This window comes from Paralichthys olivaceus, chromosome 17 (genome assembly GCF_024713975.1).
Source record: "Paralichthys olivaceus isolate ysfri-2021 chromosome 17, ASM2471397v2, whole genome shotgun sequence".
Lineage (NCBI taxonomy): Eukaryota > Metazoa > Chordata > Actinopteri > Pleuronectiformes > Paralichthyidae > Paralichthys > Paralichthys olivaceus.
The window spans coordinates 14008808-14152986 of NC_091109.1; the positions used below are offsets into that span (position 1 = coordinate 14008808).

General features: G+C 39.9%; 3 protein-coding genes and 1 long non-coding RNA gene across 6 annotated transcripts in view; 2 read left to right on the forward strand and 2 right to left on the reverse strand.

Annotated features, from left to right (window-relative positions):
* Positions 1-7975: 7975 nt before the first annotated feature.
* LOC138405323 (uncharacterized) lies at positions 7976-39938 on the reverse strand. 3 transcript variants are annotated; one of them, XR_011239040.1, is made up of 7 exons: positions 39818-39938; positions 39293-39433; positions 27672-27808; positions 27454-27589; positions 18970-19176; positions 11975-12033; positions 7976-8777 (listed from the first exon to the last, which is right to left on the reverse strand). It is a non-coding gene; the product is annotated as an uncharacterized lncRNA (long non-coding RNA). The 3 variants fall into 3 exon arrangements; XR_011239042.1 differs by having other exon boundaries at positions 39831-39911; XR_011239041.1 differs by having other exon boundaries at positions 39516-39905.
* LOC138405322 (uncharacterized) lies at positions 28281-29824 on the forward strand. The gene is made up of 3 exons (XM_069513053.1): positions 28281-28462; positions 28755-29435; positions 29541-29824. Exons 1-3 carry the CDS (start codon positions 28430-28432, stop codon positions 29613-29615), a joined length of 789 nt encoding a protein of 262 aa, XP_069369154.1. The 5' UTR covers positions 28281-28429; the 3' UTR covers positions 29616-29824.
* A 4474-nt stretch (positions 39939-44412) lies between the features above and the next one.
* reck (reversion-inducing-cysteine-rich protein with kazal motifs) lies at positions 44413-110363 on the reverse strand. Its single transcript, XM_069512756.1, has 21 exons — positions 110153-110363; positions 91932-91990; positions 87910-87984; positions 83599-83635; positions 81273-81358; positions 81061-81108; positions 80127-80160; positions 79543-79740; positions 78074-78338; positions 77791-77964; positions 74060-74272; positions 72969-73105; positions 71537-71680; positions 71258-71446; positions 64545-64667; positions 63644-63815; positions 58855-59044; positions 57678-57888; positions 57454-57527; positions 53308-53463; positions 44413-45970 (listed from the first exon to the last, which is right to left on the reverse strand). The coding sequence occupies exons 1-21, from the start codon at positions 110217-110219 to the stop codon at positions 45749-45751; spliced, it is 2874 nt and encodes a 957-aa protein (XP_069368857.1). The 5' UTR covers positions 110220-110363; the 3' UTR covers positions 44413-45748.
* A 28200-nt stretch (positions 110364-138563) lies between these two features.
* Positions 138564-144179, forward strand: part of hccsb (holocytochrome c synthase b) — a 7711-nt gene continuing 2095 nt past the window's right edge. Inside the window, exons 1-7 of the mRNA XM_020101421.2 lie at positions 138564-138693; positions 139791-139909; positions 140886-140933; positions 141221-141354; positions 142175-142323; positions 142771-142890; positions 143022-143108. Coding sequence (XP_019956980.1) covers positions 139801-139909; positions 140886-140933; positions 141221-141354; positions 142175-142323; positions 142771-142890; positions 143022-143108 — 647 coding nt within the window. The 5' untranslated portion in view covers positions 138564-138693; positions 139791-139800. The remainder of the gene's footprint in view (positions 138694-139790; positions 139910-140885; positions 140934-141220; positions 141355-142174; positions 142324-142770; positions 142891-143021; positions 143109-144179) is intronic.

A 144179-nucleotide genomic window follows, 5' to 3' on the forward strand; every position in this document is an offset into this window, starting at 1 on the left:
AACATTTGCTTGATCATAATTTTCCAATTTAAGAGACAGAAAACATTTAACATGACGATAAGCATTTGATTTTTCTAGCCCATAATTTCAAAGCCTGTTGATTAAGTCTTTGTGCTGACTGTTATGTGTGTCCAGCTGGACAGAGGTTTCTGTGTGAAAAATATTTTTTGGTTTAGAAAAGTGAAGCCTCAGTGGTTAAATAATCCCTAATTTTGGAATTACTTTGATTTTTTATTATTTTATATTGCTTTTTTGTAATTATTGTTATTCATGGTGGTTTGCCAACATTCACTTTGTAAATCTCTGCATAAATAATAATTAATGACTCATAATTAAACCAAATTTGACCCATATATGCAACTCATTGTATTCAAAGCAGTTATCAAATGTGTTTCAGTGTTGCCCAATTTGCCCAATTTTTTTTCTCTGTACAAAGTAAATACAATAATTACAAAATGTCACTAATTTAGTGACAGTATTAGAAGTTATTATTCTCATTCTAATAATTTCCCCCTATTTTAATCCTCAGGTACGAAAACATCTTGCAACACTGATGTGATTTCTTGTATTCAGCAAGCCATTGTTGAGAATGCATCAAAGCTGTGGTTTGATCCGAAAAATAAAGATATCTTTCATACATCTAAATTTAAAAATGTGCCTGCTTTGACCCCAACACAAAAGGAGGGTAATGTACGTACCTGATCTCTGTCTGACTCCTTGAGATGTCTATACTTGATGAGATGTCACTGCTCATTCAGTCAAGTACCATTCATTTCCCTCCTGTATTTTAAGCTCCTTAAATCAGTGCATGACAAGGCCTGTGGCTAACACTGTTCCTGTTTCACATGTAGTGCATATTTGATTCACTAGGTTCTCAGGCTGGAAACATGGACACATCCAGTGAAAAATGAATACATACATAGATACAATGCTGGCATGTTTAATGGATGAAGAGAGCTGGTAAAAATCTTTAAAGTAGGCAGATGATTTGCTCATAAATTCCATCAAATCTTAAAACCAATGCTGCATCAGCTGTGGCAAACAAATAACCAGTGACCTGTGCATTTTATTTCAACAATCTATAGTCAACATCGGGCTTAAAAATGGTACTCATTGATGATATTTTTATATTACTTACAGAAAGGACTTCATTTTACCATGAAAAACGAGTTTGATTTTATTTTTCAGTTCATACTTGCAGCACAATGATGTGAAATCCCAAATTTCCAAACATAAGTGCTAAATAATGCTGATGTGAATTGGACTTGGAAAGTAAACTGTGCACAACATATTACTGTGATAATTTGAATGTTGTCTGATTTCTGTTCCATGCATTTATTAAATGCTACTTTATCTTATGAAGAAAAAAAAGGTGAACTAGAGAAATAAGCATCACCAATGCGGAAAGTAGATCTGTCTTAGGAGGTCGTATTATAAATGGCTTTAGGTTTTTCCAGCCCCTGTGCATATGATAAATAGTAATGCAAATAAATGTAAATTATGTTGACACAGTCAGATCAAGAGATCATTCTTGGTAACAAACATTTTAGAATGTTCTCAGAAAAATATTTTGCCCCGGAGTAATTATGTTCCAGGAACTGCACACACACACACACATACACACACAGAGTAGTTGTCATGTTTAATTAAAGGGAACGGACTTTGCCCTGCCTGGGACTCCTGGTCTCCACCCTGATATCTGGTGCTGTTGATGGAGCGCAGCCACTCAGTTAATCCACCCTGCTTTTATTTTAGACTCAGACCCATCCCTACAAAACACTGTAACAGACAAATGACCTCATCCCTGCTAGAACTCAGTGTTCTTTTACTGACACAGAAATTCAGCATCCATCCAGCCATCCAGCCATCCATCTGCCCATCTGCCCATCCATCCATCTGTCCATCTGTCCATTTTCTGCTGCCTAACCGGGATTGGGATGGCAGAAGGTCATAGTATCGCCGAGACATCCCTCTTCCCAGGTGTTTTCCAGTTCCTCCCGAAGGATCTTCAAGCCAGTCCCAGGCCAGATAAGATGTATGATTTCTCCAGTGTGTTCTGAGTCTAGCCTGTCACCTCTTAAAAGCTGGACGCACAGAGAAGACCGTCATTGGAATTCACTCGCAACACATTCAAATCAGATGCCGAATGACCTCAATTGACTCCTTCTGGTGAGACGGAGTACGGCGGCTCTACTCTGAGCTCTCCCTCAGATACCACAGCTCTCTGCTCTATCTCTAAGGCTGAGTTCAGTCACACCGCAGAGGAAACCTATCTGTCTTCAGATATCCACTGTCTTGTTCCGTCAGTCTCTACTGTAAGCTTAGGATCGTAGGGGGAGAGTCAGACAGGAGAGCTTTGCCTTCTGCATCATGCCTCTTCACTACGACAGTCTGGTACAGCGTGTACTTTACTGCTGATGCTGCCTCAGTCTGCCTGTCAGTCTCCTGCTCCATCCTACAATCACTCATGATACTTATGCTCATTCACTTGACAATTAGACCCAAAAATCCTTTACCGGAGGAAGAAACCTGAGTTACAGGGAAAGAGGAGAAGCTGGACTAATATTTTGTCTTGGTGCAGATAACAGCAGGGTAGGTTTTGTTTTGTTTTGTCCTGAGAAGAGCATGGTTCCTTTTTTTAACATGTCTCTTATTCTTTATAGGTTTGGACTGTAAAACAGTTTCACAAACCTGATTGTTGATAAAGAGAGCATTAGAGTGTCAGTTCATATCTTCGTTCCTTCACGAGGATGAAATAAAGCAAAGGCACAAAATAAATGCATGCTTAAATAAAATATATGTATACATATATGGCAGAAATGTATACATGCATAAATTGGTAAAATATAACATGACTGGAGGTGATTTGCAGTTTGATTTGTAACATCCAATAATTGTAAATTACATTTTGCATTTTACCGTGCTGTCTCTGTGAATTATTGCATTACTATTATCTATATTTTCTTGTTTTCTCAGTGTTGTTACTGAAGCCCTGACTCTCTATGATATGGGATATAAAAATGTAATCACTAGCTGACACAAACAGCTGGAAGCCAACATTTTCCCTATCAAAAAGTCATTGGGTTTATCCCTGCACAGTACCTTTGAGGAGATGCATTCATTTGTTCTGTCTCACACCAAATTGCTAAGCTTCCACTATAGATGTTTTCAGAAAACCCTTCGCATTTATTCCAAAAATTGGACTATTTCTTTGCTAATAGTGTCTTTCTTAGTATTTAATGTGCTTGATTTAACTGGATATTTTTATCTAAGAGTCTTCACAGCGTATAACATCACTTTGTCTCATCGGTCTTGATTCTTGCCACATTGCCGGCCCTTTGTCATCATGGCAGTAGCTGTGTCTCAAGGATTCAAGGAGTTTTTATTGTCATAACCACCACATGTACAACATTAAGTGGAAACGAAATTGCAATCTGATAAAGTGCTTGGATGTGACTAAAAAAACTGTACAATAAACCAACAAGACTGAACTAAAAGAGATTTTACTAAACTGCACAACTATAATTAAGGGTTGGGTGACATGAGTGAGGCATGATGATTTAAAAGACATGGGGTGCATGCAGTTTAAAGTGACGTTAGTTTTGAGGTAGAGTCTTGAGGTAGTGCAAAAAAAGAAATAAGATAAAAGTAGTCTGTAGTGCACACAGTCCATGAGATGTATGAATGATGTATGAATGAATGAATGAATGAATGGTGGAAAGGTGGCAGCAGGCTACAGAGCTACGAGGAGTGTCTCAATTCAGGGGCTGCATTTTAAGATCAATTGCTTTACCCCCAAACAATTATTGTCTTACATGTCTTTCACCCTTTCTCATAATAAAGTCTGGGGCCACTAAAGGGCACCAGAAAATCGTTATATCTCTTTAATCTTGGTGGGATCTGCAGTTCTCCACCCTCCATTTCGTCTTGTTTCTTGTTTTGTCTTGCTTGTCTCTGTCTGGCCCCCTAGTAAAAAGAATGTGAGGGCACACCAGGAGATCCTCAACAGGATTCACTGTGAGCGAGTGACCTTGTTGATGATGTTTCTGGTGTGACGGATGCAAAATGGAAAATAACAAATCCAATTTGTCAAGATGAAAAAGCGGTAGCATATAAGACACTGACTAAGATCTAAAGAAAGTATTTGGTGATAAGGGCCAAAGCCGATGTAAAAAAAACTGGATTTTCTCAGCGGCATTAATATACAGTTACATTCTTCCTCTGCCTGCTGCACAGCCTGTCAGCTGAACACTCCACAGATTTCTATGTTGTTGAGATCACATCTGAGCAGAGAATCTCCTGCTGCATTGTTTAAAAGGCAAAGTCCGGAACTAATTCTCTGCACTTTCTCCAGAGCTCATGCCTGAAAACGGCTACTGTAAACCTGCGTACAGGGTGTGGCGGGCAGGTCTGCTCCATCTTGCCTCCTCCTCACCTTATCACACCCGCTGCCAATCATCAGGCTACTGCACCCAGTATTCACCGAATCATTCTTTTAACCTTGTGGTAACTCTGAGACTCCTGTTACTGCCTTTCACCTTTTTGATGGTGTTGACGCCTGCTGTCCTGACGTCTGCCTGTTTCTTGTGTCTCAGGTTCACATCCTCCATCTGCTTCAGCTGCTCCCTATTCTGACATGTTCCATCATTCACTACCTGCCCTACAAAATGATGAAACATTTGGATTCTTCATTAAATCTCTGTTAAACTTAGAGCTGTGATTGGTCCATTTGTTAGCATCGCACTCGCCGCCATTCTTGAATTGAATTGACTAAGAAAAAGTAATTTCTTTTAAACATCTACCAGATCCAACTCGACCCTCTTAGTAACACTCATTATTGTTCTGAAGCAAACGGAGACGTCGGAGAATTTGTAAATAAGCGCACCAGAAACCGGAAGGCACTCAACACCAGCATAGAAACTCTACCGCCACTAGCATTTCAGCGGTGTAATTGCAGCGCGACTCACGCACACCTATGCACAACTATGGATGCTCGGCCCCGTGCGTAGGCTACCTGTGTACCTACGGTGTAGCACTGATGCAGAAGAATGAATTGTCTCTATCTCATTGGTTATGTTGGAGACCCCTGTCACACAGCTGAGATGAGTGTGTTTCTGTTTCTGTGAGGACTCTCAATCATTCAAGTCAGTGTATACAAAGGGATTTGCTTCTGTTTATGTTGCCTCATCCATTGTGTTAGGGGGCAGGGGTCTTGATAAAGAGTGGGTTCGCTGTTTCTGCAAAATGTGTGTTGTAACAGAGTCATTCTTCAATTTTCAAGATGTTGTCTTCACCCTCACTCTCTCTCAACAGTCTCCACTGAGTCAGATTTAATACACCCCACAGTGTCAACTCTCTAGTTTTCTATGATCCTTGTCGATGCAATATAGGTACAGTGGAAGAAAACAAGACTTTGGGCAATAAGAGAGTAAAAGAGAAATACATGATTTACGTATTTTTGTATATACTGGGTAACAATGGATTGCAGTGCTAGAAAACAAAAATGGCATTACCAACCTTTTTTCTTACCGTGTAATCACGCATTATACTACAGCCCACATAATCACTGTGTATGTAAAGTACACATTGTAGTGTCACTAATGTACAAAGATTAATGGCATGTGTAGATTGGGGCTCTAATGGTTGATAGCTACATCCACATATGTTTATATTTATGTCCTCTATTTCATTGTGTTATTTCAAACTAGCATGACTCTTGGAGTGCACACACTTCCCTGACCAACATTGCATTATTTCACTGGGTATCATAGAAACCCAACAAGAAGACTTTTGAGAAATCCTGCTGACTAACAAGCAAACGCAGATGAAAACATAACCCCCTTGGCAGAGGCAATGAGAACAAGTGATGAATGGGTGTATACTTCTGAAAGTTTGATCCCTGCAGGCTTGTTTATCCAGCATGACAGAAGTTTATAACAGATACATGAGCAGATAACAAATGTGCCACACAACTCAATATGTTGGGAGCAGGTGTGTTCATCCAGCAGACCTTTAAAAACCATTTGCATCTCTGCCTACATGAGGGGTGTGATCTCCAAATGCTACTGTTTGTCTACACCTCTTGGATATCACATCCCATGGCCTGCATTTCCCATAGAAATAAAGCCTGTCAGCATCAATTTGTCAAGACGGACTCCAGAACGACTGACTTGTTTATTCTGCAGATCTGATACAGAATGTCACATTTCCAACCTGTGGTGGGATGTAACAAAGAACCTAGTAATGTATGTGTTTCATATATTTGTACTGATTCAGGAAATGTCCAGAAGAGACCTTAGTTAATATGATAACTAAAATATTTTCAGTAGCATCACCTGCACTATTCAGAATCTGTACCAATTTTGTATTAGAATATACAACAGCTACAGAAAATGATGTAGTTAACTATTAGGCAATATGATACACTCAGCAAGTACTTTTACTTTTAGTACTTCAAGTGTATTTAAAGGCAAGTACTTAATTTTACTCTTTCAAGTAGAAATATTTTACTTTTTCTTTCACTTGAGTATATTTTTATATATTAATTGACTTACTTACTTGAGTAAAATGTTTTTTCATAAACAGTATCTGACATTTAATTCCTTCAGACTTCATTTGTTGCTCTTGAAAAATGTGTCATTACATAAATCTGTGCTTGGACATAGGAATGACAAACTTGCACCATCAACAATACAAGCCACTCCAATAGATTAATAGCTCTGTGGATTCAGGCTTCACCTCAGAAGATATTCTTGAGTTCCAGCTGTGGTAATATCTCACTCTGTTTCAGTCTGATGACGCTTATAACACGCAACAGACGCAAAAATGAAAAAAAAATAAAAGAATAGAGATATCTGCAGATGTCTGCAGATATCCGCCTGCTGCTCCACCCCTCACCTCAGTGCTCTGGAGGATTTGTTTGTTGAACTTGTCTGAGCAGGCAATCTCCCGCCGCGTTGTGCATGTGCGAAAGGCAAACCCCACCCAATTCTCCAGAGTTCCTCGAGAGGTCATATCTGAAAATGGCTCAACTAGCCTCCCAGCCTGCTTCACCTCCTGCCAGTCACGCTGTCCCCCTCATTCCACACTCACACCCAGCCCTTCGTGGCCCCTGCCTCCACTGGATCTCTACACCAGCAGAGAGTTTCTTCCCAGTATTTCTATCACAGACCATTCTCCATTCAGAATGCTTGCCTTTTTTATAATGACGCCTCAGGCCTAGCTCAATGCTCCACTGTGGTGAAAAAACCCATCATTTTCATCATCAGTTCCTATGAAATGACATCCGGTAATTGTGGGGACTCAGCTTTTCTCTGTCGCCACCACCAGCCTGAAGTTCCCAACACTTTATAGGGAGTGTAGGAAACCAGTGTTCAGTGCTGCCCTCGCAATGATTACCATTAAAAGCTGCTTACAGGGATTTATTTGTAGCCTTGTTTCTGTAACCGCAGCTCCGATTTTATACAGTAGCTCCTGCAGTAAAAGGACCTGTACCAAAGTAGCCTGCAGGCAGAGCATTTCACACCTTTTTATGGCACAGCATTCATTCTCTGGCACGGCCCTTACCCATCAGGTCATGTTCCCTGGACTCTGCCTCTGCAGTTGCTAAGCAGAGTAACCGATTTATGGATTCTTCTTCCACACTTTTTCTCATGACTCTTAACCTTGCTAGGAGCTAGGAACTTTTAAAAGCGTTGAAGCCTGTAGGCTAAGGAAGACTCGGCACTAAGTGACACGCTGAAGAATCACTGTGCTGAGTGGACAGCAGGGGGGACAGAGGAAGGAGGAAGACTTACTTACTTACAGCACCTCCACATGTCATTTCCCCCTGAAGTTAAAAGTGGCACATCATGCCTAACACCTCTTTTAGCAAATAACACTGCCAGTGGAGGATATATTACATTATGCATGAAGGTCTTCAGATATTGTTATATAAAAGGTATTTATATTGGTGTATGAAGGCATTAGTCACGCAGAGATATGCAAAAGAGAACTACCCCTGATTCCAGTTTACACCTGTTCAGTATATTGCAGCATTAAAATGTATATTACCACCATTGCTTACTAAATGGTCTGTATTTATGGTAAATGGTCTGTATTTTTATAACGTGCTTTTCTTGTCTCAATGACCACTCAAAGCGTTTTAGTCCAGTCTCGCCATTCACCTTTTCACACACACATTCATACAGTGCATCTATGTGCAGCACTTTTCTCTAAGGCAATTTGGTTCAGCGCCCTGAAAATGATAAAGCAGAAGGACTGCAGGGAACATTTTAGATTTTTGAGTTCAAAGCTACACTCACACTGTGCAGAAAAATAATAGGTAATGAAAGATGCTGTTGTACAGAAGTAAACAACAAGTTGAGTGAGCAGGCCTACGTGTGTACATGCAGCAGAAGTCAACAAATTCACGAGCACATGAGAACAGAAATGGAAACAGAGCCTATGTACTTTTATCTTGTTGTTTAAGTTTACCGTCTTATAAGATTATTTATGCCACAAGTTCACCATGTACGCTGCCATTGTGACACTGGCGGTAAATGTTCATTCCATGCAGTCCCACATTGAGAAAGGGTCCCACTCGATCTCATTCAAAACTGCACATGGTCCTCACAATCAGAAGAGATGTAAATCTGGGACGGCTTTTGTTATGTAAAGCACAGATTAATCTTCTTATTCATATAAAAACATAAAGTGAATCTCAAGAAAATCTCCTCCGTCCAGAACCGGCTGATCCACTGTCTGATCCTGAGCCAGCGTCCTGACTGATCCAGAACCTGAAAACAATGAGCAGCCTTCAGGGTCTTGGCTGCATCTGGAGTATGTTCCTTGAAGTGGGGGTTGCCATCTTCCCTGTGTGTGTGTCACACCTGTACTTTTTGTGTTACCTGTCTTATCTTTTCAGTTCCTGCCCTTGTATTTCCCTTCACCCCTGCGCCTCATTACCTACCTACACCTGGTGTACCCTAAATCAAACCCTTCCCTGTTTCCCATCTCTCATTGCCAGTCTTTGTTCCCTCGTGTGTTCATTGCTCTCAACGTTTGGTCTTTGTGTTTGCTCTAATGGATTTTTGGCTGCTGTGTCTATGTTAGACCTTCTTGATTATCAGTAAAGACTTGGCCTTAAGAACTCTACTCTGTTTCCTGAGTGTTGCTATCTTTGTACTGGTAATGTACAGGTAACTGGCTTCAATACGGCTTCATATCTTATTACGCTGAACTAATCATGTAGCATAAATTCAGTTTACTGACATTTTTAAGGTAGCGGTGGAACCTGGATTTCAAAGGTGAGTGAACATGAAATTGTTTGCTGTGCATTGGTGCATTTCGAAAGCCACACAATCTCGGGATCTGTTCCAGCTCTGGACCACATGGATCATTCTCAAATCTTTTAACACATTTACATTTCAGTGCTTGAATCCACCTGAATCTTTTGTTGCTACTTGCATTGCACCTTGCACTTCTAAATGTTTTGACATATAAACACCAGCTAGGTTTAAAAGCTTAAATATTATCACACTGAGCTGCATCTGAAAATGCTGCCGTCATATTTTTAAAGTTTCATGAGGGATGTCGTCTCATCTCTCGTATTAGACTCCTGTTGAATGATGACGTGTTCTCATGGAACGTGCTGTTACCTACAGTATCTTATGCTGTCATTTTGGCCAGGTCATTCAAAGGAACAGGCACTGGCTATAAAGATGGATCATTTCACTGGTAATCAAAGCTGACAAAGAAACCGTGCTTCAAAACGCTGACTGTGTCACAAAATTAAAGTGCAGCAGCCTGCAGTCTTAATCAATGATCTGTCAGTGAGAAATGAGCTGAGAGCACAGCTTGTTTGTTTACTTTAATGACATTTTGCAGATGAAAGATACCTTTAAATTCCGTCTGTTGAAAAAATTGAATTTAAGCTGACAATGAAAACTTAGACTTTCCTGCTACAACAGATCTACACACATCCTTTCTGTGCATATTATACAGAATAGTAATGGACCAAATTATTATTATTACGAGTGAAACTGAATTATAGGAAATAACAAAGTAGAAGATAATCTCATATGGAGCGAGTGTGTACTGTATTTCCATTTCTAAAATTATAGAAAAGTTCAAATTAATATAGCAAAGAAGTTAAATAATCAGATTTATAAAAATAAATCACAATTTATATAATAGATTTAAATTATCCAACAATAATAATTAACAATACAATTTAAAAAAAAACATTTGGCCATCTTGTAAAGGTGAGTATTCAGCAGGGATTCATAAACTGCAGTTGATTATGTGGATTTCACACTGAGTGGGAGACTCAGGAGTGGTTCAAGCAAGTAAAAACAGAGTTGCAGGAGTCCAGACATGAAGATGTAAAAGCATGTATGGTGTCTTGGGGATATTTCTTAATTGATTATAAAAGGCTTCGGTGATGTTTCTGGTAGCTGTCAAATTTTAAATTTGTGCCAAGTGAACCAAGGGAGGACTGAAAATTTGATTTGTGCTGCTTTTGGGACGAACCCTCTGTTATTTACAGTGACAGGTAGCGCCTCAGGTAAAGAAAGATTGACATCAAGTGATGATAATATGGTGCTTTTGGTAGTTGATGAAAATAATAAAAACGAAATACCTCGGTTCATCCAATATCCAGTTTCACTGCTTGGTTAACAAGCTTAAACTGTACCACGGCTGTGTCAAGATGTAACAGGACGTCTGTCTGAGAGTTTAGGAACTGATACAACAGTTGACACCAAGATAATAGTTTTTCCATGAGTATTTCATTCATGTTGTTCCGGCTGTGGATATTTGGTTCGATACATTTCTTTGACAGGAGTTGTGTCGCCTGTTACATGATCCTAGCTCCAAGGCAGCTGCATCATAGCCTTTTAACTGAGAGCATAGCTAAAGACAATTTTTTTGAACAATCTAGCAAATAAAAAAAAAGGAGGAAGCTGGTATTTTTCTACTTCTACTACTTCAAAATGTGCAGATTTCAACAGCACACATATTCATTAGTTAGATGTGCGCATGTTCGAAGCGAAACCTCAGAAATATCAATCCAAGTTCCAAAAAAATTAAAACTGCAATATCGCTCAGTGAACTTCTGTCACTGAGAAAATATTAATGTTTTAGGGTGAATTAATTGCACAAACAAAATGTACTCAACACTAACAACTAAATATGATATGACATGATTTTAATTATTGAAGTGAAAAGCTATCCTCACCTGCCTGACCCAATGACAACCTGTTCATTAATTAATCCACCAACCAACCAAATTTAATTGGGTTAAATGTCAGTACCCACACCCAGACATGATCCCTGCCAGACCTGTTCAATCTAATTGTTACTACAACATAACCAGTCAAGCAATCTTAACATGAATGATGAACATCTGAAGACCTGCAGGCCTCACTCATGATCATGATAGAGAGTTGCAATGTGCCACTGCCGACCAAAAAGAACATGAAGGATCATCACAAATTTGCCAAAATCTTGATGACCCTCAAGTCGTTTGGGGAAATATTCTATGGAATGAAACAAAAAGCCACAGAGGCAACAGTCTAGTTGGGCTGAATTCACAGTTGGGTTGATTTTTTTTTTCCTGTTCAAAATTTAAGTGTGCTTCTCCTCACGCGCTGGTAAAAATCCATGTCCCTTCCTGGTCCTTCCCCTCATTAACACATCTGCCACCTTTATTGTGAATCCTACCTGGTCTAGTACTTAGTGCCTCCTAGTGTCTAAACCTATAAGTTCAAAAATAGCAAATAATAATAGTGTATGAAAGTCATGAAATAGCTCCTACATTACGGTTTTGGAGTCCTGACTTGAATCACGTTGAGATGCTGTGGCAAGACCTAAAACAAACTGTTCCCACTCAGAAACGTTCCAATGTGTCTGAATTAAAAACGGATATTATGACATGAAATGATATGTCTTGGAATTACATAAAACTTGAAAAACATATTTATTGCGTACTCACTTTACTCCTATATGTTTCTGAATTGGTTGTTGTTGTTGGTGGTGCTGCATCTTGTCAGCCTGAAAGAAAAGAGAGTGAGTTAAATTCCTGCCTCCCCTTTTCTTTCCTTATCTTTTTATTTACCCTACTCACAACTAACGTTCTTCATCTGGTAAAACTCTGACACTGCCATTCAAAGCGTCAGACATACAATCATGTTGATCAATGAGGAATGTGAATATTTATGTTCCTTATTTTTCACGTTATATGTCAAATAATAAAGCTTGAACAAGACTCACAAGGACACAAAAATGTTCAAATGAAGGAAATTATAAAAAATACAGAAAAAACCCACTGCATCTGTTATTGTATAACTTTGCAATTTTTAAGTGATGATTCATTTTGCACCAAATTAAAGCCTGTTTTAAAATCCTGGCTGCGTATATGCCGGGTAGAGAGACTATATTGACATGAAACTAAATTATTTACCATCTGTTTGTTTTTCTTGCCTTGAGCATCAAGAGCACTATTACCCGAGTAAACAAGGCAACCATATTAGTGTAGGACTTTTCAAAGATAGACCAGAGAGGGTTAGGATATATCTACACGTCTTGCAGTGTTCATAGACACAGTCTGCATCAAAGGAGATTGAAGATGTTTTCACCACATACTGCTCTGTGGATTCATCAGAAAACTTCTTGCTGTCACTCTGTGTCTGAATGTGTTTGAGTAAAGGAAGATCATATGGTGGGAACGTGACTGTAAAGCCGCTTTCAGACATGCCTCTGGAGATCCTCCGGATAGTCCCAGCAGTGCCTGTATGTGTGAATGCAAATGCACAAGTAAACGCCTCCAGACTTTCTGCAGACGTTCTCCAGCCTGTCCCCTGGTATAAAGTCTGCAAAGAGTCCGATGTGAGAATACAGCAGGAGATTCACAGTGAGCGAGTGGGTGTGTTAATGACATTTTTAACACGGGACAGATAAAAAAACAAAAAAAAAACTAAAAGAAAATAAAAAATCTCAGCACAGGAATAGACAATAAAGCTATAGACTTAAGAACATCCTGTGTGACGCTCATGTCTGAAAGGCAAACTCAATAGGCAGTCTGGAACGAATTGTCCAGACAGAGGTCATATCTGAAAATGGCTTATGTTTAAAAAAAAAAAAGGAAAACAACAAAGCTAATATTGTTGCTTTTAACTTTGTGCTTTTACCAGACACTTGAATTTGTTGAAAATGTGCTGGGATTTTTAAATCATATTTCAGCAAATGTTATCATGTGTCTGAATTCCCATTCTCAAGGCAAATGATGACACCTTGACTTAACATTGGTTTATTTACTGTAACCCTGTCACGAGTAAATATATACAGTCACAGTAGTGAAGACTTTGTGTTTCTAACCAGTGCTGTTTAAAGATGCAAAGTTAAGATTTGAAAGACTTTATTAGGTTCATATTGGGCTGTTAAGTACATTCTGTTTTCTCATATAAAATGGCTGCCTTGGTGTAATTTCCTCTATCATTTTAGAAACAATAAATTAATTTCAAAAAAGTTAAAAAACACAATATCAACAAACAATGTATTGATTCATATTATTATATTATTACATATTATTATTCGTATTTGTATAGCTAATACAAATCACAATTTGCCTCATAGGGCTTAAGAAGGTGCCGCATCCTCTATGATCATGATCCACTATCACAAACCACGATTTGGTAGTGATGAATAGAATAGAAACTTTATTGTCATTGTACAACATACAACGAAATTAAGGTGCAGCTCCAGAAAGTGTTTCAAGGGATAATTGACCCACCACCAAAGAAGCCCGAAAGTAATATTTACATTAGTGCAGCGCACTCACACCCACACACCCACACACACACACCAATAAATAAACGGCCAGCTAAGAAGTGCAGGAAGGAAATGTAAACAGGCCCTAAAGTGCAACCGAGTAGAAAATATGAATGAAGAAGAATAAATAGACAGCAGCTTAAAAATGGAACATGCAAATATGAGTCAAACAGATCCTACAGTGCAAATAGAAAATGGTCGATCGATGAGTATTGGAAACAACTTATTTCTAGTCTAGGAGACAGATCAGTGGGTGTGGTGGAAGGGTCAGAGTCAGAGAAAGAGCCAGGGGACAGGTTGCAGCAAATCATGAAGACCCTATTGGCAGCACCAGCACAGAGGACAGGGCCACAGAAATATTTTAGTTTAGACCTCAGTGATTGCACAAAGCCACAGCAACCACATCCTCAAGAAACAGAAACACTTACAAAAAAGTCGACATTTCAAGAGAAATGGTTGTGTGATTTCCGCTGGCTACATTCCAGTCCGTCAGCAAAATAAGTTTTGTGTTATTAAATGTTGAATGGTTTGTGTAACACTTTTCTAGTCTTTATGACCACTCAAAGTGCTTCTCAGTACAGTTTTACCACTCACCAATTCACGCACACATTCACGCAACACTTTCTCTATCAAACATCAATTCACACTGCAAACAGAGCCATCAGGGGCAATTTAGGGTTCAGTGTCTTTGGGGGGGAAATGGGGATCGAACCGCTGAACCTCTGGTTGGTGGACGACTCGCTTTTTCTCCTAAGCCACAGCCACAAAAGATTTTCAAACCAACAAAGGACAAAGAGCTGCTGCTGCTTTCATTTGTGCAGGTTCAGAAATTGGAACAGAAATTCACAGCTCACCAAAACTCTGCTTTGTAATTACGAATGCAATCAACCCAATCCAATCAGTGTGCAGTTATCCAGGGCATGGGGAAAGCAGCGGGAGGTTGTAAGGCATTGTTTAAGCACAATTGTTAATTCTCTGCATCAAGTGGCACAGCAGCGACAAGCCTGAAGAGGCCATGCAAATGAAAGTGATAATTTATATCATCTCTTGAAACTTAAGGGTGATTCATGCTTCTGCACCAAAGGTATGCATGTAGTCTACGCATGGCAAAGAGCATTCATAGTTGTGCATATTGTGTGTGACACGCAGTGCACCTACACTGCCAAGACTAGTGGCGGTAGAATTTCTATGCTAGTGTTGAGTGTCGTCCGTGTCTGGTCCAGTTTTTTTTTCCAAATTCTCTGTAGCCTCCGTTTACTTCAGAACAATGAATCGTGTTGGAGATAGAGCTGAGAGATGTTGAAGAGCAATTACTTTTTTTTATAGAACTGCAATGAAGAAAAGAAAGATGTCATCCGTGTTTGTTCCTTCGACTCAATTCAAAAATTGCGACAAGTCTGCAGGGGGCCCGGGGATGCAAAGCTACCAACCGGACCGATTACAGCTTTTTTGGCCTGTGTCGCCTCGTAGGCTACGGCATAGCTTCGATGCAGAAGCATGACTTGGGCTTCAGGCCAGAGGAGAATGATCCCATTGTAATACAGTGGATAACGGAGGGTTACAGAATATATTAAAGCCCCATAATTACAGAATTACATTCTGAACATCGTGGCCAGCACAATAATTGAAGGAATCACAGCGGAAATTTTGTCTCCCCCTAGTGTTCAGGTTTCAGTCATTGTTGTTACTGTTGGGACCATTTCCCTCAAGAGTTTGTTTGGGGCAGCTGATGTGTTGTTGAGACACAATCTTCTACTTATGACAATGCCTTAAACATGGCAGGAAGGTGCACAGGTAATACTGAGGAGGCAGTAGATATTAGCCTTCTATGTGCATTGTGGTGCACACAGCCTCAATCTGATCTCTGTTGATCTAGGACTGACTTTTTTGGGTCCACCAGCTAGGCATCCTCTGTGGCCAGTCAGGAAAGTCCAGGAGCATGTTTCAAAACCATTGTTACGTTCGGAAAATACATCTCTGAACACCCTGAATCCACTATGCCCGGCATGTGCGGATCTCTGCTGTAATAGCTGTGTTAGGAGAGTGTGAGCTGGAACTCGACAGCCTTGTGGAGATGTTAAAAAGCACATCTTAAGGTAGGGTTTCCTGTGTCTGACAGCTGCAACCGCCTGTGGTTGAGCACTTCCGCAAAAGTAAGACTGTGTTGTGCCTCAGATCTCTAAACACTAGGAGAAAAGAACTCCGACTGTCTCTGGCATTCTGAACTGCGTAATGCACATTCATTATCTTAGCAGTACACTGTCAAATTTTAAAGCACATTCAAATTCAGAGTCAAATTATTACAGAATGAAAACTGTAAGAGAAATGTAACATTTTGAACATGCAGAATGGACTCATGTTCATTTCCCCTATGATTGATCATGATTGAATCTTTACAATGTAACCTTGATCATGCTGAGTCCTGTGCAACTGATTGAATCTTGGCCTGATTGCGTAATTGATTGCATATTACAAACCAGCCTTTGTCTTGTGTACCATGCTCTGAGCATTAAAGTGTGACAATACTGTAAGAGATTCGTGTCTCGTTCCTCATCGTCAGAGTGGGATTGCAGAATTGCCAAATTGGGGGCTCGTCCGGGATGCCTAACTCATACCAGCTTCAGACCACTTTCAATACCAGGTGATATTCTGCGGATTTAAATCGCCCAAGACCCAAGTGGTCTACCTTTCCTGAGGGCAGGTCTCAATCGACTCCAGGGGTGAGAAGAGGCGGCTTGTGAGATTGTGGTGGTGAGGAGTGTGATACAGCATCTCAGTTTTTTGTAAGGAGGATAGAGTATTGAGACGTCTGGGGGGAAGAGCGTTAGGGGTGATGATCCATTGATAAAGGAAATAATGAATAATATCAATGAATGTCAGGTCTGAGAGAGATCTCTGTTTGCTGGTAAGTGAGTGACTGTGAATTTTAAATCAAAATGGGGAAAATTAATAGCAAACCTTTCACTGACAAGTCTCAGCTAATGGGATTTGCAAAAATGATGTGTGAGAAACATGGTGATGACTCCTGTAAACAGCTTCCATTGTGGGTAGAAAAGTTTGGATTTCCTGAGAATGGTAGTTTTATTATAAATCAAATACAGACACTACAAAATGAATTGGGAAAATATGAAAAAAATGCAGGGTAAAAACAAAATAAATTGGATAGCATTTATAATGTGGAGAAGTGAATCAGAAAAAAGAAATAGACAGCAAAGCAGTGAGCAGGGGCGCAAGAGGGAGGGGAGGGAAACTAATCAATGTCCTCAGCTCTCACTTTCACAGAAAGAACTGGATCTCCTCCCTGCCTCAGCTGCACATTAGAGTCATCCGAACCAACACTTTGCTAACTCATACCGGGACATCCAACAGAACACACCACATAAGGCTGCAACCCTTTCCGCACAAGATAGTCTCGGGGTGGACAGATTCAACCCAATATCCACAAGAGCACGAGACGTCCACAATGCTGACTTACTGGTCAGATTAAAGTCTTCAAAGAAAACAGTGGAATGGTGCCACCAGCAGACCCACACAATGATTCTCCATACGAACTGAAGAACTGTTTCCTAGAAGTTATGGATAAGCAAATCAGTCACCAGGTACGCAAACATTGCATAAAGGCTTGGACTGAGGATGCTTGTCATTCATCCAAGACCATGCCACCCATGCTGAGCAAAGTCTGAAAGGCTCAGAGAAAAAAGACACAGCCAAAAAAAATAAAAAATTTGACTGAACAACGATGGCACAGCTCCAAGCCAAGCAGGGAGCACACAGAGGGAGAAACAGAGAACATGCTGACCCCCCTCAGAACTGAGGTCGAGCCCCGAGCAGAGAATCATGCAATACAGGTCCATGGGACAGTAGATGCTGGAATTATGGAGACCTTGACCACTGTGCAAGAGACTGTAACAGAACAAGGATGAAAAGGGGATCCTCTGGACCCCCAGGTGGTGTACTGTCACTTATCCCAGAGGCTACACAGAGGATGAGGCATGACTAGCGGCAGAGGAGACTCCAAACTCAGGTGAACACACACACACACACACACACACACACACACACACACACACACACACACACACACACACACACACACACACACACACACACACAGGTACAGAGAAGTGTTTAATATGACAAAGTGGATCTGAAGTTTTACCTGAAATTACTCTGCAGGCAAATGTATCAAATATCTGGATGATCCTGGGGACACTTTTTTTGTTATAAAACAAAGTGAATTTCCAAATCTTCCAAAATGGAGTGGTAGATATATTCACACTGTTGAGGCATCAAGCACCACAAAAAAGTATGTTTTAGGGGAAGGGGATAAAATCTCCAGAACATCAGATATCTCAGGTCAATATGTACAACCAGAACATGGTTAAGCCACTGTACATATACCAATGGGACCTGTTACCCTCGGGGCCAGATCCATAACCTCAGATCTGCTTAAAATAACACACACACACACACATTTCGTCACAGCACACATTCATGCAGGCATCTGATGTACACTGCACAGCCACGGCTAGTGAAGGACCAGACACAGTTAAAATAATGGTTCCAGGAAGATAATAGAAAGTGATTTTATGACTAATAATTGGGTGTATGACGATAATAAAATGTGCGCACTGACACTGTTGTGTTGAACCCCACAGTAGTCAAATTCTTTAATGGACATACCTCATCAACACTTGTGTCTCTAGCGTAATCAAAAAATGTGCAGTGGATTTGTCAATTTGGGTCCCTCTGTGTTCACAAGATTGTACATGGGAGGTGAGGGGAGAAGGAATTCAGTATTCACCCAGAATGCAAACATACAGATGCCTATTTCAGAGCACTTCTTTTGGGGGTAAAACAAACTGTGCATTTTGCACAAAATGCTAAATTTAGACAAAAGGGTTGGGGACATTTTTCTCAATTAACTATTGACTCATAGAGTTACAAGAAGTGCTACAAAAGAAATGGGCTAGAGATAAGGATGATGTGGGATTAATTAAAGGGACTGAACCTCTCCATGTGACACCCAAGAGTACATATTGTCCATGTCAAGCACAATACCCACTCAAACCAGAGGCAGTAGCAGGGATAACACCAGTATTTAAAAGCCTGTTGAAAAAAAAAGTGAGAAAAGAGTCAGCGGTCCATGTGCACACTCACCAGTAAGAACGTAGTGTCCCAGTTCATCCAGACTCTCAGTACTGGTTTGCTTTCACATTCCAGGGTAAATCATATATGTTCACATGCATGTCCCAAGGTTTTGTTGAATCCCCTGCAGTCTCCTCTCAGGTATTACATGCAAATCTTGAGGACTTGGAGTTACCAGAAGGGGAGCTCGCTGATACAGTCTGTTGATGATTTGATGATCTGTTGAGCAACAAAACAGACCTGTAAAGTCGACACAGTAGCATTGCTAAAACATATTGCAGACCAGGGCCACAAGGCCAGCCGGGCTAAGCTGCAATTTTGTCCAGAAAAGTGTAACTTTGCTAGGCCACAGAATTTCTAGCAGTGGTAAAACATTGGGCTCAAAACAGGTGGAAGCCATCCTCAAGATTCCACAACCGCATACCAAAAGACAACTGATGTCATTTTTAGGGATGACAGGCCACTGTAGACAGTGGATCTGTGATTATGCATTGCTGGAGGCTCCACTCTTGCCTATTATGCATGGCCAAGGACTGAGACTAACAGACAACCAAACTCTAACTACTACACCTACGCTGGGACTACCAGATCAAAACAGATCATTTACACAGACTGTAAATGAGACATCAGTATTGTTACAAGAACATGGTGGAAAACAACGACCGGTGGAATATTTCTCCACAAAATTAGTCAGTGTGGCATTGGGTCAGCCTCTCTGTCTAAGAGCAGTGGCCACAGCAGAATATACAAAAACACACAAACTTTATTTGAATAACAGCAGGAACTCTCGCAATTATTATGTTTCTTGTAATTGTATTAGGGAAGGACAAGCCATTGCAACAGTGAGTCAAACATAACCTTAAAAATTGATGTTTTCATGAATAGAACTATTGACTATAATTTGTTAAACTATTGCTTGTGTAGTAGTTTAATGGAACAGACTTAATCCATTGTGTAAGATCTAAATTGTATGAATTGTAGTTTTCTTTACCCCAGAAAAGGCCCTTTATATTTAAATACTTTATATTTACATGGAGGGGACCCTCTCTATGGAGGCCACCATGTTTTTTAGATTAGTCCAGACTGAACAAACTAAACACCTTTTGAGTTTTTATGACAATTAAAGTCTACCAAAGGTTAATTTTCATGTTTGGAAGAAGAGGGTGAGGTGAGGGGTGTTCAGCTGCAACATGCAACTTCAACACTAGATATCATACAATTCTACACACTGTACCTTTAAATGTACAAAACTTGATAGAGATCCGCATAAAGTAAAGGATGAAAAAAAAGGTGTACTTGACAGCTAATTTAAAAGTAAAATATAACACATCCAGTAATGTCAAATACAAAAGTTGAGCAAATATAAAAATAATTTATTAAAATGTGAACCATAGCCTATTATAGATTAATTCTCAAAAGATTTATTTTTAAATGAAGGGACATAAAACAGAAAAAAGGTTTGTGTTAAAATTATAGAACGGTGAAATGAACAGATTTATTTGAACACAATAGAAAGACTTGGCCTGTGCAAGTGGTAACAGCAAAGCCCAGTATAAGCTCAGAGCTGCAGAGTCAATGTGTAGGGTACATATGGGGAGATTGTAAGGATGAGGAACAGCACTGTGATAACGCTGGCTACAGATGTCATATATTTTTTTATCAACCATAAAGAACAAAACTAAGCTCAATATTATCCATGACATTGTTTAGGCTGAACAAAATACTGCCTAAAGGCCCAAAACAGTGACACTGCCAACTGTGAGCAGTGTGAGAAAAGCCTGAACCTGCTGATCTCCATCATGTCACTACTGCCACTGTCCTTTTTTGTGTTGACTGCAGTCACAAGATCACATCTATTGATTCAAACTGAACAAAGGAGCAACACCTGAGAAAATAGATCATTATATACATTTTGAAACAATGTTATATCAACTGTGTAAAATCAAGCTTAGCACTTAGGGTTGTTGCTTCATGTAGAAGCATCACAAGGAGCCATGAGCTCAATGAGAAATCTTATTACAAATATAGAAACCTCGTTTTTTTAACTGTAATATTAAAGGTGACTGTTAATATCAAGCCACGTTAAGTTTTTTAATTCCTAGTGTTAAATATAAATAATAATAATATAAAATAATAGCGGTCAGCTTTTATGTGCTCATGCATCTACAGCGAGAACTGAACTGCAGATTTTCCAGTTTCATGTGCAGCAAGAATAATGATGGTTATATGAGCCAGTAAATGATTAATGACATGCAACATAGCTTATTAACATTGACTCATTAAGAATCAGGTGGTACTTTAGTTTAATATAATCATGACCACAGATAAATCATCACATAAAGTTTTGTTATATAGCTTCAGTACATTCACCGGGTCGACTGGTACAAAGCATAGACTGCAAATAAAAATGGACTTCATGACTTCTCCCCACAACTGTAGACAAAGTGTCTCGATCACCAGCTTGTGGCTGGCGAGAGTATAAATCATAGAGCCTGCCTCCTCCATGTTAGTGGATGGGAAATGGACCAAACTGAAAATCACTGTTCATGTTTTTTTTTTTTTCAAAGCTGCATTTTTTGTCATTTTTGACTTCTGTGGATGCCAAAGATGGTTCTGCTTATACTGCAGGATCAGAACAGAGGCTGGAAACTATGCAAAGTTACAACAGCTAAGTACAATAAATATTCATTTGATAAAAATTCAATTCTGTGGTGAGCAGTAGATACTTGGAGAACCCTAATAGATGGGTGTTTGATTTCTCTGTGCAGACTCTTTTGATAAATACATCATTCATGTTGTTCATTTCTAGAGATCATCAATCGTTAAAACCATATTTGCATTTAATTTGGTATCATTATATAGCACCTTCTGCCTGTGGCCTCCACAAGTTACTTCCAACAGTCCTGGTGCAAGTATTCTATTATCGGCTTTGAGGATATATGCACTTTGACATGGAGGTAAGACAATCCAGTCTTGTTTAGGACATCAGACAGAGACCTGTCTGTCTGTGTTGCTTCCTCCAACAGTCCAAATACTGGCAGCATGAGCTGGAGACTCCAGGTTTTCAGTCAGTGTGAATGTCTGAAGGATGATTCATGCTTCTGCACCAAAGCTACGCCGTAGGTACACATGTAGCCTACGCTTGGCGCTGAGATTGTCTGACAAGCACGTCTGTTTCTATCTGTCACTTAGGCCCAATTTCACCCCTTAGCCCTTCCCCTCTGTTCTGCACGTTCACGTGTAGGGTTAGTGTGTCCCAATCCATGTTGGGATGGAGGGGGAGGGCCAAGTGAGAATAAAAAAATTTCAGACCCACACTTCAAACTGAGGGGTATAAAAATTTCCCAGAATGCCTTACAAGCTGGGAGAGAGACCCTCAAATGTAGTATTTTCTCCATTAAAAAGAAAGAAATATGATAATAATTGTAACATCTTAGTTTAATATTGTTTCAATGTATTATGGTCATTTTATTCACAACAAATAAAAAAAGGTTGTTCTTAAACATCACTACCATGCTAGCGAATTTTTTCATGTCACACCCCCCTCTCTGAAGAGACACGATGAACTTGATTGAACCAGCATATAGCAGCAATGTTACTGAACTGCTCTTCTAATAACTAAGAATCCTGGCAGGGTTCCATACAGACCACTGCTAGCAGCCAGAAGCTATATGTACTTTTGATTAAATGTGGAATAATGCAGAGCCTCTGAGCTTTTCAGTTTCAAATGTCATTGACTCACCTGCATTAGCATAAATGTTATTGGGCTATTGAAGGTTTGTTTTTGTTTAGTAACTGCATCAATAGCATTGGTTTATTTAAGATCTCAACAATGTTATCACAATGGAGTTTGATGAATACTGATGACTTGTCAAGTTTTCATGACGACTACTGATGATGTAATGGCTTCTTGAAGTGCCGTCCCAATTCATGGGGGAAGATTTTAACCACTCCCCCTTGTGACTCTGTTTCAAGGGGCAAGATAACCCCTTGAAAACAAGGGGGTAGGGAGAAGGGGTGAAATAGGATTGGGCCTAAGTGTGTGCTGGATTGAGGATGCTCATCATAAGCGTTAAGAATGTAATAACAACTTCTCTCACTGACAGGAAATTGAAATTTTTCTCCAGCAACAGTTTTTCCACTTGTTTCAAAAAGTTATTTATCATAATGACCCAGTGAAATAATAATACAAAAACAGTAGGAGTTTTATAATGTATGTAAGTCTGCTCTGTTATCTAAAGGAGGGGAAATCTTCCACTATTTGGTCCACTAACTGCAGGTACAGTCTGTCCCTTATGAGTCCAAAACAATTAAACCAAAGTTGGAAAGATCGCTATTGTTAATGTGATTATACACCAACAAGGTTTTGTTTCTCTTCCTGAAGAGACAAGCCTTGGTGGAGGCTGATAAGAGGAAGGTCCTCCACCTCTGTCCCTGCAGCTGGATTATGTCTTACTCATATGAACCTGCCATTTGCTCTGATTTGAGCTGTTGTTGGCAGTTTATTGTGAGAGGTTGGATGCAACACAATGCAGATAGTAGCTATGTTCCACACTGATCCATGAGTCAGCAGGTTTTCTGCCAAAACCCTGCAGCTGCTCAGCTGACCCTCTGGAATCAATGGCTGTAAAACGTTATCAGAAGTTGTGATTCTGCACCATAATGGCAGGTCAATATCCCACATAGCATACACCAAGCACACACACACCCTGTTATTGATATTGTCCCTGTTTTATAAATTATAAGCCCAACTTCACATCCATAAACACACAAATAAAAAAATAATAATTTGATGATTCAAATGAAATGCACATACAGTAATTGTAACTGTTTCATTAGGATCATGAATTATCTGACCATTTGTGGATTACTTTTTGATTGTTGTGTGTTTGTGAGTGTGTGTGTGTGTGTAGCTGGCTGGGCATGGCTTCCACTTCTCTGCATCTCCTGCCAACTCAATCAACTACCTGTAATTATTGCACCCATCACAATCAGAGCCTGATCTTCTGATCCCTGAAATGATTAATTTGACCAGTTCGAACCTTAACAATCAAGATCAAATATTTTTGTGTGTAGTGATTATTTACTTTGCTGAGTAATATGAACTGAAGATAAAAAGACCAAAAGCGATAAATGTTCTCCTAAGCCCCAAAACTCTGACTGCACTTAATAACTAGTGAAGAACACTGAATAAACCCAGACTGAGGTGCACCAGGTGCCAGATTTGAACATAATGGCCCCATGTGCAAATCTCTATTGGAGGTCGCTTGTTTCTCAATGGAGGTTTTGTACAGGGACTGCCAGCAGTCACAACCACCACTTAACACATTCACTCCTGACTGCAGGTCTGACCTTCACATTGATATGATCGGCAGATTTTTTTGTGTGTAGCCATTGCTGATTCCTGTCTGTAGCTGTTTTTCGCAACTAACAACCAAATGCTTCCTGTTAACACCGGCACGCACATGCCCAGTGTACTCGAGCGGTCACGTGATGGTATTATGGATGGGGATTAAAACTGATGTGGACAGAGATTGTTTTCGTAGTGTATGGATGTCCTGCCTCCTGAACTGCAGGTGCAGTGTCACTAAATCAGCCATTGTTACCCCTACCAGAAGACTGCCCTTATGAATTCATTCAGTAGAGCCCTTTGTTAGACTATATAAATGATTAATTAGGCAGATGGCCACACTGAGTCTGATTCTGAGCTTTTTTCCAGTTCATGAGGGAGTTTTATCCCTCCACAGTCGCCAAAGTGCTTTCTCATTGTGGGAACTGTTGGGTTTCGCTATAATTTTTGAGGTCTATGTAAAGTGCCTTGAGATAAGGTATATTAGGATTTGGCGCTATACACATAAAATTGAATTATTGATGATCAAGAACCCCCCAGTAGGAAACCTGAGGGAGCATTCAATTCCATTTACTGTAGATAGCCCGGCACACTCCCTCTACACGGCACCTTCCTTCTCCCTCTGAAACTCCTCGGTTCCCAGAAAAATAAACCATCATCTTTACGCCCTGTTACCTTTGTTTTTTCTTTTTCTGCTAACTGCGCATCACACAGAGCCTCACTTGTCCCACAGTTCACTTTTGAACTGATGCCCTTAAATAATATGTAAACTACAACCAGGTAACACTGCTAAATAAACAGAAAATATGCCCAGTATTTCAGCTCTTTATGTTAAAGGCCTGCCATTCGCTATATCTGTGAAGATTTAACCACATCAGAAACGACTGCCCTCTTCTGTCGATCCTTCCCGATGCTAATATTCAAAGAGCCAAACTCCCCTTGTGCACAAAGGGCTGAGAGAGATAATATCAGCAGGTAAAGGAAATGGTAAGAGGAAGATCATCCAGTGACACACGCTCATCCTGACTTTACTTATGAAGTTTGAGGGGTGTCTTGTTTTTGCATCTATTAAAGTAACACCATCATTATTTTAAATACTTTCTGGAAAATGCACATGGATTTTCCAAAAATGTAATCTTGTTTCATTTAAGCCTAATCTTAATAGACAGGGTGTCTGCTACAAACCCAAACTGGTGAAGAATCCCTTCCTAGCTCCTGTCAGCAGTCGTGCTGCAGCGTTTTGGAGCAACTGAAGGGTTTTCACAGATTTACTGTGACATCCTGACAATAAAGAAATACATAATCCAGTCTAGAGCTAAGAAAAGCATGGATAGAGACTTATATGTGGGAGTTATTGATGTGCGGGTCAAACATAACTCCAAGGTTCCTCACAGTGTGAGCTGGGGACCAGGTTAATGCTATCCAAGATTAGACAATGATTGTCTGAGGGGATAGGAGCCAAGTACAATAACTGTCGTTCAATAGGCAGTCGATTGCTTTATCTCATCTGGTGTGTCATGGTAGTGTGGTGGCTGTGGCTCAGGAGGCAGAGCGGGCTGTCTCTCCCATTTTGTGAGCTGCAGTGTCCTCGTGCAAGATACTGAATCCACTGACGGCTGTGTGTGTAAGAGTGACAGTCTGTGAGTGATGTACCATCGAGAAAGTGCTGCATATAGATGGACTGTATGAAAGTGTGTAATGGATGGGAAATGATGCAGAAGCTGGGACACCAAATGACATCTTACCAGAAAGACTAGCATATTTTAAAAAGCAAAGAAGGAATGATACCATTTGGTGTCTCAAAGTGAAGCTTTGAAATGGAGGAAAGGTTTTTAGGCTTTTCTGAGCAACCAGTGTCTTACACAACACTTCAGAGGCCACGTTGGTTCACTTGTTCCCAGAAGTCAGTCACAAGCGCTTCCTTTATCTGTCTTGTCTCTTTGGCCACGAGACGGCAAGACGTTTGACCCCACAATCATCTACTGTGACGCAGCGATCATCCTCACAGACAAAAATATCTTGTCTGTGCTGCAGGTCAGGTGAGGACCGGCTCTGACAGCTGACTGTGTGTGACTCAGTTCTAATGTGTCTCCTAAACGTGGAGCGGCGAGCGCTCACAGACTTTCATCAACATCACTGCGTGTGTGTGAATGCAGGAGGCTTAGAAAGCTCACACCTACAATTACGTCTCATGCACAGAGACATTTAAAGTGTAAAGAGGATAGTATGGACTGAGTGAAGACAAGATGGCGCCTCACTAGTGGCAGCCTGTTGCATCAGCTCTCGCTCACTTTTGAGCTCTTTTTTCTCTAAGCTGAGTCTTTTACTCGTTCTTGTTATACTTTTTGTGTGTTTTACTTCTTTTTAACATCCATATTGTTTTTATATTTTATATATATTTAACTTTAGTATTTGTTGTTTACTTATTACTTTACTGATGTCTGTTGACTGTCCTCTTTGCTGATGTAACATGACAAATTTCTCGATTGTGGGAAAATAAAGGCTTGTCTTAGCTTATTTTATTGTTTCTCTTAACATTCAGTACCAACAACTAGCCCAGTTTTAATGTAACATCAAAATGCATTGTGGTTGTTTTTTCTTGAGCAAAGTCTGCAGAGTTGCAGGCTTACAGAAGATGGAAAGAAAGACGTTGCTGATTTCACAGTGAGGAGACCTTGGTGTCCACAGAGTCTGTGAGGGTTCATGACAGTCAGCCTTCCTTTCTTCTTGGGTGTACTGTGGTAAAATCACCACAGTGTAATGTACTGCAGTATGATGAAAAACTGCAGGCTGTCCATACTCATTATTTGATTTATTTTCCCCATAAATGGCCATAAGAGATGTTTTGTTTTACCTTCAGGAATTTCTCTCTTTCCTGGAGTTTTGATTACCTTGTTGAAACAGATTTTTTTTAAATCTGCGTGTTTCTTTTTGTTTGTTCACTTGTTTTTTGTGACAATTGAATTTAATTATTTTAATTATTTCTAATTACATTTAATAGTTTATGTAATTCTTATGTTATTTTCTGGAAAACAATCATACTAAATATTAATGAATGACTGACAGATTGTGTGTAAGGTTTTAGTTTTGTTTGGACCCAAAGCAGAGACTGATGTATGTACGTAGCAAAATAGTTTATTCCTCACCGAAAAGCAAAAAGGAGCAGGCAGTGGAGGCAGCCAGCAGGCAGGCCAGCAGATTCCCAGGGATGGCAGGTGGGCTGAGCACATGGACGAAAAGCTCAGTAGACACAATGTAGGCAAACAGCAAGGCACACATTACCTGAGCAAACAGAGAAAAACACAGGTAAGGCACTTCAAAAAACACTGGCGGTTCACTGAGGAAAATGAATGCAGCACACTACCGTATCAGACAAGACGATCTGGCAGAGCAGTGGAGTGAAGACCAGGCTTTTATAGGCAGGTCGATGAGCTGAGTGGAAGCAGGTGTACCTTGTCTGCTGCAAGAGGAGCCAGCCACTCCCCCTGCCACACACATGCCCTGCAGGAGAAATAACTAATAAAAATAAAAACAACACAGAATCATCACATCTATATTACTTTTATGAGAATACTACTGAGGAGTATTAGAGCCAGGTATAAGAAACAAACAGTGAAACAGTGAAGAGAATGATAAACTGTACATATTGCTATTGAGATATTGTGGGGGACAAAAGTGTAATTAAAAGAAAAACTGTTGTTTTTTTTTTTTCCTGGGACCAGGATGTTCTGCTGAGGTCCCACACATGCTTGTTGTTATGAATACATGATGCATCATTTAATGCATCAATGTAAACTGTTAAAGTCTGAGAAACTTCAGAAAAACAATCCATTCAAAAAAAGCTGTTTTTGTGTTGATGTTCACGTTATTGTTGTGTATCCAACAGTTCCTTTGATGTCTTTGAAACCCTGCTGCTATGCTATGTTCAGGAATCTTATCTTTTAATGTCTTTTATCTTGAATATTAAAATCTGGAAGAGAGATTTCTCAGTTGAATTTGAGACGGCGAGAGGACAACAGCTTCAACCTGACCCTACGATTTCAACACTGCTACAAGTCTGAGACTGTCCGAAGACACGTTCACTTCTTTTCTACAACAGTTACCCTGTACCTGTGTTCAGCCATGGGTAGGAAGGGACACAACGCAAAGTACAAGGTAAGATTTCCTACACTTTGTTTCATTTTACACATGTTCAGACCATCTTATATTTTATTGTTTCTTGTTTTCTCTCAAACTTCAATACAGTTTACATGACATGAGTCTTTGTGGATATTTTGCAGCTGTTGTTTAGGATATTTCACTTTAGTGTTGAGATACTGTATTTAAGAGAAATACAGAAACAGCATATACAGGAACTTGTAAGTTATAATTTCATGTGATGACCATGCTCAATATGTGAATCAGTATAAAGGTGAAAGACCTCTTGTCTTTTTGTGTGGATCTAAAGTTACGATTGGGGTCAGTTTTTCATCATGTGGAATCTCCCGCCAAACACACTGAGGTCCTCTGTGACGAGATCAAGCACTTGAAGAGTGAGAACTTGGAGCTGGCTCATCAAATTGAGTCACTTAAGATAATGATGTCCTGCAAGGAGCCTACGTGGAATAAGACACAGGCCACGCTGGCCGACTTGGAGGACGAGGTCAAGGACCTGAAGCTTCAGGTGAAGGACAGGGACAAATTTCTCCGGAAAATGAGTTGTCGTCCTAGATACACCCAGTTGTTTGAGACCGAGAGAGTGAAAGAGGAGCTGCATGCAAAGCTCAACCAGATCAGGTTGATGGAGCTTTCCTTCAACAAGAAGATGGAGGACATGATCTCTGAGAAGGATGCAGTGATCGCCAAGGTAACCCAGGAAAGAGTGGCACTTGAACATCAAAACCTGGAGCTTGTGACCGAGCTCACGGTCATCCAGACGGAGGTCGTCTCCAACCAGAGTGAGTGGAAGACAGAAATCCCCGCTCTGGAGGACAGTGTCAAAACTGAGCAGGAAGTGAAGGAGGCCTGCACTGAAAAAATGGAGGACACGGAGGAGAAGTGTGTGGCCAAGCAGGAGGACATCCTCAACCAAGCCAGAAGCATAGAGGAGGACGTGGAGCTGCTGATGGACAAAAACACTGAGCTTCAGGTTTGTTTCATCTGCTCAGTTTGATTTGAATAATAAATTGTCTGATTGTTTTCAGCTCTCGACTTTTGAAAGAGAAAATACTGAACAAATGTTCTGTTCTTACAGGAACCTGCTTGGAAGACTGTCAACACTAAGGCAGGATCACGGAAGAAGAGGAGAAAGAATCAAAGGTGTAAATGAAGGAGGAGATGAAAGAGGAGAAGGAGCAGGAGAAGAGGGGGAAGAGACTCTATTTTCCCTTTAAACCCCTCAACTCCCTGCCACCCCCACCACTTACCTCACCCATCGTTCCTCTACCTGAACCCTGTTTACCCTCTAATCACTTTCCATTCCAAACCTGAGATTATCATCTGTTCTTAAGAAAATAAAAGAACATTTGACTTGAAAAATGATTCTCACATGTCTTGTTTGAAGTCTTCTTCACTGCAGCCTGATATTCTCTTTGAATATTCTGGTTCCATTTAGAGTAAAACAGACACTGTCTGTGTCAGGGTGTGGATACCATGTGATTAACAGCTCGTACCTGGTCACAGGAGCTGGTGAGCGTGCAGTGTCATCGAGGTCTCAGTCAAACCCCCAACCCTGAAATATGGTTACAGCAGGAAAATAACCACTGATGAAATGGTGGATTTAAAAATGATCCAAAGGAAGAGATAGAATGAAAAGGCAAAGAAAAAAGTGCAACCTACAATCTGCACATCAACATATAGCAAAATAAATTACGTACATGTTTCTATCTTCTTTAATCGTGTAGGAAACAATCCTTTAAATGATGAAGGAGATCAACTCAGACAAGTTTAACATCATCACACAGAATGGATGATACTGTCCTGAGTACGGCTTGATGGATTTAAACAATGACAGAATAAACAATGCAGAAAAATGATGGATGGATGGATGGAGATAGAAAGATAGATAGATAGATAGATTTCTTCACATTAGATAATGAATTCAAATAATGAATATTAATATACAATTTATAGGAAAAAAATATGTATGAGCTAAAATCAATGAGGCGAATCAACCAGCTACCAACATACAAATGTAAAAGCCACCACTCTGTACAACTTTGTTTCTCTGTGCTTCTTTTGTTTTGTCATTTTAAGATTGATTGTCCATGAGTATTATTCAAAAGCCCCAGAAATTTCAATTTTTTCAAATTTTGCATTTGTGGAACAGTCAAAAGAAAAATAAGTGGAGCTTCAATTAGCTTCCCCTGCCACAGTGACGAAAAAAACACATTACTGCCATCAGTGATGGGGAATGTGGGAAAAAGCCCGGTTATGCAGAGTTTGCTCTTAAAGTCTCTAAGGGACATAAGACTTCATCTGTATATGGACGTTTTGAGGGATTTTTCATTTACCTGTGTGAATGTTTTTGTTGGATGTTTTGTTGAGCTGTGGACACGTTGGACCTTTTATACTGTGTTTGCCCTTTGAGTTAATTATTTCCTGTTTTCATTTGACACTTCATTTCTTGTGTGTCTCTGTTGCTTTACTTCCTGTCTTTGTTTGGGATTGTCTGCCCCTGCCCTGATGTGTCTGAGTTCTGTGATCACTGTGTAGTTTGTGTCTTCTAATGTCTCCTCCTGTTTGTTGAAACATCCCTCTTACACATTTTTACACATTTACACATGCTGTAATTTTGCTGGGTGAACGGAGAGTCAGAGTGTTACGGGTCTGAAGCTCCTGTATCTCTCTGGCACACTGTTGCACTCCCACTCGGCTGCAAGTAGCCAACTCTTGTCCTCTGACAGCTTTAGGGTTCAGTTATTTATTGTAGTAGTGATTGTCCTCACAACATGGCAGTAAAAATGACAGGTAAAAATAGACTATGTGTTAGTTCTTTTATCTGATCTCACTGGCAAGCCCCCACCTCCCCCTCTCACCTATACCACCACTCATCAATAAACTCTGGACTGCCTCAGTGTGGACAAGAAGAGTCCTGAACCTCGAGTCCTGAACCTCGTGTCCTAACACCCGACAGTGAAGAAAAAGTGAAAACAGTAGAGGGAGGATGTTTGTCCTGGAAAAACAAAAGGTTCATGTTAATGAAACAGGCTGTTTAACAAAGAGGAAAAGAAGAAAACTATGTCCCATGTAACTGTGACGTTTATTTACAGGGAACATATCATATTATACATTTCTTTGAGTGGTTATTTATTATAAACTGAGACTTCAGGCCGTCAGAAAATGTGATTGGAGCAGAACACATCAAATCTGTGCCTGAAAACAACCATAAAACCTTTTTAATTGTGGTCCCTTGCATTGTGCTAAATGTTAATCCATCTTATTCTAGTAGCTTCTCTTTCTAATATATATTAATTTGCATGATATACAGAGAAGGCAGATAGATGCTGAGATATTTCACAGGAGAGGTGAAAGCTTTGACCTATGGTTGGAACAGTTAGGGGGCAAAGTCACCAGGAGTGTGTGGTCTTCTTTCTCCCTTTAATTATCTTTCACAAAATACATCCTCAGATATATCTTGTGGACCTAACTGCTAGCTTGTTCCTGGATTTTTCATTTTTGTGCAGTAATACTTGTCTAAAACTCATGATCTAAAAATAACAATAATATAAAAAAGGTCTGTCCACAGCTTAAAGTGGCCACAATTTATATTTTCATGATAATACTTCAATTTAAATGACGATGGCTGGCAGTGGAGAGAATCCTCATTTTAATCTGCAGGTGCCCTTGCATATTCATGCTTCAAGTTTCAGCTCATTATTTAATTATTATTATTGTCCAGTGCACACATGTATTGTTTTTCTTTCACTGTCGACACTCATGGAATCATTTTCAGTGAAAAATCCCTTAAATTCCACTTTCAAGGTGGAGCAGTGGTGGTGGCCTAAGGGGAATGGCTCTTTGTTGCAGACCGAGACCGAAATCTTGAAGAGAATAAAAGAACAGCACTTGTCCTTTCAACAGCACATTGCAGAGGTTCCCTTGAGCAAAGCACTGAACACCAAACTGTTCAGAAGAGCTGCTCAGTGACCATCAGTTTCAGGTGCAGAGTAAAGAAATCAATGTGACAATGCAACATTTGTTTATATAAAGACAATCATGAAAACACTAATTCATTGTTTCATAACCATCATTTCAGCAGTTCTCTTCTATATTTCACCATTTTTATAATACACTGCATTATATTAACAATTGTTGGCTATTCAGCACGAAATGTGTGAGTTGAAAATTGAAGTGAATCAGAAATAAAAGTATGCACTGATCCGTAGCTCACTCAGTGAATTACTAATTAATGAACAGACAAGTAGTTTCTTTCTCACTCTGAATGAAGGTCTATCAGCTGCTGTGATAGTGAATGAGTGTACAGCTCCTGAATTTCTGTCATTACACGTACTGGTCACCTCAGAGCTTCCATTTGTGGCAAGTAGTCAGTGGTGGTGGTGGGGGTGCCTTCAGTCTGAGTTGAACATGTCGGATGAACTGCAGCAGTGATCAGTGACTGGGTCGAACTGCAGGTCAAAATCTAAAATGGGTGCTCTCACTCCCATTAATGTCTGTGCAGGACACACACACACACACTGCAACAGAGCACTGGCTGCTTGTTTATTCAAATTGTATTAATATTGATCACACCGCACTCGGCACTTCACTTCCCATGACAACTAAGAATACACAGAATGCCAAATATGAACTCAAGTAGATGATTCGTCTGTGAACGTTGCACGTTGCAATAATGCAGCATCATTCTCCATCTGAAGTGTTTGGAAGAACCCATTCCTAATCTAATTACTCCTTAAGTTAATTCAATTAATTCTTATTGAATTAATTGATCGGCTTATTCACTGTGACGGACGATAGCGAGCCTGCACTGATATGAAAATTCTTGTTGAAGTGTCCCCTGTGAAATGGTTTAATTTGTTGAATAGATGAGATGAATTCAGCAGTCCTTGAGCTGATGTTTCAACATTTAAAGACCTGCACTCCAAACTGTCTTTTTCTTCTTGCTTCCCTGCGATGGCTGGGCTTCACGCTGCAGGAGGACGGATGCGCAGAGTTTGTCTTCCCATTCATTTACTGAAGAGATGAGCTTCTCTATGCTCACCTTTCACATCGCAATTTAACAAACGGACGCACCAGCAGGGTTTTGTGACACCATCACGAGTCAACGGCCTCTCACAGTGAGCTACTTGCACAACAGATGCGATGGTGGAACCTAAGCCTTCAGTGCATTTACACTGGGAAGCATAAATATTAGAATATTCACAGATTCTGAATTTTTCACTGGAAGAAAAGGAGAACATGTTTTGTTTGGGCCTTCAGTATGAAAGGTGCCACGGTCCCGACCAAGATTTGTTCAACCACAAGAGGTGCTGTAGGTCAGGTCAAGCGAATTAAGATTTGTGTCCAGTGAAAAGAAAACACTTTTGTCCGATATAGACCAGACTTTCTGATCAATTGCAGCAAGTTGAGACATTATTAAACAATAGAAGAAGAAACAGAAGAGGAGGTGGCTCACAGGGTTGTTTGCAGTCTTTGACGATAGCAAGCCTGCACTGACCCGAACGTTATTTCGAGTGTTCAACCTTTCTCACTAACACTGAACTCTCCAGAGTGTCCAGGTGATGGGTGGTGCAGCATGCAGGAGGCAGGAGAGCTCATGTTTCTGTACGCGCCGCATCGACACCAGTAATGGACCACATCACTAAAAGTTCTCAGATCTCATCTTCATCTGTGTCTTCAATACGTATGGCTCCTCTTTTTCTTCCTGAGGTATTTGTATTGTTTGGGTTTTTTTCAGCTTTTTGGAGGTTGCTTAATTTGAAAAATTTGTAAGATTTGCTTAATCGTACATTATCCAGAGTTTTTACTTGGGAGCTGGCTGGAGAACCCCAGGATAATCTCCCCAGCAACTGACTTGGGCATTTGCGCTCTCACATACAGCTCCTCTGGATCATTTCAGGAGTTCAGGGCCTGTCTGGGAGCAGCTAATGTCTGTATTTCTCAGGAGTTCAATTCTAATTTCCACCCTTTCTTTTTACCATCTGTCACCCTCCCCCTTGATTTCCTGTCCCACATTACCTACTCTCTCTCATCTCCGCATCCTCCTCTCCATCCCGCCTGTCATGGCTGAAGAATGTGTTGGCAGCAGATGGTGTCAAGGCACAAGTGGCTTCACGGTGGGACAGATGGGGGGGGGGGGGGGTTGCTGGTCCCATTAACACTCGCGGAAGGGCAGAACGCTGCCTTGCCCACTCCCCTGCATGGATGGTGGGCAAACAGGTGGGTAGAGGAGAGGGGAAAGGGAAGGAACACAGATGGTGGAAGAAAGCAAGGTGAGGCTGTCATGACTCTACAGGGAAGTAGATCCGTGGCAGCAGAAAACAGTGACACGGCAAAGATGACGTGAGGACTGAGACTGATAATGACGGGAAGGGAGGGGTACTGAAGATATATTGAGTCATCATCTTGAAATGATTTGGATACAGGTCTGTGGCGCAGCTTGTTTTGGACTTAAATCCTGTTCATATGTCCATTACACATGTCACATGTGCCATTTCAATTCATTATAATTCTGCGTATGTAACGATCATGTTGATGCTTTACTGGTTGATGTACAGCTATGAAGCAGTCTTTACACTGTTGTTTACATTTTAACTAGTCAGATCTGATACCTGATGGCGCTCAAGTGTCCCCGGTCTTTCTCGCCCCACCCTCTCCCCTACTTCCCCCTCTCCACTATCTCTCTCTCTTCTCGCCCCTCTTTTCCACCCATCTCTCATCTCCTTCCCCCATTTTCTTTGCTCGGGCCGCCCACATTGAGCCTGGTTCTTCTAGAGGTTTCTCTCTGTTAATGAGGGAGTTTTTCTCTCCACAGTCGCCAAAGTGCTGCTCATTGTGGGAACTGTTGGGTTTCTCTATATTTTGATTTGAAGGTCTTGACCTTCTATGTAAAGTGCCTTGAGATAATGTATATTATGATTTGGCGCTATACAAATAAAATTGAATTGAATTCTCCTCTCTGTATTATCCGACTAACGTTTAAGTTTATTCAAACAGCCAGTTGTCTGTTGTTTTGGTGGATTCAAGGTAATCTTACATCAATTATGCTTCTGCGTCAGTGAAAAAAACACTTGTTGCCGGATGCTCTCTCAAGATGAGACATCAATAATTTCCTTTTATCGGCGAGAGATTCAACGATAAAAGTTCTGCATCGTTACATTCCAACATCTAGCACTTTAGAGTGAAAACAGACATATGATGCTTTTTCAATCTTTCTTTCCCAAAGCGCTTTAGTCTTAGTCTTAGTGAACTTTATTGTCAACCAAACAATGCAACAGGTATTTACACAGAGGATTGAAATTGCGTTTCCCCATACTCCATATGTGCAAGTAATAATTAACACACAACATATAACATGCAACCAATAGTGCAAACAAACAACAACAATGGAAACAACATATACAGACAGACAATGGAACCTTTAAGTTGTATAAGAAAAAAAAGAAATATATAAAAAATTCACAGTGTGCCGGAGTGTATTCAAATTTTGAGTTATATTATCGAGGTGCTATAATGAAGATGCAATATGGAAAAGTGCAAAGTGCAGAGCAGCAATTGTAAACATGTATGATGTTGTGCAATGAAGATTCATGGATTTTCTGTTTATGTAAAAGGTCTGAGAAAGTTGATGACCTGACATCACAACATGCCACAGAGCGATAATAGTTTACTGATGTGCTCCGGGCCTGTGATATTTTTGGGATCTTCCTCAGGTGGAAGTAGTCGCACTGAATTACTGACTTTTATCAAATCTGAGCTCATAGTAAAAAGTGATGAGCAGGATTTTGTTGTGGTGTCGAGGGACGTTAGTAAAAACCTGATTTAGTCTGATTTTAATTGCAGACAATTTCAGCTGGACAGCTATTCAATTGAGATGTTGTGTGGCAACATTATCATAGCGATGATTAAAACACACAACCACATTTTTGGTGCAGCATAAAAAAAAGAAAAAAGGAATTGGATCAAAGATTGACTCTTGAGGCGCTCCACAAGTCAAATGGGTAAAGGTGGAAATACGAGAAAACAGCAGATATGATCTTTCTAGCTGATAAATGGTGTCACCGAATACACAGAGAAACTCTAAATTGGATTTCTAATCCAATTCAGTCTTGACCTTACCATGTAAAATGCCTTGAGGTTATGTATGTTGTGATTTGGTGTTATACAAATGAAATGTATTCGAATGACTGCATGATCATGATAATTCTATTCGAGGATCATTTTTTTTAACAATCTTCGACTAAAGGAGACTGAATTAAAGGAGGGTTGTGTTTGTGGTCATTGTTAGAGCAAGCAGATCTAAGTGAGCATCGAGCAGATGCACGTAGCACGTGTCATCAATATGCAATGATCCTGAGCCACTTTGATTCAAGTGGAAGAGAATGTTGCGGAGGACTGAGATGTTAACGAGTCGACATTTTAAAGGTCGCATCTGGGTTAAAAGGGTTGGATGTTAAGTCGTATTAATCAGAATATATTAGTGATCCGATATATAATCATCCAATTTTGTAGAGCTAAGTGTCGTACCCGTGTCAAGACTCGGAAAAATCACTTACGGGGGAATGAATTGCAACATTTCCATGTGAATCAAACCTGATCTCACTTTACAATAAAAGCTGAGAGGCAACATGAGATCCTGAAAGCTAGGAAATCTTTTTAGAAGTGACACCACAGGAAAAATGTCAGTTCAAAACTGGATTTGACTCTGAAACATTTAATTTTCAAAACAGAAACGAATGTTCTTGTCAAGGGGGTTTTAATGCTCATGGTGAATTGAAATATTCACAGTTTGCTGGATCTATTGACCGAGACCTCATCGGGTTAATCTCCAGACGTCAGTGCATAACATCATAAGAGGACAGAGATGTTGATTATGAATACTTTGTGTTTAGATAAATGATTTTGGTTTTTCATGGGTCGGAGGCTGCAGCCATCCAAACACAACTTTCTGGTTTTTCTTTATCACATTACACTTCAAAAATGTCTCTGCTTTAAAGACGATCAATTTCAGGGGTTGCCTCTCACTGTTATGAGACAACTGCAACACATCATTAGAAAAGCTGCTTTCAGACAAATTACTCCAGAGATCATCCAGAGGTGTACGTGTGAATTTCTGCTGACTTTCTCCGACAAGTCTGCCAAATGTCCCGTGGAGCCGATGTGAGAACACAGCAGGAGCTCCTCAGCAGGATTCGTCACGAGTTTAGGATATTTCTAACATGCCCCAGATGCAAATATGAAAAAAAATTGTCTTGAGGTATATTCAAGAGTCCAAAACAAGTTTTTTGAAGCCTCCGTGACCGTTGACTGCTGAAATCTAAATCATTTATCAGTGAGTCAAAGAGTCAAAGAGAATTAAGCCAGATGTAGTGAAATTCCCAATATGTAACATTCACAAGAACATTAGATCACTGTGACCTTGACCTTTGACCCCCCCAGGCACCAAAATCCAATCAGTTCATCTTTGAGTCTCAGCAAAAGTTTCTACCAAATTTGAAGACATTCAAGCTGATCTTAAGATATCCTGCTCCACCTTGACCTTTAGCTACCGAGATCAAGGTCAAGTTCAAGTGTCCAGATGTTCTACGTTTGTGCTTATGTGAGAAGCAACATCTGCAGTGAGTCTGGACCCAATCCTCTGCACATCTGGAGCTCACATCTGAAACCAGTGTAAGATTCACTCACTGTTTAGTGAGTCACTGAAATGTTCTGTTGTTGCCTTTGAATCGATTCCGAGAGTGAAAGATGAACGGTTTGTGTAACTGTGGATACGGTTGTGCCTCAACAACCAACACTGCCGGTTGTGTTTGGATGGCTGCAGCTTCTTAAAAGACTCATGAAAAACTCAACAAGTGTAAATAATTAAAACCCCAATCTTTCATCTTTTCTTTTTTTTTTTTTTTAGGAAAGAAGTTTATATAACTGTCTGACCGTGTTGCTGATGGGCTCTGCAGGATTTAGCCTGTGAGGGCAAAACCACAAGCATTTTTTATTTCAATTCAAGTTTGATGGAATAGATGAAATACAAAGTATTAGCTTGTGTTAAGTGACTGTTTCCCATAACCTCGGAGACAGGGTGTGTTTAGGAAAGAACAAAATGACTTTGAGCTGTTTATAGAAATCATTGAGTGGTTTTCACTGCTGGAAGTAGTTGTTGTGAGAGGGAAGCTGCGAAGTTTACAACGAAAAGTTTTTCTACAGTCGTGGCATTTTGTTAACATTTGATTTCACTGCAGAACATTCAGTATTTTCTGTTTAGCATCTGATGCACATGTGGAATGTGACTTAGTTAACGTTCGGCGTTATTTCTATTTTAGATAAATACATAAATAAATTTGGGATTTCCTTTTGCAATTTTGATTTCTGTGACTGTTTTACACATTGGATCAACATATTGTACCTACGTGTCATCCTTAAAATGTTCTCTAAGCTCAGCAGAAGAGAGAATGGAGACGTCATACTCAGAGGAGACAAGGCACAGCCTTTAGTGTTCTTTGTGCCTGGATTTGATAATCTGGGACAGGTCACTTAGTAATCTGGGACATGGTTGTGAAACCTGAATCCCCTTTCTTTATGCATCTCAAGCTCATTACCAATTTCTAAAAAGCATTATAAAAAAAGACTAAATTACAGAGAGCTGAATAAGAACATTTATGTATTCATAGAAATGTCTTTGATTCATATTGACATATAAAAGTCATATTTTTAAGACCCCCAACCTAAATACAGAAATATTCATTTAAAACCTACCTTTAAAGGTTTATCACATTTAAAAAAAAAAACCTACTAAACATAAATCAACAGAAAGCAACAATAACAATAACTTACCTTTCTATTGGAGCGACTCGGGGAACAAACAGGCTTTACAGGGGAGAGACCGCCACCATCGATCAGCCCGTTGTCTTCTCCACGTTAGGTGAAATGGCTGCTGACCACAGGACAGACACTCCTCTGTGTTTTGGATCATGTCTGTTCGAGAGAGCAAACTGATTATGTGCCGGTTAACGCACCAGACGATCACTTTAATCAGACAGGGACAGGCTGTATTTACCATGAAGCCCTGTCTCACATCTTCAGAGCACATGCTACATCTCTTTACTCTTTTTATTTCAGGAAGGCTCCAAATGCATATTCCCCCCATTCACAGAACTTAAATGACCAAAGCATGAAGTCACCCTTTTTTAAATTTCATACAGTGGGGGGGGGCTTCTTTCTTTGGCATCACCCCCATGAAGTCATGTGATTTCAGTCACATGATATCCATGCTAAACTATAATAAATGTCCTTTTGGCAATTGACCATGCCACGGTGCTCTCCCACACCCAGCCAGAGACGTATTACACTTAAACTCACAAAAGGGTTTAACCTAAGTGGCCAGCACTTTCCGCTGGCGTCCGGCTTTTCAGCTCAGTGTCTCTGTGTCCCTCCCCATCCGTCTCAGTCCTCGTGTGTCTCTCCCGGCAGCTCCGGCGCTGCCTTTTCAAACCTGAGGATCAATCAGCGCAGGTGAGAGCCGTTAGCTGATCCATCCTCTGAGGTGCAGGAGCTCTCCCCGCCCCCTCCCCTCCACAGTCCCATTGACTAGATTTAGTTGGAAATTGGAAATAAAGTGGATCTGAGGTATCCCACATTTCCCATTGTCCCAGATTACCTAAATCCCCCCTACGTTTAAAACAGAATTTAAAATTCTCCTTCTCACCTGCAAAGCTCTTAATGTTATGACACCATCATATCTTTGAGAGCTCACAGAACCAAATTCTCCAAAAGTAGAGTACAGGAGCCAGAAGCTCCCCTCCTGTTTAATCATCTCTCAGTTCAGGAGGCAGACACCCTCTCTACTTTTAGGAGTCGGCTTCAAACCTTCCTCTTTGATAGTGCTCATAGTTAGAGCTGGTTCAGATCTGCTGCTATCGTCTGGGGACACATGACACACAGAGCTTCTCTTTCCTCCTCTATATCCTCTGGATTCATCAAATCAATTATATATTTCATATACACATTTGATTGATTGCTTGACTTCTAATACGGAATAAACCTCATTCCATGTGGGAACTAGTTCTATTCTGTTGTTGTGCAATGTTCTTTAACCGGCGTAAAATGAATATTAAAATCATGAAAGTTGAGATTCTGCTCTGCATTTAAAATAAGTCAGGTAAAGATACTGCATCTCCCACCATACAATACAACAAACTATAAACTTAAGACGAACTGTGGGAGACAGAAGTATTTCTACTTCTCATTGTTTAGTAACCTGATGAATGAGTTCTTTTCATCATACTTTCTTTCAGCTCTGACTAACTTTCAGTGTCTCTGCCAGCGTTCTCTTATCTGGCCTTCAAGATCCAGACACCAACAGAGGTACCACAAGAGTTCCGCTGATGCAAGATTAAAGTATAACACAGCATAGTATTAAAACATGGATACTTGAGCAATGATGTAATTATTCCATGTTTGTTTTGGCAACCCTTATGTATTATTTATCATGACTGCACTACTTTTAACACAAATGTAATTTTGCACATTCCTCTGCACATTAGCCATATACATATATATATATATATATATACATATATATAGCTCTTATGATTCATACTATATTGTATACTGTTGTGTACTGTCAGTTTGTGTTTGTATCTCGGTGGATTAAAGATTAATGCCACACTTCAGACACCTTCTCTTCTGAAAAGTTCTGAGCTGGGGGGAGAGTCTGCGGGAATGTCTGGAGACAAGAAACATGTCTCGGTTTCTTTCAGCTTTCAGGCAAATCTGCAATTCTATTAGTAACTGTGTTGAATATTGTTTCATGTTGCATCTGAAGCTTTAAGGAAAAATGTTATGAATTAAAAAAATTGAATTCAGTGATGAGGCTGAAATTGACAACAGATTGTGATGACAATTTTTTTTATATTTCAGGAAACAAGTATCAGACTTTTTTTTTTTATTATCCAATTTTCAGTGTTTAATTCATGGCACTTTCACAGAGTCAAACACAGTGATGAAAGGGAAGAACAGACAAAAGAGAAATCCAACATGGTGTGATCAAAACACAATATGAGGGACGACAATCCTGAGTGTTGTTATGACACAAACCATCGGATCTGACCGGGGCCGACGCCTCCAGCCTGCCTCCAGGTTTATATGCTCAGGACCGTCCACTGCTTCAGTTTCACTCCATCACACTACATTTACATCACATGGAAAGACCGGAGAGATTGGCTTAATGCTAAAAAATAGTCTTCGCTCGGCTTCCAGGGATAGCTTTATAACAAATGATCATGTTGCTGGCAAGGTTTAATGTTTTTTGGGAAATTGAACTTTCTTTCTTTCTGATAGTGAGACATAAAGATGGTTACATGATAGCGCTCGCTCCCCGGACCAGTGCGCCTCTCGTCTGCAGCTCTTTATTGATGACTGGCTCATTGGTCTGGAAGAGTCCAGAACCAATCACTTCTCTCCGTCCAAAACAAGTCATGTTCAAATTCAATTAGCCGGATGACGTCAAAGCCAGTTTGCACATTAGTGAACATAACACTGCTACAGTGCTGACTGCTTCGATTTAAAAGAATATTGTGTCAATATGTTTCTAAAAGGCTTTTTATATATGTTGGCTTCCAAACTCTAACAAAGACAAGGTTGCTAAAACACATGCTATGCTAACATTATCTTGTGGGCTTAGGTTGTGGTGGATACAGGAGTGGTAACTGCTGGATCATACAATTAAGGGGGTTTGAACCATTGTTATTTAATTCAGACGTGTAAGAAATGAACAATAGTCTCACATTTCTTTTCTGTATTACTGCAGCTTTCTTGCTCAACTCATAAGAGTAAAAGAACAATGCTGGTCCTTTATTAAATATTTCATTTGGCTTCTTTGCCTGTAAAATTTCAGATTGACACGTGCTTCGTGGAACTAATGGAGCTAATGTTAATGATGAATACAATAGTCAGGATAGAGCTCCAACAGGTCTCTGCCTCTAAAACCTCAAACGTTGGTAACAAGATTCAAGCTTTACACACGTTGATGTGTGTATATTGTGTATTTGGACTTTGGAAGGATGCAGCTGTTTCATGATATCAATCTTTTCATCTCACTCAAAGAAAGAAAGGGAAGAAGTTGTTGACGATTCTCTCAGATTCATCAGAAGCAGAAGAAGTCTGTAACAAAGTCTTAAAGTTTGACTGTGTGAACTCTTTCATCTTAAGCCCCCCCTCGCCCCCCCCGAAATGACATGAAATTAAAGTGAACACAGAAAAAAGTGAGCAAATCCTTGTTGGCTCCAGAGTACATCAACAATAATACAACAAATTATTATTATAATAATGATAATAATTATAATAATACTAGATAGAGGAGCCATGGACAGGGTTCCCTGCTACAGAGCTGCCCAGCACAGTAATACTGTTCGACAATGAGACACATTGTGCTTTACAGGCAGAGACACACACACACAGACACGGGACAACACACACTGTAATACATTCTGGAGTAAAACACTTCATAATTGTCATCATGCAATAAAGAATAGCAACTATTTGTTTAAAAAACATGGCACATAGATTATTATTATCTCAATCCATATCAAAAACATATCAAATATAGAGACATTTCTTAACAAATATAAAGTTATTGCATTTTCTTTTTTTTTACTATTACTTCATATAAGACACTATATGCAAGGCATACTGTGGAATATCTTCTCTACCCAAAGTGGATTGTGGGTAGGGACTAGCTGATTGTCCTTTTGTTATTAAATGGCTTCTGGTTCATATGTACACAGAGAAAACATCCCTTTTAATACTGTTCAGAGCTACTGGCCTCACACAAAGGGAGCGATGATCCCGACGTTTCTCCAACATGACAACAGAGCCTTCATCTCCCGTTTGACCTGATGACACTTTAGAAGTGGTGCTCATAAGATTCCCTGTAACAGTGTTTCCCTGATACACCTGCGAGGTCTCTGCTGCGGAATATTTTATAGTCTAATGTGAATTAATTACACTGATTCCAAAGGACAAAACCACCAATTTGGAATGTACCATCCAATTTGAAGAGACTGTTCACCATTTGGACTCTTCAGAGGGAGAAGCACTGTGAAAAGAGTTGTTCAATCTCCTCTGTGTCTCCAGAGAGAGAATAACTAATGACCCAATAAGTTTTGCAATCAAGATTATGTCAAGTCACGTTCAGACAATGATCATTTTTTTGATCGAAAGTCTTTGCGATCGGTCGTAGGCTGAGAATGTAATGAAAAGACCTTATCGAGGGGCATGATGGGAATTAGGATCAAATACGAACAAGAGTGAAAGTCAGGTTATGTCAGTGTCGCTTATCTTCACTTGTTCAACAGTGGATTGGTGGAGAAACACATTCCAATTTCCAGGCGGCTGTCTGTTCACTTCATGATCAGCTCGTTGATTTGGAAAAAAAGGGAGAGAAGTGAACGCATTGAAATGGAAGCATATTGCTGTCACACCTTTTTTCTTTAAAATCATTATCATATTGTGAAGTGGTTATATATGAAGGGATTTTGGTGACCCAACACTCCAAAGAGGTGTGATTATTCATTTTTTAATTTTTTTCCCCAAACTGAGGGTTGTAGTCTGAGCAGTAAGTGACCATTTATGTGAGTATTGATTAAAGTGACCTGACGCTGCACAGGAGTGAACTGCACTTTGTTGACTGTCCCTGCCCACTTGTCTGTGTTTGCACATAGAGACCAATGTTTTTTCTCCTGATCGTGTTTTAATGACATTTTGTTCATTTCTCATTGATCAAATAATCTGTGAATATCTTTTTAACCATACTGCAGTAATATTGTTTGTCACTCATGTTTTCTCATTTCATCAAATTATGTTATAACATGATGCAGATCATTTTTTGATTTGTTTGGTGTGACAGTGTTTGTCTTAAAGTTAAATCTTCATGTAGAAGATACAGCAGCTAAATCTTTTCTTTATTTATTGGGAAAAACCAATATGACACTAATTTGACTTCTGGATTTGATGTTCTGACACATGGAGAACACGTGTTGGATGACCAACATTCTCAGATCATTTTCAGCTACCATGCAGATTAACATCTGTATGTACTATAAACTGCTCCTCTCCTTTGTCTTACTCATACTCTTTAAGATTCATCATGGTGTGAAAGTCGTGTGTAGCATATATTATGGATATTTTCTGAACACCACATCAGGCAAAGTCTTATCAGGTTTTTTTGGGGGGAGAAAAGCTTCATGTTATCAGGGAAAATAGATTTTTTAAATCTTGGATCATCATGTCAGCTCTGATCTGCTTCACGACACTGCTGTGTGAAACAGAGCAGAAACCGGGCTCCGTTGCTTTCCAAACTTTTTGACTGGCATTTGAACTGGTCATGTTTAGGGACACTCAGTTCAGTAAACTGACTTTGGAGGCTGGATTAGCTTCTTCTGAGCTGGCTCAGTCCATGAGCATGGCACTAACACTGCTGAGGTTCGAGGTTCAAACACTAGGTCCACATACACCTCACATGTATATACTGTACATGATGCACTGTGGGGTACAGACTGTGCATTCCCATTTATCAGAGGCTTTGAACGTGTCACTAAATACGTAACAGAGACGTCTGGATGTAACAGAGATCGGTCTGTTTGAGTGTGTGTGAAAGTGGTTGTGGCCAAATGAATTTTGGGTAATTTGTCAGACAGATGTGCTGCCAGACAGGGATGTTTTGTCCTCGCCTGTCTCTGAAATCCAACTGGACACATACACACACACACACACTCAGAACAAGACAGATGAGTCATGAAATTTACATTCCGACTTAATAGTTTCCCGGGGAGAGCTTGCTGCTGGGATTAATGGATAAACACTGCTGGTATAAAGTCAAATGCTTCTTAAAGGTCAGACCCAAACACACACACACACACACACACACACACACACACACACACACACACACACACACACAGACACGCTAAAGCACACTTCACTGGAGGGAAACCCAGTGAGTAACTCATCCACTGAATATAATACTGTTCAAACAAAAGCTTTTCATAATAATAGCTTTTCCACCGCCTTGATTGCTTGACGCGCAGGAGACTAAACTGGAATGATTGTCGAAAGACGACGCGGCAGCCTCTTCCTGCTCGGCCGCTGCCAAGACACACTCACCTCATGTCACCCATATCATCCTAGGAGCGGGGTGGGGTAAGTGAGGGTGGGGTGAGGGCTTGGTAGGTTGGGTAATTTGGAACACACAGCAATAGGTGACGGGGCTGGGGGAGGGGGAGGGGGAAGGACTTAGAGCTGATTGAGGCCAGGTGCCGCAGCGATGAGAAGGCCAAGGAGAAGGCAGACGCCGGGGGCCAGGGGTGAAGCCGGAGCACCGGTGGAGGAATGGATGGAGGAGATCTTGATCTCGGAGGTGAGGAAGGCAGAGAGGGGAACTTGGGAGACCAGTGTGGGGCTGGCATAGTTGATGAGGGAATCGATCTTCTCGGCCTCTTTACTGCAGGCTTCAATCTGGAAAATACATGAACAACACTCTCATTTTCAAACTCCTCTCAAAGGAGATCTGTCAGCCTCTCTCTGGTTTTTATTATTGAACCTTTTATTTGTTATCCTGCACCTCGGCTTAGCAAGAAGCAGGGTGTTGACTTTGTTTGTGTTTATGTGTGTGTGTGTGGACAATATAAATCAGCAGCGCATGGAGGGATTTTCAACAAACCTTTGTGGCAATATATTGTGGGAGGATATCTTTTTGAGGTATATCAGCATCCTATAGGAATATAGACACGACCTAAAGCTTAATAAAAAAATCATATGAATCATGCAACCATAAAATCAGAAATAAAATATACACTCCAATTAGATTTAACAATCATTCCTGATCTTTATGAAAAGCTATTATTACAATATATATTGGAATCACTGCACTGTGGTTGTTTGCCTCCGCCAACCAGTGCAGCCACATTCTACATACCGCACATTTTTTTCACACTAGGATATGAGCTCGCTATGACCTTTGTCTTCAACCACCAAAATCGAATCAGTCCAAGTGATCATTTGTATTGTTGTGAAAGGATTTCCTGCAGGTGTTCCTGAGATATTGCATTCACAACACAAAAATGTGTGAGGACCACCCAATTCTAATGACTTCATCCTTTGTATTAGTATCTTCTATGAAGAAATTCCCTCAAGGTTTTCTTGAGATATGTTCACACCAATGAGACCTGCCGATGAACACGAAACACAAAGCCTCCAACAACTGGCTGTCCCTGGCATGATGACTGCATCCTTTGAAGACTGATTACATCACAGCGGCGCCTATTAGCAGCACTTATTGTTCTATGAGGGGCAATTTGCCCAAGGACACCTCGGCATGCAGATGGGGGAAGACTGGGGATTGAACTGCCAACTGGTTGGAGGACGACCGCTCTACCCCTCAGCCACAGCCGCAACAAGACTGTCCCAGTTCGAAGGCTCTGACAAATAAGGCCAACAAATGCGTGGATCCTTCCCGGACATACGTATCCCATGATTCATTGCGCTTCTCTGACTCTCTGTTTCATAATGGTAAGGGAGGCAGCAAGCGAGGTGACTTGTTTTAAAGGCATCAACATATTATTTTAATGAATAGTATATTTGGTTGAGGTCAATTGCAACATCTGACTTTTCTATTGAAATAATATTGTGAGTATTTCAAATGTAATCATCTTTCAATGATGGGGATAGGTTGCAAATGTTCTTAGAGTAACTGAGATAAGTGCAAAAAGCGTTGCGACCATCCCCTCTTTCCTCCTCTGTCGCTTTTTCATTTTCACAAGCAAATAGACTTTATTGTATTTCTATTAGGAAATGGATTTTCATTAAACACTCCCACAAAGCTGGAGGGTTGGAATGTGTTGAGTGTGAAGCCTTTATATTCAAACAGAGATAAATAAATCGGGTAAAGTGACGTGCCGTTGCTCGGCGCTTCCTGATTCCGTTTGTTCAAAGTCTTTTATTTAAGGAGCAAACAAGCGCACAGTGAAGAGAGCAGATGTGTCGAGCGATGTAAGACACTTTGTGTTGGTCGTGCCTTCATCAACCTGGGGATAACTATTTCATCACAACATGTGGGAGAAGCTGTTGCTTAGTAACAGCTAAAACTAAAAGAGAAACGGATGTTTGCTTTGTGTTTTCTTTTTCATTTTATCCTTGTCTTTTTAGTACATTTGCTATTCTGTCTAAATCTAATGTCATTTTTACCATTTGTTTGAGATTCATTCATCCCCTCCACACTTTTATCCTCTGCTGATTCTCCATGTTTCAATCTAGTTTTTGGACTCATCATTCAAATATAACACTTTAGAATTTCAGAGTTTCAGAATTTAGAATTCATTGTGCCCTATTACAAAAAATGTTCATCAAGTATCAGTTTTGCTTTTAAAAATGAACCTCAGTTGCCTGTTCTCTCTGGAAATCGAATTTCCAAAGACTCTCAGACATCTACAGGGTCATCTCCGCTAACTTACAGTCTTACGTTTATTTTCTCTCAGTTTCAGATACAACTTTGTAAAAAGCCTATCTGGCTCGGCTTGAACTTTTAAGTATCAAAGTATAAATGATGAATTATGTATCGGTCAGTCCTGCAGGTTTTGGTCCATTGAATGTGAGAAGCAAGAGAAGGGCTGGTTAAAAGTGAAGGCCAATAAGCCCTGCTGACATGATTGCTGGAGGAGACTGTAGAGATGCTTTCTTCCGAACTTAAGTGTAACTCAAGAAAATACAGTATCAGAATGCTGGAATATTTTTCCCGGCAAACCTGTGGTTGCACAAGCAATCTGAGCCCAACACAACACTGAAAGAAACTAGGAATGCACTCAGAGAGATGCTGCATGCAGCCTTAACCACTCACTCACTGCTTTAAGGACAAACAGATGGAATTATCATAACTTGACAAGTTTCAGAGGGATGGGTAATTTGCTATGACAGTGTGGTGTATAATAGTGATTTGTGCATGTGCACATGTTTATAATACAAATGTTTCCATCCACTGGGATGATAAAGTTGATCTTGAATCTTGGATACGATAATAATACATTGCTAATGTCACTATCAAATGAGATTGTAAGACCTTGTGTGCAGAATAGATTTTATTTTGTGGGCATATGTGTGGTGCAGCTGTTGACATTAATGTTTTTGTTTAATGTTGTGATTGTTTCTTAATATGCTGCATCAATTTAACATTTATATATATGTTTTTAATAGGAATACAATCTGTAACTTAATTAATGACAATGTACGTATATATATATATATATATATTCTTTCAATGTATTTCCCATGCATTAACTTTAGAGTAAAACTTTTTTATCCCATGCTGTCACCTTGAATAGAGCCGGTGCTGTATCCTGTAGCCTATATCCCCAAACTATAAAGTTTCAACCAAACTGGATTAAATCTGCTGCAAAGGACAGACAGACAGATACGCAGACAAGCAGATAGGGAGATTCAACATTCATGAAATGAAAGTTGCACATCTGCTCCTCTGCTATACTGTTAATCGCCCCCAAACATTTTTCAGCTATACTTTTTTTAATGAAGCTTATATCGCTGAAGACATCTGTGGGAATAAATCGAACATATGGAGGGAATTATGCGAAACATGGACCACATCCATCTACTTCTCTTTTTCTATCCAACTGTCATTTCTAAATATAAAATGATGCATGCTGTGTTTTTTTTGTATCACGCTCCCTGGTATTAGCATGTAATTTGGACCTGGATATTCTGGAGGTCAAACTCATTTTTTGCCAGTACACACACACACACACATACACACACAATGCATCATGATCACAATGCACTCAGATCAGTCACAACATTGAAATATAAGTACGGCGTGATATTATTCTCCTTTCTGTTATCTTAAGCAACCCGACAGAAGCAATAAGTGGTGGCACTCTTCCTCTGCAGAAAGTGATTTAAAAACTAATGACTGTTGTTAATGACATCGCCCTCCTGGATATGGAAAGCACATTTCTCAGATGATGTATTCAGATACAAAACACATGTTAATTAGATGTAAACAGAGCCTGAAGCTCAATTGAAATCAAAAAAGGTCTCTAGGGCCACAGCTGAGTCTCTTCATGACTTTGATGGTAGAGTTAGTCAGGCAAGTTTTTTTGTCAGGAGAAATAATAATAACAACATTCAGCATGAAATCTGAACAAATGTGTCAGCAAATTGAGGTTTTGAGCAACACTTTGGATTATTAGTAAACTCTTGTCAAGCATTACTGCTCTGGCAAATCTAAGATTTTCTAAATCAGTTACACAAATGGAAACTGTCCGAGGTGCACATTTAAAGGTCCAGTGTGTAACATTTAGGTGAAAGGGAATTATTGGCAGAAATTTAATGTAGAATAATCCTCATGATGTTTTCACTAGTTAATTTCATCTAAATTGTATGAATTGTAGTTTTCTTTACATCAGAAAAGGTCCTTTATATTTAAATACTTTATATTTACATCGAGGGGACCCTCTCTACGGAGGCCGCCATGTTTTTTACATTAGTCCAGACTGAACAAACTAAACACCTTTTGAGTTTTTATGACAACTGAAGCTACCACAGTTTCTTTTTCATGTTTGGAAGGAGAGGGTGAGGTGAGGGGTGTTCAGCTGCAACATGCAACTTCAACATATCGCAAATATCTATCTATCTACACACTGTACTGTGTCATAACTTTTTTTTACTGTTAGCTCTATGGCTTTGAGCAAAGCCACAAATCACTGAATATGTTTTGAAAATGATTCCTTGTCTAAGCACAGTGAGTACTTCAAAAAAACGAAGAGAAAAAACTAATGTTGGTAAAGACTAGTGTAATACAAAAAGTCAGGCTCTGCCCCTGCATAACTGAAAAGGTCTAGAGTGGTTCTAATAGTTTTTTAGATTACCACTGGATTATGAGAAGGCTTTTGACAGTACTGATGCTGGTGTGACTGTGAGTCAGCAGAGGTACAGAGACACACTGTGAATTTTTACACACACCATACACGTCACACAGGCTGAAGAATAGGTCAAGGTGTTGTACTCAGAATGTGTGTTCTCGCCTCTTAAAAAATACAGCTATAGAACTGTCAGAAAACACATTTGTATTTCAGTGAGACTGGAACTTGGATTGGTTCAGATGCTCTATACAGTATATCTTTTACCTCTTTTCACAGGGACAGTCAGACCTTGAGCCCCAAAAAAAGAGACAGGAACACTTTAACAAGTGAAATATCTGTGCCATCACAACCGTACTTTCCAGGCCCTGCTGTTTCCTGATGGGTTTCTGTAGCCGCACTGCACTGATTTCTCCCATAGAAACTAAACAGATGCAATCTTTCTTTATGATATATTCGCTCGGCAAGATTGCTGTGAGAGCCATATTCTTTGCTGTTGTTTCTGCTGTTCATTCATTTGAGACATTTTGACTGTATAGCATATTGAAAATGGTCCAATAATAAACATAATGAGTGATGCGCGTGGTGACCAGAACTTTGAAAGTGTATATAGACAAACTGTGACTATTCTAGATGAAAGCTTCTTCAAGTGAAACATTGTTTTGATGATGGAATTCGAGGACTTTTTGTAAATTTTGTCTTTTTCTCTTGATGTCATCATTTTTTCATGCCCTCCTCATTTCCACACTTGAATTACACTCCATTAGTATCAGCAGCTTTTGTATGAAGCACTATAGACTCTGCATACTACAAAGAGCTTTATTAAAAACTTAGGTTCTTGTCAGTAGAGTTATCAGCAGTGTACTGGTTGCAACGTTACTCTGGTGACTGTAATATTAAAACATCAACACATTTGTATTGCTCAAATTACATTTAGAGCTGTTGGGAAGGGCTGCATCAGTCATGCACATATACTGTATAATATGTGACGTGATAGTGATGACAATGCCCTAATAATATGGCACCATCATACCTTAAAGAGCTCATAGTACCATATTACCCCACTAGAACGGGTTGGCTGTGGCTGAGGGGGTAGAGCGGTCGTCCTCCAACCAGAAGGTCGGAAGCTCGATCCCCAGTCTTCCCATCTGCATGCCAAAGTGTCCTTGGGCAAGATACTGAAGATACTGAACCCCAATAGAACATCAAAAAAAGTGCTAGCTATAGAAGCACTGTATGAATGTGTGTGTGAATGGGTGAATGGAAAACTGTAGTGTAAAGCACTTTGAGTGGTCTTCAAGACTAGAAAAGCGGTATATAAATACAGACCATTTACCATTTAGAACACTGTGCTCCCATGATTCAGGCTTGCTTGTCAGCCCTGTTATCTTCAACAGATAGAGACAGAGCCTTCAGCTATCAAGCTTGTCTCCCAGCGACACCGTCTCTACATCTAAGAGTCATCTTAAAACCCTCTTGTTTATAATTAGAGCTGGTTCAGGTCTGTCTTGGACCTGCTCTTAGTCATGCTGCTTTCGGTTTAGATCGTTGAGGGACACATGACACGTGGAGATTCTCTTTCTTATTTTTCCTCTTCATCACAAAAATGTCTCATCAATACATGCGACTGACTTGACCTCTTCCCCCAAATTCCTTGTGCTTTGCAGATCCCAGATTTTAGCTGTGGCCACATCGTGGATCATGGTGGCAGCTTTTTGTGCATTACAATTACAACTAGATTGGTTAGATGTTACATATATTACTATTATTGGAAATACCTTTGTCATTTTAGATAACTGTGTACCAGCCCAAGGACTGCAGATGGAAATGAGCTGATGAAGCTGCTAAATCTGGCATAAATCATCTCTTCTCATTTTGAGGTAAATTATAATTGGCATTCCAGCTCGCTTCATCTCTGTCAGACATTTTCTTTTGTATAAATACTCACTAAACATTTCTCCAAAACTCACCATTTATGTTTGACATTAATTGTTATTTTGTTGAGGGACTCTCGCTGAGGTTTCTACGTTTTTTTTTCCGTGTTAAAATGTTTTGTTTCAGTAGTTCTTCCTTCGTCTTGTCGAGTGTGAGAGGAATAGGATGCCACCCTATATACAGATTGTTAGGCCCTATGAGACAAATTGTGATTTACAAATAAAACTTGATTGATTGCTTGATAAGCATGTCAGACTCTTTTACAAATGGCAGTCTTAATAAGTTGAACCTCTATCATCTCACTAACACAGCACAAGTCTAAAGTGAATGGCATCTGCCATGTAACCGTTCAGGCTGCAGCACAAGGTTAAACACGATAAATGATGATGATGCTGTGATGACACTCCAGTCAGGCTATTTTCTCGTAACAATGCCTCACACTGACAGGCAGATTTTGAACAAGCTAAAATAAGGTTACCGATGTAATAAACAGTCATGACAATAAAATAATGCAGATGAAGTGGAGGAGGGTGAAGTGAGACACTGAAGGAGACAGACGCATCCTCCCTCTCGGTTCACCACTTAAATCCCTGTGAGCATGAATATTCATGTCCAGAAGCTGCAAAGCAGGTAATTAGCAACGCTAACGCGAAGCAATGCTTGGGAAGCGCTCACACTTGTTGTGTTTATAATGCTTGTGTAGTTTAGACTTTGGTTCATCTACAACCTTAGAGGATGAGGCTGCTGTTATAATATTACTATACAGTTGGAAAAACAAATCAGTGTTTTTCAATAAAAGAACAGTATTGCTTAGCAAACATTATTCAAACCTGAGGAAATAACGCACTTGTGGATTATTTTCAGCAGAGGATTGATAACCCTTTGGTGTTATGGTGAGCTTTTCAGCCAAAAGAGAGGTGTTAATAGGATTTATCAAAATGAACTAACGTGTGTGTGTGTGTGTGTGTGTGTGTGTGTGTGTGTGTGTGTTACCTGCAGTGGGGTTGGCTGCTGGTCCACCGGAGCGATGAGGACCACCAGCTCATGGTTGATGCTCAGGTAGCCGAAGACGTCACACTGTGGCACGGAGACATGGAGCCTCAGGATCCGCAGGACATCATGGACCGTCAGTGGCTGGTTCTTATTCAGCTGGACACAGGGGTGAAAGGTCCAACATCAGACAATGTTCAAAAGATTGTAGCTGTTTTTAAAATGTTAACAAAGAAATACTGCAGGCCACATACTTTTCGTCTGAAGTCAAACCAATAATAATAGTTTTTGAATGTAAAACAAAGATTTTTAGATTTTTGAAAGCTTGATTCATTATTTTTAAGTGTGAGCTATTGTTAAGGTAAATTTTTGACTTTATTTAAATATTAAAATATAGTTGTAACTTTGTGAGGAAAAATGCCATAATATCATGTCCCTAAATTGTGATATTTTCCAAATACCATGTTGATATTATGAGGGAAAGAATTTGAATGTTTAAAATTAGAAGAATATCATCAGTCATAATTTAATACTATGTACAGTAATACTATGACATTTCTATTACTTGGAACCTGACTGTTAATGAAAAAAACTATTTTCCTCTTAAAAATGTCTACTTCAAACTACTTCTAAATGTATTTCCACCAACAGTGGCTCTATATTATTTCATTCATTTGGCTGATTATTATATGTCTCAAAAATGTGTTTGCCACTGTTTGAAATACCAATTCAATTAGCATTAAAACATTAGCAGGGACATAACGGACAGCAAGAGAATTTACTGCAAGCACAGATGTTTATATAGCAAATATTTTTCTAATTTCAATGTAAACAGCTTTGTGTTTTTCATCTTCTCATTAATCATGCATGAGGAGAATGCAATAATTAGCAGCAGTAGAGTGTTGCAGAATGTCTGAGAGGAAGACTAAAGTAAGTGAATGTGGCTTGAAGGATTTAACTGAGGCATTTATCTCCTCAGGCTCCCCGGGTTTTGACTATTCCTTTGATATTTGGAGGCTGGAATTTCAGTGAGCAGCAAACATGACAAACATCTCCCAGGGGATCAGATCAGACGTATCCTGCATCCACACGTCGGAATGATAATAAGACTAAATGGTGTCGAATGCAAATGAAAAAAAGAGAAGTAAGTAAATCTAGAGACCAGTAGGGAGTAAAATATCTAATAAAGTACAGATGCAATAGAGTATAATAATAAGAATGTAACAGCAGTACAGATATCTCTATCCTTATTACTGTGGTGCTGTATTACTTTGCTTCTATGCTTTCATTTGAATATGCAGCAGTTAAGATTGTGTTTTAAGTGAACATTATGATTCAACCACATGAATAAAGCCACAGCATCTGTTGCTACTTGAGAAAAAACTCCCAGCTCTTCTTCAAACAAACTCAATCATTTCTTCTGTGCCATTTTATTTCCAAGCAACACTGAGGTCATGTCCTCATTGTTTCATCTCGATATTTTTGGAGTTTAATGAACCTGCAAGAACTTTACATTGCACTTCAGTAAATATATTATGGATAAATACATTAATTGTACAGACAGATTCATATTTTGTTGGCTTTGTATATTATATATTCTAAAAAACAAACAAGTAAGGAATTTATTGTTTCCCAATAAGAATGTAATTCCTGGCAGTGTGAAGGGAGTTAAATAGTAAGATGAATCTAAATAACAATAAAATAAAGATTAAAAGACTGAGGGGGGTCTGAGTCTCTTTATCAACATACTGGCTATGGCCTTGTGAGATGTGTATGTTCTGTGTGCTTAAAGTGATTAAAATAAAATAAAAAAACATAATAATCACATGTGTCAAGCAACTATTTCAGCTGCAACACATACTGTATAATCCAAGATCTATTACTGTGTCAATGCATTATTTACAGCAAGCAGGCTAGAAAACAGCAAATCCACCCTGTGGCAAAGAAATGCAATAATAGCCACAATCCAGCCTGTGTTAACAGAGTAATACACTGATTTAGCATTTCACCGCTACAGCACTGTCTAACTCATGGATGCTTCTCTCTTCGAAGCCTGGGACTGGTTAAACCAGATGTACATGACTTAAAACTTTCTAATGCAAATTGTGCAACAAGTGATTAACACGTGACTAAATCAAATCTAGTTCTTGGTAAGAGATTAGTTGTTACCAGATATTTACAAGTGTATAATTGTTGTGTTCCGAATTGAACTAACTGACAAATCTAACGTCTGACTCATTTACAGTGAAGACTCGAGGTGTACAGTTGATATGTCTGACCTGAAGCTTTGCTATTATCAATGAAAATTATACATTTTTAATAGAACTTCAATTTACAAAGTACAAAAAGTCAATTTTTTGATTATTATTTGACTATATGAAATATTTGTTCTTATTGTTATAGATATATCTTTTCTATTACCTCTAAAACTATCATTTTTGGAATTGATGCTAGCTTGTACTGATACAGGGATTTTGCTCTAGTTAAATGTTACACATTATTAAATCTTTATTAACTGAGACGCAGCATTATTTATTGTATCTTCGCGACTAAAAACTTTGCTACAACTGAAGATTAGAAGTTTCATTATAACAACCAGTCTGAAAGAGTTTAAATATGATGGTTAACTGTTCCTGAAACAGAACACAGATCATTAATTTTTTTAGACAAGTTGAGGTATAAAACACGATATATAAATAAAGTAGCACTGCAACAGTAAACATGAGAGATTCAAATTGTGCTGATCGCAAGAAGAGACAAGGACTAGTAATGAGATGTATTCAAAACACCTAAAATGATAGACTTAACATCAGCAAACTGATTTAATGAGCTATTATGGAGACTGATCCGCTGAAATGAAAACACAGGAGTAAGATACCAATCAGGCATCTTCAGTACTGCAAGCCCCACACTATAGATTGCTGTGCCGTAGTAAAGTACACCTCCCCCCCCGAACAGGGACATTTTGGGGGACGAAAAGATTTCCCTAGATAGTAGTGCAGATGCTGGTCTGTGAAAATCCTCAGAGTTCCTGCAAAGGTTCTGACTTTGTAGGGGAAAGTTCCTGCTGTGGAAACGGGGCTTTTGATGTGGAGGAGTGGAGAAGAGGTCCTTTTCATGAGCCAATGGCCCCAACCCTCCATCGACAAAAATGTGAATGATTTTTAAAGCAGCCTGTTGCAGTGCAGAGGTGCTCTCAGCCGGCTCAGCATTAGTCTCTCATATTGTCATGTATCTTAGCAGCTGCAGATTAAATCAGCTCTGTCGGTATCAAAAGGCTTAATGATGACTCTTACTATGATGCTCTTGTGCTGAGGATTACAGCCAAGTTGACTAACAGCCAAAGCTTTGTTGTATAATTAAGCTGATCAGAGTGAGGTGCCAGTGGGACTTATTAGCTACAAACATGTCGGTGTTTAGACACTGATGGCCTTTAACAGGCTGGGCACACGTTCAGGGAGGCTCAGGGGACGACACTGCAGTTAAAGGTTGAACAAGGTAATCACTTCTGATTGGCGCGTAGAGAATGTTAAGTAAATAATTTTTGTCTCAAGATAATACCTATGGAGCTACACTGCTATGACGTGGCAAATTATAGCAAACGTTATGTTGGCATACAAGTGAACTGGGATTTTAATTTACTGTGCAGCATTTCACCTGTCTGACCATCTCTGTTCTTCTGACTATTACTTGGACTGTTTTATTGTTAATTAAAATAACTGATCAAAGCAAGTCAGAATATTTTAGGCTGAATGCCAGAGAACTGTGCTTGTACTTTATTTCAATATTAACAGTTTCTTTCTAGAAATTGTGCAAAACATGTCATTAAATAACCAGCCCCTGTGTTGTAGGCAACATTTATACCAACTGGGCAGCCATGGGCAAAACCTTAGGCTTTGGGGGGTATCTTTGAAAATGGGTCTCAAACATATGAAGGCACTGTGACCACAGAGTGATGTTTTATAAGGAGATCAGACAAAAACACAGGGACACTCGGATTCAATTGGGTCTGGGCCTTGTGTCATCATCAACAATTAACTACTAACTCACTAGATACATTAAGTGCGAGAGTTTAAACTGAGTAAATACACTTAGTGTCAGGGATGATTCATGAATAAATGACTACTTAACAGTCAGATAAGTCCCTACCTTAGAGAAAGTGTTCATCTGTTCTTTGCTCCACAGGATCTGCAGCATACTGGCACAGATTGGACAACATGCTCCTGAAAAGGTCACAGGTCAGGGGTTTTCACTGTACAGTCTTAAGAAAAAGTCACGCTGTGTTTTATATTCATGCTACAGCTTTAACCTGTCTGAGGATGGTCCATCCAATATACCTGTAACCTTTCTATCTGAGTGTTTGCTCTACTCACCGGGCGGTGTGACAGGGTGGCAGCCTGGAGTCGACAGAGGTGGACAGGGAATCAAACTGCAGGCGGACTCGGGGGCCACGTCAGACACAGCCCCCACAGCGTGGCAGGAGCCCTCGTAGTCCACAGCCACGCGGTCAGAGAAGGCATCGCACACTGTGTTGTAGGTCTCACCGTTATGGCCGCAAACTTCCTGTCGCTTCCTGCAGGCATCCTGCAAACACACACGCAAACACACAGTGAATTCTATTTCATACTTTATATTTTCTTCACATCACGTGTCTTTTAGTCGTCTTTATTTCCACATTTCCATGATTTCCTGTCTGCTGCTATTAGGTTATTTTATTGACTATGAGCCTTTATGCAAACTACAATGGGATCATCCTCTGAGGAGCAAGAATTGGTTCAGTATATTTTATGGGAATCCATCGATTAGATTTCAAAAACGTTTTGTTCTGATGGTGGCACCGGAGGAAGGTTCAGACAACTATTAAAAACATTAAACTTTATCCTTATGACCCTATGGCTCAGGGGTGAGAGTGGATGTCCCCTAACCAGATGGCTGGTGGTACGATCCCAGTCTTCCCCATTCAGCATGCTGAAGTATGTATAAAATATAGTATAGAATAAAAGTATGAAATATTTATAACAAAACTTTATCAAGAAATAAGGTAGTTGGGCTGACACGTTGCCTCTTTCAGTCTAATAAAATGTTTGGTGGCGAAAATATAGTGTGTCTATGCTACTTATACTGTATGCTGTGCACCAGCCAGACCAAAACCCCCAAAGACAAAATAACCACCACCATCCCTCTGCAAACGTGCACTTAACACTGAAACTATTTGATTTAGAACTTTCCTTTTAGTGGCACCAGCAGGCAATACTTACTATGTCTTCCAGTGACCGCCCTGGCCTCTACCCCATATTGTGTTGACTCTGAAGGTGACAGCTAACTGAGAGGATTATTACTTTTTGATGGAGGACTGCACTCTGTTGAGTGCAAATTAGCTTTAACAACAGTGAGGGCTGCACATGGTTTAGCTCCCTGCCAGAGAGATGAATTTAAAAAAAAATCCCAACAGCAACAGCAGGTAAACACTTTGCTGAGCAATTTACACTTCACCAGAGGAACACAACAACCCCTGAGCCTTACTGTCTCCTGCTCTCCAGTGTAACCTACCTGGCAGTGGCCCATGTAAGCCAGAGCTTTCCCAGCCTGCTGCAGGTGGCACAGACTGGGGTGGACCAGGCCGTCGGTATCACAAGCGGGTTCCACGCTGTTCTTATCACATGCCGCCGGCCGGCCAATGCACTCGTACTGCGGGCAGTTTGATGAATTACTCAGACACACACGAAACTTTGGGATGCACCTGGAAATACAGACAGAATTTCCATTTATTCATTCATCTTTTGGAGAGGAGACCAGCTGAGAGGTTCAGACTACAAACACGAGAGAGTTTTTTTTTGGTAGTTTAACTCACTCTTAAGGGGTTAAGGCAGAGGATGTTGCAACATCTTAAGCCCTATGAGGCAAATTGAGATTTGCAAATATGGGCAATACAAATACAATTTGATTTATTTATTGATCATTACACAAACCCAGTGAAGGAGGAAAACATCATATATTATACACTATATTTTGGTTAAGAAAGCAGAAATAAAAGAGCAAAGTAACAGGAGAAAACACATCACGAATCTGCTATATCACCATAGCAACAAGTCTCCAAGGCTGGGCACCAATCAGGTGTTCAGCAAATGGGAATTGGCTTGCTGACTTTTACTGCAGTTTACCCTTTCAACAAAGGTGTGTGTGTGTTTGTGACTATATGTGAGTGTGTGTTTGCTTGTGTGTGGAGATACCTCCATGCATGTTCAGGCTCTGAACAAAGAGAGTTTATGGAAGTTTGCGCTGAAGGACAACAGATGTCATCATGGGCCGTAAGTGAAGGAACTAAATCTGCCTGTGTGAATGTGTGTGTGAGTGTTACTGGGTTTTTTGTGTGTGTAAACATTTAGAATAAGAAAAGTAAAACACAGATTTTTTGTCTTCGGCTGTTCGACAATATACAATGCTCATTGAATATTTTGGATGGTGATCGGTTGCACTGTGTGGATTTATGTTCAGTAAGCAGATAGCTTAAGTGGACACCTATAACATGTGTGGGTTTTCTGCTGTTATAAATGAATGCACACCTCCTAAATTGCAGCAAAGACGGCTGAGCATCAGGTGAAGCTCAGGTTAGCTGCGTAAGGAGCACAGACAAACTGGTAGCAGTGAGAAAAGACCAGGCAGGAAATTAAATATGACCAAATCAGAAGAGAAAATGAAGAGAGGGAGAAGTAATGGGCAAGAGTGAGGGAGTGAGAGTGAGACAGGGACGGTGCTACATGTTTGTATGTCTGAGGGAGGGGGGGAGAGGGACATCATCTATGTGACGTTATCTCCACTGCACACATTGTTTTAATGAGATCATAAAGTACACGTGAATATTCTCTGTTCTGAAGACCGACATTTGACCCCCCTCCTGTGTAACCAGATGTCTCCTTGTTAAGCAGCTCTGGGATTTAGGAACTATATCTTATAATGTTAAACATAGGAAAGCTAGACAGAATGTAGTTAAATGAGTCAACTAATGACCAATATTTTTAATTTGATTACATATGGCATCCTGTCCTACTTGAATAGAGAAAATAACATTTAAAAATAAGACACTGAGAAACCATTAAAAATGCTTTTAAAAGACAATACAAATGGAAACAAAAGTAAAAGCAAGCACTTAAGAAAATATGTCTAATGTTACTCAGAAGTTAATATGTTAATCATAGACTGCAACACATCCCACAACATCCCACATCCAGCCCACATGCAGCGTGGACTGATGGCATTTGGGCGGTATGGTCCTTTTTGCCAGACCTCGGCCACAAGCAAGCCATAGCAATACCACATATTCAGCATATTAGTTTTTTGCTACTTGGGCCATATTCACAATTCACCCCATGGGCAGATTCAGGTTCATATCCATTTTGTCCATGTCCATAAGAAGGCCAGAAGTGTTGCATCATTACCTGAAGTGGCCACATCCGTTTGCTATCCGGGCCTTTCCTTATTTGAGCTGTCAGACCACAGCTATTCTGGAAGGAGGTGTGGAGCTTAGAAACTAAAAGTAGCCGTTTTGTTTTGTCCTTAGAATGACTTGGTTAACAATAGAGGAGGGAAGATGTTATGGAATTATCTCTACTGAGCCTGAGGGATTACAAGATTTAAAATCAAAGTTTCAAGATTCCAGTATCTCTATCATCACCATACTCAGGTACAATGAAATTAAAAGATGCTTCTCTCTCCAAGATATCTATATATACATTTATATATATACGTAAATAAAAATACATCGAAATATAGAATTAACAAAGATAGTAGCAGCATCGGCAAATAACTACATATAGAATAACCATATTTGCAAACAGTACAAAAAAACATTTAGGAGTAGTGCAAAAGAATGTTTTTTGTTTTCGTATAATCTTTCTGTCAATGACACTGCATGAGAGTTATTGTAATTTTAATTGATGTTCAGGAAAGTATAGGACTGTCTTACACTTTTTTGTATCACTTATAGATGCAAAGTTTAGTTGCAAAGTTTCTCTTCACAGTTGTTATAATGAACCTGGAGTTTAGTTGTTCACTGCCTACACTCTCTTTTCTCAGCAATGTGAAATTCATCCATGGAGCTTTTTTCTTACCTGATCTTCATTGGGGAAATGGCACCAGCAACATTCCTAACTTTAAAACAGAAACTTTCTACAAGATCCTTGACAGCGGCAGAGTTGGTGTGGGTGTTATGAATGAATACTGCACAGGAGTTCTCTTTGAAATAACAATTTCTGATTACCTCTGCTGCTGTCAGAGTCGATAATTTAAAGAAAACACAGTAATGAGCAAAGGTTTTTTAACACTGCCTTATTTGGGATTATCAAAGTTTCTGATGTTACCTCTGATGTTACCAATGAGGTGAACTGATTTGTGAATATACATTGGTAATATTGTCTAATAAATCATAAACTGATTGATTGATTAATTGATAGATTGGCTTGTGTTTGGAGCAGATACATTCTCTGAATACCTTGGATGATGTGGAGCAGAGGGTGGAAATGAAAATGAGCAGTTTCTCCAAAAGTAAAAAAAAAAGTCTTTTTTCAGGATCTCAGTCACTTTTCTTTTGTAGAATGTCAAAAGAACCAGCATCATAAGAATCATCATATGACCTTATTATGTATAGAGAGGATAACTGCCCTGTTAGCTCCCTGACAGATGAGTCAGCCATAGTTCATTTTCAGTCGTTGCCATTCTTGGATACTTAAGGACACATCCAGGGAAGCATGTCAGCAAAGTCTGCAATGGGATGCTCTACATTTAATTTAATTCTGGATATATGCACACAAACACACAGACATATATATGTCCATTAGCATTTGATGACTCTGCATATGATACATTAGCTCACTCTAATATTTAATGAAGTGCCACAATCCTCCAATCAACCTGCGTTATCTTCTCAGTCTGCAGCTCATTATTTGGACAAATATATTTTACATTGTCTTTTGCTGCTTAGAAAAGCTTTGTAGTGCAAATGTAACCAGTAAAATGTGAAAATGTAAGATTACAGCACAAAGGAAGGAAAAGGCAGAGAGCTGAGGAATTCACATACTGTAGCAATGCTGCATAATTTATGACATTATGGTGCGTTCAACTTGTGGGGAATTACCCTTCACTCATGTGAACATGGCACTAGCCTGAGTCCAGTGTAATCATTATGTGCAATAGCAGAATGCAGCTGACATGAACAGATACAGGAAGATCATTAATGTAGGGCAGGGAATTACCTACACATACCTGCATCAGAGCAACTGTGCTATAATACTTATTCCTGTTAATTTTAAACCACATTTGTGATTGGTGTTACACTGCTGTAAAAAATATTAAACCCTGTGCAGATGTTGTAAATTAAATGTGTCCAACTTGGACACTAATTGAGGTATAAAGCATTGTTTTAGTGTGTGTGTGTTTTAAATCTTGTGCACATGCAGAGAATGCACATGCAAACAACAATATTCCACTTCTCCACTAAGGATACCAAACTCTCCCTTTAAGGGTTCCCTGTGGGGTTAGTCCGTGAGGGATTATGCTTTTTGAGCTGTTCAAAGAATTTTATGTGAAACTTGTGCAGAAGTGTTGAGTTTCAAGGAGTTAACTTTAAATCAGTGATTGATTACAGGTTTAAAGAGAAGACAAAGAGGGAGAAGTAGAGTGGAGACTATGACATGTCTGTTACTGAATTTACTGCGATAACAACAGGAGAATATCAGAAAACAAGGAGATACAGAACGTTAATTAGGTTTAAAATAATGATGAGTGAATTGAACTTTTGACATGTCTTCATTTTAGATGTGTCATTTATCATCTTTAACCTTTAAAGAGTTTTTTATTCGTTGCATTTTTCACCAATCTTGAGCATGCCACTTCAGATTTCACTATTGTTTCTGAGTGTGACTATAAACCTTTGTTTGAAAGGCAATTACAATTAAAGGCCTATGGGTTAATACAGGTTTTTCTGAAGTTGAGCTTAATACATAATTAAGAGAAACATTCTAATCCCATTGGTCTGTGAATACTACTAACAATTCACTTTGTAAATAAAAATGATAATCATTGATGTTTCCTTAGATGCATATTTCTGTCAAGGTGGATGATCCTACAAAACAATACTGGTGAGGGCTCAGCATTAATGGGTAGAGTCCAGGGTGTTATGATGATTCGGGAATGAAATGGTTGTGATAGTGGTATTGTGGCCTGTTATGCTGAATTACAACAGCCACGTGAAAGAGCAACATACTGTGAATCACAGTCGCAGAAGAAGAGATGGAGGGGGAAAGAGAGAAAAGAAAAGGAGGGGGAAATGTGCAGCAGAACCCACCTCTGATTTCTCTGGCATGGTTTGTCAGCACAGGGGTTACTCAGGTGGCACTGGCCAAAGACAAACTGATGGTCCTTGAATCCCATACAGCGAGCCACACAGGCAGAGGGGTAGGTCCGCCCATTAGAGGCACACACTGGGATGAAGCGGTCCGGACAACTACAGGGAAGACCTGTGGGAGAGAGAGGGGGAGATAACGATTATTATCAATCAATCAATCAAATGTTTTTTTATAGCCCATATTCAAAAAAATCACATTTAACAAGGTGTGACATCCTCTGCCCTCAACAAGAGTAAGCAAAAAACTACCAAAGAACCCTTTTAACAGGGGAAAAAAAGAACGTAGTAACCTCAGAGAGAGCCACATGTGAGGGATCCCTCTCCCAGGATGGACAGAAGTGCAATAGATGCCATTATGAAGGAGGAAATAATGAATTCCTTCCATGAAATGAATGGACAGGTTGACTGGGACACACTGTAATCATGTGATCCCATAGTTTTCACAGTTTTTCTGTAGATGAATGATAACTGTATTTAACATTTTTTGTAAATATACTTCTATATACTACCTGTGCGGCTTTTCCAGTCTCACAATGCCCAGCATTCACACACTGTTGGCACAGGAACGCAGACTGGAGGAACTGATCGACCGACCAACCTTCTGGTTAGTGGATGACTCCTCAATCACAGCGGACTAATCACAGCCAGCTATTTACTACTGTGTGCAAGAAAACTGTTGCCTTTCCCACTAACCTCACAAAAGACATCTGTAACCATGGTAACTGTGCATAACAAAGACAATGATGTCATTGAGCAATTTTTCATTTTCTAGATCCTTCAACTGGTGGACTTATTAAGTGAAATGACCACAACATCTATTTAAACCATTACACAGACGGACCCGTAAAGTGTAGTCTGTCCTCGTCCGAGTTGCCGAAGCGGAGACATTCTCTGGTGGAGCAGATGGTGTTGCCAGCGAAGCAGGAACAAGTGTGACAGTCAATCTTGAAAGATGTCCCATGGCCTGGAGGTGACATACACAAGACACAAAAAAACATGGTTTACCTTCAAATATATCAAGATGTGACATTTACTGTGTGGTGTTTACATGTACAACTAATGTTTAGAGCAGGTAGCAATGACTGGAGCTAGCAAGGCATTCATTTAATTTTTTTAATCATTTAAAGGTACAGTGTGTAGAATTTTGTGATATCTAGTGGTGAAGTTGCATGTTGCAGCTGAACACCCCTCACCTCACCCTCTCCTTCTAAACATGAAAAAGAAACTGTGGTAGCTTCAGTTGTCATAAAAACTCAAAAGGTGTTTAGTTTGTCCAGTCTGGACTAATGTAAAAAACATGGAGGCCTCCGTAGAGAGGGTCCCCTCAATGTAAATATAAAGTATTTAAATATAAAGGACCTTTTCTGGGGTATAGAAAACTACAATTCATACAATTTAGATGAATCGACCTAATGAAAACATCATGAGGATTATTTTACATTACATTTCTGCCAATAGATCCCTTTCATCTAAATCTTACACACTGGACCTTTAAGAATGTTTTATTTTCTTATTTCTTTTTTCATTCTTATTCTTTTCTATGTCACACTAGAAAAATACAAAAAAACATTCCTTTTGATGCTATAACATGAAAAGTTTAATGTTATAATGTAAAAAAATCTAAAGTTATCGTGAAAAGGTAAATTTTAAAACCTAATATGACGAGATGTGCGGCAAGCAGAGGAAAAGAGGAACATTTGCACGATTTGATTGAGTTCCACTGTATGCGTTGGTTGAGACATGGCGAGATGTTGCTGTTATTGAGAGGGTGGATAACATTGTGATAAGTATGCACACACTATGGAGGATCTTAAAATGCATGGGGCGGTAGAGAAGGGAAAGTCCGACCCTCTGGAAGTAACTTTATTTCTCATCGATCTGCTGGAGGGGAACGGAAGACATCATGGAATTTAACTGTAGTGCATCTCAGCCAGCGGCAATGCGTATAATGGGGAGTGCACCTCTACCAGAGACCTAATGATATGATAACTGAAAACTCTTCACATTATATAAGCTTACACTTTTCACATTATAACAAACTTTTCTAATTATAATGTGATGAATGTTCACATTATAACTGGAAACATTTCCAGTTGGGTTTTTCTTTTTTTCTGGTATCACAGCAATACACCTCTATTATTATTGTTGTTGTTGTTATCATTATCACATGGCACAATCTCTGAGGTACACATTACCATCCCATTGTTGAACCACACCCAGTTGTTAGTGATGAGTCTAAAAAGAGCCGCATCTCTCATTGTGGTGAGCAGCTGTAGACGAGTGATGGACTTTGACAGCGTTCAGGTAAAGAGGAGTGAGTCATCTTATACTGAGTGATGGATTGTGTGTTTTGAATGTGTAAAATAGTATTTGACTTATTGCTTGTTATTGGTGTCAAGAATGATCATTAATCTATACATTCCTACACGGAAGCAGTGATTTATTACTACCATTAATATCCTGCTGGCTGTTCTTCCATTCATTAAAAATTCATATATCTTATCTTTACAGATCTTAAAAATCTTGATGAGCCTTGGGAATATTTGCACCCAGAGAAAAATCCACACCCCAACTATTTCTCTTGCAGATAAAGTTAACTTTTTTTTTTCTTTTTCTTATTTAGTCCACACTCCACAGTATATAATATATACCCTGCTGCCATTGAAGAGGAAATCTAACTAAATGCATTTGGCTCATGGAATGTAAGAAATGGGCTGTGTGCTCTTATGCTGTCTGCACTTAACACTTGGAATGTTCTTTATAAATAATTATCAATGAAGGAGTGCTCATGCTTGTTGATGATATAATTCAGCTGGCAATGCACTTCAAACTTAAGTAAGTGAGAAGAGAACTGATTCAAATTAAAAAGAAAAAACTGTTTCCCTAAGCTAATTTTGCCCTGGGTTTTACCTCTCAGGCTAAATACAGGCTACACGAAACCTCTCAACTAACCATTTCAAACACCCCCATTTAAAGGCCTTTAAAATGACACACAGTGGTTATAACAGAAAATGAACCATGCAGAGAGGTGGGTCAGCGTGCATGCACAGCACCATCCATTTTGATCCGAGACACGACCATTTATCAACTGCTGCTTTACAAAAAGCTGCACATGCTCTTATCTCTTCTCCCGTTGATTCTTTTAATGGTGTCAGCCAGGGCTTCCTCCACCATCACCAGCTGAAACAAAACGCTGCTGCTCAGCAAAGAGGCAGGACCACAACACTTGTGTACTTGCCTCCCCACACTTAGATTTCTTATCGGTTTTAGAAATATCTTTCTTTTAAATACCTCTCAAATTCCCTGCTGGCAAATCTCAGGTCACAGCTTAGGGTGGAAATTGCTATTTGCTTTTAAAGCCCCAGCATTATGTAAGTCTACTAAACCTAGACTCGAGCTTCTTTTAAATCTCTCTATTTTCTTCTTTTTGTGAATGCTCTTGGACATGGCTATTCCTATTTATTTTATCATATCCATTTTATGGTTTATCCTCTTACGATTTGCCTTGTCTGTGGCTCAGGAGGACGAGCAGATAATTCCCTAAACTGAGGGTTGATAGTTTGATCACCTGCTCCTCCATTCCAAATGTCTAAATCTAAAGCCGGTTCAAGACATGAACTGTGGATAAAATCCAGAGAATTGGCTCCATAGTTTACCTGCAGTTTGCCTTTCACATATGCACAACGCAGCAGGAGATTCTCCGTGCATACGAATTCACAACAGCAACTTATCCTCCGCTTTATTCAGGCAAGAGGTGAAGAAGCCAGGTGCATTAGACAGAGGAAGTAAGTAACGCATTCATTCTGCTGCAGAGATCACGTCATTTTCTTTACAACACACAGACACCGGCGTCGGCTCGTATCGCCCCAAACTCTCTAGACATCTCCGTCATTGTGTATTCTCTTTGTGTGTGGCACCGCTTTTTCATCAGGAGATATTTGTTTCTTTTCTGGTTTTTTTTTTTTCATTTTTGTGTCTGTCGCGTGTTAGAAGCACCAATCAACCCCACCACTCTCTCGTGGTTAATCCAGGGGGAGGGCTGTTGCTGTGTTTTCACATTGGATTCTCCTGACTCCTGTTCATGTTGACTTGACTGAAGGTGCGCAGATAATCCAGAGGCTCTCACTTGGACCATGTCATTTTCTGCCAGTAGGGGTCTCTCAATTTCTATCCTGTTTTCAATTGAATTTTATCTGATAAAGCGAGATACGCGCCGTTGACAGGTGACCAAACTGAAAATGTATCTACCTTTGAAAATTGCTGGAAAATGCATATCATGTAAATAATCGATAAGTAAAAGACATATACATTTGACATATTACACCTTTAGAGGACTATCCTTTTCATTTTGCTGTGATGATGAAAACAGTGTCAGAAATCGCCAATAATCCAGTTTCAACAAGCTCACATGTATCGAGCAGCCAGAACTGTCTGTTCCTTTACCCTGTGAAAGCAAAACTGTTATATATTCACAATGTGATCTCTTTTCACACAGGAATGCCTCTAATACAGATTGCTGTCTAATTCCTTCTGCAGCTTTTTGAGTCCTTGCACCTTCTGTTCTCACTTATTTATATTGATGTTAATTGGGCAGTGAAAAAAGCCTTGGTGTCAACATCCAGGTTGCAGAGTAGGAAACTAATGTTTTTCTAAAAGCTCTGACTGGAATCTTAACAATACAAAAGAGACACATAAGCACATAAATATGGATGACTCATGATTCGTCAACTCTGTAAGAAAAACCTAACTGAGTTGTCAGATAATGAATGAGAATCTTTCCAATCTATAACACCCATTCCATATAGCATGAATGCTGTATAATCTCTTAACCCCCCCGGCGTTATTAGGAAAACCTTGCTGCATGAATACCATAATAACCCCCTAAAATTCATCTTACAGGTTTTACTTTACCAAGTTTTTTCTCTGCAAAAGGTTCCTAGAGCTTAGTGACATGGTGATTTTCATCATTTCTTTTACTTCTCTTATTCCTTATTTATTCATAGATTTGTATCTAGTTTAATTTGTAACTTTTGTCATTTGTTCTTTCTCTCCTTACTTTGTTCTCTTCTTTGTTGTATGTTTTGTAACTGTTGTGTTATGTGATTACCCTTGTGCTGTTCTGTTTCCCATCTGTAAGTGCATGGGAGCCCCTCAAAAACAAGATGATAAACCTCAAGGGGTTTATCCAATGACAATACATTTCTGTTATTATATTTATATAGTCAACAAATGTCTCATGACTAATCCACAACTGAACAGTTGATACTACCCATCTTAATATGTTAAAGGTTTTTCTGTGACCACAGTTTGTCAATATGTTGTTTTAATTCCTACTGTTTCTAACAGGGGGGAGGATTTTACTCAACAGTCTGTAAACCTGCTTCATTCTGCCTGGCTCTTTACCTTTCTCAAATTCCAACTAAAATTATAATAATGTGGAGTTTAATCCTGAAAATGTATGCAAACCGACTCTTAATTAATAACTTTTAATTTACAAATATTGATCAAGTTGACTTCGGTAATATATGAATGCAAAGTGATCAGTGGTCTCATCTGTGCAGCTGCCTCTAAGAAGTTATTTTTCTGTTTTCTAAAAATGTGACTGCATAGATTTAAAGTCTGTGAAATCCTTAAAGGGCTTTCTGCTCTGATCCAGGTGCTGCTGACAGAAGTCACTGACACGGTCTGTGGCACACATAATACCATTCCACCTCAGACACCACCTTAGAGGACATTTTGATCTTCGGTGCCTCATTTGAAAAGAACCACAACTTATTCATCTCCACTAGAATCATCTGTAAATTAATTTCTGTGGTGTCTCATGTCATTAGTTTGGCAGAGGAGTCTGATGACTGATAAGACTCCTGGCTTCCGACAACAATTTTTCTTTGAGGATAGCCAGGTCTCAGATTGAGGCTGCAGCCGACAGTTTAAATTCAGCTTTTGTTGATAACGCTATGCTATGCAATGTCTGGCACTGTGGATGGGTAGATCACTTAGCTGCATGGTTCAGGAAGAACAATTTAAGTCAGCCATGACATTTAGACATATTAACAACCAAAGATTTGAGCTTGAAATAAGCAGATTAAAGCAACCTGGTTTGTGTCGGAACAGCTGTTTCTAGATCCATCAATACATTTGTATTAATGGATATAAACTAGCTTTGCAGTGGTGATTTATACACCCGGGTTGCACCATTAAATAATGTGAGAAAAACTAATCACTGAGCTTTTTTGAGATGTTTTTCTTGCCTTAAACAGCTTTAAAATGAGTTTGATGGTACACTGGAATAGTGAGAATTTATGCAGCTTTGATTCCCACTCCTCTCCCTTTTGCATTGTCTAACTTCGGTGAGTGGGTACAATCTCCTGTGAGAAGTTCATATCTGCCAGCGAGTCAAGAGTAATGCTGAACTACAAATCAGTTAAAGAGATGTAGAAGTGAAAACCAGCATTTATCTCCAACATTCAGCCAGGAAACATTTAAAATATGAAAAAATCGAAACAGAGTTATAAATAATTGTTACAGCAGCACCTTTGAAGGTTCAGGAAGCAGGAGGTCATGGGTAATATCCACCATTCTTTTGTGTTTTGGTTAGATTAGTTGGACTGCACAGTGAGGGCTGTCATCAAAAGATTGATTGGTTATGTTTTTTCTCAAAATGAAAACCACGTAATCGCTTTGACACAACAGGATTCATCACTACATGTGGCTGCAAAGGGCACAGTATAAGTTTCATAGTATTGCTTTACAATTCTGTGATGTGCAATATAGCAGCTAAAGGAATTCAGTTTTCAATACTGTGTTATTTTGGACACATTTTTGGCATTCATGTTTTGTTCCCAGCTGCAAACATCAAAGTGTGAATTTTTCACGAGCTCCAATCGATGCCTCTGATTGGCTCCTTTGCTGCCCTAGCAACAGCAGCTGATGCTCAAGCTCAGCATTTAGAGCTGCATGAACCTAAAAAAGTGGAGGTAATTTAATAAACCAACAGAATGTGTGGGTCATTTGCAATGCAAATAAAAGCCATTTGAAAGAAAAGTAGTTCTTAAAGTGTAAAGAAAATAAGGCACATTCTAAATGCTGTCTCGAAACTGAGAGGTCACCACAGCTCCCAACTGTCAGACAGGCCACCCAGCACAGATGGCTGACATGAGAGGGTCTCTGGTATCAAAGTTATACTTCTACCAATCATCCACTACATGCCATGAAGAGAGGAATGCCACACTGCTCGTATTTAGATGCTGAAAATTAATTATACTTATTATACCAAATTTAATTCCCCTCTCAACAAGAAGTGATGAGTCTAATGACTGATAGTCATGAGGAATACAAGAGGAGTCTTTGAGATATGTCACAACACTGGCCTTTCCTTCATCAAAACGATCTCAATGACATTCAGTGGGCAGATTTAGGTCATAAAAGTTAATGAGTATTTTTTTTTATATCACCATAGAATTAATAAACATTTCAACATCTAAGGCTGTAATTAGACTTTTTACCTCGAAAAAAATCCAAACAACAATAAGAGTGACATGAAAGAGGTCTTACTCTTCCTCTGTCCTCCGACGATGCAGGGCTTGTTGATGTCCACACAGGGCGTCTCCACACAGTTCTCCAGACGCCCACTGGGACCACAGCTGCACACTTCATAGCACCCAGCAGGACCAGCGCGAGTTGGCACCTGGATACGCGCGTCCAGCTGCACAAGGAACTCGGAGGCTTCACCCAGTTTACAGCCTGAGAACACACACACACACATACAAAATGACTGCAATGCCACAGCTTTACGTAGTTAAGTTGCTGATCTATAGCAATGGTTGGTAGTACCTGGTACACAGAGGAATGGCTGACAGTTGAGTTCATCAAGGCAACCCTTCCTGTTGACCTGGCACAAGTGGTTGCTGGGGCAGGGGTTGGGGTTGCATGGATGGATAACCTCCTCAACAATGTTGTTGCCAAGGGAACTGGGGGCTGGATAAAGTGTTTGAGTGAGTAGGGGTGAAGGAAAGGGAAGGTAAAATGGGATTAAACACGATTGGACAGTATCTTCTATCTATCTTCTAAGAAGACATTTCATTTTGAGGTCTCAACCTTACTATGTAAAGTGGCTTGACACCTCATAACAATGAACTGATGTTAGGTATTAGGGTAATTGTAGACTCTTATTTAACCATAGGTGTGAATGTGAGAGTGAATGACTGTTGATGAATGTCTGCCTTGTGATAGGCTGGTGACCTGTCAAAGGTGTAACCCTGCCTCTTGCCCCATCTCAGCTGGGACTGGCTTCAGTCCCCCAGCGACCCTCAAAATAAAGCTTTAGCTAATGAATGAATGCTTTGGCACACAAATACAAAAATATATGCTACTCAACTAACATGTGAACACCAGTGACTTCAGACAATGTTTGACAATTCAGATTTTCGCCTTGAAATAACTTGACATCTAAGCCCAACAATTAACAACACTAGGAGAGAATATAGACTATAGCTGTACTGGCAGCCCTCTGTGGTTACAGTGGTGCTTTGAGCAAAATGTCAGCATGCTAACATGCTGAATTAGGATGGTGAACATGCTGCTTAAATCACATGTTTTCCTTGCGATTGTGTGCTTGTTAACATGCTGATGCTGATGTGAGGCATGGAGTCTTATCAGGATGGACACGTTCATAATTTCTGCTTTACTATTATTTATTTTGCAGGTGTCACAGTTCATCCTGAGGAGACCGTGAATGTCAGAATCAAATTGTACATGCAATCTATACTAGATGATGAGATGTTTCACTATAAGCTTTATATATCAACTTCATGATGGCACATGATGTGTCAATCAAAAGCAGTGAACTGATCCTTGTCAGGTGGCCAGAATCGCGATTCAAATTATATGATAATGTTTTATCGTGTGTGTGTGTTGAATGTACAAATATTTTTTTTTATTTTTAATAAAATAATAACCATAACAGCTTCAGATGAAGTGTTGTGTCAGTCAGCTTCTCAGCTTCTGTGTTCCACTGCCCTCTAGTGGTCGCATATCTATTTACTTACAGATCAGGCTGAATGAGTATGAGCCAAGGACTAAGAGTAGTACAGATAAAGAAGTGCAAATCGAAATGTTTTAATGCGTTTCTTTTCCTAGTTACACCCCTGCATGGCATTTCCATCTATAACTGAGTCCTTTTACAGGAAAGAAATACTGCTGCTTTTCACTGTGAGACTCAGAGATTTCAGGTCTGAAAAATATGTCCTCCACTGAGGTGACTCACTGAGGTATCTGTGGAGGGGGATGCAGCGTTCAGGGTCATCAATTGGTGAAATCAGTTCACAGATCCTCTCTGGTGTTTGTCCTTCATGGAAACGTTTCCTGTCCCCACACTGGGTCAGGATGTCCACACAGTCTGATCTGGGGACAGATAATAACAGAACATAAGCACAGAGTGAACATGAACGTACAGTATAACAGTGATTTACAAAGCAGAAAGCGGTCACGTGTCATTGTATGATGACAAAACGAGAGGGTCTGCCAACACACACACCCCGTGGCTGCATGCGTGATGGTGTTATGTCATTCAATACAAGTGGAAGATTAAAACCTGAGAGGAAGTCTGTGTCTGACAAATGAGCGAACAAGACATTTATACACCGTAGCCTAAGGGGTAAAGAGAACTCACACACACACACACACACACACTCCGGGCACGACAGAGCAGGTCCTGAAAGTAGGACAGGGCCTCCAAACCCCAGGCAGAAAAATTCATGTTCTCATCTATTGTTTCCATGACTTTATACTGTGCATTGATGCGGTGAAAATGATGACAGAGCAAAGGCTGTATTCAACCTGTAACTAAGTGAATATGAGAAATTAAAGACAAAAATAAAGCACAGTTGAGACAGAAGTTATTATAAGTAATATCACTACAGCAAGTCCATTAAAATTCACATTTCATTCCAATTGTTGTTGCTGCTAGTAAGAATGTCTTGTTTTGACAAAAATAAAAGCCTGTTGCTAATACAAGCCATAGGTCTAGTTCTCTCTGCCACTTAGGAAACTATAGGCCTTGGCCACTTGAGAGTTTTTTGTGTAGGAATAATAATGGGCGGCTGGCTGATTGGGGGTCACTGGTTCGTTACCCGATCAGAGTGTCCTTGGGCAAGACACTCAACCCTAAATTGCCACTGACATTGTTGTGCCGGCAGAGTTTGAATGGGTGATGCAAAAAATAAAAGCACAGTGGTGCTGTATGAATGTGGCTTAGTAGTATAGTGTATAGCGTTTCGAAAGCTCGATGAGCCTAGAAAACTGTTTACATCTATTTAAGTAAAGTGTAGAATGCATGTTGAATGGTAGTACACCTACTTGCATATGACACTCCCTCTGAACTTGCTGTGGCAGGGTTTTATCTGCAGGGAACAGGCTACAGCCTTCCACATGTCCGGGAGACATTTCCTGATGTCCAGCACGGGGATGTTCATGAACGGCATCTTGATCGTTCCATTGGACCACAGCTTGATGTCGTTCATGGCTCCCTGGTCTGACTGGACATTACAGCTGCGGAACAGCTCTGTGGGCCTGCGGACAGAGACACACAGAGTTATATATATATAAGAACTTGAGGTGAAATTAACATTTGATTGCACTTTTAAAGTAAAAACAACTCAACTGCACTATTTTACAAAAAAAGATAGGGATTACAAAGAGGTGAGCACTGAGGGAAAAAAACAAGGGCTTAGTATCTCAACACTTGCAACTGGCTTTTGTCAGAACAAAGTATGCTGACAGCTGTAGCCTTGTAGCCATGCAGAGGGAGCTCAAGTCCCTCTGGATAATGTGGGGTTGTTTTCCTCTTCCAATGCACCAGGAAGTGTCTTTGATGTCTGATTGGTGGGTTTGGTCTCAAGTGAGTCAGCTAATTGGTGGTTTACAGGGAGAAGGTTCCAGGCAGAAGTTCTGGGTGTGGTTCCATCATTCCATTTGCTGCTGATGAGTGGCTGCTTTGTTTATCTTCAAGTGACTCTGTGTGTGTGTGTGTGTGTGTGTGTGTGTGTGTGTGTGTGTGAGAGAGAGAGAGAGAGAGACAGACAGACAGACAGACAGACCCTGATCCTTAACTTTATTCAACCCCAAATTGGTAAATGGTGGTTTTCCTTTTAAACAACAACTAAATGGGGGCTATCAGCTGATTCTCATTCAGAATTGCTTACTAAGGATCTTTCCTGTGTTTCGTAATGGAGAATGGCATTCAAGGAACTTAAACCGGGACAGTCTTCTAAACCCCATCTAAATCCAGGCAGAAATGTATCTTTATTAAATTCCCACAAGGTATGGTAATCAATGTGCTTAAAACCTTCACAACTGTGTCACAAATCTACAGTATTCTTTTACTACAATAAAGATGTGGTTAAGTTTGAACTCTTGGAGAAAGGCTAGTGATGATTTACAGAGAATATTAATCTGTGGCTCTAGCTGTGGAATCAGAAATATCTTTTACATTGATGTGATACATCCAATCAATATATTAAGCCTGGGGTCCATGTGATGTAAAATGATGCCCAAGTGATGCCCATGTCTGAGAGCGTCTGTGCAGACCTACCGGTTGTGCCAGGCTTGCTGGAAGCATTGGTAGAAATTGTGCATTTTCTTAGTGCTTATGATGCTCGTGTATTATAATCTGCGATTTTGAATGAAGACTGAATCCGAAGTGGTTCAGCACAGCATAGCTCCCTCGGCCTGCACCATAACCTTTTTTTCCCCCAAATCAAAAGGTCTGAATATTCATGTTAGTTTTACCCTGGTTGATTATGGATCACATCTCATACAGTAGACTTCATGATATTTTCCCCTAGATTAAGGAGTTAGTATGCCCCAAATTAATTGTTTTTCAGATTGGATAGTGGATCGGCATCTATAAGGACCTCTACCATTGTGAGGACACTGAGATGACCTGAGGAGTCTATGATAGAAGGCTTTTTGCCCAACCTGCATGTGACAGTTCCTGAAAAAATATATTCTCCTTTGACTTTAGTTTGGTTCAAGCATCAAAAACTTCTTAACACAACATTGTTTGAGATCATTTTCATTGTGATTATTGATACTGTCTAATGCACAATTGTGGAGAAATGCAGCCAAGGAGATGAGGGCCCCAATTTTTGAGCTCCTTTCATAGAGACAGCCCAGAAGTTGGGACAGATGGGCTCACTGTGAATTAAATTAAAAAATAATTACTAAAGGAATGAAACATCTAATTAATGAAAACTAGAGAATGCCAATTTTTGGGTTGTGTAAACTAAACCTTTTTGGAGGCAATACTCTTAATCAGGACTGGCATGATAGATTTGTGTCTAATATTAAGGTTCAAGAGCTTTTCTTACACCCGCACAGACATAGGCCGACACACAAACACAAACATTTATTAGCCACATGCACTTCACCCTATAAAACCACCTCTCGGCCAGTGTTTTTATTCCATGCTGCTCAAGGCTACACATCACAGCGTTTGAACCCCTCAGGGGAGGAGGAAGCAATACAAGGATCTTCTGGAGCCCATCAAAGAAACTAAAAGAAACTTTGTTTGCCTGAACCTCAAGTCCCACAATGCCACAGCATGGGATCCATGCCATCATGATCCAGAACCACAATTTGTCTTGTGCTTTTCTTTGTGAAAAATAACACGAATGTAAAAGCTTCAAATTCTCTTTGAACAAAGCATTGACATATTTAAGGATTATTATCTTTGCATGTGCAGTATGATGAGATATTGTTGAAGTCATGTATTTCTCTCCATGATAAACAAACAGCAGTGCTTTTTACACAGTAGGTTTCTCAGTCCAAATACCTTTGCAGTGGATGTGTTTATATTTTAAGTGTTATCCTCACTCAAGTGTTCTCTTGATGCCTGGATATTGTCTTGCACATTTCTGCTCTAGATGAACCCCTCCATAAAAAATCCCCCTCAGATCCTGCCATTCTGACCTGGGATTTAAGAACACTGTGAGCATTTGCAGTTGTCTCGCTCACCAGGTGATCAGCAGACTGCTGTGTGAAGTGTATTTGAGTTTGTTTTGATGTGTGTGTAGTACTGTGACTTCCCAGTGAAGCCTTTGAAGCCGTTCCATTTGGCCTTTGGCCCCATCTGTAGACAGTGTGTAAAACATGCTGTGGTCCTGATAACTCCACGGTCACTCTGGGTTCAATATAAATCTGTCTTTTGTTTTTTCTGTGTTTCTTTGTTTCTCCTTGTCCTTTTGCATTTGCACAGATGTTCAAAAGGACGGTTAAAAGATTATAATTTACACACAAATTGATACGCACTTTTAAATTTCAGTAACAAGTTTAAACTCTGTAAGCAAGTAAGAGCTGAAAGTAGTTGAGCTGTTGTGTAAAGTTGAGAAATGCAAAACTGTACTTTAAGAGACCAAAGCAGCTGAAATGTCTGTTAATACTGAAGTTTTAGAAGTAAATGAATGTTTACTTCATTCTGTGAAAGATGTAAGAACATTTGTTATAATTGGAAGTTGAAATGCCAGTTGACCAGTGAAGTGAAGCGGCACAGTTAGTGTTAGTCAGAATGTGAGCAGAGAAGCTGATACCTGTATGTCAGTCTAAACTGTTGAACTGTCAGCTTAAGAGTAAGGCTCAGCTGAAGTGTCATTTGAAATTGGGAAAGTGAAGCAGCTCACTTGTCATTTGGAAAGTAATGGATGAAAGCAGAGACAGATGAGCTCTTCATCTATTGATTTAAGCTGTAAATTTGAAGCCAGAATCTGCATCATAGTGACCAGGAGATAGAGCGACAGTCAAGAGATCCCACTGACACCAGCGATTTAAATAATAGTCTCATCTGTCTGTTATGACGTATAGTTTTATGGTATAATTTTTGTTTTAAACCAAACTTAACAGAAACAATTGTAGATGTGTGTTATAATAACTACCTTAAGTGGGATTTGTGAAGAAGATGGGCTATATGACTGTTACTGGAGGCAGCCACCAGGTGGCAATCGAGATGTTTTGGCTTCACATTTGAGGCCATTTAGTCGTCCATCTTTATTTATGGTCTATGGTTTAACCCTGGTGAATGGCAGTAGTCTGACCTGTTGTTGAAGTTGGTGCAGTAGGTGAGGTCCTTGCAGCCCAGTTGGCAGGGTTCTCGGACATCGGCCAGACAGTTGATGAGCTCTGTCTCCACTCGATTGTATTCACAGAGCTGGTCGAAGTCCTGCCACGTCTGGCTGCCCCAGTTAGTGCTGATCTCCTGACACATGTCCCTGTCAGAGCAGAGCACAGACTCAGGTTTACAATCAGGCAAACAACCACAGTTCATTCTCTCTTAGAATATATGGAATATATCTACTGGAAAGTTGTGCTTAGCAGTACCTGCAGAGTGAGGTGTTGGCCTTGGAGCAACAGTGCAGTTTGGCACAGTCCATCTTGACAGGATGGGGGGTCTCTTCTTCAGGTGGAGGAGGAGGGTTGGCACTGCCCAGAAAGCATTGCCACATGGGTTCCTGAGGGAGGGGCTGAGAGCCACACTGCTCGATCAAACCCTCCATGATCTCATGCTCTGTGCTCATGGTGCGAAGGATTCTCCGGCAGGCTACCTGGCAGTGGGTAGCCTCTGCCCGGTCACAGCAGTACAGACCTGGATATGAAGGATGGATGGACTGCTGGAAAATGTACTATAACATGATGGAATATACAGTAGCTACTTCATGTAACAATCTGTCAAGAGCATCTATACTTCCTTCCACAATTTGCCCTCAAGGTATGCAGGCACAGCCTTACCTTTTCTGAGGTTGGGAAACTATTTTAACTTGTTTGTTAGAAATTCATGTTTTTTTCCTATAAATGACAGGAGTCTTTTGATTTGAGAGTTCAATATGTTCCTTAGTAGCGTCTTCATACTAAAAGCTGGGGTCCTACTGTCTTTACCAAGTTAAGTGAAGCATTAAGATGGATAAAATTAGGGATGGATTGAGAGAACATAATATAACAAAGAAAGAAATATTGGGCATTAATAGATCTGTCCACTGTTTTAGGGCTTTTGATAATATCACATGGACCTCCTCAGCAGATGGAGTTGCCCAGTAGTCATGGAGTATAAATTCCCGAATACTTTCAATCAGAACTTTTACATTACCATTGAAGCAAAGTTCTTCAAATGTTCAGAAAAATGAATGATGCATTATACTGAAAAAAATTAAATGTGATGTTCTGACATAATGATTACCAAAACACTATTGTTCAAAAGAAGGCAGTGATTTAATTTGTATTTATATTCTCTTTCTAACATCCTCTGATTTTATGAAACACTGCACAGAATCATGTTTATCTGAAGTTAAGGCCTCAGCAGACTGACTTAGACTAGATACCATCCAAACTTCAAGTGTTTTGAGGGTGAGTATGAGCAGGAAGAGTGATTAGAGCAAACATAAACTGTTTTGATGTTCATGAGCACCTGACTATTGTTTCTACTACAGGCTAATACAGCCTCAAGTCCAACAGGAAATGGCTGCACAAAAGAAAAGGTTTTTCAGCTATTTTGTGGAGAAGAACTTGGGTAGAAAAGCTGTGGTTTATGCAGCAGAAGTGGTCTGAGAGGTGTCTGTGGATATCAAAGCCAACAAATCCCTAGGTCTTGAAACTATTCTGTGAAGGGGCAGGATACAAACTTTTCACAGCACCGCTTTCATCTCCACAGGTGGTGTCTATGATTTTTGGTAGAGTATACCTTTAGGAGAGTTCCCACCAGCTACTGCTGACATATAAAATACATCTGCTGTTGAGAGTTGATTCTATTACTGCTGTAGAAAAGAATCTCCGGTGTAGTGAGGAGATGAACTTACTGTCTATGGGGCTGCGTATGGGGTAGGACTTGGTGAAGTTGCTGACACAGCTGAGCAGCTGAGCGCTGTGACTCTGACAATACTCTTTGACAGCATTGATCTGAGACACAGTGGGTGTTGAGTCAGTCCTGAAGATGGCTTGGCAGTACTCCCTACAGGTGGTGTGACGCCCTGCATAGCTGCAACATGTAGAGCCCACTGAAGGGAAACACACATACACACACTGCATTATTTTTTTAACAATGACTCTATGTTGAATTCAGTGCTCAGACCCTCGAGCAAATAAACACTCATAACATTTCATTATTCTGGCTGAAGCACATCCTGCCAGAGAAATGACATGGCTCTGCTATGGGTGTGTGCATCTGTGCATGTTGTGTATTTACAATATGTGTGACAGAGCAATAATGAGACAGAGAGAAAGGAGCAGAGAAAGAATTCAAACAAGCCCATCTATTGGTATAAAAACATGGTGATGTGCTCCGGAGGTTTATTTATTTGTTGGCTGGAGGGAGGGAGAGAGGAGGTCTGTGAATGTGTTTGCTTCTTCTCTCTTCAGCTTGTGCATATGAGTAACAACTTACTTTCATTTTTGGTGATGCAGCTGTAGAGGGAATTCTAGAACAAGAAGAGAAAAACTGAGGTGAAACTAGACTCTGCTAATTAGTTAACTTCTTTAAAAACTAAAAAAAGTTCATGCACTGTCTCTCCATTTCCTAGCAATTTAGAAGGCTTAAGGAGACTTTATCAAACACTGTAGAGAGTGATGAGCAGTTCAACCAGAGGATGGTCTTTACCTTCTCAGGCCTCTGAAAATCTAACGTCCAGGCCATACTGGATGCAAGGGTGGAACGTCTTGCTTTTCAGTTCAGTGCTAATGTTGTAAGGTGAATTTCCTGAACGTGAGCCGAGCTGCTCTTCTACAGAGTCGGTGTCTCGTCCATTTCGATTATGTCACAAACATAAATATTTAGAACCATTCCTGTACCTGTTTCAAAGCAAAGCACTCTAGCGTTTCCATTCGTGTGTTTATGGTTATGATTGTTCGTATTGCAGGATCAGAAGATGCACAGCTTCATATTGTAGAGTCCTGGCATTTAGTTGAGTATATAGCCCTACTTATATTCAAGGAAATACAGAGTCACACCAGGAACCTCACGTAGCAGCTCTGCAGCAGACACACTCCATGTGTAAACAACAGACAGGCACAAGATGCAACAGATCAGCTACGCAGCCGTCACGTGTTGCACACACACACACACACACACACACACACACACACACCTAATGTGGCTCAGGCGCAATTCAGAAAAGACAAGCAGATACAGGAAAGTCTAATTTCATTAACCATCTTATGGCCCCTTAGATTAATCTTGGGACCCCACTCAGGTTCTGCACAAAAAGTCAGGAACCACAAGTCTATACTTTCAGATGAATATAAAAACAGTGTTGTTTATTTTGGTTTGTTTCTTAAAAAGATAACTTTAAATATGTATGCGCTTATACTGTAAGACTTACCTCCGTGACTTTTTTGCAAACTTTCGTTATGTCATTTTTAGATGTTGCCTATGAGGGAAAAGAAAAGAAAACCAAAGCAGGTTAAGCTCTTGCATAAAAACAAAGTAGAAAACACAGCATAGATGGACCGAACCTGTGCATGAATCAATAAAACTGTTGGGACAGTCATTCTCACAAAGACATATGGACATATTCTATTTAGACTTTGTCACCTGTCTGCATTCCCTGCGACACTCAGCTGAGATAGCCAGCTCACAGCAGCCCAGCCCCACCCAGCCATCTGATTTCCTGGATACTCCTGGAGACAAATCAAACACCAAAGATTAAGCCATATGTGATAAGGATTTAATTTAAGTGGGCTTTCTCACACACTCTTATTTAATGGGCCAACATTTCCCTTTATTAGTAGCTTGATGCTACCATTATCCACTGCCAATATGGTGCATGGTGCTTTTTTTTATTTTAGATCTATTAGAGCTAGTCTGATAAATCAGGAGCACTGATACTGGCTTCATCCTATTGTATGATGGACGATGCCACACACAATGAAACACAAACATGCCAATTCACCTTTAGAATATGTTGAAGGTTGGTCACAATTTTAAGAGTAAAAAACATAAGGGGTCATTGTCTAGATCTGTTATTTATGTAATTTATTAGAGCTTAAGTACTGATGGCCATTTTACGTATCTCGTGGTTTGGCTTGGCAAAATTGCTCAATTGCGCCCTCTAACACAATTCAAACCCCCTTGCTTTAACTTTGCCCTAAATGAATGAAATTCAGGAGACACATCTATTGGAGTCTCTTGGAGTGATACCCTGAACCACAATCACAAACAGATCCTAACCAGAGTTTATACGCCGAAACTGGTCTCAGCCTAAAAAATCAAGTATTACATGAGGCTATAACATAAAAAAAACAAAGGCATCTGTTACAGTGTTTGAGCTCCACTACAGTGATCCTTCACATGAGTGAAGTCAGTCCATTAAAACAGTCCTGTGAGAAGGAGCAGCAGCGGCAGTTGGCCAGAGATCATCGGCTGCCCTGGCACATTCCCTCTCCATCCAGATGGACAGACGGCAGGGACATATTTTAATTAGAAATTGACTAACTTGTCTTAATGGATATTTTTAATTACCAGCCACAGCAGTTTGGCCCATATGGTGAGAGGTGTGTGTGTGTCCTGGAGACACCCACAGTAAAGAGAACTGCTACAAGCCTGCCAAAGACAGCCTGCGTGCCTGTGGACACAATATGGTCACAATAACGGAGCCCGATGCAGTCATGAAACTTTCAGGGTGTGTAGTTAAGATCAATATGAAGGCCAAGTTCAAAGATGGGTGTGGTCCGACCCACAAGTACTAAGTACTCAGGGCTTTAACTTCTACCCTTATAAACTAAAGAAGTCAACTTCTACACCTTTGTATCCCCTGTTACACTAATTATATATAGACCCTAAAACTGTACATACAAGACAGTAGGTTTTTTACCGTTACACCACAGTTTATTTCGAGTTCCAATTGGTCCTGCTGTATTTCAAGTAGTTGGAAAGCAGTGAAATGAGGGACCTATTAATTGAAGCTGGTGCATTGGGGAGAAGTGGTTACACAATCAGAGTAAATCCCTAAAAGCTGTTGGAATGCAGTGAACATCAGAGAATCGATGATATCTCACAGCCTCAGAATCTGAGGGAGGTGTTTTCCTTAACAGCTTCAATCTCTCCCTGAGTCCTGAGCCACTGGCTGCTTTCCACTCGGCAACGCTGGGTCGGCTTTCCTCACAGACTTAACAGCTTCACTTGTACCATTGCTTGTCATGCAACCAGATACACAAAGTAGAGACAGCTCAAGTGTCTTGACAATACTAGATTAAAGGTGTTTCCTTTTTGAGTAACTGTATGTACATTCTTTTTAGTTGAGGACTAAGTCAGGAATTCTCTGGATATCCTCTCCAGACGAAGGTTATTTGTGTCTCCACAATGAATCAATCCATCATCTTTACTATGAGAATAGATATGAGGATTAAGGGTATGCCCATATATGAATAGAATTTCCCATGACTAAAACATCTGGTAGTTTATTCGAAACTATAAGAATCTATGAATCTTGTTACTTTCTCAGCTAAACAGCAAAAGTCCTCGACAAGTGGAACATTGTGGATGTTTGACAAGTGACATAATGGATCAATATTGACTTTTAATTCTATTCAGGCCTCTGATCAACTCCTGAGGAAAAGGTTGCATGTGGCTCCTTTGCTGTTACATGCTTTACTGTGCTTCACAGCCAGTCCCTGACAGCGTCTGTGTGCTGTTTGATGCTGAGCAGGTCGCGGACAGAGAGCACTTTCCATCAGCTGAATCGAAATAGTAACGGTGCAGCTTCTTAAAACAAACGGAGGGGAACTGCATTTTTTCTGAGCTGATTTATCTGTGGGTTTACACATAACACATTTCTTACACTGAATGTTAAGATGTAGAAGGAGGTTTTAATTGACAGGTGAAAGATTTTGAAATTTTAGTTTCAATGTAGTTTTTTTACCTGGAAGTGTAGAGTTGATGCACATCCACAGCTCATTCTACAAGGCAAAAGAGAGGAAAGGGTTAATGTCACACAATATGTCCCAACTAAAAGCTTTTAAAATGTTTATAACCTCAGACCTTGAGCGTGTTGTGTACCATTTAATATTACTCAACAAAAGGTTATTCTGAGCACTGCTGCACAGTAACAATACTCAAGAGGAGGGGAACTTTGCTTGTCCCTCTACTATTGAATAGAATCCAGAGATGGGACAAAGTTATTGTTGTGCAAATCACAAGTCTCAGGTCTTGGGGATCAAGTCCCAATCTCAATCTAATTAATTAGGGTGCATATTATGATGATGAAAGTATTAAAAGAGGCCTTTTGATACAAAAGCAAAGCATTTGCTGATAGATTATCTTGTTTCACATATCAGTAAATATCTTCCTCACCTCACCACACTGTTGCTCGGACAGGTGAAGAAACACCCACAGTTCACAGACATGTTTTGGATGTTTATTCTGTGTTAAAATACCCCAGTTTCAGCAGTCACAGACTTTTCAGCCATCTAAGAAAATTTGTTTTCATCTCTTTTTAAATTTTCTGGTGTTGATTAAATTGATCTTAGAGTTGGTCAGTGCCAACACCTTTGTCTGTCTCCTGTGTCTAATGGACAGAGATATACTGATGGCGACGGCAAAACGCAGAAAGACAGAAAACATCACGGCAGAAGGAAGAAATAGCTCTCCGTGCTGTTATGCTTCTAAAGGACAGTCATTTGTGTAAACCTAATACGTCACTGTTAACACTCCCCTCGTGTTTCTTGGCCGGGGAACAAAGGTTCCCGTCAGCAGGCGTCAGCTTCATTTATAAGGCAGACTGAGAAGTAACAGTGACTTTACATGAAGCGTAGACATGATTTGTGATGAAGCAGGGACCAATAACACAAGAACATGCCAGGAAGAATAATGTTGCACTTTAGACAAGCCTAAGCAGAAAACCATGTCTGTCCAGGGAGCCAAGACCTTTGTGCTCACGTCTGATTCAAATCTCACCATTTCCTTTCCTTTTTTAGTCTCAGAAAAATGCGAATGAATATAAAACATATCTGTGCATACTTAATAAAATATAGAGTGCATAATGAGGTGGGATAATCACACTGAAACATAAAAATAGGGATGTAAACACTGTTAACACAGTTTTCAACCACTGACTTGACACTATTATTCTCTCGTTCATTCCTGATCTTGGAACCGCGAACCCAAACTAAAGCTTTTCGACCTCATGATCTTCCTTGGAGGATGTTCGATTGGTTTAAATCACAAAACCATGAAGCCCATACACCAGTGTTTTAATGATAACATAAACACTCCTGTCATTGTCTGTTCCCTTGTGTATTCATCACTCTCCATAGCCTCGTGTTTTCTCCTTGGTTTTTGACGTTGGTCTATTCCCTAGTTTATGAATCGTCGACTTGTCCAAAACTATTGTGACTAACTTTGCCTTTTTGAACTCTGCTTCCTCTGTGTTTATGTTCCTCCCAGTATTGTTGCAAAACCCTGCATTCGTGAATTAAGACATTTAATTAGAAAAAACATCTAAGTAGAAGCTTCCTGTAAAATGACAAGTACATTTTTTCATGAGACATACTAGTTTCAACATATAGCTTTAAAGTTGGCACTTAACAAGTCCACGGGTGAATGAAAGGAGAGATCATAAAACAAAGATTCAAAACAGGCCTATGTGACAACAAGTCAGTGCATTTCAGTGCATTTGCATCAGTTTGGCTAAATAAGAACAGGACGCATGTTTCAATAATAGAAAACACTTACGACTGCTTATGTCTAATTACTGGTGTGGTTCTAATAGAGTGTTGGAGAGAGATGAGACACACACTGAGCTAGCCTTTCTGCTTTGTAATTAGCTTTGGTGGGAGGAAGGAGGATTGAGCCTGTGCACACGTGTGTGTGTGTGTGTGTGTGTGTGGTTTAACCAGGTGCTGCTGTATTCTGCTCACCATAACCACCAACCCACTTCCTGTATAAATCCAATAGAATTGAAACTAATTTTGTCTTAACATTGACCAAGAGTTAATCACAGGCATCACAACAAGACGTCAGAACGTTACATGTGCTCTAAGTTCAATCAAAATAACATAACAATTAAAACCATAAATAAAACTCAGTCATGACTCATTCAAAGGGTTTCAGCAAGATCCACAGCATCCAGAAGGGGATCAAACATTTTTTATTCAGCCAGTAGATTTTGATCTGCACCAAATCACATCAGTTCCCTAAACATGCCAGATTGAAAAAATTAAATAATAAAAAAAAATCCTGGATCTACCCAGATATTCATTTCTGCACAAAAATGTAATGGGTTCCTCCCTGACCGATACCACATCCTTCCACTAAGTTTCATCTCAATCAGTCCAGAAGTGTTTGCCTAATCTTGCTTTCAAACAAACAGACTGGGGTAAAAACATAATTTCCTTGGCGGAGGTTATGAAGCTCTTCTTACTTGAAAAAAGGAGGCGATATCTGTCCAAAAGCACTGGTCGTTTTCCAATTAACTGCATCTGTTAATCATCAGATTGTTTGCTGAGAATGTTCAATGATCACTTTAATCAACATGAACTGTCCACATGCGATTTAAGTGTGTGATAAGAGTGTGCTCAAGAAACAGAGGGGAAAACCATGTAAACATTGTACTGTCTGTCATTCTGTTATTTTTTTTACCGTTACTAATAATCTCTGAGGCTGCAGTTAAAAAGGATGCATATAAAGGATTTTTTCCTTACCTCTGTCAAGGAGGTTTTGCTTAAATTTGTGTTTTTGTTTCTTTACTGGCAGGATTAGGCAAAAAAATATTTCAGGGATTTTTTTTCTCACAGAAATAATTAAACCGGGGTGCATGTTCACACAACCTGAGAGTTGTTTACATGAGAGAACTGCATGCATGCCACTTGCAGCTGACTGTCTGTACAGATGGTAAAAACTTTATAGACAATAGTGGGGGTGCAGCAAATGTATTCTTTTAATAATTCTTAATTTATTTTGATTGTTTTGTTTTATTGCTGCTTGTGTTTGATTGTTTGTTGCTATGAATATGTCTTGTCCTCTGGAAAAGAGATCTTAATCTCAATGTGATTGCCTGATTAAATAAACGTAAAAAAAATTTTTGCAGCAACAGAAACCGAGTTTATTAGACATGTTAAACACCGTGCACGCATATACTGCTTCACACAACACGAGCCATAACGTGACGCGCACAGTCAGGACATCTGGGTTAAAGCAACGGAACGATCCAGAGTCATGATCCGACATTATTGATTAATAACTAAATTAAACTAACTAAATGTGATTATCAGTTTGTGTGTGAAGAGCAACAGAGACGAGCAGACACACACGAAGGGAAGCCCCATTTATCCAGGAACATTAATCTGAATAAAGATCAGTTCTAAGTGTGATGATTAGAACACATCAGAGGAGCAGAGTCACTTGTTGACCTGTGTATTAATGTGCCTCAGTGCAGTGGTGCTGCTAAGGAGGGGCCAGGCGGGGCGGTAAAGGCAATAATCAGAGTTTGTCCTTTTAAGCTTTAGATGCAGCACACAAGTCTAAACTGAATGAATGATAAATGTGAAGAGCACTGACCACCGCCATAGACTCACTGGTGTCATCTGATTTTTGAATTGAAAACCTTATTTTGTAAATCACAGCACACTTGTAATAACAGTAACAGTCTACTGTATAATACTTTTTAAAGCACTTTCTAAATAAAAACAGAGTTCATGTTTGTCTGACTGATCGTATTAATTGATGACAAAGGAGCCAAGTGCAGTAATAGAGAAAATTGTGGATGTGATACATTGAAATGCATCTGTGTAAATCAAATTGTTGATTGCTGAATGGAATCGTGAGGTTAGTGAAGATGCACACCTCGATTTTAGAGATCGTTTGTGTTATTAAAAGAAGTGTACATTTTTGGGGGGTTCAATATGAAACGACGGCAGGATAAATTATGATGTTAAATAATCATTACAATTTAACAGAATTTAAAATTAAGTCTAAATTGCTTGTTTTATTCCACAGTATAATACTCAAATTTGAAATGAAAACCAATAATAAAGCAGAGAGAGAAACTGTAGCTTTTTTGACAATAAACCAAAGAACAGTTAAGATTCATGCATTGGGACCTTGATGCAGTACAAAGCAACATGATATGATGCAATACCACACAACTGTGATTCTCAGGTCAGGATGTTTATAATGGTTACACCCACACCCGGTCAATATGCATAAAGATATCTCCAGTGAACAGAAGACTCACCATGGACTCTGGACAGTAACTGGGTAACCTTTGAAGGAGATGCTTCAGACGAGACTCACTCTTTATCGTGGCGAGCTGCAGGACAGAAACAGAAGAACATTTTAAATCCACATACAATATGTGCGCAGAGGGATGATGAAAGAAGACTGTTGTATTTCCAACCATCCATTCATCACAAAGACAGGAGCTGTTCTATCATGCTCTAAATGTACCTGTTTGTTTGTTTCATGCTATCAAAACAATTCAGTTTTAGGACGATTTTTGGGAGGAATCAGAGTGGGTGAAATTATTCAATTTACAGCAAACCAGTTTTTCTCGCCGACACCACTTTGAAATTGGAATTTACTGTGCGAAAAACACATCCAGACCCAGGGGCCGCTCCCTCTTTTATTGAGTCATTGGTCCTGATCAGAATCAGCATATTATGCTCACTTTGACCAACGAAACAGTAAAAATGGGACTGTTGCACTTTTAGCCTCATATTATTTTATTTTGCGGCACAGAGGTGTTTAGGCCATGGGAAAGGGTTGGATAATGTAGTCAGATCCAAAACTTAGACAAGATAGGCTCACTTAGACACACATCCACAAGTCTGTGGCGTGCATCCACACACACACACACACACACACACACACAAAGACGAGAGCCTGGGAGAGTGCAGCAACTGCCAACATTCTCAGGCTGAAATCTGATGGCATGAAACCAAGCAAGTCAGATTTACAGCTTCTCTCACTCGAAATGATGGGAGGACCACTTCTTCACTTTTCTTACACAGCTATTACTCGTAGCAGTGTCTCATAACAGTACAAATCATTTTAAAGATGCTTGATGATCTGCCATCACAGTAGTCTATAAAATAAACACAATCTTACACCAAACAACAAACATGAGCCATGTTTTGACCAAAAGTACCTGGAACTTTTCTTTCAGGGAACTTAGGTTCCAAGGAAATACTTTTACCCCATAAAGAGTCCCTGCTCAGGAGTTTACCCAGAGTTTGCCTTTCACACATGCACAATTCAGCGGGAGGTTTTCTGCACAGACGCATTCACAACAGCAACAAATCATCCGCATTATTAAGTCGAGAGGAAGTGCAGCCGGGTCCATGAGACAGAGACAGGAAGTGATATATTAGCGCTGCTACGTAGATCACGTGCTTCCGTTTACCGCACCCAGACACCATGGTCAGCTCTTAGAAGACTCAGACTGTGTGTGTCACTGCTTTTTAACCATAATATATTTATTTTCTTTTTTCATTTTTGCCTCTGTCGTGTGTTAGAAGCGCCATCAACCCCTCGCCCGGTGAATCCAGCGGGGACCCCCTGCTTTGTTCACGCTTTGTTTTCCTGGATTTCTATTTACTTAATACTAGGCGGCCAGGTGGATAAATACATTTGCATTCACACATGCACCTCCTCCAGAGAAAATATGGAGGAACCACCCAGCCCAGTGCATGTCTGAAAGCAGCTCATGTTTACTATTCTACTGCTGCTCTATTTATTTTGCACTATCATTGTAGTATAGTCTCCTTCATTATCACTATCTGGTGGACTGGGGTAGAACCGCTTGTTGTAGCAAGCAAATTTTTCTAGCCTCATCTGGTCTTTAGACCACATTAAAAATACAGGCAAACAATGGTCTGCTGGAACTTTTAGAACTTTTAGATCCTTGAAAAAAGTTCCTTGGACCATTGATGATTGTCAGTTAAAGCTGTTTTAGCTGGGGTGTCCCAAAGCACTGGCAGAGGTTTGCTTGTAATGTTTGGTGAAGCCCAAAGGATTCCTTAGCGCCTGATTGCTGTAATTAAGCAATGTAAATCTTTGTGAATCATAATTTTGGACTATGGTGACGTGCATCTTTTGTTTATCATTATCTCTAGTATCCATTATGAAAACCCATTGCACTCCAGACTTGGAGTTAGTGGAGACCAAACCAGACCTACAAGAAGAGGGAATATTCAATCAGAGAAACGAATGATAATCCGGCTCTGTGTCAGTTGGATGTGTTTCTAAAGGGCCTTATCAACTTCTCTAATACTGCTCTTATATTACATTTAACACTGGTAAAAATGTGTTTCTATTTCACATTTTCAACCTAATATGTTATTTGTTGTACATAGATGTACAAAGATTAACTTCTCTTTAACTTGCGTAAGAGGTTTGGTTTGTGCACCACTGTCCATTCTGAGGAATTGAATTCCCTTTAGGCCTGGCAGCAGGTGCTCATGACGTGGTTTTAATCAAGCTTTCTTGGACCGTTCTTTGCTGGAGCAAATTAAATCAATGGAATGCAGTGTCGATTGACAAGAACTTTACCAGTCCTTTTCCATATGCCCTTACACACCCCCTGAACTGACAGAAAAACACCAATAAAAGCAGCAATGGTTTGTTGGCAGATAATCAAAGGAATCTCCCAATGCAACAGAACGAGTCTGAAAACCAATGAGTCTTATAGGCCATTTGTAAGACTCTCTGTTTGTCAGTATGAAAGGTGAACAAGTGCTGGCTGGCAGACTGACGGACTCTTTCTCAAGAGCTGGGCTCATCAAACACTGCATGCAGAAGAAAACCGCTTCAGTGCAGCAAGGACTTCCAATCGTTTACCGTCAAGACCGGAGAGTCAGCTAATTCTATTCCAACAAGCGTCACTAGCAATTTATTCCACCGATTCCTTTTCTTTGTTTGAAGGTTCGTCAGTTAGTAGAATTGACATCTGTGGTGTTTGGTTTAAATGAAATCCTACAGACATTTGTTGGCTGCAAAGAACCTTTTCAGAAAATGGTGTCTGATAGATCATTATAGTCCAAACAGATTACAGTTCACTTTTATTTAATTTTTTTTATAGAAATTATCTTTCTTATCAGTAATTTAATTTGTCTCCAAAAGTTACCTGCAGAAATGAAATATAACTCGAACATAATCCACTTTTTAAGTCATTTGGAATGTGGTGGCAGTATAATAGATCGTACAGGCTCAATACATTAAATGCTGAAGGAATGCAAAACAAAATAACAGATATTTAGTTTAATTGATATTCAGTTGATGTTTTTATGCCCCATATTGACCCAAATTAGACTTTATTTTGATATTGGTATGATATGAATATATCGTCATATCCCTAAGTAATATCAATCCTTCACATGCTTGGATTTGATAACTTTATTTAAAGTTATATAACATGTACCAGAGAAGCAGCATCAACAAAGGTTTACTTGGATTCATTAATTTAATCAATATTCTTTGAGCTGATTACTACGGGGGCTTTTAAAAGAACCACTCATTTTCTGGGTGTAACCAGGTACAAATTAGAGCTCAAATTGTGCTGGTGATTACAACGTGTGCCTGACACCCACCCCCTAATCACCCACCCACACATTCAAGACCTTAACCACAACCTCTGAAGGGTGTTTTGAGGCCATCACACTTCTAAAAGCCCATTTTCCTTCCTTCTCAGCCTTTTTCATCTTTATAACTCTCTTTTCTTTCCTCAGCACTTTCTTTCTTTTGAGATGTCTGTCCATTTTCTCCTCTACTTTATATTCATATGTCATTTCATGTCCTTTTCTATCCCTGGTTTGTCTTTCTTTGGCTGGCAAAATGATGATGTCAACTAATAAGAGTACAATAAGTTCTATCCAATGACACTCCTCACCCCTCACTCCCCCGCCCCCCGCACTTCAAAAGCAGGAATGAGGTTTGAACTCTGCCTGTTTGCTGCTTCCAGAGAAAAGCATCTTTCACGTCTTTGTCTCTAAAGGACATGAGGGGGGAGAGAGAGAGAGAGAGAGAGAGAGAGAGAGAGAGAGAGAGAGAGAAAGAGAGAGAGAGAGAGCGCATCACCTGCTCCCAATTGAAACAGGGTGAGGAAGAACTTTTCTGCACTTCAAAGAACTAAAACACAAAAAACTTTGCACCACTCTTCTTCAAAAACCTCTATTCATGAGCCGACTATAATGGGATTGGGAATGGGCTTGTGTGTGTGTGTGTGTGTGTGTGTGTGTGTGTGTGTGTGTCTGTTCCTACCTGGTCACAAGCTTCTTTACAAGAGGAGAACTCAGCTGCATGATGGCAACAGGCAGGATCTGCAGACAAATACACAGTTATTTAGCAGCATCTTCATTTGTGGAGATAAAGATTTAAAGTTTACCTTGAGGATGGTACAATACATGAGTTTGTGGAGCATCATTAGGGGTTCATCCTTTGATAAAATGAACATGAAATGTAATTTTCCTGCCCACTGAATACTGAGGTTTTCTGAGTAGCTACAGGTTTAAACTCTGGTGGTAGGTAACATGCTTACATTAAAAAATCGACAAAAATGTGGCCAGTTATTCTGGAAGACACCATTTTATGCACCAAATCAGTTGACCGCTTCATAATTTTATATATTTATACATGTTAATCTATAAATACAACAGAACCTTTTATATTAATCACATTATCATTTTGTTTTTACTTTACTGATTCAGCCCAACGTTATGTGCCATGTGAGCAGATTTCTGTTGGACAAGGGGGTATTCTATTACTGTTCACCCTAACCACTCAACTAGACAGTATCCAGATGATGTAAACGGCTTCCATTAAACATACTGACAAATAAAAAACTGCTGAGCATGCAATTCAACATACAATTCATCGGGAGAAAAGCAGAAAAGCAATGATGTGATTCTTGTCTGCCTTGCCTAAGATACTGTCCAGTTAGAGGTTCATTCACACACAAAAAAATTTGTAACCATTACAGCACCCAGGGGTCTTAAACATAATATATTTCCTCAGTATAAAATGTTGATGTGTGTAGTGGCAAAAACTCCTGAAGTATTTCCCTGAATGGTTTTCCCTTTAACCCCTATTTCAATGTCCTATTGTTTTTACCACATACAGAGTTCGGGTGCAGTATTTCAGACTCCCATTTTTATCACTTACGTAAGTCATATCCTCTTGTGTGAGCAGGAGTAACACAAACATACACGTACACACAGGAGACGTTGATTGACAGCAGGGTTCCACACAACATGTGGTGAAACAATAGGACAATGGGAAATAGGGGGACAAACCCATTCTAACTGTTTTGCCACTACAAGGACAGTTCATGAAGAACTATTAGAAAATGTACTCGTCCTTTCTATAAGGCAAATTCATTTTAAGTTGTATGAGCACCTAACAGTAAGCCAGCCACTGCAGATTTAAGTTTAAAGTGGACACCAGTTGTTTGACTTCCACTTTTCTTCCCTGACCAGTGGGCCTGTAGAAGCAAGGACTGACAGATAATTTCTTAAGGGTAACGTTCCTCCAACTCTGATCACTTATAAAGGTGTTGGCACTGATGTATGTCACAGAATTGGAAATAACAAATCCATGTGTTGTTTTGTTCAGTTCAGTTCAAACACATACAGAGTAGCTGATTTTATCTGGTTAGTCCGGTTGCAGCAGTGTGTTGAGCTGTGATGTGTTTCATTCCATATAAATTTGCTTTAAAAGCAAATCGTTGTTCGTATGGACTGATGTCAGACACAGCAGCGGTTTGATTGAAGATCATCAATGGTACATGCTACCTTTTAGTGTAGAATTAAGAAGAACACGGTTTGTCCACCTCAAAAAACTCCAAATAGTTGTATCACTATAGCTTAGATTCTTTTTTTGGAAAAAAGAACATTTTAATATTTCTACAGAGTAAATTGCTGAGTGAGGATAAAGAATCAAACTATTTATAAAGTTAGACATTAAAACATATGCATTGTCTCAGAGCGCACTCAAAGTTCTACTATTCATAATTATTTCACTAAAAATATCAAAAGTACATCCAGCTGATGAGTCTTCAATTGTCACTTAATTTCCCCTGTCCTTATTTGGAGCTCTCTCCAACCACTGCTGGCAGGCATTATGAGACTTTTAAGAAAAGCCATGTACTTGACAGGCCTGAAGCAGGCAGATGAAAACCATAACACCTGCTTATCAGTGTGTTCATGTGTGTGAGGAAGTGAGACCACTTTCAGTGGTAGTGTGTGTGTGTCTGTGTGTGTCTGGATTCCATCACTAAGTCTGTTCCACTCATTTTAGCTTCTCAGACAAAGAGCAGGCTTTCACTGTGTGTTGGTGTAAATCTGATGTGTATGAGTAGTTATATTAATGATAATAATAATGAATAAAACTAAACTGATCACACATTTCATTATGTATTTTGCCATATTGTTAAAGATCTATTACATTGTTTTGTTGCCACTTGGGGGCAGATGAACAGACATTTATCTGGAGTTTGTGTTCACCTGATAAATATTCACTCTCCTTTCAGCTCAGCTTTGACTTCTCCAACTCTAGGCAGCCTGCTTGTTGCTGCTGTCACATTTCAAAAAGTCAAGTTCAAAATGGAATCTGTTTAAACTGATTTATAAGACAAGATACAATATAATAAATAGTGTAAACAGAATTTAAAGTGTAAGATTATGTTCAGTGAAAACAGATGCATGAACAACTAAATTGCACTGACAGGAATGAATGTTGTACAGTTAAAAAAGATAAATCTGAATCTGAAAGTGCAGTTTAGACTTGGTGTGTGTGGTCTACTGGGAGCAGAGCTGCAGCAGTTGTATAGCACAATGCAAGTTTAACTGAGCAGAAATAGGTTAAGCTGACAGTGAACTTTCATAGTGCCCTCTTTTGGAGCACAAGGCAAATAATGAACTTTAAACAGTAATCTCTGAATTCAGCCCTGTAACAAAAGGTTGAATGTTCACATTTTGACAGCCCTGGTGCTGAGCAGGGAGCGTTCTGTGTTTTCCTCCGAGCTTTTTCACTGAAAACAGCTGCTGGTTATTGAGAGTTGAGTTTGCAATCCAAAGAAATGTTATATAGGTGCTAAAACGAACAGATCTATACGTCTCCAGTTTACAAGAGTCCAAAACGCTAGTCAACGACTGCAGGATTTACACATCTTTTTGAACAATTTGGTCCTCGAGCTTTTCTTGACCTTATCTTGCAGATTTTGTCCGTCGCTGTACTTTGTGGCCTGAATGAACTGAGAACAAAGGAGCTCCCACCCTCTCCCTCTCTCACACGCACACACACACAGCAGCTTTTTCAAACAATGGCAGGTGACATAATAATGTGAGGGAAGGGGAGGGATGATGGAGACCATTCAGTCGTGTACAGTATGAGGCCCCTGGCTGGCTGCTAATGAGCGCTGGCCCCATTCTGGCTCAGCGTACACACAACGGGAACAAGAGCTCCTCCTTTGCTACACGGTTACATTCAGAGGCACTAGCATGAAGTAGACCACTGCATTGTTGCACTTGATTCAGCCGCATTAAACTTTACTGTCTCTTAATACAGCCTGGATGGCCGGTATCTGTACTTGACAGTATTGGACGGCAGTATGTTTGTATCTACATTTGGAATTAAGTGAACTACAGGAAGAACAGTATGTTTCAACTCCTTTTAGAGAATACAATGATTTATGGCAAATGTAACTTTGGGTAATTTCAGTTCTATCAGAAACATAATGTGTATTTTCAAAGCTAATGACTGAGACCTGGGACATCGTTAAGCCTGACGCTGTAGGAAACATGAGTCGTCAGAAGATTTAACAACAAAAGCATTCTGAGTTCACACATTTAAAGGTGTGAATGCTTTCCCCCGCGTTTTACAACACATTACTTTGGATAATTGTCACATGATGTTTTCAAAATCAGTTTTACTTCCACATTGACCAAACTTAACAGAATGCTGTGAAAATCTCTGACTTGTTCACACACTATAGCTCTCTTTTGCTTGCTGAAGATTTAGGTTCACACACTATAGCTCTCTTTTGCTTGCTGAAGATTTAGGTTAGTTGATCTTTGTGTATCAAGTGCTTATTTAGTCTCATAGAGTGACAGGTTGCAACCATCAGAGCTCATTAAAATCATGATCAAATGCTTCAGAGTGAAGGTGTCCTCTGTGGCTGAATACAGCTTTCTTATGTGATCTCTTGGGGATAACCAAAGCCTGTAGGCCAGAAAGGGGCCACATTATAAACAGAGGGGTCAATTATATGTCCAACATTTATGCATATTTAAGTAATTCCTTAGCTCTATAGCTTTGAGCAAAGCCACTCACCATTGAATATATTTAAAAAACTGTTCCTTGCACATAAAAAGTTTAAAACTTCTTGGAGAATTGTCATATTTAATGTTTTTATAATTAGTTTTGTCCAAGACTACTGACAGGACCGGGGAATTCAGGGGCCAATCAGATTTCAACTGGGGCCAGTGCCCCCTGGCTCCTGCCCCTGGATCCACCCCTGAGAAAAACCCTTTTAATTGAAATAGATTAAGGACTAAATAATTCATATTTATAAAATATTTAAAGTTCTTATTCTGTGTCTTATGCACAATGTGCTGCTTTGTGTAGTGATACTGTTCTGTTTTGTATCGTCTCTGTGGTACTTTTTATGGATGTGTTTCGTGTTTTATTGAATCCATATTTTCTTTCCCCCTTTTTTCTTTTAAGAATTTTTGGACAAGTTTGTTATGAGTTGGTTGTCTCATAATTAAAATAAAAACAACCAACTGTGCACAGAGAGAGAGACACTTTAAAACCATTTCAGAGGAAATGCATCTCTTAATTATCTTTGCACCAACAATAAATCAGTTTAGATGAAAAACAAAAATACATTAAATAAGATTCTGTTCAATTCAGATCGGTGGTAGATTCTGTGGCTTTGAATAAAGCAGGCAATACCCACACAAATTATAATATAATTATGAAATTGTTAAATGTGTCACAGGCTGCATTCATCACTGATGCACTGGTGCAATATCTAAATTATCTATACAGATTCTTCTTGGGAATATGCAGAATCTGGGACATGTTATTACGGCTGGAAGATTTCTGACTTGTGTTTTTTGACAAATCACAGTTGAGCAGGCTTTAGTTACCCACAGGTACAAGTCCATGTAGAGAGCAAGAGTTGGAACACATTGACTGAAAAAACATTGGCCATCGCTTATTATTTATTTATATGCATTCATAAGCAAATAGCTGTTAATAGAGATTAGCCAAAATGTCAACTGGTCCTAAAACACCCATAAAAAGTGTTACTGTTTTTTGTTTTGTGTAGAGACACATTCAACTCTTGCAATAAAAGGAACTAGTCAGACTGTAAACAGCGCACAGAGAACAGAAGACAGTATCTTGGTCTGGATATCTGCTGTCTACACCAGAAGGCCTAAAATATTGCCCCTTGAGGCTAATGTATCATCAAACGAGTGCAGATGGCCTGATTGATATCTGAATCACTAGAAATCATCACTTTAAAAGAGAAATCCACCGCTGAAAAGGGGTTTTCACCTTTGACAATACAAACAAACCTGCCAGAGAAAATGAATGTTGACATGAGGTGTGAGATCTCTGCAAGAGGAACATGTGGCCCAACTGGGGGGGCTCAAGTGTGTTGGGTGATGGAAAAAAAACAAAGCTATTTTGGGGGCAGGTTGAAACAACACTGAAAGAGGCTGTCACTCACAGTGTGAGACCTAACGTGCTGTTTATTCTGTCTGTGCTCAAAATCCCTCCTGCACATCACATTAGCACTGTTGTTCCAGCAGCTGATTGTCAAACTGAGTTTTCACCTTGAAAAGACAACAGCGTCAGTCAGAGGACATTTTAACAACGTAAACATCTAAAAACACCAAGGCATCAAAACCACACAACAGCTCAGAGACGAGGGCAAAACAGAAAACCCAAACAGGAAATGAAAAGCCATCTTCTGACTGGCAATAAAAATCAAACTGCATTTGAACTCCAAATCCCAATTCTCATCGGAGAGGATGGGGAAAATGTTATGATGTGGTGAAAAATGTGGCGTACAGTGGTCAGAGAGGCCAGCTGGTGTTTTAGTCAAACTGAATGCAGCAGCATCATTCCAGTGTGGAGTGAGAGATGTCTCTGATCCAGGATGGTAAACACTACTGTGGTTCCTGTGGAGTGGAAAAAAAATCATAGGAACTTGGAACAGAAAAGTTTCACTGGATTTTGTCCAACGTCAAGATTCAAAATTTCACATCTCACAACTACATTATGTGTATCAGTGTGAGATGGGTTTATGGATCACTGGTTAACATGGACTCACAGTGGATGGTGCAAGATACAATGAACCACAGTGCAGGGTTTTGATCACTCGACTGTACTTTTTGGAACATCCATCGATTCTCTCTTCACTGCTTGACATGATTCTTGCTTCTACGTGTTTGAAAAATGTAATGTTGTTTGAGTCGGTCTATAATTTGTTGTTAATTATTCCCTGACAACTAATTCCAGCTGCAAGAAAGCTTTTTTCATCTTGAGGCAATGCAATCCTGCTTCTACCTCCTCTACCACAGATAAAGAGCCTGATGTTGTTCTCAAACACATCAGGTGGAAACAAACACAACATTAAATGAGTATTAATATTGCTCTGTGTGTCTCCGTCAATTCATTATCTATACTGCTTATCCTCTGAAGGTCACAGAGGAGTTGGAGCCAGTCACCTGAAGTTGCCAGTCACAGGCTCAGACGTGAACTCTGGAAATCGTCTACACAATGAGGTCTGGACTTTCTCTGGAGTTTGTCTATTACATGAACAGCGCAGCAGGAGATCTGGTCAGACACATACACTAAAACAGTTTAGGACATTCTCATGAGTCTTTAAAAGGGGGCTGGCAAGAAAAACTCCTGAGAATGTTCGCAGCAAAAGACTTTGACATTCGCAATCTCTCATACGGCTAATTTCAGGAGACTGTCTGGAGTTCATGCCTGAAGCATCTTTACAGAGACAAACCACCATCCATGTTCACATTTACACCTTCATGCAATGCAAAGTCTCCAATTAACCTAGCCCTGAACTGCATGTCTTTAGACTTTGGGAGGAAAAAAACCCACACATCATTAAAAAACTGTATTCGTGTCAAAACATTGTGAGACTATTGTCCTCAGTAAAACATCTGAACACCATAAAAACTTTAAAATCTCCTCTTCTTGGTCCTCTTTTCATTCGGCAAACAACTAAACTGCATCACAGCCCACATCTGGCAACAAGTAAGACATACAACCCAGCTGACCAAATCTATTTTTTATGGTTGCAATGCTGTCTGAAAGAGTCAACATGAATACACCGACACATTTGAAAACAAGTGATCACAGACTAAGTTAACTTTGCTGCCGAACAAGTTGTCTTCTTTACTTGCCTACAATTTTTCCAGCCCAATAAACCTCCACTCAGTGTCTTCCTGTTTTCTGTGCTTACCTGTTCTAATCTATTTAAATATTTTTGTATTTATGAAAGCAACTGCACTACAGTGAAGACAAAAACTTTTATTAATTCTTTAAATTATATAGTCTATCCAATTAATCCAATAATCTCTGTCTGTCTGTCTCTGGAACGTATTTTGAAAACATCTCACCAGCTTCACACTTGAGTATGTGTATTGTTAATGGACGTTAATGGAAGAGCAGTGTTGAATTTCTGACCAAGACAACAGCGGTGCATTCACGACAATGGCAAAGACAACCAATTATCCAGTTCAGGGTTCAATGTACGATCTTCACAGAACTTTGAATAAACAGGTGAACAGCTCTTTGCGCAGCTGTTGTGACTTCAGGGTTCTGAGGATTGAGTCCATCACACGGTCTTTATTTGCCACTGCTCAATTACTTCAGGTCCCTTTTGCAATTTCAGAAAGAACAACCAGCACTACTGCAGGCGAATTAAACAACCCACTCCAAAGGTATGTTTAGAACATGCACTGCACCAGTTTTTCTCATAACTGCAACATAATTTGAAAAAAATCAATAAGAATCAACTTTAATAACGACAGATTGTGTTTCAACATTCAACAGGAACAATTACAGAGAAAGTCAGAGGCCACAGCCTCTCAACTTCAGTCACTCTCGACTTAGGTCATTGTTTCGTAAAAGCCTAATTTACCATCTACACACTGAAAACCCATTTAAAGACAAATACACTTTGAAAAACCTTAAGGAGAATCTTGTGTTTTTTATGGGCTGCAGAACCTTTGTGAAAAAAAAGAAATGAGAATGGTCACTGCAAACCCCCACATCTGTAGGCATGGGTGTGGAGAAAACTAAAAAAGCCTGGCAGTCAATAGACCTCAACAGAAAAGTAGAGTGCAGTCTGAATCAGAACAAAGTGGTCAGGAATCAAACCATAACGGGGAACAAACAGACTAAGACCAGAGCAAAATGGAAAAGAAACAGAGAATTGATTATACAGCAGATTATAACTATAATTCAGCTTGTAAAGTGCTTGGTATTCTGTTTGTACTGTGACCAGTCCAACTTATCACAGCAGGCAGACTATTATAGAAAGCTAATTTCTCTAGCTTTGTTTTACCTCCACCGCGGTGGAGTGCCATGCATCAGAGCCGACGGCCACCCCACTTCAAATGGCCAGAATAAAAAGCGCTATTCCAGCTATGACAAACAATCTGGAAATAGCAGCCATGCTTGTGACTGGGAGCCAGCTGCTGGGACGATAAGAGGAGGAATTTCAGTGCACCCCCTTCTATGTAAATGTAACATTACTCTGGGTTTCCTGCCAGCTAGTTTCCTGTGTGTTATGTATGGACATAGCAGTGGGACTTGGCACTCTCTCTCAGGATGCATGCAGGTTGCAGAAACAGAAACACAAAATAAAATCTTTTAAAGGTGAAAGTAGTTTTTTCTTCCAGTTGAACTGCCAGTTCAAGTTTTTCATGTACAGGACTGAAAGTTAAAGACCGCAGGAGATTCATTGTTCCATGTAAATAGAAGGAGAAATATTTCTCATTCAGCAGGTTGGCAGGAGACACCAACCACAACAAATGTGTCAAATCATCATCCCCTTCACACTGACATACACTGACAGTTATTGTATTAATAACCCAGCTTTACACAATTCTGAATATTCAGTTTCAATATCTGGTTTCTTTCTCCCCTAACTGCAGCATAGCTTATGAATCATAGCAGTCGCTCATCTGAAAGCACCACTGTGGTTTTGCCCATTTACAACAAACTGCATATATTTTACACCACTCCCGGCCATTTTCCAGAGCATGGTGCAGTGTTTCATCCCGTCAAATGTGGTTCTTGTGTGGTTGTTTTCCTTTCCTCCATGGCAGCTATTGGTTAACAGGACTCACAACAACTTGCAGAGAGTCAAAACTTTCAAGAAGTGGACTGATCCATCACAGAGAGAGCAGTGTTTCTACTTACATATTTGTTTTAAGGTAAAGTCACCTCATACCATGTCAACACCAAGAGGTTTTGTGTGAGCAGCAAATTAGCAGGGCAGAAGTATATTCACACCTCACAGGATGTGTTCAGGCACAGTAGTGTGGGTTATAGTGTTCAGATCAGTGTAATTATGCCCATATAACACAAGCTATACCAGGGCCTGCGTAGGCAGCTGGATTAATTGAAATAGAAACACATCTCTTTTACATATGTACGGTTTTAAGAACCTTTAGCTGATATTGCACAAACATGTTTTTTTATCATTTCATCATTTCGTTTGTTGATCAAATCAAAGTGCAAATATGCAGGACGGAACAAATGAGCTAATAGACTTGTTGGGTTTGTGAAATACTAGTAAAGTTCATAAAAGTTTCAAATGCAGATTTTAGTCCACCTGTGGGAATCTTTCTGTAAGTATTACATTTGCTTAATACTTAACTCAAGTCAAAATATGTTGCTAAATTGACTTGTCTTGTCTTGAAATAATTTAATTTAAGATTATCTGCCCCAGTTGTGGCTCTAGATAAAATAAATCCCATTAATTTGTTTAAGTAATGAAATGGCAAAATGCAGTAGAATTTTACATGTAAGATTTTGTAATTTCACACAAACGTACAAGAAGCTTTGCATATGACAGATTTTTTTTGACTTGAAAGAGTAATGAGACTGAAGAAGCCAAACAGAGGTGATGGGTAAATGTAATGATTTACACTCTGTCAAAAAGAGAACATTATTGTAAGATGTCAGTGTGATAGTGTGTGTCGGAGCATGGAGGCCTCTCGTATTCTACCACTCTCCTTCCTGCATTCCTCAGGCCTGCTGCAGACTTTCTGGGGGGGTGGGTTCATGGATGGGGGTCAAAGGTCACTTCCTGTGCATGGATTAATTAAGATTTGCTATACAGAGCTGAGCATTAGTGTCTCTGCCAAGCGTGTTTGGTGGCGAAGAATTGTTAAGATTCTAAATGTAGAGATTTTTTTACTTTGCATTTATATTGATCATGTAAAAAAATAAAAGACCCATAGTAAAAACTTGAGACTTTTGTAGCCCATAACTGTCCAAATGCTGTTTCTGAGGCATTTCCCATAGAGACTTTACATCGTATTTGTCAGATTTGATAGTGATCCCTATCTTACAAGATAAGAATAAAGTCAGTGAACAATTGTTATCATTTAGTGTCACAGTACACTACTAACATTTACTGACATACGAGACAATAAAAAGCTTTTGTCCGTCACTGAAAGCTGGTTCAAAAGGCATCTCTGTCTATAGAAGTTGACAGAACTACTCGTCTGCCTATCTGACTTAATCTCACCCACCTCATCTTTGTACTGAAGGTCATGGTTCAAATACATAAAGTGAATAAGTTGAAATTATTTGTATGTTATGAATCAAAGTTCAGCCGGGAGATGTCACTCCTGACAGTGACACGACACGGCCCGGCCCGATAGAAAAAAGACGGAGCTGAGTTCATTTGTGGTTTTACTGTGGTCTGAACGTGCAAAGGTTCTTCCTTCACAAACTACATTTGACAAGTCGTGACAGTAGTGTGCCATGCAGAGTGAATATCAACTGACGCCAAGTTTAATTTAGGCCTGCCATCAAGTTACTATGACGTACCATTATTACTTTAACCACAGACAACAACACTCTGAAAAAGAAAAAAAAAAGAAAGAGAAGCTGCAGCTCAATGTTTATCAGTGAACCTCCATGTGCATTTTTCCAAACTCAGCTTATTAACTCAAATTCAATCACCGATTAGTATTCCATATCCACACATCATTTTTTGTGTGGTTTATGCAGCAGGATGCGGGCTTCATAAGCAGCTTGTGTGGCTTTGAATGCTGAGCTAGTGCACCCACAGCAGCACTGCGCTGACACCTGAGATAGAGGATTTTATTTTCAATGGACAACTTTGGTTCAGCGCACAGGCTAAGTCATCGTTTTTTACTGCAATCAGTTGTGTTATCAACGTGTTTGTGGATAGAAAAGCAGGCTGCTTGGGTTGAATTCAGTAATACTTTGACAGGCATCTTTAGTCGCAAGTGAATCACTGGCAATGTTGAGCCAAGAGCTTCTACTAGCTATTAAGCAACGTGTACCCAGTGTGCCATTCTGTGGTGTCATTTTGTAAAGTACAATTATTACTGTAACAAAATGTTAATGTCATGTGTCATGGTGATTTACCCTGCAAGAGAGTAAGATGTAGGTAAATAAAATAAAGTTAACAATAATGTTCCCTCAATACAGTCTCCACAGTGCTCCAAGTGACAAACTATAATATATCATTTGCTGTATAATAAAAGGTTACAGCTGTTGCTATATGGGGGTATGTGAAACATTCATAATGTGCAGGAGATTTATAACAGTTTACTGGATGCTGCTCAGCATTAACTTAATGTTTAACCATAGATTACTGAGTGTGTGTGTGTATGTGTGTGTGTGTGAGACAGGTTGATGAGTACAGCCACATGATATCCAGGTGTGTAATCACACAAATCAGCCCAAAAGTCCTACAGAACCTGCTTCTCATCAGAGAAAGAGGATATGTCTAACACACACACACACACACACACACACTGTAGAGCATGTCCTGCCTCCCTAATTTCATATTCAATTAGCAGAACCAAAGGAGGACACAGACCTGATGTACGGTATTGTGTGTGTGTGTGATGGTAAATTACATAATGGGATACATGTGGCCATGCAGTGTGAGGTAAAGGGTCACAGAACAGAGAACAAGATGGAGAAGGAAGGAGGCTGAGAGAAGGGATATACTAATCGCTTTAACCGTTTAATGTTTCTTCTACATTCATCCACTGGATACCTGTCACACTGATGTCTAGTTCACACATTTGATTTACAAATGAGGGCTGATAAAAATGCATATTTGAATTATACTTGAAAACGTTTTCATTTTCTGACGTAAATTGTCCAGATGCTGCTGTGTTTGAATCATTTTCAAGAACAACTCTTTCAAACACTGGTTCCTCAGTACCTCACCCAAGTTTAAGATCAGATGTTGTCAATAAAGAAAGGCAGACAGATGGACGGAGACTGGAGCCAGTAAAAGCACATCCATTAAAGAATTTTCAGCCAAGTCAGATCAAATGAAGATAATAACTCAGTTAATAATCTGATTTATTTGAAGAAAGACCTGCAGCTGTACAGAGGCTGTTGTTTTGGAGTCGGGTGTCTTAGTTACAACATTGCAGACAGGCTGCAGAGACTAGTTGTTGGAAAGTTATACCTTCATTTCATAAATCTTTGTTTGCTTTATGAAGCAACTGTGAAAAATGAACTTTAGAGACCTGAGGTAAAACGAGAAATTTAGAAAACCTCTTTCAAAATCTAAATTACACTTGGATGTGGCTCCTAGGGAGAAAAATATTGAATTATATTTTGTTTATTTAATATTTATGTTTTTGGCAGGTTTTTAAATACAATTATTTTCCCTAAACTCCAATGTGTGAAGGGTAAATGTAATATTTTTCAATTGCAGCTGTAATAAGGTTTCAATCCTCTGCAGAACCTTAGTGGAGCTGATTTGTCTTATACAGTAAGTAAACAGGAACATTCATCCTTTCAGAGAGACCAGTGAAGGAACAGCTGAATAAGACGGTGCTGTGGAACAGAACAAAAAGTAAACAAGCCATTATAGAGATTGACCTCCTAAAAGAAATGCTGGAATACTCGTCCATTCATTAATTTATTCATTTATCAGTGCTACAAGCCCCATCCCAAAGGTTGTAATACTTTTGGAAAATATTACCCCTGAGCAGGAAAGTTTTTGGGGGTAGCACCTAATTTAGACCCTGGTCCTTTCAAATGGACAGAGTTCCTGGGGAAAGTTCCTTTGGAGTAAATGCAGCTTATCCGTTCTTCCTCCCTTGTCTCACTTTTTTCCCTCCAATCAAGAACCTGAACACCCAACTGCTTACTGCTGTCTGCAAAGCCACTTCGACAGCTTTAATGTGAAGCAGGGCATCAGTGGAAAAGAGCATAGACTGTAACAGGATAAACAAAGGTTTAAAAGGCTGCGACAGAGAGAGGTTGTGTAGTACGAGGTTGGAGTAAAGCAATGAAAGAGCAAGAGAGGGGCCAAAGACACGCTGACATGAACAATGAGGCCTCCACTCCAGTATGCTGCACTAAGTAGAACAGTGTGGGACAGACACTCAGCAGTACTTTAGGAAGTCCTGTTTGTTCTGCTGGAACAACGTGCGCACCAGCCTCACACTAATGTGTCACTTTGCCAGTATATCAGACTGATTGTAGCCACTCGCTGCGATCTGGTTCCAATACAGAGGTTTCCTCTCTGACCACAGATCACACACACACCACAATAACTAGAACAAACAACACCTGCCCCAAACTGTTACAACTTCATAATTTATATTAGCAAAAACACAGATGTCTCCCAGATTTTTGTTTTAGATACAATGAAAATATTAGAAAAGTGCATCTTTTTTCGATTTCTTATCTCTTTGATTTTCATGTCCCGAAACCAAACAACCCGTCGGACGGACTACATTCTCTGTAGTTCTGTCTGGATCTGCCTTCTCTCAGTCACAGTTCAATAAAGCCCACTAAAATGCAGCTGTAGTCCAATAAAATTTAATGGAAAGTTTGTTTTTCAAGTGTTATTGTAAACAAATACAGCTTCATTAAATTTCAACTAGAAAAGCATATGGGAAAAGTTTTATGTCAAAGTTTTTAATAGTAGAAAAAACATCCTGTGATAAATACACCATATATGGTATGTATGTAGGGCCATAACGGAAATTAGTAGTTAATGAAATTATCCTGCAATAGCCCTGCATTTATTTCTAATATAATGAAGTTACAAGGACAACAACTAAGAGAATATTCACCCCTTGACTTTTTCACATTTTGTTCTGTCTTGTGTGGGATATTTTAGTATGATATATATATATGAACAAGATACATTGGTACCAAGTATAATCACATATATATGCTGTTTTTATGTAATAATAAGCAGTTACAAAATCAGAGGTTCTTTCTTGTTAGTCATCTTAGCATTCACACTGCAGTGGGAACCAGTAACCTCATAAATAACCATGGCTTATTTTATTAAAGCTGCAGTCAAATATTGTTTTCAGTTGCTAGTCATGGCTGTCAAGTTCAACAGTGGCTGGCTACAACTGTCACATTGAGACACTGCAGCACGCCCACTGAGTCATATACCCGCCCTGGACGTCCCTGAAGTTAGACAGGCAAGCCTAAATGTAATGAATTATGGATATGAGATGTTTACTCAAAAAAAGAACTGGACTGGGTCGTCAGAGGATCGTCATGGAGAGAAAATGCACAGCAGATGATATTTTCATTTTGCTGACTGAGTGATGCGTAATGGAACGCCACTGACGCTAGTAACATAACCTCCTCTCAAGCTCATATCGGGTTATTGGCATAGACTGTGAATAAAGATGCCAGCCAACAGGGGCGATGTAGATTTTTTGACTTCACTTTTGGGGAGGTGGCACGTTGTCCATCTTTATATGGAGTTGTATGGTTGTTGTATGCAGTGGCACGAAGTGATCTAGGCCCAGAGAAGCCCAACATCCTAATCCTGTACAATGCTTGTCCTGCATGCCTTTTCTCAGAAAAAAATGTTTTTTTCAGCAGTTCCTGGTATGGAAGCAAAGACTTGCTGAAGTACTACAACTAACGTTCTATATTTTGGGACTGTAAGGCTTCAGTGTGATATTCAGTTTTATTGTGTGTAGAGCTGTAAAACTTTCTATTAAGGCTGTAACATTGCTAAGTGGAGAAACTATCAAGAGGGTTGTATGCCTGCTGTCTTCTCACAAAATTTTAATTTTATGTGCTTAAGCAATCATTCACATAGTTATTCAGGGCCTGGATTGCTTAAATTGCAATGCAAATTAGATTACAATTTTGGCATTTTAAAACTTTTGACTAATAATAAAAATGTACATCAGTGGTGGTAAATGATCCACCAGTGGTGATGTTAATGTATACCATGATACAGGATTTTCTTTATGTCACCAACCACACACAGCAATGTGTTTTGTAATCGTTACAAGTTCAACAGTTTGCCTGTGTTTAACATTTCATTTCATTTAAGAAAATCCATGTCAGCTTAGGTATGTGCATTTCCTCTGGGATGCATTCTAAATTCACCTTCATTCAACTGGAACTATAACACAGTTAGTGTGGTCACTAACAGGAGTGGTGTGTGACACCTCCAACCACCAATATGAATAAACACCAGCTAACCTGGCTTTTATGAAATCCATGTTGTTACGAGCAGGTGCATGCAGTACATTGTACCAGTATCACTATTAACTGTAGCAGCTGGTGCTTAATGATAACCCCACCTGGATATGATGTAGCCTATACAGAGTATCTACAGCACAACATGCACTTTAAGAGCCTTCCTGTTTTCTATCAAGCGAACCTCAACTATGACAAGACTGTTGATGCTGCCTTTGATAGCAGAGTGTTTGAACTCAGCGTCTGCAGGGAACACAGCCAAGGCAGTGGTCTTAGTCAAAGCAAAACAATGTAAGGCTTCTTTTGAGAATAGAAAGTTAATTACTGCTTAACATTTTTAAAATAACCTATAATATCATAATTTTGGGTAGAATTTTTAGAATCGTCCTGATTTAGGAAAATGACAACCAAAGGGGGGGATTCCTTTTATATTTCCATGGGTGTATTTCTCTTTCTTTATATTTATCCTTGAAAAAACACTTGCAGTGGGTAACTGGTTGGAAAAACATTATCATCCATGGTCAATTCAACAATCACTATACCAAAGGAAGGGCCAAGAAATTCAACTCTACGCTGCACTTTAATCTTGTGTTCACAGAACTATAATTACGTTTGTGGGACTCCAGCCCATGCCTCCTCACAGTGGACATGGAAAGAAAAGGGCTGCCGTTCACTTCCCTCCTTCCCCTTCCCTTCCCCTTCTGCTTTGAGCACTCAAATTGGTTCCAGATGCATTTTCTCACGGCTAGCTCCAGAACCAAATCGCAACATGAAAGAAATAGAGGCGAGAAGTTTCACAAAACTCGATAGAGGATAAAAATGCAAGGAATTTCTGCACAGAGTAAGTTGAGGGAGGAAAAAGAAGAAAACATATCTTTTTAAGGGCAAAGCCGCCTGATCACTTCACCATATGGTGCTGTTTATCACACTGATAACCATTTTTAGGGTTTTCAGAGACCTTTACAATGGACACAAAACTTAGGGAGACAATGTGCTCCACAAATGAGGATCTAAGACCTATGTTGCTTTCATGTCCCAGGCAGATGTGCCAGAAAAAAAAAACTGCACAAAGTGATATTTAGCCAGAGAAAATCCACATCCTGCACCCATGTGGACTCAACTTCAAAGACCTACCCACAAGCACGTTAGACCAATTTATAACCCTGCCCATGGAGCCCCCTCAGATAAAAACAGTCACTGGGGGGGAAGCTGCGATACACGCCGGCCAAAGGAATTGCGATAACAGCAGAAGGTTGGCTGAGGCGACGCTGTGCCAAATGGTTCAGAAATGTAGCAACACAGTACAAAGTGGCAGCTCCGTGTTGACTCAGCCAATTAACAAGTGAAAGCAAATTCAAGGACAGCTGCTCTACAGCACCAACACACACCTCTGTGTTTGTCTAGCTGCCCTCACAAGTCCCTCTGCATTCATTAGCACCCTCAAAAGCTAATACGCTCATCAGTCCCACGCTTTTTGCCTCCATGCTGTGCTTTCTTTTGGCCACCAGACTCCATTCAAAGCAGCAGGCAGCTTCATTACTCGGTTTCCTTTCTTTCTGAGCGGACGAGGCTAATCAAACATGACTTCATCATAAACTGCCGGCACGGCTTTACACGCGATCCACATATTTATACCTGGGTTCAATTAAAAAGAAACTGCAGGTCACGGTTGCCAGAACACAGGCTGTAAAAGATGTAACCTGGAAATAGAGAGATAGGGGAATAACAGGGTCAAACATGAGACACTTATGGTGAATACACGTTACAAGAAAATCTGAATAGCTTCTAATGTATTGGAAGGTATCTTTTAAAAGTCAAATAAAAGCAGGGGGACTTTGCTCTTGGCTGAGGAGGGTTGAAAGAGCTCAGATTGCACATAACGGTCCACAATACTAGAGGAGGAAGCCTTTCCTTCTTATTCCCGGTTATTTCTCCCATTTTTGTTTTTGACGGGGAAGAAACTAAATCCAGTTTGGACAACTATTACAGTCGAGCGGCACATTCTGCACAGAGGAAAGTTTGTGTTGACGACGCCACAGTTGTCGCTTTGTCCTCAAAACTTAAAGGGTTCACCCGAGAGATGAACAGGATGCTAACCCCCCCCCCATAATACTGAGCGTCATGCTAACCTTCATCTCCACCACGGATTAACTCCTCAATGTCGCCCACTTGGCTTTCCGGGGTAAAAGTTACAGGGCACGACATGGCCGTTGTGGATGTCAACGATGAGAAGTTAACGAGTGAAGGTGAAACTTTTCACAGCTGCTCTCCCGTTATTCTCACAGCCATGTCCGAACATACACGCTCCGCGGTGGGCGGCAGCTAGCGCCCGGAACAACTTCTCCCGTGCGGGGTTTTTATTGAAAACAGCGCAAACTGGCACGGCGCTGACGTCCCCGAACTTTGACGCTTCGGAGGACGTCTTCGCAAAGATGTCTCCGATGCGTTCGAGTCCGCCAAAAAAAGGCGATTCCCTCACATTGTTAGGATTCGTGAACGGAGTTTTGCGTGACACCAGAGTGAAGTCTATCGGCCCCAGCAGGATGCGAGCTGTCACTGGATCAACAAGTTCGTCCTGCAACGACGAACTTACCTGCGGCTGCCTCCATGTATACACTGTTTTATTTTATCATGGGTTCGGCTGAGCAGAATGCACACAGACAGCACCGTGGACATATGACTTACAGCTGTGTGTGTGTGTGTGTGTGTGTGTGTGTGAGGAAGATGAACACACTTACCCTGAGCTCTGAGCGGCTGGAAGTTGAAGGCGCAGAGGAAAGTTACTATCTGGAAACACACACGCATCTTATTGAAATCCTAAAGTGCATCGTGGACAAGAAGAAGACAGAGAAAACACCAGCGCTGTGACATGCTCCATGGATCCTGGTACCTCTCCCTCTCTCTCTCTCTCTCTCTCTCTCCCTCCCTCTCTCTCTGTCCCGGTTTGGAGGTGTGGAGGTTTGGAGTGTGGCGGAACCTCACTGCACATGCGCAGAACGCAGAGCTGGCCCCGGTTAAATGGGACAAAAGCAGATTGTGAAAGTATCAACTCTCAAACTCTATTCAATTCAATGCAGCTCTACAGTCAGCTCATGCAATAGAACAAAGTGTACATTTTTATGAGTCTGATCACTGGACAGGTAGACTGTAAACTGTATTTTATGTTAACCATAATTCCAACTCATTTCATCTGAATCATGAGATACATTCAGACATGCACTGAGTTCCAGAGATCCTCTATACCAGGGGTCACCAAGCTTTTTGAAACTGAGAGCTACTTCATGGGCACAGAGTCACAGGAAGGGCTACCAGTTTGATACACTCTCCTGAAATAACAAATTTGCTCAGTTTGCCTTTAGTTATATATTATTATTATTGATAAATGATACTCATCAATGTGAAGACACTGGTCATGTTAATTATTTCTCACAATAATTATCAACGATCACTTAACAAGGTGGGAAACAGATAATATCAATATTCACTTTATTTCTGTTAGTCTCAGCAATTGTTTGAATTTTCAGATGATCACTTCTACAACAAATGTCCCATTTTCACTAGCCACTGACAAACCCTTTCAACAAATCATAGTCAATAGTCAACTTAAATATGAGAATAAAAGTTTGACAGTATAAAATATAAATAATTACATTTAATTAGAAACGCATATCAAATTTTAGACGCAGCTCACTGGTGAGTTGTGTTATTTTTAGAACAGGCCTGCGGGCTATTCATGTGGTCCTTGGGGGCTACCTGGTGCCCGCGGGCACCGTGTTAGTGACCCCTGCTCTAGGGGTTGTATGTGACAATGCAAATTTCATAGTGAGAGCCTCCGGACTTTCTGCGGAATTTATCCGGCCAGCGCTCTCGTATAATGTCACAGTTCATCTCTGCCTCACCACTCTGCACCTGCCTGCTTCAATCTGCCAATCAGACACACCCCTCTCATCAAACCAATCCCACTCACCTGCGCTCTCTGCTCTGGCTGCATTCAAGCCCCAGCTCCACTCTCACTCATTGCCACATTGTTCTCGATGCTTGCACCAGACTCTCCAGCGTTTCTCTGCCTGATCTCCCGGTTTCGACCCTGCTTATCCCCGACCATCCTGCCTGACCGATCTCCTGGTAATCAACTCAGCCTTCCGTCCCCGACCACGATCCTCGCCTGTCCCTTTCAGGATTCTGCCTGTCTGCTCCCATGGCTATCCGGTGATTACCTGATTCTGCTCTGCATAGAGAGTGTCACTCTCGTCTCCTCTGTGGCATCCTGCAGTTCTGTGGCTCTAACAATAAAGTTTGTTACCAACGATACCCGCCTGTCTTTGTGCTGCTATTGGGTCCAAACCACACCCATTACGTATAAAGTCCACAGAATGTCCGAATGACACGATGTGAGAACACAGCAGGAGATCCAGCGCGAGCAAGTGGACAAAATGAAATAAACAGGGATTACAAATATGTCAAAATGTAAAAGCGGAGCTATACATGTAAAAGACACACAGAAACATATCAAGAGGGAATTTGGTGAAAACGCCGTTGTCAATGTGCTGGAAACACAAACACGTGATCAGCAGATTTAATGCCCCTGCATGCTACGTACCTCTCGCCTGAACGCTCTAGAGATTGTTGTGTTGTTGTGAACGCATCCGAGCAGGGTATCTCCTGCTGCATTGTTTATATGTGAAAAAACAACCTTGAGTCGTTTTTAGACTATTGTCCTACTGAGAATTTCCAGATGGGTCCGGACTTTCTCAGCAGTTCTCCCCCACCCCCACTCTCTCTATCTCGTGAGCATTCCCTCACAATAAGTTTTGCATTAACGATTCTTCAGTTTTACCTCACAATGCATATTGCATTACCTTGCAAAAAGCCAGTGCTTTTGTCCCACTCAGGACTGTAATGAACACGACCAATCAATTTGATTTGCTGGTGTACCTGTCTGTCAGTAACCTAACCTGCCCGTGCTCTCACTGTACATGGTCCAAGTCTTCAGCCCGAGAGACATACAGTATATCACTGGAGTCGAGACGATAGTCAAAAGTCGTCTTCTAGCAGTTGTCAGGCAGTGTGCGTTCATGTAATTCGGGGGCCTAGCTTTGAAGAGAGGGCTGATTTCAGGGGTTGGGATGTATTGGTTGCATTTTTCTAAAGTGCCATTCTCTTTACAGTCACAGTTGAGTTGAATTTGTTCCATTTCAATTATATAGCCTGCATGTTGGGAAACTGTTGCCCACAGAAGAAAACCAAGTTAACACGACCATACATTAATTCTGTGAATGATTCTCCTCTTTGTTCATGTTGCTCTTGTTCATCAGTGGAGTTTTTTCTCTGCTGTAGTTTTTTGTGCTTTTGCATTCAAAAGCTGATAGATGATTACCACAAAGAGATTTCCTGTAAATACTGCAACTGTGAAATATTATGTGAACACTGTGCAGCTTGAAACACATCTAGTGGTCTCTGTTAATGGTGCCTCAATAGGAAGTGTGTTGCTATATCAAGCTTCCCTGCATATCTACTGTATGTGTCTGACATCCTACACCAAAAAGATGCCTCATCTTAACATATAGTATAACATAAAAATCATGTTTACATTAGATCTCTAATGTTTGATGATATAATGCATGTATAGCGGTTCTGAAGAATAACAATAAATAATATAATAAATATAAATATACAAAAATCTTAAATGGTTGGGTGAAATTAAGTATCAACATTTTCAACTTAAGATAGACTTAAGAATCTGCTGTATGAAAGCTAAAGTGATGGTTATAATGTAATGTTTATTTTACAAAACAAATGTAGCACCCCTCATCACAGATTACATTTGTTTGCACGAGTGTTACTGTGAATTGTCCAGTAGCTTTGTGGCAGCCAGCTGCAGGCTATTTGGCATTTTTAACATTCCAGTATATTACTGCAATTGAATTACTGTAGAAGAACCATTGCAGTGTATCCGTAGACAGCAAAACACCTGTGTCTAATGTGTCAAATTGGCTGCAGTGAAAAAAATGTATTGACTGGTAATTACAGTATTCAGCCTTGTCCTGTACAGTACTGTATGTACAACTTATATATATATATAGTATGTGCAATAAAGTATATACAGCTTTATTATGCTGTGCCAAAATCGGTGCTGCACTTTCTTTTACAACAGTCATGCTAAGTGTGAAGCCAATAAGTTATACAGTTCACACAATATGTGCACAGTTGTATGTTTGTGGAATTAGCAGTCATATTATAAATTATATTTGAATAATAATAAATAATATGTAAAATTAAATAACAATATATACATATCAATATAAAATAATGATGAAATATGAGTTGGATGGGTTGGATGAGCACAAAGTTTTCTAACTTCAGTCTTAACCATAGACCATAGTTTATGAAAGGCTCTGCACACAACGTCCAGCACAACAATAACAAACATTAAATAACAACATGTTGTAGAACTGGTTTGAGGAGGAATCACTAATCACAAAGAATAATTCTGTCTCTCCAAGTAGCTCCAATCAAAGAAGCAGTCATAATTGTACAATGGTCCATATGTGTCATTTGCAATATGGAAAGGGAAGATGAAACAACTAGTCAAAGCTGAACGTTTCAGCATGATAAGATGACCATTCAGGTAAGACAGATAGTAATTTTTCTATACATCCATCCAGTGACAGGAAGTGTTCTTTTCCAGGGGGGTGGCCTCCCAGTCTGTCTCCTCATTGTGCCCCTTAATGCCCGTGTCAACAGGGCCAGGCGGCTTTTTGTCCCATACAGCTGTCAAACAGCAGGGAAATCTCTGTTCTGGGAGACACCCTCTTTTGTAATGGGTCAAAGGTTGCGAGTGAGGGAGGATGTCAGGGGCTGGAGTCAGCACTTTGGCCCCATGTGGCTTCATCATACTGTCGATTGGCATGAATAGTGAGGGGCCCCGGAGAGAGGGCCAACTGGCAGCAGAGAAGAGGAGAATGAATCGTGTATTCATACTGATGTACTGAGGTCGTCTGGGATAGACAGTCCTTTGACTTAACAACATGACATGCTCGCTGTTTACTACAGCATATCATTACCTCATTACATATAATGGTTATGTACATAAATAATGATGCATTTCAAATAGCTGTATTTGTAATCTCATATTTAATCAAAAGTTTAATCAGCTTAATTAACCTTTTTGGTCGACCTCAAGGTTTCACACAACTGATCCGGAAAGAGTTTTGCTTGTTTACAACAAAATTCTGCAGGGAACCTTTTAGTCGTTTTAAATGTATATAATTAATTAGTGTGAATGATGACAGCACACAGAGTCAGCATTTACACCATTGTTTTCCTGCTTTCATTTTGTCTGTCTGTAAGTTAGCACGATTACACTACTGGACAGATTACCACAAAACTTGAGATGCACGATGCAGGATGGGTCAGGAAAGAAAATGTTTGGTGCAGATCCAATTAATCCAGACCGGATCCAGGATCCAGGATCCAGGAATTTCCCTTTCTATGCAGCATTTACCACAGAATCATCATTCTATGGCAGTAGTGGGGAAACTCTCAAGATTCGGATTGTCCAATGGAGTATTAGTGCAATGTTTAGGGGAAAATTAATTCATAATATTACAAGAATGAAGAATATATAAAAAAAAGAAAATCAGTAGCAAGGAGAACCCATGCTCGCCAAAGTTCTGCAGGCTCTGGATACAATATCTTGAACCATTCTCTTTTTGAAACTATGAAACACCAACCAACATCATACATGTTGTTATTTGTCAGACCTTTAAATGGTAAATGGTCTGTATTTATATAACGTTATACTGTACAGTTTTATTGCCATTCACCCATTCACACACACATTCATACATCATGCATCTATGTGCAGCACTTTTCCTATGAGAAGGGTCAATTTTGGGTTCAGAATCCTGCCCAAGGACACTTCGGCCTCCTGATTAGAGTCGCACTCAGTCCAGTTGCATGTGTGATCGCACATGTCCGAGTGAGACGCTCCACAGTCTCTGCAGACTTTATCCACCTGAACTCTTAATATAATATCCGTAGAAATACAGGTGAATTTGATGTGACAAACGAGTGGGGGGGTTGATGACGCTTCTAACGAACGACAGACCAAAAGTGAGAGATTGAAGTGATAAGAGCTGACACCGGTGTCTGTGTGTTGTACAGAAAATCATGTGATCTCCGCAGCAGAGTTAATACATCACTTCTTGCCTCTGCCTGATGCATCCGGCTGCTCCACCTCTCTCGGATAATGAGGATTTGTTGCTGTTGTGAACGAGTATGTGCAGAGAACCCCCTGCTGCGCTGTGCTTGTGTAAAAGGCGAGCTCTAGCTGTCAGTTGTCAATGTTTGTGTGCGGATGATAAGGTTTGCAATGCAAGAGTGAACGTCACATACTAATTCCTTATTTCATGCTTTAAAATATATATGTAATTGGAGTTTTTCAGACTCAAAGCACACACACACGTTCATACAGCTTTTTTGGGATTCGGTATCACCACTCAATCAGTTCCTTTGCAGTGGTGTCTAGTACATTGTATTAAAAGTGAGGAACAAAATGCATCTTTCACTATTTTGTATTTCTCACCAAAAAAACACCAGAAGCGGTAATAATAATAACGAGCGTACATCTGCCCACAGCAGCAGCTGACTGAACAGGAGTCTGGAGGAAATAGAAGAGTGCGTTGAAGAGAGAGTCTCTTGTTTTCTGTCAGGCCGACAGTACAAAGCCTGAGGCCAGAGGCTCCATCCGTCACTGACTGGCCAACAGGCTCCCAGCTTCAGCATAAAGCTCCATTGTCATGGCAGATGAAGTAAGACACCATGATGAATTCAGTGTTGTTGTTTTCCATTAGGTCTGCCACCGTCTGCACTAACCAGATGTTTAATTTCAGTTATTACACAGCTTTACAGTTACAGTGCGTGTGTGTGTGTGTGTGTGTGTCCGTCTGGCTTTATACTAAACATGGGTTTATTTCAGACAATGTGGGCCTGTTATATAGCCGGGGTTGTTTACCTTTGAAAATAAGCATATCATGTATTAGTAGGACAAGGTTCATCTAGTTTTTGACTCTGCATGCTCATTTAAACATTTAAAATCAACTTATTTATAATTAATTTCAAAGGATGAGATGTAGTTTCATTCTTAAGCTATGAATTACTGAGAAAATGAATGTGCATCAATAATTTGAACCTTTTAAGTTTATAGAGAAGAAACAGAGTGCAGCACTGTGCAGAACAGCACGACTGGTCTCTGATCACTGCTCACCCCTTCTCAGTTCTGGGGATAACTGTACTAATAACTACTCACCACCAACTACCCATGTGAACGCATGCTGCTACTCCAGTGTGACTGACTCTTTAGCCTCAGCTGCTTTCAGACATGCAATGAACTCTAGAGAACCTCCGGACATTCTCCAGAGAGGCTGTATGTGAGAAAGCAAATGTCCGAGTGAATGGACTTTGGACTTCTGCTGACTTTCTCCGGCCAGCCCCCCGGTAAAACTCCAATGTCCAAATGAGCCCATGCGAGAATAAGAAAGAGATCCTCTGCAAGTGAGTGGGTGTGTTGTTGACCTTTCTAATAGACATAAAAATTGAAAATATTAAAAATAACACACATTTTTCTGGATGAAAAATCAGTGCCACACATGTGGAAGACACCAACTAAGATGTCAAAAGAGCTTTAGGATATAGAAACGACGCTGGTGTGGATGTACTGTTCACAAAAACCTGTGATCTCTCTGCTCTGCCTGCTGCACCGCCCTTCACCCGAACGCTCCAGAGATTTCTGTGTTGATGTGAGCGTGTTTGAGGAAGAGAATCTCTTGCTGAATTTTTCATGTGTGAGAGGCAAACTTCAGAGAAAGTGCGGACCCAATTCTCTGGACATCCAGTTCATGTAAAAACGGTTTAAGTTGACAGTGGCAGAAGAGTTGATCTGTGGTTTGCAAGAATTCACATTTACAAACACAATTTCGTAAATGTGAATTCATTTTTCTGACTGTTTCACACAAGATGATGAGCAAATCCATTAAAACATCGGATGCAGAGCAGCCATACCACACTCATGTCCTATCTACACTGCATTACAAACAGTGGTGCCCAGAAATCTCACACCACTTACCATTCTGAAGTTTGGGATATTCAAAATACAGTATACATTGAAATATGTAGATTAATTTTTTCCCCTGTGGATTTGGTATTTAACAAGCAATAATAATAATTACATTATATAGTAATTTTTCTTTTTATTTCATAAATTGATATTTAGCAGTGTCAGAAAATATTAGGAACACTTTCAGTTACAATTGTGACTGTCTGCATGAAAGTTAAGTTAGCCACATTGATGTGACGTTGAGAATAAGAGCAAATGATTTAACCAGTAATAGATCATTACACTGACATGACACTGGGGGAAATGGGGAAACAGCAGTGTGTTCTGTAGCCCACATACAAACACAGCTCACTGATATAACAACAATAAATTCCATTCCTAGTTTCACAATCCCTGTCTGCAATGTTCATTGTTGACAAGTCCCACTGACACTTTGCTGGACAACACACACACACACACACACACACACACACACACACACACACACACACACACACACACACACACACACACACACACACACTGAGAAGCTCCAGATGCATCAGGGATTTGCTCGAGGGCACTACAGTGTAGTTGATGAGGGCTTGATGAGTGATTGATTATCGTGTCCCACCCAACCTGAGTAAAATAATGCCCGCAGGTTAGGATGGGATTATTAAGTTATAACATTGTCGTACTCACTGCATTAACTGCAGTAGCAACACATTACGACTCAGTGCAGTTTCTTTTATTATTAATCTTAAAATGGATCCAGCTGTTGTGTCTTTCTTCAGCTCCACCTCACCCACAAACACCATGATTTCAGTGTCAGGTGCCTGGTGAGAAAGTCCAGGGCCATTTTTGATTCCCCGTGTTCCCAGGACTTGGGCGACCATTTAGTATTTATGTGTGTCTATGTGTCTGTTTGTATGTGGACCATAGATGTGGACATGTTTTCGAGGCCACCGTGACCTGTACCTTTGACCACCAAAATCGAATAAATTAATCTGTGAGTTCAAGTGAATTGTATCAGATGTAATGAAATTCCCTATTGATGGTACTAATATAACATATTCACAGCGATGTGAGGGCAATATGACCTTGACCTTTGACCTCCAAACACCAAAATCTAATCAGACCGAAATCCAAGTTCAAGTAAATATGACAGAATTCCCTCAAGCCGTTCCGGAGATATCGCATTAACAAGGCAAACTATTTGATTTTGAACATAGAAGTGTAACAGGTATGTGGATAAGGGCATCGGAAACGAAGACATTGCTCCTGCAAAAGACAATAGAAAAACACAAGTGTCCTTCCAGACTGCACATCAGCTCCCTCAGCAATGTGGATCCCACCATGTGCATTACAACACATACAAATACATTAATCAGACATTCCAGTATATAATTAGCTCACAGTACATTGCTAACCATAACCAAGAGCAATTGAAATTATTCAAGAAAACATTATATACTTACTTATAGCAAGATGTTTCCAAAAACCATGACATTAACATTTAAGGAAGAAGTGACACCTGCTGGTCAGAATAAACAAAGTGCATAGAGTAGGGTAACTAAACAGAAGCATAGAAAACTAAAACATTTGACAAAGGAAAACATACCTGCAAAGGACAATATAAAAACACAAGTGTCCTTCCGGCACTTTCTTGTCTGCACATCAGCTCCTAAACATTCAAAAATACTGAGTGGCCGTGCCCCTTGTAGCACTCATTCTGAGCACTGCACTCAAAATGCACTGCCAAAATGTCCCCACTTTGTAAGGTCTATGCTCAAAATGGTCCTCACAAAGATATAAGTATGAACACACACAGAGACTGAGGCCTAACTGAGGTTAGAGTGGAGGTGTGAATGGAAACTCTATATTTCCCAAAGCAAACAACATCTGTCACAGTTCCATGCTCATGTACGCTATATGTTCATACAAGCTCATTGCTGAAGTGGCACACACACACACACACACACACGCGCACACACCCTTTTAAGGTGCATTGCACTGAAGCGTGTGTGTGCATGCGAGAAAGGCAGAAATGGAGAAAGGAGCAGGCCCTGTCAGTGTTTTGGTGTCAGCCATGATTGATGGAGAACAGAAACATATGCTTTGCTATTGTTACTCAGTAAGTCCACCTTTATATTGAGCTGTTTGCTTGGTTTGCAGGCGCTGGGTTTGACATGGCTGAGGTCATGACTCACACTGCCACAGCAGGTAATGAAGGAAGATAACATGAGCCACCTGTGGCCCACTCGAGTCAAGACTGACAGCGGAAAGCACCATGTGTGGTATTTCTATATATGAGGAAACCCCTGAGTTAAAGCTTTATATTCCATAATGGCTGACTCCATGGAGTTGGGTGTAAATTAAAGCAATAATTTACTGAAAATAGAAGTTGTTCATTTAATAGTTTTATTTTATACTTTCAACAATTAAAGATGGTTGTTTGGCCACTAGGGCCAGTGACAAGGTGGTCAACACGATAAAATTAAAAAACATTTGATTACATTAAGGTTTCGCAGGTGGATAACTTAACCACACATGCAGAGTGATCCCGAAATCTGAAGCATGATGACATATACACCACGTTTAAGTGAGGAACAGAAGATTCAAAAGACAAGATGGAAATATAAAGAGAAAAAGCCAGGATTTAAAAAAAAAGTTAATTTCTTTCATATTATATTCAATTATTTCAGGATTCCAACATAATGTGTCAAACTCAGTTGTTTAAAACAAGGTACTTGTGGTACTTTGTGAAGGAACAGAACAATGGGATGGGTATATGCTAGAGTTGTTAAGTGTGAGATAGTGAGACCAGCCCTATAGCTATAGTGTGCACTTGGACAACATGGTCCAACATGGTTTCTGATGTCAGTGGGCAGGTGTAGTGAAGAGAACATTAAAGGGATAGTTCACTGAAAAATAAAAATTGAATCATTATCTACTCAGAGGGGTGGGTGAAAGTGTTTGTGTCCACGAAACACTTTTGGAGTTTCAGGGATAAACAACGTTGCAGCCAAATCCAATACAACTGAAGTAACTGGGGAACCGATTCTTTAAACGTAAAAAAAAAAAGAAAGAAAGAAAAACAGAAAATGCCTTCAAACTGCTCCTGTGGTTTCATCCAACCGTCTGTAAGCTAATGTTTTTAGCCTAAAACCTTATGCCTTTAAGTCTCAGTTATCTGCTGTAAACTTTTTCTGGCATGCCCCCCTTACCCCTTACCACATTAATTATATACGATGACAGGGGAAGCAACTACTAAAGCAGGGCCGAATCTGAATTTTAGTGATATCAAATTCAGTACAAATGCATTGGCACACTTTCATAAAATTTTACTTCAGTCTATATTTTACATTCACCACCACACAACCACCACAAATGCAAATCTAATTCAATCCCATTATTACTTACCAGCTTCTAAGTTGACATCTCTTCACCACGCCCCTTTTGCAGGAGCTGGGGTAAACTACAGTCCCATAATGTGACTGTAATAATGTGACCCACATAGTCATTTGGTCAATTAATAAATCTTTTAAAATCAGTGGTTAGCATGTACAAAGCTAAAGGGAGTTTATTTTTACATCAAGCTCTTTATAGTAATCTCAGGGAAATGTGTGTGGCTACAGTAGGCATGTGTTTGAGGGGGGATCTGGGTGTAGTGCACCTGGAGGCCATATGTGAGCCAAATGTGCTCAAGAACACCACAGAGTGAAAAAGTCCTGCACACACAAACAAAGGTAAAACCTGCCTACAGGGCTATAACATGGCCTCTGTACTTTGTGGTCACACGATGCCAATAAATGAGCCAGAACTCTGTGATTGAGTCTCATTTAACCTGATACCAGATTGAGTTGAGGTCTGCTCACATATGCTCCAACTTCCTCTTGGTCTACTTTGCAAGTATGACTCAGTGCCAGTTTTTTGGCTGAACCGCAACCAGTGGCGGGGCCGACCCTATAAATGCAACTGTCGCTGACTGACTGAATGTTCAAAATAAGCTATTGGTCAGTCAAATGACACAAGACTGAGAGATGAAGTTTGACTATTGGATTGGCTAGCTGAGTTTTAGATTTATAGCCAAACTACTAGACATTTACTTTAGCATGTCACTTCTGCTCGGCCTGGTATCCACACTACTCTGGAACTTTGAGCCTCTAAAACGGGGGACCTTGAAAATGCTGCTGTCCTCGTTTTAGATTGAAAACTCTAGTGTTGTGTTTTGGTCTTGACGGGCAAAAAGTGAGACATTAATTCTTGATTGGTTCTTATCAGTCACGACTTAATTACTAGCAGTGAATGCAGTTCCAACTCATCATTGTCCTGAGAAAAGAAATCTCTTCTCTCTCTTTTCTCCAACTGTTATAGTTTCTTTTGTCATAGTGTTTTCTGCATCCAAGCAACCAACATTAGACAATCTGCTTCCTGTTAATACCAGCACGAACATGCCCAGGATGTGAATGGTCAACGTTGTCAAAATGAATTGATGCAAAATTTTCTTATCTGTAGCAACTTTTTTCCAAAGAAACCAGAGCAGTGGCAGCTATATTATAACCTGACCATCTTAAAAAAAACATAGGAAATACCCCACTGTCACCACCAGTACATAAAGTTGAAAGAAAGCATAAAAAAAACTGATATCCATGACTTACATCCATGACGATATGCAACACATCATAGAACACAAAGATTCAACTGGACAGCAACACCTGCACACACTGCTCTACTGCGGAAGACAAAAAACACTCCCATGTCATCTGGTACTGCACACCAGCTGGGCGATTTTGGTCACACTTCAAAACTTTCCAGGACCCCAGCCTCAGCGTCCCTCTCTCCACTTCTATCTGTCTTTTAGATAATCTCTCCTCCCTCACAAACACAGCATCTCCAAACATCTCCTCTTAACAAAAATTGACCGTGGCCAAGAAAGTCAACGAGAATGGAAAATTCTCAATAAACCACGGTTTCGATCTGTTAACAGACCACACAAACCCAGAAAAGCTTTCATCAACCCTAAATTTATAATCCTACCCTAGTCCATTACAGCTGTTCTCCTTTCCTGCAGTTCATCCAAGGAATATATTGTTATCCGACGACCTTAAGATGCACGATGAGCAGTTTGGGATTTCCTTCCCCTCCTGAGACAAACATTCAGCGCGGTTGGGTTTTTTTTTTTGAGTGTGCATCAAGTGAATCTTGAAAGCATCTAAATGTAAAGGAATATTATGCAAAGGAAAAAGTTGACCACAAACAATACACAGCTGATGCCAGTAAGGGTTACTAACACACTACAGGTAGTCTCATCCTACCCTGTAATAAAGTCCCTCATGTCCCATCAGGAGTCCAACTGAATCACAAGGGGAAAAACACTGCAGCTGAGCCGCTCGCTACAGGACGGAAACCCAGCATGTTGCCACATGCTAAACAATGATGTCACAGCAGGTGTTTTCCATCACCTTAACACCTGCTGTGACATCATTGGAGGTGAGGTCACACCTTTAGCTGAAGGTATTTGGGAAACAAGAGATTCACACTGATATAAATACCATGGTCAGGGGTAATTTACTCTGATGAACAAATTGACAAAAACTGGTTTCAAAACCATTTTTGCTGAGAACAGACACACAAAGCTCACCACTCTCTTTCAGTGCTTGTCAGCTGAACTTTAGCTTGTCTGAGAGAAAAACATAAACATTCATTCTAACCTTATAATAATCGAACTAAAACACATTGTATTATCATTAAGAAATGTCAGTTAATTCAGGGAGCTACGTTTACAATAAAAACACACTTGAGAATTGGGTGATGTTATCTATTCAGTTAGTTGTTCATTTTGCATTAGCGTTCAGTCCTTGTGAACACAATTGAAAGTCGTGTTTTCTTGCATGTAGAGTGTTGACCTGATAACCGTTCGTGGTTACAGGAGACACGTGTGCCATGTGTGACCAGATGAACTTAATGCTATCCTCTTGTGATCAGATTCCTCAGGATGGATGTTAAACCCAGGCCTTAACAGGGTCTTTAACAAGTGAGTGATTAAATACCCCTTCAAGCCTGACTTTGTTGCATGAATGTTTAAATGTAGGTGGCTCAGTACATTGTGATATCACTCTTAGCTGTGGTTAGAGGTGAAACATGAAAAAAGACGGTGAATCACAGCCTTTCAGTGTGTAGAATTTTGTGACATCTAGTTTTGAAATCACATGTTGCAGCTGAACACCCCTCACCTCACCCTCTCCTTCCAAACATGAAAAAGAAACTGTGGTAGCTTCAGTTGTCATAAAAACTCAAAAGGTGTTTAGTTTGTCCAGTCTGGACTAATGTAAAAAACATGGCAGCCTCCGTAGAGAGGGTCCCCTCGATGTAAATATAAAGTATTTAAATATAAAGGGCCTTTTCTGGACTAAAGAAAACTACAATTCATACAATTTAGATGAAATGAACTAGTGAAAACATCATGAGGATTATTCTACATTACATTTCTGCCAATAGTTCCCTTTCACCTAAATCTTACACACTGGACCTTTAAAGTCAATCTTCAATTTTAAGACTGATACAGTCGATCTGCTCCTAAGGGACTGATTTTTAGATATTTTATTCACAGCTTCAGTTTAGGGATCTTTGAATGTATACCCACTTACACTTTATAAGGTCAGTAATCTCCATTGTATCTTAGCCAATAGCCCTAAGGAACCTCCTCACATACTGAACATCATGTAGAAAGATTGAATGTTCTGAGGCTCACATCTGCTAATGTGTGTGAGTGGTATGCATGTCTAATAAATGCCCCTTAAACATCCATGCAACCCTCAAAACAGCTACGTGAGTAGCACATGTGTATACACATATAAATGGTAAATGGTTTGTATTTATATAGCACTTTTCTAGTCTTGATGACCACTCAAAGCGCTTTACATTATAGTTTGCTATTCACCCATTCACACACACACATTCATTCATCTGTGGGTAGAACTATAGGGGCCACTCGGGGTTCAGCATCTTGCCCAAGGACACTCGGGCATGCAGATGGGGAGGACTGGGATCAACGTTTTGGTTGGAGGACGGCCGCTCTACCCCTCAGCCACAGCCGCCCTCATTTCTACTGAGACAACTACTGGGTTCAGAAGCTGTCCAAACTTATTTTTTTCTCGGGCAAAGAAACTGCATAGTTCTCAACTGTTACACAATTCAAACATAAAGCATTGTTGAGGCACGAATGCAGACACCGAGGCAGAGTACAGGTTGAAAAGGTTATTCATTGTGAATAAGAACTTGGTAGAAGAGGGAGCTGGGCTGATCAGAGCAGACGTTTAGGCAGGTGGGAGTGGGGGCTCCCAGAGGGGGAAATCCACATGTTCAGGGGAGCAGGAGTTTATCCAAAGTTCAAGATCCAAAGATTGCAGACAAGTCCAAATAATTCAATTACATTTGTAAAGCTCAGAATCATAATACACATTCAAGGCACATTCTTAAGGCACTTTATAGAGAAAGTCGAGACCTTGAAAAAAATTATAGAGAAACCCAACAATGAGCAAGCACAAATAACACCTCAGGAGGCAGAGGAGAATTCAGGGCAGCCGTGTTGATCTGTGTTGAAGAGGCTAAAGAGCTGGCGGTGTGTGGTGAAGCTTGTGGAGAGCAGGTGGACCCAGATGCAGAAGTGAGGCAGGAGGCACACAGGCAAACTCTGTCAGGCACAACAAGGCAGGATAAGGAACTTGAAGCTGACAGAGACAAAACAGACATCAACTAAACAGACGACTCGAGAAAGACAGAACTGAGGACTTAAATATTAACTGAACTGATGAGAAAGGGAAAAGTGGCTCAGGACAAACAGGTAAAACAAATCAAAGCAGGCGAAATATCAAAACTGGAGGGAAACACAAATGTAGAAAGTAAATTACATAGGAAAACATGATGGAGATCAGAACTTCAAAATAAAAACAGGGAACACCAAACTCAAACAGATAACCACGACAAAGCTGAAGTACGGTATTTAAACCGATGAGATTGGTGATCCTCCGGAGTTTCTCTTGAGGAGGTGTATGTTTGAACGCATAGGTCTGAGTGAGAGCCTCCAGCCTCCTTTCGCCGGCTGGCCCCCTGCAGGATAAAGTGTACTTCAGAGGAACTCATGTGTGAACCCAGCAGGAGATCCTCTGCAGGATCCACAGCGAATGAGTAGGGGGGTTGACAACACTTCAAACAAGCAACAGACAATAAATTCAATAAAAATAGAGAAAACAAATATATCCGCATAAAAAAAGTCACACATGTAGTAGACACCGACACAGATAGAGAGAGTTTGTGCTGATAAGGCCCGATATCGGTGTCAATGTGCTGTAAACAAAAACATGTGATCTCCGCAGCAGAATCAATAAGTTGCATCCTGCCTCTGCCTGCTACACCACCCCTCACCTGAACGATCTGGAGGATTGGTTGTTGTTGTGAACCTGTCTGTGCAGAGAATCCCCCACCGCCTTATTTATATGTGAAAGGCAATTTTTCAGAGATCCTCCGCAGGTAATGTCTGAAAACGGCTTGACCCGAACAGAGGCTGTTAGTTCTTTAACTATAAAACTATTGCCCAAAAATGTTGCATTCCGACAATAATGCAAGCAATAGGAGTTACCTACTAGTTGGCATACTGGACCTTTAACATGAACTCATCATGTGTTAAAAGCATAACAAAACAAACCTTTTCAAACACGAAGGACATCAATATATCAGAATCTGCCAGAAGCTCAGCCAGGATGAGACTGAAGGCAAGAAGCAGCTATGTGTAGCTGTACAGAAAAATATTTCCCTGGATTTGGAAAGGGAGCTTGTCGAGTATCTGTCAGTCAGTCGACATTTATTTTGGCTCGGCACCCAGGGAGGTTAGAAAGCTAGCCTTTCAGCTTGCTGTGGCACATCACATCAAGATGCATGAGTCCAGCAGAGCCGCACTAGGACAGCTGTAACTGGTTTACAGGGTTTTTGAAGAGGCACCCTTCCCTTTCCATCAGGAAGCCAGACGCCACAAGCCTAATACTCATTCAACAAGCTTCAATAAAGAAAATTTTGCATCTTTCTTCACAAACCTAGAAATTGTCATGCGTAAGCACTTGTTTCCTCCAGGGGACATTGTTTGCAACCAAAAAGAACATTCAAGCAGGACTCAGGGCAGCTGGAATGTTCCATCATAACAAGGATGTCTTTTCTGAGAAGGACTCTGCCCGATCTTACGTTACAGCGCGACCAAACCCTGGGCTCAGCACTGCTGACGATGCTGCGCCTGGACCAAGTCAGTTTACTGCTGCACTGGGAGAGGTCCTATCCTGAGGCTAGGCCCATAGCAAAGCTGGTGGTGCTGTCAGGTGGAAGGGGAAGATTGCCAAACTAGCAGACACATCAATAAAAAATGAACTAGAGGAGCACACAGAGCAAAGGGCCAAAAATAAAAAAAATAAATACAAATATCAGGCTCTCCAAAACTATACAAGACACCAGAGCAGAAAATGCAATCCTCAATCTGAGTCTCTTCGCATTTTGTTTTCTTGTCTGTTTAGGATTCGAAGCCATTTCTGAAAGAAGTGGGCATTTGAGATAAATTAGATAAATAGTCTTCGTCTGTCTTGTTGCGTTGATGACCTCTCAAAGCTCTCGACTGTACCATTCACACATTAATACAGTGCACCTATGTGCAGCACTTCCTCAATCAAACATCACACTCACACAGCCGTCCAGGGCTGTTTGGGGTTCAATAGTTCCCCCATTATTTAAGTGCTAACTTTTCTGGTAATGTTGGTTTTAATCAGTTTTAGCAGTATAATAGTTATAGTATATATGGGGTGAAAAAATTCTGTCAAAAGCACAATTTGCCGGGACCTGTATCTGTGATATGTTAGCTTCATTTTTGTAGGGTGGTACATCATATTTCATGAACTTTCCTCTGAAGGAATTTGAATTGTATTTGCTGTGTATTCAACAGTGGAGAGTCTGTTCCTGCTGCACTGAACCATTTTGCTCCTAGAGGAAACCAGAGTGCCAGGTCCACTCTTCCCTCTGGGCTTAATATCATCCCGTTTCAAAATCTGCCATCATTTTTTTTTTATATTGCAGCTGAATCTGCCAAAAGCCAGAAACCAGGCTCTGTGCGCCACTGACCACTGAGACAGAAAACAGAACAAGTCTAAAAATATGTTAAAATAGAATATGCCTTTCATTTGTGGTATTGTATTGTGGTATGACTGTGTATATGATCTGTGTGTAGGAGGCCATTAAGGCATATTTATTCATTTTGATCTAATTTATTTTGGTTTTGCATGACGATTGGAAATTGTTGATTTTATTATGTTCAAATTACACCAACATTGCAGGCCTCTAATTCAGGTCTACATTTCAGTGTTCATTTTTATGTGCATCCATGTCTATTGGGTGAATAAATAATTGTAAGGCAAAGTGATATTATATGTATATTTATACCGACAAATAATATATCAATTAAAAATGTAGTTTATCCACTTTATTCCCTCGTATACAAGGCAGCTGCTGAACGTTGCCAAACCCTACAAAACATTTTCAGCATCATCAAAACAAATGATGTCAGCAGCCTGTCTGCTGTATCTATCCACTGTCGCAAATAATACATCGTGCCACAGACTCTTTACCCTGTTTGAAAAACATCTATATAAAGACACCTTGAAGGCCACAATTACCAGTTCTCTCCCCTGTCTGTGTGGCTATATTTAACCCTTACTGTATAAATAGGGTGAATGCAGCTGGTCTATGTGGAAACCATTCTAACTTAAAGCATAGCTCTGTATTTATATAGTGCTTTTCTAGTCTTGATGACCACTCAAAGCTTTGCAATACAGTTTTGCCATTCACACACATTCTTTTGGTGCATCTGTGTGCAGCGCTTTCTCTTCCGCTCATCACTCACACACTGTCAGCACAGCTGTCAGGGGCCATTTGGGAATCAATATGTTGCCCAAGGAGAATGGGGGAGACTGGGATCCAACCGCAGACCTTCTTGTCAGTGGATGACCCGCAGCCACACACGATGTCTTTGTATTCATCTCTTGCTCCCGATACGATGCTGCTCAATCAGTGCTATGGGGTCGAGGCAGCAGCCACATGCCTTTGTTACATTCGTTTTCCAGGTTTTTATTTACAAGCATACACATTTACAGTAGGTCTCAGTGTATGAACATACCTGCTAATCTTGATTTACAGGTAAAAAGCTGAGGTGCAAAACATTGAGAGGCTTAAATACATGCTGCCCGATGTCACGCGGTGTAGGTGTTAAACTGTGTGGTCTTTACCACCGCTAACAAAACTCTGTCTGTCCTTCACTTATAAACTTGTAAACCACTAACAGTGTACGTTTTCTTACATCGGGACTTCTTGCTCCTGCTAATTCAGCTGTAGTCAAATATGTACCAGCACATTGCTGCCAAAGCTATTCATGCTATTTATTGTAATTGTGCACCCCAACTCAGTTTGACTATCTTAAAATATCTTCTGGTGCAATACGAAGGAACGTGAGATGAGAGCCAATCACATCATCTTGATTCTTGCAGAAACAGTAGCACAGAGTTAAGCCCTATGAGACAAACTGTGATTTGTGAATATGGGCTATACAAATATCAAATTTGATTGATTGATTGATTTGTATGGTACTCCACACCAACAATACTAAACTATCTCCAGAAAAAGTTGTGCCATGGAAGACACTGATGAGGAGAGCTTTTGGTGACGCCAGTGTTGACATGCTGTAAACTCTTCAGTGGAAATTATACGATACATGCTGCACCACCCCTCTCCTGAACACACCATAGATTTCTGTGTTGTTGTGAACGTGAGCGGAGAATCTCCTGCTGTGCGTGCGTTAAAGGCAAACTCCGGAGAAAGTCCGGACACAATTCTCTGGGTGTCACGGCTGAAAACAGTTTCAGAGCAATCCTGTTCAACATCCACCGTCTTTAGATAAAAAATATCTGGCACTTAAGCAGGTCAAGACCTTTTTAACTTAAACATAACAGCTGTCTGCTGCTGGTAACCAGGCTGCTGAGAATGGTGAGACTAAATAAACAGGAGAGTTGTGGTGATGTAAAACCAAAAGTATGCGGTAAAAGAATGAGGTACTGATGTGTTACTACAAATGACAGTTTTTACATTGCAGACAGGAACAGTAAACCTTGTTTATATAAAAAAGAATTAAGCTCTAAGTTTGACATACTAACACTGACCCTCTTCTACTGGTGGTTTGTGGGCATCTTGTCTTTACTTTTGTTTTCCCTCACATCAAAAAATAATTATGGTGAACAGCTGTGCCCATATTGTCATACTACATGCATAACCAAGCACAACAGTTGCTCTGATTCTTTCTCAGCCAAACCCTGGTCCTCAGAGCTGCCCTCCACCGTCAGTACACAAGCTGTAATTTCAAGCTAAAATGGGGAGGATTCAACCACAAAAAAAAAAAAATCTAAATAATCACATTGAGAAGCAGTACTCAGTCGGCGGTCTAGAGTTGTTTTCAGAGCACTTTAACCCAAAAATAATTCAAAGACTGGATTTAGACAAATTGCTTTTGTCACTTTGCATTCTTCTGTTGTTTGTAAGCAGTGCACGCAGATCAGAGAGAGGAATGCAGACTTTGGCTGAGGAGATACTGCATCAGTATCATTTTCTACTGGAATATATTGTTTATTTGTTGGTAAAAAGTGCAGAGGGGAAAATATTTTGAGTCATATCAGAGGAACACACATTTACTAAATCTGGAAAATTTACAATTTCCCATGCAAAATATATAGAATAAAACAATGGTATGAAAAAAAACACAATTCAACAGATGTGTGATCAAGGAAACAAAGATTTGTTACCATTGAAATTATACAATTAGAATAGAATCATCAGATAACATATAACACTACATTTATAGAAACCAGCAAAGTAAACTCAGAAGATTCCTTGGAATAACATTTGGAAGACACTACAGAGTGAATTAGAAACTTAGATAAATTAAAGCTACTTTAATAAAAAACACAAAAGAGCCTGTCTTGGTGTGGATGATCAGTAAACATTGTGATCTGTACAAATGGTCTCATATTAAGCTCCTTACCACAAGATTCTGTGCTTAGGGCCATTACTTACAATCAATAATATCATTACTCCAACAAATGAGTATTGTATTGTTTTTATGCAGACAATACAATCTTGTGTGCAATCTTCTCCATCTCAACCCATGTGAATATCACTGTATTTCAGACATCTCTTGTGCTGAATGCTGGGAAGACAAAATGAACCAATAATCTATTTGTCTGGTATTTATAAAAATAATGGCAGACATATCAAAGCTGTTTCTTCCACAATAACATATTGAATTAACTGAGATAGAAATCTTACTTTTAAACTTCAATCTGATCAGAATCATCTTTCTTTTATTAGATTATACTGTGCTGTATTTTTCTCTTGAAGGCAGGAGAGTCATAGTGGAATCGACCATCATTTTTTTGCTTGACTATGAGAAAATCCTTTACGCTGCTCACTCACCATAAAACTATTTCTCATTGCTTATATAATCTCCACGGTGTGTAATATGAAAAAGTAGATCCTACCTACCACAAGTGGCATTTTACATTTCTTTTCAAATTTAGAACAATCCAACAGCTGGTTAACTCTTGATATACAACAAGTAAAGACTGGACTTGGTAGCACTGCTGTTAGTACTTTGTATCATACAAACAAAACGAATGGCAGAGGACACTTTTTAATATCTAAACATTTTTGGACCTTTTTAGAGATTTGTGTGATTCTTGTTATGGTTGGTGCAGTTTTTATCTGTTTGTGTGTGAGTGGCTGTTTTTGTGCTATTCAAATTTCTCTCTGTGAAAATCAAGGTTATAATATGGTTTGCAGATACCGGAAAATAACAAACCAAGTTCAATTATAAAACTTATTCAAAAACAACCAGAGTTGGCTGAAGTGCTGTACAATTAAAGGACAATAGAATAAGAGGAGATAGAAAACTAAATAAAAGCCACTTCATGAACTTAAGATGAGTTCACAAAGCAAACCCCTAGGCATAGGCTAAACAGGCTTAAACAAATAAATGAATGAATGAATTAAGACTTAGTCAAGGACAGTCAAAAGCCTGAGAGAACAGGAAGGTCTTCAGGCCTTCAAAGTCTCAACAGAGTGGGAACACTTAATTGAAAGAGGTGAACTGTTCCATAGCTTTAGCTACAGTGAACGTGCAATCACCCCTACCCCTTAGCCTCGACCAGCGGACAGCCAGAAGCAGTTGGACTGAGGATCTGGGAACGGAAAGGGGGCAGAGGAGCTCTGAGATGCACGGAGTCGCCGGCAAAGTCATGTACAATTCATATAAATCTTTAAAAACAATTACAAAAACCTTGAAATCAATCCTGTAACCCCTATTATGGGAAACTACTATTGCATTATATAGGATATATATATATATATATATATATATATATATAACAATGAGAAATAAACCGGGGGAAAACAAGTGACCAGCAGGATGCGTTCGAGTAAAATCAAGTATTTTTATTAACAACCGTAAGATCCACACAAAATGCTCTTCACAAAACTGAAGAGGGAATAAACCAACAAAGAACAACGAACTGAAAACAATCAACAGCAACAAAAGAGCACTAACAGAAGTTATTCACAGTTCAAAAAGCACCAACCAACTAATCCACACTAGCACACAGTTCACTCGCAGCTGCTTGGCCCACCGGCCACATGTGAAGCGCTGCTCAGGTTTTATCTGCCTCTCCCTGATTCCGGAGTGGCTTCAGCTGTGCCAGTGGAGGTGCTGCAAGAGCACACACCTGGAGGCCATGAGAGCAGCAGACCACAATCACATCTTGCAACCCACCACTCCTGAAAGAGTAGCAGATCTGTATGTAACACAATTGAATTGGAATCATCAAAAAAACTAAAAGGGGAAGATAGGATTAAAGATGGTTTAGATCCCTTGATCCATGTTATATGGGATGTTTTATATTTGATCATTTGTTTTTCCATGTATATACAGTTTAGCAATCAAGCCATTAACAAAGGTTCAAAGGTTTTATTTGTCATCTGCACAACAGATACAGCGAACATGTTGGCAATGAAAATCTTAAATCCCAGGCACCTCAAGCAACTCAACATGCAAGTGTCAGAAAATAAGAGTAACTAAAAATACAAATACCATACACTAGTGCAAATGAAACAATAAGTACAAATGTCAGTACTAGTGCAAAAAAAATGTAACATTATAAGGTGCAAAAAAAATAAAACATTATAATAAAATAATAAAACATTAAAAGGTGCTAAAGTGAGATATATACATGATGAACAGTGCCAAATATTGAATAATAATAATAAAGATAAAAAATACAAAATTGTGTTGTGTTGTGATGTATAGCTTAATATTTTGTCCACAGGTAGACCTAGGTGATATACACCTAACATACACATTGTATGGATAAAAATACAGTTGCCAAAAAGTGACTAAAGGCCACTAATAAAATAAAAAGTTGTTAATTTCAGTGCACAAATAACAGATTTAACAGTAATACAGTTCCAGTATCATGGTACAGAGGAAGTAACCTGCAGCATGCTTATGTTAACCAACCTGGATTCAGAGTGCTGCCTTATAAAAAACTCCCATGAGTGTCTCTTCCACCCGTGAGTCCTGATTTTGTTTTAGTGACAGTCTGTCGACCACCTCATCCCCACGGTCACAATCTGCATCTTTTCCCTGGTGGCAGAAGTTGTTCTCCTCGTCCTCCTCCCCCCTCATTATCTGTCACTCATCCTGACAACCTGTCCACTGTCCAACAGAATCTCCTCTGAGGCTAAAGTAAGTGGCAGGTGTGAGGCTCTGATCTGACTCCAGGATGGCTGGCAGCCAGCTTACATGTGGACAGCAGATGCACACGTGGTTCTATACATACTCGGGGATATGTGAACGTGGACACATTCCACACATTCACGCTGGAAAATGCAAAGAAGAAAACCACACATGTGGCAGTCGAAGGAAACAAGTCTAATGGTTAACAAGAACTTGTCTTTAATACTGTATCATTGATGGTGTTTTTACATAATTATATATATAAATAAGGTGAATCTTGTCGGCCTTGAATGAGTGCTATCTACAGAGCTGCCTCTCAGGTCAACAATGGTTATTCATCTGGCAATTAATTAGTAAAAGTACTAGCTATGTACCTTGATATTTGATAAAGGAATAAAGGAGGAGATGGAGCTAGTGGACATGTGGACATACACCAGCTTTTTCCCTTGTGTGGAATATATCTAAAAGAAAAGCTCCTCTTTGTCTTCACAAAAACAATCTTGATGTGGGACACTGCAAAAGCATATGAGAGGAATTCCATGTGCTGCCATGTACAAACAGCATCATAATATAACAAACTATTAGTTACCTTATATTCAGGCAACATTTGATGCAGAGCCCTAGTGAGAAAATAAGAAAATGTATTTATGTTTTGAAAATGTCATTAGCAGCTCCATTAACATAATTATATTAGTAATAACAAATATCAGTAGTTATAATTTGTAATGATAAAGGTTAGCCTACATAAAGTAAGAGGTAAAACCACTGGACCAAAACATCCATAAAACACTTATTGCTGCTTGTAAAGTTTATCACAGGCATAATTCATCGATTATTTAATTTGCACCTGATTTTATTATCCAGGTTATACTTTAATGAGTACATTCAAAAACTCAAACTGTAGGAGAGAAAAAATAGATATTTAAAAGTAAGAATTTAATTGTTTCACCCAAAGAAAATTGGGAAAGGGAAGTGCACAGTTCAAAGCTTACATTCTGTGTAAGAAATCATCAGCATGGCTCTCATTTCTATTGACTCTCATAACCACAACCAAGCTCTCAACATCCAGTGCAGGTACTGCATTTTATATTATCTACATTACCACAGTCTATGAAAAAAAACACGGTGAGTGGTTGGAATTGAAACTGAACTTTTATAGCCCACAGCTGAACATAAGATTTGTGAATTATAAGGATTTTACATGGTAATATGAACGGCATTTCATTTGGGTTGTAGGAAAGAATCCAAAAAGTAACACTAATTGCACAATTGTCTTGAATCTAAAGAGTATCTCATTTACGGCAGATGTTGTCTACAGTCTAACTTAATAGCTGAAATGATAAATGCCTTTAATTTAGCTTGAGATACAATATCTTCCATTCCAGTGTTAGATGAAGAGAACATTGGTTATAGATACCGTTTTCATAATTTCATGAGGTAACAACCGGGGTGGAAATGTATGATTATATTGAAAGGAAAAGGAATTTGTCCTTCAATGCTTCATTGTTAAACAAATATTGTAGCCTGCTGATGTTGTTTTGGAGACGCTGAAATTCATATTGTCTAAAAATGTACATAGCCAATATGTTTCTCGCACTAAAAGGCCAGTGAGAGGAAAAATATCCTCCAGTTGAGTTTCTCCAGGCAAAGCAGACATGCCTGTGCTCTCATGTGTCTGATCAAAGCCAGAGCGAGGGGATACACAAACAGATACAAAGACTAACTGAATGAAGGAAACATCTTAAAAAACAGCGAGCTGAAAAAAACACATTCATCATCTTTTCAGTCCCAGCTGTGAACGCACTGGAATTAATCAGGAGTACAAAGCCATGAAGAAACAAAGTCTGTGATGCAGACCAAAGGAGCCCTGTTAAACTTCATCTAAATCCCACTGTGTTTACATGCCGGATTCAAACACCGTGACCTCTCCCAAATACACCTGATCCTTCCACAACCTACGGTAGTTTTCTGTCACTGACAGACATCAGCCAACTCAGTGGCAGGAAACATGTGAGTAAGGACAACACACTTTGAGAGAACAATCTGAACCCAAAAACACAACTGCTGCCCACATTGTTGTGTAAGAGAAGTGGGACAGAGCAGTTGTTTTCAATACGCATGAACAGAAAGTTTCAGATCATAATATGATGCCCAGAATCATGGTCAAGGTCATGTCCCCAGTCAAGTTCAACAAGTCAAGTTACTAGCGAAGGCCAAAAAAGAGAGACAAGTCCCAAGTCAAGACCAACATGTAAGACAAGTCTCAAATCAAGACCAAAAAGTGAGACAAGTCCCAAGCCAAGACCAACATGTGAGACAAGTCCCAAGTCAAGATCAACATGTGAGACAAGTCCCAAGTCAAGACCAACATGTGAGACAAGTCCCAAGTCAAAACCAACAAGTGAGACAAGTCTCAAATCAAGATCAACAAGTGAGACAAGTCCCAAGTCAAGACTAACAAGTGAGACAAGTCCCAAGTCAAGACCAACAAGTGAGGCAAGTCCCAAGTCAAGACCAACAAGTGAGACAAGTCCCAAGACAAGACCAACAAGTCAAGTCGACAATGAATCAAGTCCGATTTGAAGTTTAATGTTAAGTCACTGTTATTTGAGTCCACACCTCCGTTCTTTGACACCGTATTATTTTCAGATATATACTTGAATGCTTAAATTGTGCTTTATCCTTCCTGTTTCATGTGCATATTGGTCCATTTGGTTTCCATGTGTATAAAATGTGCTTATGTGCCTTTGAGCATGCCTCAAAATACTCTGAATGAAAGCAAATGTAGCAACACATAAGCAGATGGGGGTTGTATGTCTGAGTGAACACTGTGGGGAAGCGGTTGAGAGTAATTATAAAACTTTAACCATGATAGTATCGCAGTAATATGTATCAGCTGTGGGGAAATTACAGTCATGCAAGGAACCATGCGAATACACATTCACAAATACATATAATGAGCGATACTTAAACCTATACAAACCCAGAACACATTGGATCTCAGACAGGTTTCGAAAGCAAAGAGGCAACATTAGATAAGAGTCTCATTACTGGCACCAGTGTGCTGTGAGTGTGTGTGTTGTATATGTGCTGGAAATCTGGAATGAGTTAGGAAACTCTTCTGCCTCAATATGTTCAACATAAATGAACCTGTGTGACCAGCCGGGTTTTAATCAGTGAAACTGGTGTACGGTTTCAGATGCGTTTCATTCATTGCAATCTGGTTGGTTTCAGGGATCTGGCCTGTGATTATGATGGTCGGCTATTCCTTAAGGAGGGGAAAAGTATTAGGTATTATCACAGCCTCAACTGTTGACCGCTAGAATGAGGCAGTCTTCGAATTTCACAATACTGTAGTTGAGAGCCATTTATCATGACCAATAAAACCCTTTATGCAATCAGTAGATTTTTTTACAGTGACATGATTACTTTCTACCACTGCACTTGGAGACTTGTGGGATCCGAGTTTGTTTACTCATTCTCTGCACTGCATGGTCTCCCATTAATTACACATAAAAAAAAACAATTGAGCCAAACCCAAATTAATATCACAAGTAATGTCGCAATATGAAATCACTAGCACATAAAAACACAACACAGCAGCGTTATACAACCAACTGATAACTACTGATCCATCACTGATCGCTGTCAACACTGGATGTCTTTGGATCCTCAATGCACCTCCAAGTTTGAAGTCGGTCAGATAAGCAGTTGTTCGAGAAAATCAAAACACAGAGAGACAGACAGAAATTCATCCATTTATAATCAGTTTAAAGGCAGAGCATTGTGTTCTTATGCTTACTTCTACACAAATATGTGTGCAATTACATTGCAAGAAAAGAAAGTCTCACAAAAGTGGGGGTCAATAAGAATAGAGAGAGGAAATTCAAATATCTGAGACTCTCCCCTCTTTTTCCTGTTTCTTTATTTCAGAAAGTGGTCATGGGGAATTGAATTGAAATATACAGAAGGCAGGCAATAAGAAATATTAAAATGAATACAATTATACATTATTCAAGTCTGTGCCACAGCATTTACTATTAAGACCTAGTTTCTAAAATGTACCATTACTGTTAACAAAATCTTAAAATAAAGCTGGATATTAGCGCCATCCAGTGGGCATATACATGTACTATAGTTTGCACTTTTTTTTTCTTCATACACTTTATATATAATTTTTTTTTCATTTCAACACAGCAAGTTAATTGATAAATATAACTGAGTTATTCTTAGTGTTCATGACTTGATGATAATTACTGGTTATTGTGTTTTAATCAAACCATCTATTTTGAGCCTGTTCTATGCACCATGCACTTTTTAATCCGTTTTTTTAATCCTTTTAAATTGTTTACATACTGCTAATTTGCACAGCATTCTGCAACCACCAGTACCTCATTCACTGCAGTCCACTGTCTCTGTTACTTGTTGTTTTTTTAGATTTCATATTTTATACTTAAAGTTTACTCTTTACTGTTGCTACATTTTTTTGCACAAAATAATATATATTTTATATTTATACTTCTTTAATATTTTTCTAATATTTTCTTATATTAAGACTTGTTTTTTATTCAGTGTTTACTGCTTTTTAACTTAAATCTGTGTTACTGGGGAGACCGAGAGTATGTGCAATCTCAATTCCTCAATATGTCTGTGTATGCATTGCAGACATTGACAATAAAGCTGACTTTGACTTTGAAATCTTAATGAATTTGGTTGCTTGTGTTTTGCCTGTAGATAAACCACTGCAGACATCACCACTAAAACTCAGTCAGAGATGTTGCACCATTACACATGTATATTACAAAATCATTACACATGTATATAACAAAATCATTACACATGTATATAACAAAATCATTACACATGTATATTACAAAATCATTACACATGTATATAACAAAATCATTACACATGTATATAACAAAATCATTACACATGTATATAACAAAATCATTACACATGTATATAACAAAATCATTACACATGTATATTACAAAATCATTACACATGTATATTACAAAATCATTACACATGTATATAACAAAATCATTACACATGTATATTACAAAATCATTACACATGTATTATACATGTGTAATGATTTTGTAATATACATGATGTATATTACAAAATCATTACACATGTATATTACAAAATGTGTGCGTTCCTTCCATGTCTGCGTGATGACGTGGTAGTGTACGTAGGGCACGTGCAGCCCACGGTTGCACAACTCCTTCTGGGTAACGCTCGTTGTCCTGCACGTTGACATTGGTGCAGTAACCTGACAGAGGAACCTTCTGGGCTCACCGCTAAAACAGGTCAGCTGCTTCTCTCCTGTCCCATCTTCGTCTCTGTAGCTCCTGTCCTGAGACACGCGGGGCTCCCTGCAAGCGTTGTTAACCTGCTCTGTTTCAAAAATGTTTTAGGACAAAGAGCAAAGAAGGAAGTCAACATATCAGCTAGCGTTAGCATGGCTGCTAGTTAGCGTGGCTAGGGTTTACAGGGAGTAGTTGGTGCTGAGCCTGGTCGTCATTGTTTATGTTCTGTATATTCTGTTGGGATCACAGACTGAACCAGAGGAGTGTGTGTGTATGTGTATGTGTGTGTGTGTGTGTGTTGTGCTCTAAAGGTCCAGGAACTGATTGTGTAAGTCGTGTATGTGCAGTAGCTCCGAAGCTGTGATGCTAACGTTAGCCGTGAGGTTACCCAAGGATAACTTCAGACAGGATGCAATGTCAGCCTCTCCTGTCTGCAGCTCCACCCGGGGACGGCTGGTTCATGTCAGCCACAGGAGCTCACCGGAGACATGCACTGTCTCCTGACACCTTCAGTGATGTCCTGTTAGCTGCAGCCATGCTGTTTTATTCATTTTGCTGATCTGGACTGATGCATGAAGCAGGAAACATTTAGCCCGAGCCGCTTGTGATAGATTTGTCCCCTCCAAATAAAAGTACATGCTTACAACTGAGTGGCCATTTTAAAAGGGTCAGTGTGTACGTTTTAGGTGAAAGGGATCTGTTGGCAGATATTTCATATAAAATGATCCTTAGGATTTATTCTATTCCCATAGAATGGCCCTTTATATTTAAATACTTTATATTTACGTGGGGAGTGGGTCCACTCTATGGAGGCAGCCATGTTTTTTACAGTAGCCCAAACTTAACACCTTTTTAGTTTTTATGACAAATGAAAGCTACCACGACTTCTCTAATGTTTGGAAGGGAAGGGTGAGGTGAGGGGTGTTCAGCTGCAACATCTAAACTCACCACTAAATCCTTCACTTCTGTGTTTCCTGTCACTCTAGTTATTTTCCCTGTGTCTGACAAAACACCCAGGTTACTGTAGTGAAGAGGAAACATCGGCTCAAAACTGTTTACTGTCCTGACCGATGTCTTCTGTGTTGTTTCCCCATCAGACAGCGCAGGATGGGAGCTTCCATGTCTACACCCGCGGCTCCTACAGTGAGGGCAGAGGCTATGATGGCTGCCCCTCCGCAAGGCTGCCCGATGCACCAAGAAGCTAAGCCTGTCGCAGGTAGAACATCACTAATGTCTGCTTGTCTGTCTGTCTATCTGTGGAACGTGTATATTGTGTTGTCTAACATCCTCACACTTTGCATGTCTATTGTAAATCACATAAATACAGTGCGAGTTTCATTAAATACGGACACTTGACTAGTCAATATTAAAAATTGTGTAATGAGTTGCCCGGCGCCCTGTAGCTGTCAGTAGGGGGAGGCAGTGAGCTAATTTTCTGTGGACCAAGGTTGTACACATCTTGTCGGCAACCAGCTGTCATGTCAACAACATTCTTGAAATCACTCCTTCTTTAGCAGGTTGTCTTACCGTATTATGTAAATATAATGTATATTACATTATATCTGTACACCATTAAGAGAAGAGTGCCTGGCTAATTCCACTCCCTTCTCTCTCTAAGCAGTACCCAAGGTCAGGTTATAGATAACGGACCAACCAACAGAACATTGTAGTGTCTACGCTTAGAGACTTTCATATCTACCTCAGATTCCCCAGACAGACAGAGAAGCACCAACTGCAACTCTTTTTTGTATTACACCAGTATCCAATAGGATGCGAACACCTCTATGTTTCATAGAGAGTGACAGCAATTCTAGCCATTCACGGATGTGCTGTTAGAATGGGTGACGCAGGGTGAGGAAGATATATGAGGATGCTGTGGGAGACATCTTCAGACTTGAAGGTGACAATTGCTCATGTAACTCTGTTAGTGTTTGTATATTGTTTCACCTTCTGGTCCTTGATGCATCAAGTCTATATTAAAATTTTCTGCATAAGACATCAGCTGCTGCCTGAGTTCTCCTTTCACCAGCTTCCAGAAAACTTCCATAACAATGACTATATGTATCATTCTGAAGTAGCTCTAGATTATTACCACAGGCCAAGAAAACAAGCACTCCACTGGTATAAAACAATTTTAATAATGATAGGATTTTGTTAACGTACTGTCATTTTTCTCTGTTTTGCTTTCATAGTGTCTCCACCTCCGAGTTGCCCCATGCATCAAGCTCAACCTGTCACAGGTAGGTGTATAACCCTCTGGGTCATAGCAAAATCCCATAGCTTCTAAAGCTACTGCATCTGACCATGGTCTGTTCCTGTGAGAGAGTGGTGTTGACCCTCTGAGCAGCGCTACTGTGTCGGAGCAGACTGGATGCCACAGTGACTCACTGTCTTTAGTATCATTACACAAGTTAAGGAGATTGTCCCTCCTCAACTGCATTGTTTTTACATTTTTGTGTAGAAATTATTGAAAGCTTTGTTAGTACTGTTCTCATTAAGCCTCACTCATATGTTTTGTCTTCTGTAGCGTCTCCTCCGCCCGAGTGTCCAATGCACAAAGCAGAAGCAGGTCCGGCCCACCAGGAGCGGGCCTATGAGTTTGTGGAGTGTCCGATGAAAGCTTCAGCAGACATGAAAAGTGACATCGACCCAGCAAACATGGTACTTCCACAACTTAAATGTAGGAATAGAAGGCACAAGAAGGTGAAAGCCAGTAAGCAAGACTTATGCTGCTTTCAGACACACACTGAACTCTGGAGAACCTCCAGAAGTCTCCCATGGTTTCAAAGGCAAACTCCGAAGAAAGTCTGGACTCAATTGCATTACATTGGATTGCATTAAAGGGTTCAGTGTGTAAGATTTAGGTGAAAGTTATCCATTGGCAGAAATCGAATAAAAATGATCTCACTGAGGTGTGATGATTGTGAATCTTAATTGTACGAATCGTTTTCTGAACTCATGTTTGGAAGGGGAGAGTGAGGCGAGTGGTATTCAGCTGCAACATGCAACTTCGCCACTAGATGTCACTTAATTCTACACACCTTTAATTGAACCTTTAACAAAATAAGAAGCAAACTTATCATGATGTAAAGGTTGACTAGTGAAATGTAACGACTACAGAATAGCAACAACTTGTTTTCTCTGTGTGGTTCTATCTGCCAGCGTCGGCAAAATAATTTTTTCCTGAAACTATTGGGAGATTATTGTGGAAATGGCAGACAGAGGAAAAATAGCAACTGTGGAAACTACTTGTTAAAGAAAAAGATCCTCATCGTTAGAGGAGGCAAAGAACCTGAAGAGGGAGACTTAATGAAACTGAGGTTAAACAAGAGGTAACCTCAGATGCCCATTCATGGTGATCCATGGTTGAACTGGGACAGAAATTAAGATCAGAAGACTTTTCTGCTGGGAGTAATAATCAAGCAATAATCATGCTCATTCCTGTGTCGCTGATTTGTTTTCCCTTCCTGTTTGTCTACAGATGCCTCCTCCGAACCAAACACCAGCTCCGGACCAGCCCTTCAGCCTTTCCATCTCGAGAGAGGAGTCCAACATTCCTCGTCACGGTGCAGAGAAGAACTGGGTTTACCCATCTGAACAGATGTTCTGGAATGCCATGCTGCGAAAGGGGTCAGTTCTTACTGAATGGGTTTTTCATTGTAAGCAGCTGATGTGATTATACATAGTCCACCTTTTTGATACAGAAGGGAAAAGAGAAATGCACAAGAACATATTTAATGATTTTTTTTATCAAGGTGGTCTCAGAAATTTTTATCATTTACTTTTCAGTTTATGTCTGGAAGCAGCTATTTAGACATCTACAATAAACTGACAGGTGCACAAATGAAAGATCCATGTCGCAGAACACTGTAGTAGGTAGAGAAATCAGCTGTTAACAGCTTAGGATGTGTGTTTTGAAATTAAAATCCTGTATTATTGGGGGAAAAAAACTATTTCTTTTTTAGCTTTAATGATTAGAATGTAATGCCGATGCAGAGGGTGTTGAAGAATTGAAGAAACTCCGGGTTGGTTATGAAGGGTTCTAAACTTGGTTTTACATCTGTTTCTGTACTATAGTTGGCGTTGGCGTGACGACGACCTCGCCCCTGATGACATGAACAACATCATTAAAATCCACAACCGGAACAATGAGCAGGCCTGGGAAGAGATCCTGAAATGGGAGGCCATGCATGCACTGTGAGTCATGAAACACTAACATACGAATCAGAAGTAAACAGCCTGTTCTTGATTCGATCTGCCTGTTCATCAAAGTATTGGAGTAAATAGTATTTATCTGATGGGTATTTGGTCTCGACTTTTCTCCCCAGTGAATGTCCATGCGGGCCGACCTTGAAGAGGTTTGGTGGGAAAGCCAAAGAGTTCTCACCCAGAGCTCGCTTCCGCCACTGGATGGGGTGAGTGACACGTTATCTGCTTTCATTTTAGCTCACAACTTAGATTTTAGCCCCAAATTTTCAGCACATGATTTTCTTAGTATGTCTTCACAAGAATACATTTAAGTGGCTTTATTTGGTGGTACGGCCGAATAGCATGAGAGGGAAAAACCTCAGACCGACACGTCCCTCAGCGTGGAGACCTTGAACTGTGCAGCTGTGTGATGTTAGAGACATATTAGAAGCAGCTGATGCCTCACATCAAACACACTAAGCTGAAGAAGCATAATGAAACCAATACGTTCATTTCACCTCTGTCTCACATCCAGCGGCCTGCGTCATCGCTCTGTCACATCTGCGTCACTGTTCCATTATCCACTGGAAGCATTTCACATATGTAGCTGCTTCAAGGGGCCACAATTGCAGAATATATTAAAGCTGGTTTGTTGACATGTCTGTTACAGGCAGACTGTACTTCATTTGTTTTAAAAACCTTTATTTTGTATCTGCATGTCCTAAATAATATATATATATATATAGAGAGAGAGAGTAATAGTTAAACCATAGCATTTTCGCATATGAGTAGGTGACATAAACAAACTAGAGAGCACATGCCTCCAAAATGGCCCAACAGTTTCTTTTAAATTCAATCAAACCGCACCAAATTAAACCCACTCATACTTAATATATATTTCTGTATTAAAGGTCCAGTGTGTAAGATTTAGGTAAAAAGGGAACTATTGGCAGAAATATATATTCATTTATTTTTTCGGACATTTGCAAGTGTGTTTTCTACTTCAGAGATGCAAGCTAAATACTAATGTCTGCAAATGGCTTTAGCTTAAATGACGACAGTATCACGATTATTTACATGGGAGGAGAGGATGTCGAGGCAGTAAAGAAACTCAGGTTTGTTGAAAATGGCAGCACAATGTCTTTGGCAGCTTTGACAGAGCTGGATCAGGATTCAATTGAATTTTGGGTCATATTTCATAGAGGAAGAAGAAAGTGTAAAATAAAATAAAAATCAAATTCTACTGTCAGTTTTATTTTTGCGTTGTGAGCCAAGATTATGTTACAGCCGCATAACTC

Coding starts and splice junctions, on each gene's coding strand:
- LOC138405322 (XM_069513053.1), top strand. CDS start 28,430: ATGGGTAGGAAGGGACACAACGCAAAGTACAAG. Junction 28,463..28,754: donor GACACAACGCAAAGTACAAG/GTAAGATTTCCT, acceptor GTGGATCTAAAG/TTACGATTGGGGTCAGTTTT. Junction 29,436..29,540: donor ACAAAAACACTGAGCTTCAG/GTTTGTTTCATC, acceptor CTGTTCTTACAG/GAACCTGCTTGGAAGACTGT.
- reck (XM_069512756.1), bottom strand. CDS start 110,219: ATGCGTGTGTGTTTCCAGATAGTAACTTTCCTCTGCGCCTTCAACTTC. Junction 91,991..110,152: donor CCAGCCGCTCAGAGCTCAGG/GTAAGTGTGTTC, acceptor ATTTGTCTGCAG/ATCCTGCCTGTTGCCATCAT. Junction 74,273..77,790: donor TGCACCAACTTCAACAACAG/GTCAGACTACTG, acceptor CTCTGTCCGCAG/GCCCACAGAGCTGTTCCGCA.